Source organism: Euprymna scolopes, chromosome 26, assembly GCF_053919585.1.
Source record: "Euprymna scolopes isolate OS-2025 chromosome 26, ASM5391958v1, whole genome shotgun sequence".
In the NCBI taxonomy this organism is placed as follows: Eukaryota; Metazoa; Mollusca; class Cephalopoda; order Sepiida; family Sepiolidae; genus Euprymna; species Euprymna scolopes.
This window is the reverse complement of record NC_136507.1, coordinates 73,685,433-73,829,611: the sequence shown is the minus strand read 5'-3', so window position 1 is coordinate 73,829,611 and position 144,179 is coordinate 73,685,433. Positions and strand designations below refer to the sequence as shown.

At 36.5% G+C, this 144,179-nt stretch overlaps 2 protein-coding genes across 3 annotated transcripts in view; both read right to left on the bottom strand.

Moving 5' to 3' along the window:
- Nucleotides 1-51,226: 51,226 nt before the first annotated feature.
- Nucleotides 51,227-118,586, bottom strand: LOC145248178 (G2/mitotic-specific cyclin-B-like). Of its 2 annotated transcripts, none has more exons than XM_080110025.1 (9): nucleotides 118,352-118,586; nucleotides 86,600-86,776; nucleotides 85,253-85,400; nucleotides 83,281-83,408; nucleotides 79,008-79,112; nucleotides 74,671-74,826; nucleotides 70,950-71,108; nucleotides 57,463-57,708; nucleotides 51,227-51,371 (listed from the first exon to the last, which is right to left on the bottom strand). In XM_080110025.1, exons 2-9 carry the CDS (start codon nucleotides 86,771-86,773, stop codon nucleotides 51,231-51,233), a joined length of 1,257 nt encoding a protein of 418 aa, XP_079966151.1. In that variant the 5' UTR covers nucleotides 86,774-86,776; nucleotides 118,352-118,586; the 3' UTR covers nucleotides 51,227-51,230. The 2 variants fall into 2 exon arrangements, with proteins under 2 accessions (XP_079966151.1, XP_079966152.1); XM_080110026.1 differs by lacking the exon at nucleotides 118,352-118,586 and adding an exon at nucleotides 117,652-117,812.
- A 24,733-nt stretch (nucleotides 118,587-143,319) lies between these two features.
- LOC145248177 (uncharacterized) overlaps nucleotides 143,320-144,179 on the bottom strand; it is a 75,425-nt gene continuing 74,565 nt past the window's right edge. Inside the window, exon 4 of the mRNA XM_080110024.1 lies at nucleotides 143,320-144,179. This exon is cut by the window's right edge and continues 1,440 nt beyond it. The gene's annotated coding sequence lies outside the window, so the exon portion shown is untranslated.

Here is a 144,179-nt window from a genome sequence, read left to right as displayed (position 1 = left end):
AATGGAATTGAAGGAAACAAAAACTCAATTGATGGATAAGATAAACGTCGTTTATTTACTGTTGAAAGAATGAATGTTTTAGATATGACATGTTCATGTCCGCGCGGATGTAACCATCGTTTGTAGAGGACTGGTATTGTAGAAGGAAAAAGGAAATGTGTTTTCATCTAACGTTCGGGTCACTATCGTTTGTTCGCGCGTGGGAAAAGAAGTGAGTAATATAGTAGAAATGAGAATGATAGTCCAGCGTGTAGACAAAGACAAAGGATAGAGGGTTGACATCAGTTAAACTGTGCGCCATGTTAGCCGTCAGTTACGCGGTGGTGTTCTCTGGCACAAGTAGTAGCTAGAGAGATAAAGAGTGTACGTACTGTCTGTTGGCCTTTTGTCCCACATAGTTGTAAATGGCGTGAGGTACGCGCGTGCGCGCGCCTGCCGAAACGGCGGCGACCAACCACCTCGGAAAGGCAGGTCGGAAAAGGAAGAAGCCGCTTGTTGCTCTTTCTTTTATAGGTGTTTCCGGTGGTCTTTTGCGCATGTGTGGATTTCCATTGAAAGGGGAAGTGACGTTGTCCTTGTGTGCGTACGTGTGCGCGTGTGTGAGTACATGTGTGTCCGTTAGCGTGTGTGTGTGTGTATACACATGAATGTGAGTGTATGAACGCGAACGTGAATATATGTACATGTGTGGACGTAGGCGCTTATGTTTGTGTGCGCGTATTGTTTCTTGTTTGTTTTCGTAGGCGTGTTTTCCTTTTGCTCGTTTCCAACAAATTTGCTCAAATCTCTTTTGCTTGCTTTGTTTATTGTGTTGTTTAATCTTTCAACAATGACTATGAATTAAAATATGTATATCACACCAAAAACAAAACAAAAAAAAAACTGTAAAGAAATAGCCGAGTATCACTCGTGTGAGATCGATTAATCGATAAAGAGAAACACGAGAAAGCAGAGGCCAAAATCCTACGGTGAATCATTGTTACCGGAGTTTCTCAATCATCTTGGCAATGCAATAAGAAATTTTAACCATGCAAAATCTATCCAGTAGTAGTAGTAGTAGTAGTAGTAGTTGTTGAGGAGGAGGAGAGGGAGGAGCATTCGTTTAATTTCGTATGAATCAGAGGATTATTGTCTCCCCGATATCTTTCCAGTTAGAATTATTTCCAGAAAGATATTAGGCATTTTATTTAATGGAGGAACTACGTGAAGGTTGCCAAACATCCCTAAGTGAAAGTGTTTCTATGGAATGAGCTGGAATCGAACTTGCCACACCGAGATAGCTAGTCTGTGTCGTTAGTCACTTAGTCACCGTCAACTCCCAGCTGCGGCAGTATAGGGGACATCGAAGTCAATCTCCGATAATGGAGGCGCCATTACGCTTACAGTATTCTAGAGAGAGAGAGAGAGAGAGAGAGAGAGAGAGAGAGAGAGAGAAGGGGGGGGAGAGGATTCCTTTCTATAATAACGCAAAAGATATTCCATAGAACCAGTCACCTCATATAAAACTGATCTTGTGGCATACGTTTTTCTCACAGGAAGTATGTAGATGCTGAATCACTGTGCGCCTCATACGGATCAAGTGTTTTATTAAGGTTTTGTCATATTTGGTTGATGCGTGTTGTTTGATATATTTTTGCTGGGTGTTAAATTTACTTTAAACAAGCTCACTAGTAGTTTTTACTTCGACAATAGAGCACCAGAGTCTAGGCCAATACTGAAATAGCTTTTATCCTGTTTGGTAAGTATGGCTGGCTTCAGTCCTGTGCAATTCTAGGAGGTTCCTCCTCTCAGGTCATTGCCTCCTATTTTTCGGGGGGGGGGGAGAGAGTAAGTTTATTGCTTACTGCCTGAGGTACGGCATAATCATGCTGACACAGGTTTTCGTTAGAGCGACGAAGTTAAGCAACTTTAAGCCTAGTCAGTATCAGATGGATGCCCAATGTGGGAATTCCAGGTGCTGCATGTAGGAGGACGTCAACACCTCCCTGCAAAAGCGGGGATATACATGTGATCGCTTGTGAGTTTCATACTTCCATGAAACTTCCTCCTTTGGAAAAAACCGTTTAAATCTGTCTATGATTAGTGCTGCAATTTCCATTTTCCATTAATTACCTGAGACAACCCTACCAGAGAATACCGAGGGGACTGCCTAGACATTTTTTTTATAGACAGAGTGCTCCTCCTTTAAAGGTGCGAACTTAAGTCTTTCAACTTTGTGCCACATCTCCCTAAAATGGGAAGGAAATAAATAATGTAACGAAGCCGCTGACGTGTATGTAGCAGCAGAGGCATTTCATATATGCAGATGCCGTGGCGTGAAGTGACGTCACAGCGAAGGAAGTGAAGAAAAAAAAGCAAAAAAACGATTTGGAACAATCTGGTGGTAATAGCGTCTTGCAAGCACATGCGAAAGGAACTTTTAAAACATAGCCACAAATCAACTTCCGATCTGCCATATCTCCTGTCACTTTCTGCTTTTGCATAGGATAAAAACTTCGATTGGACAACCGTAAATGCTACTGGATATCGAGGCTGGGGTACCAGTCATAATACCTTATTAAAAGAAGTAAAACCCGGTTGATTGACACAGACACATAACCGACTGGAAAATAAATATCCGATGATTTCATACAAAGGCACACGTAAGGGAATCTTATAGGTAATGAGCTAACAAAAATAAAAGATGATTGTTGTAAAGAGAGGAAATGTGTATTGACCTTAGTCTTGAAAAGATCAAAGCTGAAGGTCAAAGGAAAACAGTGAGCAGGAAGAGAGTTCTATGACCTCGCAGTACTTGTTTGGAAAGAAGCTAATGGAACAGGAAAATGTATTACAATGAGGTATCAAAACAGCGAATTGATGGAGACTACTAGACCAAGGAATCAAACGAGCTGGAACAAAGGAAGCGAGGAACAGATCAGACAATTCTGAAGAACACATATCATAATATTTCTAGAAAAAAACTGAGACTAGCAACATCACACCCGAGAAAGAGAGAGAGAGAGAGAGAGAGAGAGAGAGAGAGAGAGAGAGAGAGAGGTTGCAGAGAAGAAGAAAGGGTGGTGGGGGTAATCAAATTACAGATATGTTTCTACACCTTATTAAGAACCCTGAAATTGGACAGAGATTCAATAGCCCAAATAACAGTATTCCATATATGCGGTTCTTGCAAAGAAGCTGCTAGAATAGTAATCTGTATTACAATGAGGTATCAAAACAGCGAATTGATGGAGACTGCGAGACCAACGAGTCAAACGAGCTGAATCAAAAGAAGCAGGGACTAAGTCAGACAATTCTGAAGAACACATGGTATAATAGTGTTTATTAAAACCCGATTTCTAAGAAATTGAAATAAAATGAGAAAAAGATGGAAAGGAAAACGGCGAACATTGCGTAGATGATGCATTAAATGGGCGGGGAAAACTATAACACAAAATACATAAAGGCTGATGACTCTTCCCCTTCAAAAGCAGCAAAACGGTAAACAATATGGATAGCATCTATACGAGAAATGAAGAGAAGAAAGTGCAATCTAAATAATAATAATAATAATAATAATAATAATAATGATAATAATAATAATAATGATAATAATAATAATAATAATGATGATAATAATAATAATAATAATAATAATAATGATAATAATAATGATAATAATAATAATAATGATAATAATAATAATAATAATAATAATAATAAGAAGAAGAAGAAGAAGAAGAAGAAGAAGAAGAAGAAGAAGAAGAAGAAGAAGAAGGTACTTCTGCATTTACCTACCCACGGTTTCCATGAAGTTTCTCGAGTGTGCTCAGTTGCTGACAGGAATTACCGGAAGCGTTAAACCACCGCAAGAAAATTATAATGATAAACAGGAAAAACATGAGAATGCAATAAATAAAATTACAAATTTGTATCTAACCATAATCCTAAACCCTAAACAATTTAAAACTATTTTTTTTTTATTTCTTCCAATTAATAGAAAAAATGTAGCCTTTAGAGATTCGTATTAGTTAAAAATAGACAGTGCGTTCATTAAAAATTAAAGAACGCTTGTTTACACATCACCGTACAAAATCAAAATGCGTTAATGCGTTTCTGCGCACATCGTTTGTGCATACACTATCCTGAATAAAAAACAAATAATTACAAGTTAGGAAAGTATTTCATCCAAGGCATGAAAATTGTTAAACAAAATGTGTTTACTATAGGCTTTAAAAATAAAGGTACAAGATTCAATTTGAAATTTATTTATCTTTAAAATGCACTTTTATAAATTTTACAAAGTAAGGTATAAAAATTTAATTTAAATTGAATCAAAAAATTACCTTGGATTTATTTTATGTAATGTACATTCTGTTGCACTTTAAAAAAATCATTGAAATTTTTATATCTATAACATTAATTGCTAGATGAAAGATAATGTTTTTAAATTGCAACAAAATGTACATTGCATAAAATAAATCCAAGGTAATTTTTGATTCAATTTAAATTAAATTTTTATACCTTACTTTGTAAAATGTATAAAAGTGCACTTTGAAGATAAATAAATTTAAAATTGAATATTGTACCTTTATTTTTAAAGCCTATAGTAAAACATTTTGTTTAACAATTTTCATGCCTTGGATGAAATGCTTTTCTAACTTGTATCTTATCTTTTTAAGATTATATTTTAAAAATCTCCTCTCTATTTCAGTTTGTATTCCTCCTCACACCACAACTCATTTTTGCAACCCCCTCTTTGTATTATTACAGGTCTGAATATTCTGTTTCACTTTGTATTTCTCCTCACACCACAACTCATTTTTTGCAACCCTCTCTTTGTAATACAGGTCTGAATAATGAGAAAAACATTTTTTAGATTAGATTTTTTAAACTTCTTTCAGAATAGAAAATCTTTAAAATTTAATCTGGAACATATTTCATATAGGTTTCATTAACAAATATTCAGTACATAACGAGAAAAATAGAGATGAAAATTTCAAAAGTACTCTATAACTGGTTACGGTCAATAGTAGTCCTCGCCAGCGAAAGTCTTTGTTATTGTTATTCTATTATTATTATTATTATTATTATTATTATTTAAAACATTTTGTGTTCTTCCCTTTCGCGCGAGGACTAATAATCTGGACCAATCCAAAAACTTTCTGAATGTATTTGAAATTTTTCTTCAATGAACCAGTGGAACCCAATCGACCCGAGTCTTCTGATCGGTGTCGCTGGGCACCCCTCTTTGGGTGCTAATATCTGCAACAGCTCTCTCCACACACACACACACGCACACACTAGTGAACACACAGACATGCACAATGACTGATTGAATCCCTTAATGTCATCTGCTCATTTAAAACAACTCATCGATTGGAATATTCCCAACTTTTATCACTGAATTATTTTTCTAATACGAAATCAAATGAACAATGACTGTTTGTAACAACTTTCACTGAATTATAATATATTTAATTGATTAGAGTAGTTTTGATAACGATTTTTCTGACCCCTTCTAATGCAAGGCTATTAATTAATCGATTCAGACTTCTTTAATGTCTCGACTAATGTATTCCCCTTGTTTTTACAAACCTTTCACGAACCTTCTGTTTTCCCTATTGCTTTAAACTTTTATTTTAAACATACATAAATGTCTCTTTTGAACTTATTTTTGTTTTGTTTATCGTATAGGTCTCATTTTTTTCACATTTTATTATAAAACCTGCAAATCTTTTTCACTGAAAATATTTATCTGAATCTGGCTCATCCCCAAAATACTAATAATAACACCACGTAACAATCCTATTACAAAACACCCTAAAGTAAAACCCTAAAACTGGTGTGAAACACATCCCTAAAAAAAAAAAAATGGTGACCGTCATCCCCTAAACGCTCAGCTAACCTTTTTCGGTTATTTTTGTCAGCTGCCGAGTGAGCTGGAGCCAACTTTATGGAAATTGCGGGTCGGTAAATGCAGAACCCCCCCCCCCAAAAAAAAATAAAGATCTGAATTTTTTTTTTTAGATAAGGAATGATTGTTTTATTATTTTAATTAAACGGACTAATGTTATCATCTTGAGTGTTATTTGCACAATGTTTTGATCGATATAACCAGTAGTCCGATCATCCAAATAAGCCCCCCCTCCCCCCCAAAAAAAAATCACAAAAAAGAAACAAAGATACAGAAAAATCTTTATGGTGTACGTACCCGTCACGAACGAAAATGTCATATTCCAAAAATTACGTAAATTGATCAAGTAGTGTTTGTTTTAAAGAAAATCATTTTTAAACGATTTTGAGCGATTAATGTGAAATTGTTAGCATCATAAGGCTGATTTCACAAGTTTTAATTATTGTGGAATTATCTGCCTTTGTTTTTACAAGATGGCGACGCGAGACATTCTCATAAAAATTGATTTTCTTAGTTTAAAGTAAAACTACTTGATCGATGAACCTGTTTTGTGGGTTATTTAATGCCGAATCCAATAATTTGGGAAAAAGGTTTTTATGCTCCAAACTTTTAATATCTTCAAATGTTTATACTTGGAATTTGGTTTGGTTGTTTTCTAGAGGAAAATCATTGTTTTTGACTTTGCAGAACAAGATTGAGTTTTGCAATAAAAAGGGAAGAAAAAACAATAACATTATTGTTTAATGCATTTTAGGTGAGGAAATAAGTATTTTTACACAGACTGATCTGGTACTAGGGTACTTGAATGAAAGAAGAAAAAAGAAAATGAAAGACGAAATAGAACAGAACTCAAGAGAGGACTTTGGCCAAAGATATCTTTTGTGCTTTGGAATCGAAAAACATAGAATGTTGCATCTGCTTTTTTTCTTTCTTTGACTATTATATATTTTTTAATTCTTCTTTGACTATATTATATTTTTTTATTCTTCTTTGGCTATATTATCTTTTTTTTCTTTGGATATATTATGTGTTTTTTTCTTTCTTTAACTATATGTTTTTTCCTCCTTAGAATATATTATGTTTTTTCCTTCTTCTTTAACTATATTATGTTTTTTTCGTTTCTTCTTCGACTATGTTAGGAGTTTTCTTTCTTTTTTGACTATATTTTGTTTTTTCCTTTTTCTTTAACCACATTGTTTTTTCTTTCTTTAACTATATGTTTTTTCCTTCTTTTCCTATATCATGTTTTTCCTTTCCTCATGTGTTTTTTTTTCTTTTTTGAATATATTATGTTTTTTCTTTCTTCTTTAACCATATTACATGTTTTTTCTTTCTCTTTGCTTTAGTGCGTCATGTCCGCTGGTGGTGACTCATTGCTTCAGGTTTTAGGGCTGCTGTTTCAGAAAATTTAGAAATACAAAGAAGTCAAAACTTCTACTAGATTACGTTTTTTTTTCTACTTGGGAATCACCACTTATCAAGAGTTAAAGGCCACTCGAGGATAAGGGTTAATGAATGTCAAGCGGTAGTATAGTAATCGTTAATGGTGTAAATTGGGTAGAATTTGATTATTTATGAGGACGGTTCAACAAGAACTTGATTTGAAGGCTACCATATATTATTCAACCGGGAAGCAGGTCAGCTGAACAGTGTTTGCACAGGCGGGTAGTTCTGAGAAAGAAGCTTCGTTCATGGAATCTGCTTTGAGATTTAGACACCAATTACTCATGACCTGTTGAGTCAGTATTTATTATCTCATGAATTTTAGCGAGTCTATAATAGTGTGGTTAATAGTGGCAAGTCTGCTTCCCCTCTATTTAATGGTCTACAGTTTAGTTCATCTTTTAAGAATAAAACTGATCTCTTTAATCGTCTTTTTACTGGCAATTCTTCTAACGATACTTCTGATGCTGTTCTTCCTGATTTTCCTTTGAACACTGATAAGTTTCTTGATTCTATAATTATCATTCCAAAGATTGTTGCTAGGATTATTTCTGATCTTGACCAGTCTAAGGCTTTTAGTCTTGATTCAATTCTGTCATTGTTCTCCTGAACTTTCTGTTATCCTCTCAAAATTATTCAATCTCTGTTTATGAAAATCATGTTTCCATTCCTGTTGAAAAGAGTCCTCTGATGTCCCTATCCTTAAAAATGCTAGTGATCGATATGACCCAATTAAGTATCGTCCTGTTAGTCTCCTCCTTGTTATTAGCAAATTTTTTGAAAGGTTGGTCAACGGCAAGCTTGATGATTTTCTGGAAAATCTGGTTTTCGTTCAACTGTTGTATCTTTTAACTGTTGCAACTGAGCGGATCTGTTGATTTATGGGTAATTCAGGAGAGGGTAGGGCTATTACACTCGACATTTTGAAGGCGTTCGATCGAGTGTGGCATTCTGGTCTTCCATAGGGTATCGAAAAAGTCACTGAAGGGGTGAAAATCTTTGTCATTTTACCATTAATGATCTTTTTTTTTTCTATTTCAGATATTTTACAGATAATATTTTGCAAATTTTTGGATAAGTAAAGCATTAAACAACGTACGCAAAAAATGTAAAATCGACAACAAATGGCCATCTCTCTATGGCAATGCCAAATGGCCATCTCGTTCCCCAGACTTGACTAGCCCCGACTTTTTCCTTGCAGGGATATCTTAAAGAGTCTATGTTAACAAACCCCAAAACCGGCAAGAATTGAAGGAAAACACCAGGAACGAAATAAGGAAGTTAAATCGCAACCCAGAGATCCTATAATCTGTCATGAATAATGTTTTGGAAGGAGCACAAATATGCGAAGCTGAAAATGGGCAACATTTAAAAGACATTATCTTTCAGAAATAAAATTTGTTTGAATTTTGCATTTGTATTCAAAATTTCCTAATGTTTTAGTCAGATTGTGTTAAAATTACAGAAAGATATAAAAAATAAAGAATCTATTTAGGTTCCAAACCCTTTAGTAACGTTTTGGACACCCAGTATATAAACTTTGAGTGTATGGTATTGGTTGTAAAGTTTTTAATATTATTAGGTCTTTTCTTTCTGATCGAAGCTTACGACTAACTCTGGATGGTTATTCATTATTCTTTTTTCCTGTCAATGCTGGTGTTGCTCAGGGCTCTATTCTAGGCCTAACTGTTTCTTCTCTATATCAATAATCATCTTGAGAATATTGTTAAGAAAATTAAGATCTATGCTGATGATGATACCACTCTCTATACTGGTGTTGCTTCTTGTCCATTTCCATCAGATAAGTTGAAATATGCAGCTAATCTAGAAATTGATTTGGGTTCAGTTGTAGATTGGAGTACGAAATTGCTTGTGTCGTTTAATCCTGTTAAGACTCAGACTGTGTCTTTCAATCGTAGGCGTGCCCCTTTTCTTTCTGAGATTTCATGGATGGCTCTGCTATTGAGGAGAAATCAACTCTGAAACTTCTTGGTGTTTTTCTCTCATCAAATCTTCCTTGCAGTTCATATATTAGATCCATTGCTCTTTTTGTTTCTCGTAAAGTAGGTCATCTTTATCGTTCTAAACACTTTTTCACACCTGAGACGTATTCTCTATCTCTACAAATCTACTATCAGATTATGTAAGGAGTAATGATGTCATATTTGGGATGGCGAATCTGTCCTGTTTGAGAGTTGCTGATAAGGTACAGAAACAAATCTGCAATTTAATTGGTCCACTACCATCTTCTCTGCAACCACTCTCTCACAGACGTGATGTTGCTAGTCTCAGTCTTTTGCATAAATACTATTATGACATGTGTTCTTCAGAATTTTCTGATTCATTCCCTGCTTCTTTGGTTTTGGTCCGTTTGACTCGTTAATCTAGTGGAAACCATCAATTCACTGTTTTAATACCTCATTGCAATACACCTCCCTATTCCAGTAGTTTCTTTCCGGAACCGCAAGCTTGTGGAACTCTCTGCCTGCTGACTGTCTTCTCTCTAATTTTAACTTTTGTTTTTTCACGACAAAAGTCAATAGACATCTGCAGTCTTTGATATAATCAACCTTCTTTTCTTGTTAGCTTCTTACGTTAAGTGGCTTCACGCCTTGTCTATCAATTTTCCCATAAATACTAGCTGTATAATAATACCTGTGAAAATTCCAGCAGCATCTTTCATATGTAATATATTACTGTTGGACATCCTATGGGCGTTCAGCGTGAATGGAGACCCCACGATATTATTGTACATATTTTGTTAAAACTGTAAAAGTATTTATCTAAGTAATCTGTTTAATGTAGTGTCAGAATATATCTGGTTATTACGGTTTATCTCCAATATCCTTATAGGAATCTGTGACATATTTTCATTGTATGAATGCTCAGCGCGAACGGAAACCTCACAACATCATTATACAATGTTTAGACAGAACAGATATTTCTAAACGCTTATTTTCGACTGTTCTCAAGTCCCTGCCTTCGTGGCGTCATGCTATGGCATCACACTATTAACCTCAAGGCTTCCGGTTCGAGCCTACCTCCCTCACAAAACTTTTTTTTTCTTTTCTATCATGTTCGGTGTTTTTGTTTGTTTTTCCGATTTTTTAAAGAAGTTTTTTTTTTTTGTGTGTGAATATCTATCAATCTCCAGAAAAAAATCGAAAGCCGTATGACTGATCGAGGTCAAGCGAATCTATAGGTTCATGAAAATGAGTAATTACGTCGCGAGGTATAGGAAAGACAGTAAGTTGAGACGAACTGGAAAAATAAGAACGTTGCTAAGTGAAGACAAACGACGGTTTGTGAAAAATGGACGCGTCGGCAATAACACGAGATAAAAGAGAACGTCAAGAGTGACGAGTCATGAAAAAAGATGACATGACAAATGTAATATCTTAAGAGATTTGAGTTGTTAGGATAGGTTTTTTTCATAAAAAAATATGTCGGGACATTTAAATTTGATAAATAAGACTTTCCTTGTAGAGTGTTCGGAATGATTAAGATACGTGGTTTATACGTTGGTTTTTATGTGAGATACACATGATAAAAATGATTTCATCCAATAGACAATCCAGATTTTGAAAGTAGGAAATAATTTTAAGAAAAAAAAAAAAAACGAAAGTCGTCTGACAGACCGAGGTTAGACGGATCTATAGGTTCAAGGAAAATAAGTAATTACATAGCCTGGTACGGAAAAGACAGTAATTTGACGGGAACTGTGAAAAAATAAAGATAATCTGTCGTTTAGTGCGAACAATCAATCGGGTCCCAAAATGTCTATATATATATATATATATATATATATATATATATATATATATATATATATATATATATATATATATATATATATAAGTGAACGTGTCTGTCTGTCTGTCTGTCTGTGTACATTTCCCTACGCAATAACTCTGTCAATTTTTAGTCTATAGACTCGAAATTTGAAATACCGGGTACTGAGATTTGGGAAAATCGATGTGACGGGTGTCAGCCAGAAATTTGGCTGTTAAGGGGTCAAATTTCAACGATTTGACCTTTAAGAACTCTACCAAACTCCTCCGACAATTTTGGGTCTAGACACTTGAAATTTTAGATATAGGTTCCTTGAACCTGGATCTAACTTAATAAAGTGATTTGAGCCCGAAACTATAAATTTTAAGGGGTCATAATAGGGGTCAAATTCAAAAAAATTACTGCTTTTTCTTTTTTGCTCAACATACACTTCCAAATACCCAGGCAACGCCGGGCACTCATGCTAGTATATATATATATATATATATATATATATATATATATATATATATATATAATCGGCTTTTATTTATATAGAGTTGTTTTTATTTATACATAGTTATTATTTTCATTTCTATAAAATTATATATAGTTATTGTTTTAATTTATATATAGTTATTGTTATATTAAGTTATATTTTTTCTCTTGGTTTTTCAATAAAAAACCGAGACTGAATGTGAATGGAGTTCTAAACGAACTCGTTCATCACCGTTTTAGCAAGCAATGTTAAGCAAATCCATGGATTCCAGGGAAAAGAAGAATTATATCGTTTTTCATGTATTCTCGAATCTTTTACAACATTCTTCATGATTTAATATATCAATTATATCTACTATTTTTTTTTTATTGTAAGATTAGTTTTAATATGTTCTTTTCTCGTGTTCTATTTAGCCAGTCACCTTGTTAGGTGTGGTACTCATTTCCTTAAAATAGTCACAGACTATAATCGTCTGCGATCAGATGCCCTAGAAAAAAAAACAAAAAAAAAAACAAAAAAACAACAACGATGCACACACACACACACACACACACACACACACACACACACATATATATAAAGATGTTTCTATTTACTATTTTTTTTCATTTTCTCCTTCCAGGAACCTGGGTTTCATTTTGCGTTAGTAAAATAACCTCCAATCATATAGGTCTCAGAGTGTCTATCAATCTCCAGAAAAAAAATTGAAAGCCATATTACTGACCAAGGTTTTGAGAAACATAACCGAAAACCGTATGACAGACCAAGGTAAAGCGAATATATAGTCTCAAGAAAAATGAGTAATTACACAGCCTAGTACAGGAAATACAGTATTTTGAGGGGAACTGTGAAAATCAGAACATTGCTAAGTGCAGATAAACGTCGGCTTGTGAAGGATGTATGTGTCGGCTAAAACATGAGATCAAGGAGAAATCAGGAATGCGGAATCATGAAAAGTCTAATATATTAAAAGATTTTAGTTGTTAAGGGAGGTTTTGTCGTGAAAAATTAAATTTGATATGTGTAATAAATTGCGAACAGACGGGCTTACCTGACAAACGCTCGAGGTGTGCACTCTGCAAAGCGGGCACGTCCAAAGAAAAATGGCAAGATGGCGGCGGCCGGTTAATATTGCCAAGTAATCACGCAAAATCTCGTGTTCTCTCGCACACACGAGAGTTCAGCTTAGCATAAAAACGGGTCACTGTGAGCAAGAAGGGAGAAGGAAAAACGTAGTCACGACAAAGACGACGCTTCTGACGACTGAGAAGAAAAAAGAAGAAAAAGAGCAAGAAGTAGAAGAGGAAGAAGAGAACGATACATGAAAAGACGAGGTGTGTGCGGTTTTGAGTAAATCGAAACAGACAGGAAAAAAAACTCTGATTACAAGCTATCTCGGCTTTGGTATGGAGAAATTTGACATCAGATTAATTCCGGAATTCGATGGCTCCCCCACTGGTCCCTCGGTGGTCGAATGGCTGGAAAAGGCTGAGCGCGTTTGCCGGTTGTGCAAGATTAAAGACCCAGCTATGGTTATCCCATTGAGACTCACTAAAGGGGCTTATGCCGTGTACCAGCAGCTAGGGGAGGATCCGACCATGGAGCAGATTACACAAGCGCTATACAGGGCATTTGGTACAGACCCTTTTGTCGCCTGGAGGCAGTTTTCCGAACGCCGACTTGGGCCGGGGGAGACAGTGGATGTCTACATGGCCGACTTGAAAAAGCTTGCCACTCCCTTCGGCGGTGCAAGTGATCGCATATTGGCATGCGCCTTTTTGTCGGGACTTCCGGATGAGGCAAGTCGACTGCTGCGAGCATCGTCAAGACTCACTGAGATTGGATTGGAGGAGTTATTGGCGAGAGCACGAAACATCTTGAAAGACGATCGAGAACTAGTCTCCGCAGCTGTTGACACTCTGGACTCGCCAACGAAGGGTCTACGATGCTATACCTGTGGTGGCCCCAACCACTTTTCCAGAGACTGCAAAAGCGGTACAAGGCGCACCCCTAATTATGGAGCACGACAAGTAATACGGTGTCACCAATGCAATAAGCCAGGCCACATAGCGCGGAATTGTCCGGGAAACGGGCAAGGGGAGGACGCCGCAGCGCTAGCACCCTCCCCAATGCGGCATTGAACAAAGCGCTGCCTACAGTAACAGTTCAAGTTGATGGATGTGAACGTTCAGCGCTGGTTGACACCAGCTGTACCCAAACCCTTCTTCGAAAGGAATATTGCGCCACATGGAAGAAACGAAGGATCCCTGTACTTACTGTCGGCCAAGGCTCATTGGTGTGTTGTGGGGTCAGCGTTGTTCATATCAGCATTGGCAATGGCTCTCCGGTTGCTGTGACGGTGTTAGTGGTCGATGGGGAGCTGCTCGGATATGACCTTCTCCTTGGAATGGACGCTATCACACAGCTAGGCGGAATTACTGTGAACGGCGCCGGTGATGTGAGCTTCTCTCGACCAAACAAACAAATGTGTGCAGCAATCACTCTCGATGAGCCCGACTTCCATGCAGAATACGATAAGGGCACAAACACTTGGACAGCGTCCTGGAAATGGGCAGGCGACCAGCCACCAGTCTCATTGCGGAATCGACTTACAGAGTATCCCCCTCCTGCGTGGCTTAGGGGGCAGTACGAGGCAGAACTTCAAGTGTGGCTGGATAATGGCTGGTTAGTTCCATACCCAGAGGATGAGCTCGGGCCCCCGCGGGGGCTAATTCCACTGATGGCTGTCAGACAAGAGGACAAGCAGAAAGTTTGACCTGTTCTTGATTACCGGGAACTTAATGAATACGTTGACCCACACACTGCGGGGGCTGATGTCTGTGCTCATAAACTACGGGAGTGGCGGCGGCAGGGTGCGGAAGCAGCCATACTGGACTTGCGAAGAGCGTACTTGCAAATACGTGTTGAGAAATCGCTGTGGCCGTTCCAGACGGTGGCGATCAAAGGAACTCGCTATTGCTTGCTATTGCTATAGCGACCAGGCTAGGATTCGGCCTGAATGTAGCCCCTAACATCATGACAGCAATCATGCAGACGATCCGGCGTCAAGATGAAGCGGTGCAACATGCGACATCGTCGTATATAGACGACATTTTTGTCAATGAGAGCCTCCTGTCTGCTCAGGCGGTCAAAGAACACTTCGAGCACTTCGGATTGTCGTGCAAGGAGCCGGAGCGGCTACAGGACGGGGCGAAAGTGCTCGGACTGCAGGTGAGCGGAAGTGCAGATGGCCTTCAATGGGGAAGGAGTGGTGAAATCCCGGAAATCCCATCTACCATCACACGTCGGAGCACGTTTTCCATTTGCGGAAAATTGGTGGGTCACTTCCCTGTGTGTGAGTGGCTCCGAGTGGCTGTAGCGGCCATAAAGCGACGGGCAACTTCTATGTCAACTGGATGGGACGATGAGGTGCATGATTCTGCCCTGCGAAGCATGCTGGTGGAAGTTGTGGCCAGAGTGACCAATGATGACCCTGTACAGGGGAGCTGGTGCGTCGATGGGAGTGAATTTACAATTTGGGTAGACGCCAGCTCACTTGCCCTTGGTGTTGCTCTGGCGGTCGACGGAAGGATAATAGAAGATGCCTGCTGGCTTCGGCCGGAGAATGACGCCAAGCATATAAACCTAGCTGAACTCGATGCTACACTGAAAGGAGTCAATCTAGCGCTTCAGTGGCAGGCTAGAATCCTTCACATCATCACGGATTCCACGTGTGTGCATCGGTGGATGACCAATGCCTTGAACGGAAAAGCACATCTGACAATGAAGGTGTCGGCCGAAATGTTGATCCGGAGGCGGCTTGCTACCCTAACCGAAACCACTAAGGAATACGACTTGGTCATCGATGTGACACTGGTGCAGTCCTGTTTGAATCAGGCGGATCGTCTGACCAGAGTGCCACGCCGTTGGCTAGACCTGCCAAAAGAAGTGAACGAGTCAGCACCTGTAAATTGCGCTGCAGTGGGACATAGACTCAGCCCGGAGCATATTAATGATGTCCATTGCCAAAGCGGGCACCCCGGTGTAAACCGAACGCTTTACTTCGCCAGATTGGTTGACCCCTCTGTGTCTCGGAGGGCTGTGAAATCTGTTGTGGGAAGCTGCAACACCTGCCGATCGATCGACCCAGCACCTGTCCGGTGGAAGAAGGGAATACTCAGTGTGAAGCGTAATTGGGATAGGATTGCGATGGACATAACGCACTACAACGGGAGGCATTTTTTGACGCTTATCGACTGTGGACCATCTAGGTTTTCATTGTGGCGGCCCCTTCGCCGGCAGGACGCAGCTGCCATTATCCATGAGTTGGAAGGTGTGTTCCTCGAGCATGGCCCTCCTTCTGAGATACTCACCGACAATTGCCCCGCTTTTGTTAGTGAGCCGTTTAAACAGTTTGCAGATGGCTGGGGTGTCCATCTGCGTTTTCGGTGTGCCCATGTTCCCAGTGGAAACGAGATTATTGAGCGCAATCACAGAACTGTTAAGACAATCGCAGCGCGGAAGGGGTGTACGGTACCTGAAGCAGTCTATTGGTACAACGTCACCCCTAAGGACGATGTTTCACCCTCCACCGCGCCAGCCAACGCGCTACATACATACCGTGTCAGGGTGAGAGGTTTGGAGAGCAGCTCACTACCCGAACCGGAGCCACCACAAAAGAACATAAAAGAGGGAGATGTCGTCTGGGTTAAAAAACCCCGAGGCCAGTGCACGACTCACTACGGAACCGGTCATGTCACTGAAGTGATCAGACCGCAGGCGGTGCGAGTTGATGGAGTACCTCGTCATATTAAAGACTTAAGATCAGTATTCCAAACGCAGCTGCCGCTTGACGAAGATAGTGAAATTGAATCCGTGACCAGCGACCCATCATTCTGGTTCATGACGGCTTCAACGCTCAGCGACACTGAGAGTGGTAGCCTTCAAAGTACTGACCCTCCTGCTGATGATGAAGACCCGGACAGTGATACTGCGATGCTTAGCTTTAGGTTCGCCGACCTTCGTGTCACGGAAGACAGCGCAGACGATGATGAAGCCCCGAATCCCCCTCTCCGAAGAAGCACTGGAAGAAAAAGGCCACCGCCTCCCTGCTCTTTCTGTGATAATGAGATCAGGGGGGAGTGTGTAATAAATTGCGAACAGACGGGCTTACCTGACAAACGCTCGAGGTGTGCACTCTGCAAAGCGGGCACGTCCAAAGAAAAATGGCAAGATGGCGGCGGCCGGTTAATATTGCCAAGTAATCACGCAAAATCTCGTGTTCTCTCGCACACACGAGAGTTCAGCTTAGCATAAAAACGGGTCACTGTGAGCAAGAAGGGAAAAGGAAAAACGTAGTCACGACAAAGACGACGCTTCTGACGACCGAGAAGAAAAAAGAAGAAAAAGAGCAAGAAGTAGAAGAGGAAGAAGAGAACGATACATGAGAAGACGAGGTGTGTGCGGTTTTGAGTAAATCGAAACAGACAGGAAAAAAAAACTCTGATTACATGATAAGTATAATTCTTCTTGTAGAATGTCCGGAATGATAAAAATGCATGTGTATATATGTTTGTTTTATGTGAGATAATTATAAAAGAAACTAACACGTTTAATGGACAATCGACATTTTGAAAGTTAAATAAATTCAAAAGAAAAAAAAAACGAAGGCCATATTACTGACAGAGGTTGGGCGAATCTACAGGTTCAAGAAAACGAGTAATTACATCACGGGGTACAGAAGAGACGGTACGTTGTGAGGAACTGGAAAAATCAGAACGTTACCAAGTACAAATAAACGTAGGGCTGTTGTTGCTGACCAGGATATAAATATCCTAACTCGCTACAAAAGAAAATAATGAAACGAATGGAATGAAGGAAACAAAACGCAATTGCTGGATAAAATAAACATGTCGTTTATTTTCTGTCGAAAATGAAATGGTTTAGGTGTAACACGCGTTCATTCAGTCGTTGACGACTACGCGCGTGGAAAAGAAAGGAATAAAGTAGAGGACGAGAAATGGCAGTCCCGCATGTAGAAAGAGAAAGGGAGTGTTGGCCTCAGCAAAACCGTGCATGATAGCAGTCGTCCACGTGGAAAAGTCTTCAAGCCCAGAGCTGTGGACGCCGTACTTGCCTGGTTGACGAACCCCGGCAAAAAGGGGAGAAAGAGGAAGTTGAATCGTTGTGTTGACTTTTCTATCGGGGTGAGTGTTCTGACTGCGCATGTCTAGAATTCCTTTCAGGAGAAGTGACGTTTCCCATGTGTGCGTACATGTGCGCGTATGTGTGCGTACGTTAGCGTGTGTGCGTATGCACATGAATGTGAGTGTATATACGTATATATATATATATATATATGGTAGTAGTCGTCCACATGGAAAAGTCTTCAAGCCAAGAGCTGTGGACGCGAACTTGTCTGGTTGATGAACCAAAGTAAAATGGAAGAAAGAGGATGTTGAATGATGTTGTTGACTTTTATACCGGGGTCAGTGTTCTGACTGCGCATGTCTGGATTTCCTTTCAGGGGAAGTGACGTTTCCCATGTGTGCGTACATGTGCGCACATGTGTATACATTAGCGCGCGCGCGTGTGTATGTATGAGGATGTGTATATGCGCGTGTGTGTGCGTTCGTGCGTACATGTGGGTGTGTATATGTGAGGAAAAACATGTTCGAACACTGCAGGATAGATGTATCGGCAAGAACATGAGAAAAAAACCAAAAAAAAAACCGGACCAATTGGAGTGTCGAGTCATGAAAAGCGACGACATGACAAAATCTAAGATACTCAGAGATTTGTTAAGTTTTGTCATGAAAAAGTATCGGGACAGTGGGACACTTAAATTTAATAAGACTTTTCTCGTAGAGTGTTCGGAATAATTAAGATATATATTTATATACGTTTTTTGTGTGTGAGATACACAAGGAAGAAACGAATCTGTCCAATAGACAGTCGCGATTTTAAAAGTAGGAAAACATTTGAAGAAAAAAAAAATTCAAAAGCCGTATGACAGACATAGGTTAAGCGAATCTATAGGTTTCAAGAAAAATGAGTAATTACGTCGCGTGGTAAAGAAAAGACAGTAATTTGAGGGAAACTGAAACTCCGAACGTTGCCAAGTGCAGAAAACGTAGACTTGTAAAATATGGAGGTGTCGGTAAATAACATAAGATAAAAGGCAACACTAACACTATTTTTTCATTTCTCTTTCCAGGAACCCGGGTTTCATTTTGCGTTAGAAAAATGACCTCCAATCATATAGGTCTTACACTGGCTGTAAATCTCCAGAAGAAAATCAAATGCCATATTACCGACCAAATCTATAGGTTAATGAAAAATGAGTAATTGCATATTACCAGGAGTGCCGAGTCATGGAAAGTGACGATATGAAAAAAATCTAAGATCTTCAGAGATTTGAGTTGTTAGAAACCGATACATTTAAGTTTGATAAGTAATATTCTCTTTGTAAAAGTTCGGATTAGTTAAGATACATGTGTATACACTTTTTTTTTGTGAGATAAGCATGAAAAAAAAAAAAAAAAAAAAACCCTCTAATAGACAATCGGGATTCTGAAAGTAGGAAAATTGCAAAGAAAAAAAAATGAAAGCCATATGACTGACTAAGGGTAAGCAAATCTATAAATAAAAAAAAAACAAAAAAACAAAACAAAATAAAAACAAAACAAACAAACAAACAAACATCATTGGGCACAAGAAAGACAGTAAGTTGAGAGGAACTAGTAAATCAGAACGTTGCCAAGCGCAGACGAACGTCAGCTGGTGCAGGAAGGATGCTGACAAGCACACGAGATAAAATAGAACATGATGAGAAACAACATGCACAGTGTAAGACATTCAGAGATCAGTGTTTTTAGAAAAATGTCGCAGGCTAAAGTAAAGGCAGTACGTTAAGAGAAACTAAAAAAAGCAGAATATTGTCGGGATTGGAGACACGTCAGTTAGTGCAGGAATGAGCTAAGCAGTTACAGGTTATATGATCATCTGTCGTTTAGTGCGAACAATCAAACGAGCTCCAAATCTTATATATATACATTATATATATATATATATATATATATATATATATATATATATATATACTAGCAGGGGTGCCCGGCGTTGCTCGGGTGTTTGGAGGTGTATGCTGTGCAAAAAAAAAGCAAAAAAACAAAAAAAAATGGTTAAGTTTTTAAAACTTTGACCCCTATTATGACCCCTTAAAATTTATAGTTTCGGGCTCAAATCACTTTATTAAGTTAGATCCAGGTTCAAGGAACCTATATCTAAAATTTTAAGTGTCTAGACCCAAAATTGTCGGAGGAGTTTGGTAGAGTTCTTAAAGGTCAAATCGTTGAAATTTGACCCCTTAACAGCCAAATTTCTGGCTGACACCCGTCACATCGATTTTCCCAAATCTCAGTACCCGGTATTTCAAATTTCGAGTCTATAGACTAAAAATTGACAGAGTTATTGCGTAGGGAAATGTACACAGACAGACAGACAGACACGTTCACTTATATATATATATATATATATATATATACGGACTGGACATAAACCCCTGACGAGGCAAATTTTATTAGCGAAATATCGAAATGAAACACCAACAAAGTAAATTAAAAATGATTTTATCATTTCATGACATTTAAAGTTTTCTAATTTATCTTTAAATTCTTTTTAAAATGAATGTCTTCTAAAAGCGTGTAACTATTTTTCACTTCATATCCATGCTCGAACTAGGGCGACGCACACGTTAAATTAATTGGACAGCAAACCAAAAGGGGCCAAACCAAAGGCCAGAAATACTGACCCAAAACCCACCCATTCGTTGAGCGCTTCGTGTTTATTTTCATTTGTTCAGTCAAGAACGGGTAGTGTAATGTTGTAAGTCGCCATGTTTCTTTTCGCGCTTCTTTTACGTTTTAGAAAATGAATATATATATATATATAGCTTTATTCACTGTGAATTTGTCTATTTTTTCCATCCGACTGTGTTTATTTTCAATATTTAATATTCGCCGACGCTGCCACCATGTGGTACCGAGGTGGGTTAATGAAGACACTTGAGACAGGATAAAATTACGATGTAGACATGTTTATTAATAGTATGTGAATGACATTTTTACAAGGGTGTTGAAGGGGGAAGCAAGTCGATTCATTGAAAAGTTCTTTATTCTGTTACAGGATGTGTCGGCAAAAACAGGAGATAAAAGACCACAACAGTAGTGCCGAGTCATGAAAAGTGTCAAAAAAAAAAAAATAAAAAAAAAAAAAAAAATAAATAAATAAATAAAAAATAAAAATGAAGGTTGTATGACAGGCTGAGGATAAGCAAATCTATAGGTTCAAGAAAATGAGTAATTACATAGCCTGGTAGAGTTATTGTCTTCATTTATCCATAATTGTTTTTATTCGTAGTTATTGTTGTATATAGTACTTGGTTTTTATTATTATATAGTTATTGTTATATACGGATATTGCTATATATGGTTATTGCTTTTTTTTATGTATAGTTATTTTTTATCTTATTTTTTCAAGAAAAATCCGAGACAATGTGAATGGAGTTATAAACGAACCCGTTCATCACCGTTTGAGCGAGCGACCGTAAGCAAATGCATGGATTCCAGGAAAAAGAAGAATTATATCGTTTTTCATATATTTTCGAATCTTCTTTTACAACCATTAAACAACAAACTTCATGATTTAAATATCAAATATATCTACTTTTTTTTTTTTTTTACTGTAAGATGAGTTTTTATGTGTTCTTTTCTCGGGTTATATTTAGTCAGCAACCTTTTAAGGTGTGACATTCATTTCCTTAAAATACTCACAAACTATAATTGTCTGCGTTTATGCTCTAGAAATGCTACCCCCCCCCCAAAAAAAAAAAACGATGCATATATATATATAGCTATATGTTTGTATTTGCTATTTTTTTTCATTTTTCTTTCCAGGGACCTCGGTTTCATTTTGTGTTAGAAAAAAAAAACCCCAATCATATAGGTCTTACACTGTCCATCAACGTTCAGAAGGAAATCGAAAGCCGTATTACTGACCGAAGTTAAGCGAATCGATAGGTTCAAGAAAAATAAGTAATTACATAGCCTGGTACAGGAAAGGCAGTAATTTGAGGGGAACTGTGAAAATCAGAAAGTTGCTAAGTGCAGGATGGTTGTGTCGGCAAAAAAAAAAAAAAAAAAAAAAATCAGGAGTACTGAGTCATGAAGTGACGACATGAGAAAGTCTAATTATATGTAGTTATTGTTTTTATATGTAGTCATTGTTTTTATATTTAGTTATTGTTTTGATTTTGCTATATAAACTGTGTCAATCGCTTTATTGCAGATTAGTAAAATATCAATTTTTCACTAAATATACGTCACAACAAAATGAAAATTGTACCATGAAAGGGCTGCTTTAAGGTTATTTATTTCCCAAAATTTTATCCAAATTCATGATATATTCACGAAGTTATGGCATTTTATTTATAATCAAGGAAATTATACTGTCGATCACTTTATTGCAGATCTCTTAAAATGCCCCAAAATCAGGCGATTAAAGGTTATCGAAAAGCAAAGGATGGTTGCTGGACTTGCAGAAGGATTCTCCATCAAAGATTTAACCACGGAGCTGGAAATGTGTTCCAAAAACCTTGGCTTAATTCTTGAACAACCCGAACACCAAATCAAGAAAAATAAGGGCACCAGGAGAAACCTTTCAGATCATTATATTCGGAAAATTCGCAGGGAAGTCAGGCGAAACACAAACAGCACCAGTGCTTTCGTTTTTGCAAAAGCTGGAATCGCTCCAAGATCCAGGCATGCCCGATACAATGTGTTGAATGAGATTTCAAGGAACATGAAACTTCTTCCAATGCCTCCATTGAGCAAACAGCATAGGGAAAAACGAATGGCTTGGACACAAAATTACATGAAAATGGGTTTCTAACAGATCCTATTTTGGGATAAGGCCCATGCTACTCTTGACAGTCCGGATAGATGGACCAAAGTTTGAAATCCGAACGGAACCCCGACTCGTTACAGAGTTCATCGCCAACAAAGGGGTGGAAGCATCATGTTTTGGGCGGAAATCATTAGGGATAAGTTGTTTGGGCCATTCCGAGTACCAGAGGGTGTTAAGCTTATCAGCAATGCATACACAGCCTTTTTGGATAATCATTTGTCAACATGACTAGATGACCTACCACTGTTACGTCGCTTTCAGATGATTTTTATACATGACAATGTACCATTCCATTCTGCTTAGGGTAACTGCAGCCGTCCTTGAATCTATGGGATTCGTTGGGGAAACTCATGACCTGACCACCGTGTTCTCCAGACCTTCACCCCATTGAATATCTCTGGTCAATATTAAAAAGGGGAGTTTATGAAGGAGGAGAGCAATTTACTTCAAAGGCTGCCTTGTGGAGGAGTTATAGTGCTGAAAAAACTCCAACCAGAACTTGCCCCTATACTTACAAAACTGTTTAAGCATTGCCTTAAGGAGAAGTGCTTTCCAACACCCTGGAAAACCTCATCAGTATGCCCTGTATTTAAGAATTCAGGTGAAAAGTTATCTCCCTCTCAGTACAGACCAATAAGTCTCCTGTGTGTCATGAGTAAGTTGCTGGAATCCATATTAAATAAAGTAGTAGTCAACCACCTCAACAGAAACAACCTTCTTAGTGACATGCAATATGGTTTCCGCTCTGCAAGATCTACAGCAGATGTGCCAACGGTTATATCACACAGGATTAGTGAATCTCTTGACAAAGGTTTCCTTTCCAGGGCAATTGCTCTTGACATATCGAAGGCCTTCGATGAGGTATGGCATAAGGGCCTATTTCACAAGATTTCCAGCTACGGTATTACTGGAAATGTTTTCTCAATCATTAAATCATTTCTCTCCGATAGGCTCATAAGAGTAGCAGTTGATGGGCAGAAATCAGAGGCCTACAGTATTAATACTGGAGTCCCTCAGGGGTCCATCCTGGATCCAACTCTCTTCCTGATCTACATCAATGATCTCCAAAAACACATACTTAAATCATTCGTTGACATCTATGCTGATGACACGACCATCTATAGCAACACATCAAAGGCCATAAATGACAAAGTTCTCTCTAATTCTCTCTCCTCTGATCTTGAGCATGTGGTACAATGGGGGAAGAGGTGGCTGGTCACTTTTAATGCATCCAAAACCAAGATCCCATCTTTACATCATCAACACTCTGGTCCCCATCTGGCATCAATTGAAATGGATGGCTCTCGTCTTGGAGAGGCTCCATGTTTTAACAAACTTCTGGGTTTGACCTTTACTCCTGATCTGAAATGGAACACGTACATCAAATCTGTTGCCAGGGACACTGGGAAAATGGTGGGATCCTTCTACCGCTCCAGAAGATATCTCATTACTGATGCAATTCTCTATCTGTATAAAAGCCAAGTACGTCCAAAGATGGAGTACTGCTGCCACATCTGGGCAGGAGCTGCTAAAAACAGCCTATCCTGCCTTGACAGAGTACAAAATAGACTTCGTGGTTTTGTGGGGGATGCCCTTTTCTCTACTCTGCAACCTCTCTCCCACAGAAGAGACGTTGTAAGCCTGTCTTTGTTTTATCGCTATTTCCATGGCAGGTGCTCGTCTGAACTCCAATCCCTCGTCCCCCCCCCCTCGCCAATCTTTCACGAGAAACACCCGTCTGGCTGAAACTACTGTCAATAATTTTCCTCACTCTTTATGTGTGCCTAAATCTAAAGATAGATTCCATGAGCAAAGCTTCTTTCTTAGAACTGCACACCAGTGGAACTCTCTGCCGCTTGCCTGTTTCCCACCTGACTACAACTTGGACGTCTTCAAGTCCAACATAAACTCCTGACAAACCGCCCCCTTAAGTAAGACACTCTATCAAAACCCCCAATACTAATGATTACTACAATACTATCTCATCAATTACTGTACACGCAATAAGCCTTATCCCTGAGTGGCCTTCGGGCCTTGATAAGTGGTGACCCCCATGTAAAAAAAAAAAAAAAAAAAAAAAAAGAAAAACATAGTTGATATTGCTAGAGCCATAACTCCTTTTAAGATCAAACAATTGACTTCCTCAGGGGACAAAAGGTTGTTTTAAGTTATTAAAAAAAAAAAAATGGTGAATATGTCGAGAAATAATTTATCTGAGGCTTATACCAAGGATATGCTTTTGTTTATTATTCTTTGACAGAAAAATATAATAAAAAGTAAAGTTCGCAAGATAAAACATTGTATTTTTGCCTTAAAACAACATTTTAAGAGACCTGCAATAAAGCGATCGACAGTGGAAATTCTCCGATAAAGAATAAAATGTCATAACTTCGTGAATATAGCATGGATTTGAATAAAAAGTTTTGGAAATAACTAACCTTAAAGCAGTCGTTTGGTGATATAATTTTCATTTTGTTGTGATGTATATTTAGTGAAATATTGATATTTTACTAATCTGCAATAAAGCGATTGACACAGTTTATAGTTATTTTTTTTTCTAATATCTACAGAGATTTTAGTTGTTAAATAGGTTTTGTCATGAAAAGGGTCGGGACATTTAAATTTGACCAGTCGAATTCTCCTTGTAGAATGTTTGAAATGATAAAAATGCATGTGTATATACATTTGTTTTGTGTGATATATATAAGAAACTAACAGGTACAACGGACAAGCGACATTCTGAAAGTAAAAGAAGTTCAATGGAAAGAAAACGAAAGCCATATTACCGACGGAGGTTAAGCGAATCTATAGGTTCATGAAAAATTAGTAATTACATGACTGGGTACAGGAAATCCAGGTTTTTTCATTAAAAAATTACCGGGACATTTAAATTTGATAAGATATTCACTGTAAAAAGTTCGGAATTATTAAGATACATGTGTATATACGTTTGTGTGTGTGTGTGTGTGTGTGTGAGTGAGTGAGTGAGTGAGTGAGAGAGAGAGAGATACGCATTAAAGAAACGAGTCTGTCTAATAGACAATCTATATTCTGAAAGTAGAAATAAATTTTAAGAAAAAAAAGCCGAAAGCCGTATTGACAGACAGAGTTTAAGAGTAACTATATGTTCAAGAAAAATTAGTAATCACATAACCGGGCACAGGAAAGACAGTAAGTTGAGAGGAACTGAAAAAAAACCTCAGAACATTGCCAAGTGCAGACAAATGTAGGACTGAAGGATGGAGCTGTCGACAAGAACATAAGAAAAAAACGGACCAATTGGAGTGCCGAGACATGAAAAGCGACGACATGACAAAATCTAAGATCTTCAGAGATTTGATGGAATGTTTTGTCATTAAAAAGTTTCAAGACATTTTCATTTGATAAGCAAGACTTTTCATCTAGAGTGTTCAGAATGATTGAAATACATGTGTATATACGTTTTTTTTTTTTTTTTAATTTTGTGAGATACACATGAAAGAAACGAGCCTGTCTAATAGACAATCGAGATTTTAAAAGTAGGATACATTTTAAGAAAAAACCTAAAGCCGTATGACAGACAGAGGTTAAGCGAATCTATAAGTTAAAGAAAAATCAGTAATTACATAACCGGGCACAAGAAAGACAATAAGTTGAGAGTAACTGCAAAAATCATAACGTTGCCAGGTGTAGATAAATGTAGCTTTGTGAAGAATGGATGGGTCGGCAAGAACATGAGTATAAGATCATATGCCATTTAGTGCGAACAATATAACGGGCTCCAACTGTCATATATACATCAATATAATAATCGGTTCAGCCAACCCCTCCCCTATTCAACAATCCAATGGAGAAAGAGCCCGAGGAAGCTCCAGTGATAAAAGAAACTAACAACCAAGCAAAGACACCTTTCTGGCCAGGTGTCCGGATCTGTGAGACAGATAATGAGCACGTGATCGGTGACCTGAATGGGAGACCGAGAAGATTCCTCAAAAGTCTGGAGAACCTCTCTAAGGTTGACGATAAAGAGGTCACAGCTCAGAGAAACTTCCCAGATGCTCCGGGGATCATAAAGTTCGACAGGGCGAATAGGGGAGAGTGATCGAAGGCACTACGGAGGATGCTGGAAGTGGGATAGACAGCTTTTCTGGGACTGAAGTTGGTTGATGAGGAGCACTCATCTCTAGGCAAAATAGCCACCAAATGCGAAGGGAGGGTCCGTTTACATTCTATAGGGCATTAAAGCTGCCGTTTCCTCTGGACATGAGAGCTCTATCTCTAGACGGACGGCTTACATCCGACCTGCTCACCGGCAGTCTCGGCTAGGTATTCGATGTCCTTACACCCGATGATTTCAGACCCATTGTTGATGAATATTACTAGTTAGGGGAGTATGGCCACAAACTTAAACCTAGCTAGTTTAAACACGAGGGGCATGAGATCCCGAAGCAAGGCTGCTCGCATGCTTAGGGATCTCGTGACCCTTGAGGTAGATGCAGCTGCTTTGCAGGAGACCCACTTTGTTGGGCCCAGGGATTGCGATGTGCTGGTGAATGACTAACATTTACTCAGCATATGGCAATCTTCGTAGTTGTGGGGTTTCTGTACTAGTAAGTCGCATTCTATCTATGACGGTTACCATTGTTCATGCGGACGCTCATGGAAGGCTGGTTGTGGTCGATGTTGCTGTTAAAAACGGTGAGTTTCGGATTGTGGCTGTGTATGTGGCTAATAGTGCTAGCAAGAGAGTTTCCTTTTTTTTTTGGTGGGTGGAGGTGTTTCTCTCGGTGGGTCCGGAGTGAGTAGTGTTAATGGGGAACTGGAATGCCATCCTGAATCTCAATATAAATAAGGTTGGGGAGGTTAGAGGGTCGGAGAGGTGGGAAAGCAGCCTGTCTAACCTGATAGCCTCATGCAATCTTGTTGGTAGGTTCCATCTGGATCACCCGGGGAGGGAGATGTGGATGTGGCATACTAGTTCGTCCTACTTGGACAGAATGTTAGTTAGAATAGGCGACACAGATTTCTTATCTTGTCCCACTGGCTAGGTCATTCAGACCACAAACTAGTTATGACCGGTTTAAAGTTAGGTAATAGGCCTAGGTCGGCTGGGCACTGGAAGTTAAACGTCTCCTTGTTGGAGACGGCTGACTTCCGGGAGCAGTTGACAGCACTAATTCAGCAGGAGTTAGTGGGAATGGTTACCAGAAGTAGCAGGTGGGTTAGACTTAAGGCTATCATTAGGCACTTTTGCGTCCAATATAGCCAAAGCCTCATGTTAACTAGGGCTTGGACGAAAAGGCACATAGAAGATAGGCTGACCCCGGCAATGGCGAGGGAGGGGATCCCCTAGAGATAGCGTTAGTTAAGGGGGACTTGAATCGCTTGGCTAGCAAGCGATACGAAGGTCAAGTAGTTGGAGCTAGGTTAAAAAGAGTCTAACGAAGCCGTAAACATTAGCAGTATCGATTGTATGGGCGCCTTAAGACGTGGCTCGGGTGGATACATTCGGAAAGTGAAAAACCTGGAAGGATGTACTCTTGCATTGACTCAAGAGATTTGCAATGGGTTTCGGCAAGTGCTTCACCCAACTACCCAGACTCCACAGCCAGGAGTTTGGTAGCTATTTAGCTGCCTCACCTCGCCTTACTGCAGCCCGAATGGCTAGCTGTGATGGGATGGTTACGGAGCATGAGGTCATTACTGCATTGAGGCAGGTCAGCTATAACAAATCTCCAGGGTTCGATAGTCTACCCTACAAACTGTATTTGAGGCTATCGCCCATGTTTGTTCCTCTTCTGACAAGTATGTTTAACCACTGGTTTGCTCAGGGATCCATCCCTGGGCAGATTACCAAGGGAGTGGTTACATTACTGAAGAAAAGTTATTGACATGGTGGGGAGGATTTAGATGATTAAAGGCCCATCACTCTGCTAAACAGAGTTGAAGATTTTGTCCCGCGTTCTTGCAAACCGACTACAGGTTGTTATCAGTGTCTTGGTCGAGCTGGATCAGAACTACGCTGTGAAGGGTTGATCAATTCAAAACAACTTGCACTTGGTGTGAACGATCATAGAGATCATAGAAGGTTAGAAAACGACACCGAAGCCATTTAGATCAGTCCAAGGCGTTAGATAGGGTCGACCATGGTTTCTTAGAATCTGTCATAGAGGCCGCCGGCTTTGGTCTGGATTTCCACAAGTGGGTCTCTGTTCTGTATCGCAATCCTGCAATAGCGGTGCAAGTAAATTGTAGGTTGTCGGAGTTCTTTGGGGTCTCTCAGTTGTGGCCAGGGTTGTCCACTGTTGCCTTTGTTATATGTCCTGGTGTTGGAGCCCTTCCTTCAAAAATTAAGGGACAAGGCGGCTAGACCAGTTCTGCACGGCATAGCTCTACCTGGCAGCAAATTTGTCAGGGTGTCCACATACGCTGATGATGTCACCATGTTTGTTGCATGACGTAGCGATATTAAAGTGGTGATGATCGTGATGAAGTCACAGAGGCTGTCGTCAATCGTAGCAAGTCTGTTGACCTGCGGTTGGGAGTTTGGTTGGAAACAAACACCATTCCAGGTGATTTCGGCTGGACTGATGGCCTGGTACAGATTCTCAGAATATGGTTTGGACCGGGCCTGGATAGAAATTGGTCAGAAGTAAAGGCAAAGGTCGAGTCGTCGGTCGAGACTTGGATTCTTGGAGATTGTCCTTGAAGGGTCGTGCAGAGGCATGTGCAACGTTGTCTTTCCACTGATCTTGTCTGTATTCCCCTGCCTGCAGACCACTGTAAGGCTTTAGAGCAACCCCTTTCCAAACTTCTTGGGAAAGGGGGAAAGTCGTTTGTTCATAGACAAGTCTGTATGCAGAAGCTTAGCGAGGGAAGCTTGGGGGGATGCCTGATCTGGAGTGTCATAAGCACGCTGAAAGGTTGGCATTCCTGAGTCGGACACTGATTGAAGATTTGCACTGGGTCCCTGTAGTTAAGCAAGCTTTTCCTCGGCTCATACCCGACCCTGCCGCTGGAAGTCGCAAAAGACAGGTTGGGGAGATGCTTTTCCTTGCTGAATGCTGAGCCGCCCTTAGAGCACTGCCGGGGTCCAGTGACCATGCATGGCCTAGGAAGAGGCGATATTGGGATTTAATGGTGGAGACTGCAAAAGAACCGCTGATGGAGCGGTTACACATGTCGAGGAGGGAAGGTTCTCTCGCTGTGGAATTGGGCGCCAGCCAGAAGCTACTTGAATAACTCTGAATTTTCTTTGATATGCACTGCCACTCTTTAACAGGCTCGCCAGGGATTGCAGTAGGGATGAATATTATCCCTTCTGTCCGTGCTGCAAAGAGGATGAGAGAGCATGCATTTTTTCTGGGAGTATGTCAGAGAGAGGTAACGGTTTGGATCGACCCTGAACAGTCAGTGCCACTTGATTTGGCATATGTAGTCGACAATGTGGACCCACTGTTTACTGGGGAGAAACAGTTGGTGTTTCTAGCGATCCTAGCAGTAACTAGGCTAGTGATGTGGGTTACACATCTTGACATTGTTTATGAGGTTAGATCTGTTTCAGATCGGGATCTGGGTGTTTACTTTAAGCATCAGCTTAAAGTAAAGATCAGATGCGATTGGAAAATATTAAATCGCATAGACTTTGATAGGAGGTGGGTGCACAACGCTTAACTTGTGCATTTGACAAGGCTCTAGGTTTGAGTTTGTCTTCCTGCCCCAGCAGTATTGGTCCGGTGGTGCTGGTTTCATTTCGAAACACAGCCCAAACAAAGTATGGGTCGACTAAGTTTAGTTAGGCATGTAACAACTTAGAGTGGAGGAAAAACTTTATTAGGTCGTAGACTAGGGCTGGAATGAGAGTTGTTCATGTCCCCCCTTTGTTTTCCATCGATGCTAGAAGAGCTTCCAAAGATGCCCACTCCACCCTTTGTTTTGTCCCTGGTCTGCTTGCCCTTGGAAGACGCCGTCCATTTCCTATGTCCCCAACCACGAAGAACTTGTTTTTTGAAACTTGGTCCTTAGGTCCCCCATTCCTCACTAGACAATTCTTTCAATTTCTCTCCTCCCTTAGTCATTTTTAAGGATTCCGATATCTGCAATTTAAGAAAATGTTGTGTTGGATGAGTCCCTATAAAAATGCACCCTTCCCTATATAGAATAGTCAAATTAGCATATCCATTGCATATCCACGGTATCTCTCATGGACTCATTGACACTCAGATTGGTACTTATTCCCTCATGTGAACCGTCGGCACACTTAGGATCGCGATGTTCATTTCTGGTTTCCAACCCTAAGGCTCAATCATGGATCTCAAACTTGCCAGTTTGAATGTCCGAGGGCTAAAGGCCAACTTGTGAAAATTGCGCTTGAGCCTGGACCTGCAACACCTCGGAGTGGATATTTGTTGCATGCAGGAAACCCATCGTATTCCTGGTAACCATTTGCGTGCGCTGTCTAAGACATTTTGTGCTTACTCAGCATACTTTAATTCTCACTCGAGAGCAGTTTCTTGGCTTCTTAAAAGGTACAACACCTGGGTATTACTCAGGAGGTCCACCCTACCAGACCTTGTCACTCAGCTTTCGGATGGGGCAAGTTTATTGCTTGAGGCGCCCCGACCGAGAAATGCTGATGTGGATACTCAGGCAATTTTCGTAATTGCAAGAGTCCCCCTCTTTAGAGGAGCTTGCTTAGATCCCCACTTTCTGACCTTGTGTCACATATTGGTGATATGGGCACCAATTAAATATCTACCCTCATTAGAAGCCTTTGCTTCGTCTCTGTATCTACTCCGTTACCTTATATTGTTATTACCATTGTTATTTTTACTGTTACATCCTTGTTAAATTTGTTATCTTAAAACGTCATTTCTACCTAGTGAGCCAGATTTTTATTTTTTTCTTCCACCGGCGATGGCGTCAGTCACTGGTATGCTGATGGAAAACCTACTGTTAAAAATCCTGACCAACAACATGATGGATGGTCCAGGATGGACTAAACCCCCAGCTGTGAAGATCAACGCCAAGGAAGTCATCGAGCAAACCAAACAGAGTTTGGAATTTGGTATTGAAAAAGGATGGATCTTTCAATGCTGGAAGAGATAACAAAAAAGACGATGCTATCATTGGTTGATAGGAAGATCAAAAACTCATACATTCAACCAAGGACAAAGTCTCCATTAAGACTGGAAAGAATAACAAAATGCAGAGGATATAACACATGGAAAGCTCTGTTTAAGACCGAAGATGATTGCGCTAACCTGTCAAAGAAGGTTGGTTGGTTGTTTTTTGTTTTATGGCACATTAACCCTTTTCAGGTTATTTAATGCTGAATCCAAAGATTTTGAAGAAAAGTTTTTTAATAGAATATATATATATATATTTTTTTCAAGTCTTTTCTATTTAACCCATAGTTGGGACCCTAACAGGTACTACCAGTCCGGGTCAGAGTGGACCTGGGAGCAATGGCAATTAAACGGTGGCTCCACACTCCCCAAAGCCCGCAAGCTGGGGGGGTCTCACCATCGGATATAGTTTAAGGTCATATCCAGGACTGTATGTCAAAGGAAATTATCACAAAAGACTTTGTATTACACATGAAACACATGGGGGAAAAAAAGGATAACCGTTTCGATATTTGAAGTACCAGCTACAGTCCCAGGGGAATACTTATGCGCATTCTTATTGAAATTTGGAAAGATTACAGGAGTTCACCTGGACGGGTTCTACGGAACTTGGACCTTCAAAATTCTTTTGAACAAGGAGGCTTTCACAAAGATGCCATATTATATTGAAGCAGGGGAGAAGCTACCAGTTGTGGTACCTGGAAGACGTCCAGCATTGCTGGATTTGTGGAGAGTTTGGGAACTTCACCTGCACTTGCCCTGAAAGGACCTCTCCACCATAACCAAACCTGAAGAACTGTAATCTGGTACACCTCGCCTCTGGTGCATGCTGGAGGAAGCCAATTCTGCTTATATTTCCTCCAGCGGCATTTTTTAATAACAAGGACCCAATTGAAATTAAAAAGTCATGCATTGGGCTGGTACCATAAAGGTTCACCCATCCTTATATAGGGTCCTAAAACTAACATTCTCATTAGACATCATTGGCCTGTCCCCTGACGGGTCCATTACCACTGAAATGATCACTGGATCTGTGGGGATTACTGTCGGTGTCTTGACACCGTCTTTGTTGAGGATTCCCAACCCTAAGTAAACCACGATGGCCTTAAGATTAGTAAGTTTGAATGTTCGAGGCTTGAGGGACGCCTCTCGTAGACTTCGAGTTGCACTCTACCTTCAACATTTCGGAGTGGATATCTGTTGTTTACAGGAAACCCACTTCATTCCTAGTGTGCTGCTTAGAGACTTTCAGCTCTATTCAGCACATTTTGATGCCCACTCGAGAGGGTTTACCTGGCTAGTTAAGTGCACCCTTGATGCGTCATGTGACCCTGTATATGCAGATCTGGAAGAAAGATTGCACATGCTGGATGTTACCGTAAAGGATGTGGCATTTTGATTTATTGAGGTTTATGAGTCCAATAACCGTACTGAGTTTGTCTTCTTTTTTCGGCAGAAAGACTGGACTGCGGTCCTGGATCCCTAGTTAGATTGTGCAATTAATACCGTAAGGGCTACTAACCAGAACCGGGACGTTAAAGCGTTTTGAGACTTTATCGACAAGATCAAACTTGTCGATAAATTTCGAAATGAAAAGCCCGGGGATGTAGTATGGACTTGGACAGGTAGACGTGGCTCCAATTCGATGCAACTTTCGAGTTACATCGATCGGTTCGGTTCTTAGTTAGGAGAGTCGACCTAGGCCTATTAGAATGTCCAAGTTTCCATAATAGTTTATTCGGATCATAGGCTTGTCTGGGTTCGAATAAACTTAGATAGCATTAAACCTAAGATAGCTAGTTACTGGAAGTTCAACACATCGTTATTCAACATGAAGGACTTCCGGGAACAGCTCTTACTAACAAAAAAGAGGTAACTGACGGTGGCTTTATTGCGAATAAGTGGTGGGGAAAACTAAAAAAGTCATTAGATCCTTCGCTGCTGATTTTAGTCGCCGACTCAACCTTAGTTCTAGGGCAGTGAAAGCGACACTACATAAGAAAGGGCAGTGGAGGAGGGGAATAGTGGTAGCTATACTATAGTTAAGGCAGAACTGGACTCCTTGGAACACAGAGAGGACAAGGCACTACTAGTTAGGATTAGGTTAAAAAGAGTGCTGAACGAGGCAACAAACATAACCGCATCACTGCATGCAGAGGAGTGCCGAAGCTCTACTGATCAACACATCGCCAGTGTCACATTGTTGTTAGATGTTAAGGTTCGTCTGTCTGGCAGAGTTTTCAGGGTAATTTTCAGGAGATTTTCACAATGGAGCCTGGTCTGACTATTAAACAGTGTAACACCTATTTAGCTAACTTTTCTAATCTAGAGACGACTGAAGCAGCTACGTGTGAAGGTGGTATAAAAGAGGAAGAAGTCCTTGAGGCTCTGAGACAGTTTAGTCTAGACAGGACCCTTGGGATTGATCGTTTGCCATACAAGGTGTATTTGAGGCTGTTCCCGATTTTTATTCCTTTGCTGGCCATACTATTCAACCCCTGGTTTAGTAACGGGTGCATACCTCAGTACTTTACCTGAGGGATCATTAAATTGCTACGCAAAAATAAAAATGGAGGGGTGGGATAGGTAATTTCCGGCCCTTAACGATGTTAAACACAGAGTTAAAGATTTTTGGCCAAGATCTTAGCAAATCGTCTGCAGATTGTCTTACACCGTCTAATAAGTCCCAAACAGATCTGTTAAGGGCCGGACGATTACAGATAATTTGCACATGATACGCTTGATCGTAGAAAATGTAAACATAAAAGCCGCACTGACCAATTTAGATCAGTCCAAAACATTCGATAGGGTCGACCACCATTACCTAGAAGCTGTTCTTTGCTCGGCTGGGGTTGGTCCCCAGTTTCGCTGTTGGATTCGCTTCCTCTATGCTAACCTCGGTGCCATGGTAGAAGTGAATGGGGGTGAGATCAAAGCCCTTCATGTTAACAAGATCTATTCGTCAAGGTTGTCGCTCATCACCCATGCTATACGTGCTAGAGCCATTTTTGTGCAAGCTTAGGGTGAATATGGTCCTTTGCAGGATTACTTTGCCAGGTGGCTCTACTCCAGTAAAGTATACCACCTATGTCCACGACATTACCGTGCTTGTAACGAGCAGTTCCAAGATTAGAGTCGTCAACATAGTAACAAGTCGGTATGCACAGGTAACAGAGGCCATAATCAACTGCGCCTGGAGGGGTATGCCCCTTCAGGGGTCCTTTGGTTAGACAGATGGACCCTGCAAGCTACTCTGCGTCTGGTTTGGCGCCAACCTCCAGCTGAAGAAAAATTGGTTGGAAGTATTGGAAGCAGTCAAGGTCACATCCCATTTGTGAGCTTTGAGAAACTTGACATTGAAGGGTCGGGCAGAGGTATGTAATTCTTATATCTACCTCCTTATCCTATACCATCTATCAGTGCTTCCACGCCCAGAGAACGCACGAGTCGATCTGGTAAGTGCTCTTTTCACGTTTTTATGGTGCAGAAAGCAAGCCATGGTTAGCTGGGAGGTCTGTTACCTACATCCGCCTGAAGGCGGTCTGGGTATGCCTAGTGTCTAAATCTGTAGACACACTCTTAGGCTGACATACCTGGACTGAATGTGTACACCTAGTGAGGGAAACTGTCTTCTGGATGGAAGACACCAAGAAAGCCTTCCTGGCTTTGAAAAGTGTACATTCAGCTGAGGGGGAGGCACACAAGTTGCCCCGAAACAAGTGCCCTTTTTACCGCGAGTCTTGACAGTCCTTGAAGTTCCTTCTACGAGTGAAAGAAGGCCTCTCTGACACCCAGCTGTTGTCCCACAAGGCACTATATTGGGCATTAGTGAGGGGATCTGTTCGAGCCGAAAAGATTGAGGGATTTGTTTTTATGAAGGAGGAGTATCACTTGATATCGCCTTGGGCACTCGGAATGAGCTACTTCCATAATTACGAGGCATCACTCACCTGGCTGGTAATTTGAAATGCCCTCGGAGTCGACAAAAGACTTTACGCAGCAGGTTATACTGAGACACCTAGCCGTGTCTGGTGGAAATTGGGAGGAAGACCTTGATCATGCTTTCTTCCACTGCGCTATCGTTTGACCATTGTGAGTTAGTTGAAGGCTTCATGGTTCATATGCTGAACGGGCGGTTTTTTGTACTGGATTTGGTTTCCCCATGGTGCAACTGGGCACTGACCATGAAGAAAGAAGAACGCTATTTTTTTTTCAGTGTTTTGTGACGTGCCTCTTTTGAGGTTATCTTTATATATATATATATATATATATATATATATTAACTCGAGAAAAAAAAAAAGGAATATTTTATCTCAGATCACGTGGAAGTTCGCTGTAGAGGGGTACGCACCAGCCCGTATTTCATCGACTTCCTCCACAAAAAAAACAAAAAACATCCAAATGGGGATAACAATTATACGCTCTCTTCTCTGGTTTAAATACGATCTATAGGCTTGTGTGTTGTATAAAATATATTTTAGATAGATGAATAGGTTTTTTCTTAGCCATCAGCTAATCATCGTTGCAATAGAATGTGGGTTAGAAAAGTCTCGGCATATATTTTGGGCATGAAGAGATAATTAATTCAATATGTATATATATTTCATTTTTTTTAATTTTTTCTTTGTTTTATTTTAATGAACAGAATCAAAGAACGAACAGGTAATATATACAAATTTAAAAAAAAAAATTTTTAAAAAGACAATATTTCAGTTCAATAAGGCTTACTTCTTTCTTTTTTTTCTTGAGCTCTCAACAACAAATCAAAACGGATTCACAACCAAAAAGGTTTATAGAGTTATTCCCCTTTTTCCATTGATTTTGCTTTTTATGTCTCTTAATGGTTAATTCGCCATTTGTTTATAGTGTTTTGTTTTTTCTTTCTTTCATACGATGAATTTTTCTTTTTTGTTAAGCACTAACGAAATCTGAATTTTCGTATTTTTAATAGTCCTCTTAAAGAGATCCGATATTTCCTTTATTAGTTACAAATAGAAAGAGTGAAAGATAAACCAACCTTTGTTTTACGCCGAAGAACAACGACGATATACAATCCCTGTATTTCTTGTGATGTTCATTTTATCAGCGGAGTTCAGACGTCTTCTTTGGACTCCTGTCTGCAACTAATTTGGCGTTTAAAATTCTTAACTGCTAGCCTTTTCCGAAAGAGATGCTGGATACATTTTTTCTGAATTTTAAATATATCAGCGTTTTTCTTTCCTTCTTTTCTTTTTTAATTTCACTCTTAGAAATCGCTGTTGTTGCTATGGTAACGGCTCACTTGTCTCACGTTTTTGGATTTTTAATCATTAAATTTATTTGTTTTTTTATTAATACGATATTAATATACTTCAATTATCGTCACAGCTTGCTAGCCGTTATGAGAGGCATGATTTGGTCGATATGACAGAAGGAGGTTTACAGAGATGAGATCTTCACTGCTCACCCAACTTCTCATTTTCAAACGCCGATTGAAAATGCGAATTAAGCTGGAGAAGGTGGAACTATCCGGAAAATTCCAATGAAATGGTGGGTGAAAGTTTTGCACTGAATATATGGACAATCACAAAACAACCATGTCCATCCCACACCACGCTGATGAGGAACACATTGGAGCTTTTCTTCTAAAAGGCGGCAAAATAATCTGTTCAATGCGACGATTTTCATGGCATATGGCCCCTTGACATTTTACTGGACAAGGAAAACTTCAATAAAAATAACAATAACACCCCATACTTCCTTGAAGTTGAAGAAAAGCTCCCCATTATTGTAGCAGGCCAACATGCTGGAACTGTGGAAAGATTGGACATCTTGCCTCAGATTGCCCACAAAAAAAAAAACCCACACTGAATTCAAAGTCCTGGGGATTGATCTCGCAGTTAAGGATCCCCGCCCCCTTATGAAGAGACAAAGAAAACCAGAAAAGAGAACCTTGGCAAATCGTAATAGGAAAAAAAAAAAAAAAACCCTGTCCGCCTCTCACTAGAACACTCAAGGGAGGAGGCCATGTTACAAAACTGGTAAAGCAAAATATATCGAAATTGTCAATCTTAAAAAAAAAAACTAGATGCACAAAAACTAACTATTCCCAAATCACCTACTAAATACTAAACCTTCTCTTCAAAACAAAGTCCAAATCATATTTCAAACCCCATCACTCAGTTCCCCACAAAATCTAAATCCCACTTGCTCCCAAAATGCCTTCTCCAGCCTCATCTCCTGTTCCCCAGAAACTCCCAAAACTCATTTCATTAAGCCCCGTGAAAAAGACTAGCAAACCTTCCTCTCCTGTTCCTTCCACCTCTGGAATACCTCTCCAGGAAACTCCTTTTCCTAGAAGTATAAGCCATTTTGAGTTTCAGAACAGTTTCAGATGGTTCGCTGTTACACACAAGTCCTGGTAGGTGACTTGTTTGTAGTAGACAGTTCCACAGAACGAAATATTCTTACCGTGTCGAAACCCGGGAAAAGAACATGTTAAATTGCTCCAGAAAAGGTTTAATATTTATGAAGCAATTCTGGTTTCTGATTGGTTGGTAGCAGAACGTGAATTAATTTGATTCGTCAGTTCTTAGCAGCATCGTTTATAAATAGAATCGTCCGACTGTGTGGGATCATACCCCATTAAAAGGTCCAAAATATTGCAACAACAGACTCCCATGGAAACTGAAAAAAGCCCCTCTCGAGGCAACAAGAAAAAAACAAACAAACAGAAAAAACCCTCTACCTCCCTGGCAAAGACATCTGTGTTATGATTTAATTTGTTGTTAAGAGTTATCCCCCTTGGGATTGACATTCATAATAAAAGCGCCCTCTGTTTCATTTTCCCGCTCGATCCTTTCAATAGCGTACGTGTATTTTACAGTTAATAAAACCTTTCTAAAAGGCAATTCTTTACTTACTGATACTATTCACTTCAATTTTATTAACTGTAAAAAAAAAAAAAAAAAAAATAATAATGGATCGAATCTTACGTCCCGACAGATTCGAGGTGGAACCTATATGCCCTAATTCCGAAAAATCCTATAGGCATTGGAAATTAACCCTCCAGAATTATATCCGCTCACATAATAACGGATTAATCGAAAACACTTCAGATAATTTCTTTGCCTTGATCAATTGTATTTCAGCCTCTGTTTTCGATTTAATAAGCGATAAAACCGACTACGATAGTGCATTAAGAACATTGGACGCCGCTTATTTAAAACCTGAAAATATTGTTTATAATAGATATCGATTGATGACGACGAAGCAACAAACAACACAAAATATAGATGCCTTCATACTACAATTGGAAATGCTTGCCAAAACATGTAACTTCGAAGCGGTTTCTGCTGAAGAAAACAAAAATCAATACATTCGGGAAGCTTTCATCGGCGGAATTTCGTCTTCGTCCATCCGACAACGACTGTTAGAAAAACCCATCCTGACTTTACAAGACACATATGCCACGGCCAGATCTCTTGAACAAGCAGAAAAGCATTTGATAAGCTACGCAAATAACTTTACTGTAGCAGCTACAAATAATCCTTCGGGCTACAATCGTATAGCTGTGATTAAAGAAAATATGCATCCAAAAGGGGTTTGTTTTTTCTGTGGAAAATCACGTCATCCTCGATATTTATGTCCTGCATGAAACGCCGAATGTAAAAAATGCAAAAAAAATGGTCATTGGGCTAAAGTGTGTAAATCTTCTATTTCTAACACTCATACTGCTGTTCTTTATGACGACTGACTACCCCTCACCTTCTCTATCCTGACTAGGAACTAACTCCAAAGATGTCACATTCACTCAATGCCAAATTAACGGGTACTTCGTGAACGCTATGGTGGACTCCGGCAGTGTAAAAACATTCATTAATGAAAATACTGCTAAAAAACTTAAACTCTTCACAATACCTAAAAACAAAACTATAGCTCTGGCTGCTTCCGATCAACATGCTAAAATAACTGGCGAAGCTGTCGTGGATTTAATACTGAAAGATAAAACCCATTCTGGAATAACAATTGAAATCATTGAAAACCTTTTCATTGATTTAATAATCGGAAAAGATATTTTAAAAAAATATAAAAAAGTAACACTTAAATTCGACGGTCCTAGAGACAAACTTATAATTGGAGCTATAAACACGAATAATTTTTTTCCTACCATAAACGTTCCGCCCCCTCCTCTCTTTTCTAATCTTTCTCCTCATACTATTCCTATTGCGACAAAATCCCGACGTTACACTTTTGCCGCCAACAAATTCATAAAAGAAGAGACTGCTAGAATGTTGAAAGAAGGCATAATTGAACCTTCGATATCTCCGTGGCGAGCGCAAGTTCTTGTAACTTCGAATGAGAATCATAAGAAAAGAATGGTAGTCGACTACAGCGATACCATCAATAGATTCACGGAACTAGACGCTTACCCAATGCCTAATATCAATAAGATGGTAGACGACATCGCTCAATATAACATCTTCTCTACTCTCGCTTCTCTACTCTCGCTGCTTATCACCAAATACCTATAAATCATGCTGATCGTAAATTCACTGCGTTTGAAGTAAGTGGCAAACTTTTTCAATTTACTCGTCTTCCTTTTGGCGTCACCAATGGAGTAAGTGCTTTCCAGAGGAGCATAGACTATATTATAGAAAAAGAAAATCTAACCGATACCTTTGTGTATGTTGATAGCGTAACTATATGTGGGAAAAATCAAGAAGAACACGATTACAATCTTCAAAAATTCTACAAAATTGCTAAACAATATAACATCACTTTAAATGAAAATAAAAGCATAATTTCTTCTAGTTCTATTACTCTACTCGGCTACACCATAGAAAATAACCAAATAGCTCCCGATTATCAAAGACTAAAACCATTACTCGAAATGCCACCTCCGCTGAATCTTAAATCTCAAAAACGAATAGTTGGAATGTTTTCCTATTACTGCAAATTCATTAAAAAATTTTCTGATAAAATTTTATTACTAAATCAAAACAAAGAATTTCCACTACCTCCATCTGTATTAAAATCTTTTCAAACATTGAAAAATGATCTAAAAGACGCCACTTTAATAACGGTAGATCCAAATAAAGAATTTGAAGTAGAAACGGACGCTAGTAACTATTGCATTGCTGCAACACTAAATCAAGAAGGTCGTCCTATTGCATTTTTTTCAAGAACTCTCAATACTAACGAAATTAAGCACCATGCAGTAGAAAAAGAGGCAGCCGCTATTGTAGAAGCTCTCCGTAAGTGGCGACATTTTCTACTCGGCAGGCACTTTAAAGTCATCACAGATCAGAAGAGCATCAGCTTCATATTCGACAATAAAAGAAAATCAAAAATTAAGAATGACAAAATATGTCGTTGGCGTATAGAATTATCCCAATACAATTTCACTATAGTTTATCGACCTGGACCTGAAAATATTGCTGCTGACACATTCTCTCGCATCTCTGCTCTTACTTACAATCTACAAGATCTTCGTGATTTACATAAACAATTATGTCATCCTGGTGTTTCAAGATTAAGCCATTTTATAAGAACGAGGAACCTCCCTTTTACTTTGGATCAAATTAAGAATATTACTGACTCTTGCTCATCCTGTCAATTACTGAAACCCAAATTCGCCAATACCAATGGAGGGACTCTCATTCAAGCCATATTACCTTTTCAACGATTAAATCTTGATTTTAAAGGCCCTCTACCTACTTCTATACATGGCAACAAATATCTACTTACTCTAATTGATGAGTATTCCCGTTTTCCTTTCGCTTTTCCTTGCAGAGATATGACAAGCAAAACCATTATCCACTGTCTAAACAAACTCTTTTCAATTTTTGGTTTGCCTGACATGATACATACTGACCGTGCTTCTGATTTCTTAGCAAGAGAAATTAAGGATTTTTTACACAAAAAGGGAATTGCTACTTCTAAAACAAGTAGATATCATCCTGAAGGTAATGGACAGATTGAAAAACTCAACGGTACCTTATGGAAGGCCATTCAAACAACATTACATTCTAATCAAATGAAACTACCTTATTGGGAAGACATACTACCGGACGCACTTCATTCAATTAGATCATTACTTTGTACTGCCACTAATATGACTCCCCATGATAGACTTTAAATATAGTCGTAAATCTGCTTCCAGAATTTCAATTCCTTCTTGGGTTAAACCAGGCCCAATATATATTAGAAACCACACTAAAACAAGTAAACATGACCCTCCTGTAACGCCTGCCACCCTAATAGATGTCAACCCCCACTACGCTTATGTTCAACTACCTTCTGGTACTGAAACCACTGTCAACGTTCGAGACTTAGCTCCAAACTCATCAAATGAAGAAAACTCTAATAATAATCCTACTACTTCAGAGACTTTATTTGAACCTTCTACTAATGAAAACATTGGTCATGAGGAAGACAAAAATCAATCGTCTGATCTTGAAGAAAATCAGATTTCACTAAAAAATAATACTGAAAATCAGCATTCCTGCCAATCTGTGCGGAGGTCGTCCCGAGTTCGACAATTCCCTAGTAAATATAAGGATTTTGTGACTAAATACTGAAAAAACTGCAGTTTGGGTTCATATGTTATTTGTAAATAAAGTGATTCTTATGTGATTGTAAAAAAAAAAAAAAAAAAAAAATTGTCTATAATTAATTACCCCTTACTTGAATACTTTAGGACGGGGAAAATGTTATGATTTAATTTGTTGTTAAGAGTTATCCCCCTTGTGATTGACATTCATAATAAAAGCGCCCTCTGTTTCATTTTCCCGCTCGATCCTTTCAAGAGCGTACGTGTATTTTACAGTTAATAAAACCTTTCTAAAAGGCAATTCTTTACTTACTGATACTATTCACTTCATCCTTCCACAGAACGAAATATTCTTACCGTGTCGAAACCCGGGAAAAGAACATGTGAAATTGCTCCAGAAAAGGTTTAATATTTATGAAGCAATTCTGGTTTCTGATTGGTTGGTAGCAGAACGTGAATTAATTTGATTCGTCAGTTCTTAGCAGCATCGTTTATAAATAGAATCGTCCGACTGTGTGGGATCATACCCCATTAAAAGGTCCAAAATATTGCAACAACAGACTCCCATGGAAACTGAAAAAAGCCCCTCTCGAGGCAACAAGAAAAAAAAAAACAAACAGAAAAAAACCCTCTACCTCCCTGGCAAAGACATCTGCATGATTAATGAGGCCGCCATGAATAACTCAAATAACCTTAAAGGAGTAGATCTCACTAAACTAATTGATTTTAGGGAGGTAATCAATATGCCCACTAATTTCACGAATGCAAAAAGAATCCTCACTATAATTCAAAAAAAAAAAGCTAAGGACCTTTGGTTAATGTTAGCTTTTAATCTTTCCTCTCCCCTAAAAATTTTAAGGATTTAGATATCCGAAATCTTCAAAAATGTTGTGTTGGGAGGGTTTCTGTAAAGATGCACTCTTTCCTGTATAGGATAGCTAAAGTAACCTACCCTTTGTATGTTGATCGACACTCAGATGGATACTTATTTCATCTCTAGAGCTATTGGCACGCTTACGACCATGATGTTCGTTTCTGGTTCTGAACCCTAAGGTTATGGATCTCGAGCTTGCCAGTGTGAATGTCTGAGAGCTAAAGACGGACTTCTGAAAATTGCGCTTGAGCCTGGACCTGTAGACTCAAGCAGCCAGTTTTTTTGTTTTTTTTTACCAGAAGCGATTTGCCAGGGTTCTCATTTGAATGTTGTTTTTAGTCGTTTTGTGGGGGAGAGAGTTGGGATCTCTTACCGATAGCTGGATTCTTAAATGCTGTTCTACTCTTGTTTTGAGGTTTGGTGGGGGTTTCTTCTGGGGGCACTCTGATGTAAGGTGACCAATTTCGCTACAATTCCAGCAAGTTGACCGCCTGCCTGCTACAATAATTGGTAGTTTTTCTTCCCCCACTTCGAAGATAGCCATGTTGAACCTGCTAGATTTTTTTTTTTGGCGAATCGAGCAGTTCATAGATACTTCTTGAACGATTATTTGGATCCCGAGTTAGATCGATTTAGGTTACCGTCTAGAGGTATTAACAGAGATCTGAATGCTGTTTTATTTCGTGAATTTGGGGATAAATTTCATCTTATCGACAAATTCTGGTCGGAAAAGCCCCTTTACTTAGTGTGGATTTGGACAGGTAGACACAGCTATGGTTCGATACAACTCTAGTTATATCGATTGGTTCTTAGGCGAGTCGATGTAGGAGTTTTGAATTGTCCAAGTTTCCACAACATAGTTTACCGGATCACAGACTTGTTCATGTTCGGGTAAACTTAGATAGACCTAAGCCTAGATTAGCCAGTTACTGGAAGCTCAACATGTTCAATGTGAAGAGCTACCATGAGGGGCTATTACTAACTCTACAATGGGAGTTGACGGAGGCTATTGTAGAAAATGTGTAAGGAAAGTCCTTTAAAATTACTGCGCCCTCTGTAGATGTGTAATGTTGCAGCAACGTAAAGCAATTCAATAACCAGTAAACACCGGTTCTGCACGGAATCCAACTAGCAAGGTACCTAGACGGACGCGAATGGTTACTCAGAACGGACCCAACAACGGTAAGATATGCTCACACCCACACTGCACGAGAAGCAACAGCAACACGATTCCCGACCAAGTCAATCATCGCTCTCCCAACGTCTTTCAATCACCCGCTTTTATGGCGGTTGCAGGCCGGCTAAATTTGCATATTGTGAGAATTCATGTGACTTTGCGAGATATCATCCTTTACAAAAGATGGCGGCCGCCATCTTGATCTTTCTTTCTTTATTTTCGGTCGGCGACGCCGAGCCGGACCCGAGGTAAGTCTTTCCTTTTTGTCCGTCTCTCTTACGCACCCACACAACACACAAACACGCGGGCGCTTGTCTCCTAGATGCACATTACATCGAGAATAAGTGGTGGGTAAAAATTAAGGAAGCCATTGGTCCTTTTCTGCCAGTTTCAGCAAATGATTTAATCTAGAATCTAGGGCAGTTAAAGTGACACTAGAATCTAGATGAAATTGGGCGGTGGAGGAGGATAATATAATTAAGGCTCAACTTGCCTCCATCACAGAAAAGGAGCACCAAGCTTTAGTGATTAGGGGTAGGTTAAAAAGAATGCCCCAGGAAACAACAAACATGGCCTCTGAACTATGTGCAGAGGAGCTTCGACAAGCTGCTGATCAGCACATCACACGTGTCATATTGCTGAATGGGCATACAATGACTACAAACCAGGGTGTACTGGAGGCATTTAGGTCCTAGGAGTTTTTTTTCATGAAACCCAGTCTGTCATTAGAACAGTTGGGTGACTTTTCTCATCTTTTGACGACCAAAGCAACTAGGTGCGAAGGTGGCATAACGGAGGATGAAGTCATTGGAGCCTTAAAGCAGGTCAGCCTTAATAAGTCTCCACGGATTGATGGTTTGCCCTACGAAGCGTATTTGAGGTTGTCAAACATCTTTGTTCTGTTGCTGGCGATTTTATTTAACTCATGATTAAGGAATGACTCAATCCCTAAGTACTTTACCATCGTAAAGCATTGTGAAGCTGGTATGCAAAAACAAGGATGGTGAGGATGGGTTAGATATTTTAGCCAAAATTCTTGCAAATCATTTGCAGCTTTTCCTGGTTAGTCTTATTAGCCCCGAGCAAACCTGTATCGTGAAGGACAATTCAGGATAACTTGCATATGATAGGCTTGATGATAAAAAAAAGTCGACACTCAGGCTGTGCTGATCAATTTAGATCAGTCCAAAGCCTTCGACAGGATTGACCATCATTACTTGAGGGCTGTTTTGTCAGTGGCCGGTTTTGGCCCACAATTTCGCTCATCTTCTCTATGCTAACCCCACGATGATGGTAGAATTTAACAGGAAGAGATCGAAGCCCTTCAACTTATCACATTCTATTTATCAGGGTTGCCCGCTATCACAGATGTTTTATGTGCTTGAATCCGGTCCTATGCGGAATCACTTTGCCAGGTGCAGATTTCCTTGAAGTACTCCGCCTATGCCGACTATGTAACAGTGTTTGTAACGAGCAATGCTGAGATTAGTGTCGGTGTAAAAATAAGATTGTATGCAACGGTAACGGGCCAAAATTAACTGCGACAAGTCTTTGGGTTTGTGCATCGGTGCCTGGAGGGGTGTCCCCCTGAAGGGGCCCTTTAGTTGGAGCCACGGGCCTTGCAAGAGACTCAACATCTGGTTCAGTCCAGACGTTCAGCTGGAGAAAAATTGGTCAGTGGTTCTGAAAGTGGCATGGTTCGCGGCTGCTCTGTGGATCAGTAAAAAACTTTCATTAAAAAAGGGAAAGTGGAAGTGTGCAATCTTTATCTATTAGTTCTTCCTATCTCATCAGATACTCTGCTATATTTGCACAGCGCTCTTTTCAATTTCTTATGGCTTGGAAAGGCCCCTATGGTCTGTTGCGATATCTGTTATCTCCATCCTTCTGAAGGCGGTCTGGGTATGCCAAATATGGAGATTTGTCTCCACATGCTTCGGCTCTACTACCTAGATCGGATGTGTACACAAAGTGAGGGAAATGGTGACCTCTGGAAAGAGGACATTAAGAAAGCCTTTCTGACTTTGAGGAATGTGCACTTGTCCGAGGGGGTGGCACACATCTTGCCCCAAAGTGAGTGCTCCTTCTATTGCGAGTGTCATCACACTTTGAAGTTCCTCTTAAGAGTGAAGGAAAGGCTCTCTAATGCTCTGCTGTTGTCCCCGAAAGGCATTATATTGGGTTTTAGTGAGGGGATCTGTAAGGGATTTTATTGGTGAGGGGGCTCCCTTTAGCGAAGGAGCAGCTTCGCTCAATCTGGCATTAGGCGCCTTGGTCGGGGTGTTTCACTAAGAATGATGCCTCCCTGGCCTGGCTGGTAATTCGAGATAGTCTCTGGGTAGGTAAGAGACTTCACTCAGCTGGCTTGGCTGTTTCGCCTATTTGTAAGTGGTGCGGCGATGGGGTTGAGCATTTATGTCACGCCTTCGGTTATTGTCGCATCGTTGTGCCGCTGATTGAGTTTGTTACAAGTCTCATGGTTCGCATACTGAACATGATGTTTCTTACTCTGGTTCCTATCAATGTCTGTAGCAATTGGACACTTACAAATGATAGGCTTAGAAAAGAAATGTTCCTGACCTTGCTAGCTGTTTTGAGAGGTGTGATTCAGAACACACATATGAGAATGGTCTACGGATCTGAGGACTTTGCTCCTCTCGACCTTATACAAATCTTCCGATATCATTTGAAGGTTCATATTAAGGCCAAGAGGGTTAAAGACTCTTCGTTTGACTTTGTTGAAAAGTGGGTATCTCTTGTGTGCGTCTGTTGTGTGAGAGGAGCAAGTCTTGACGTGCCTTAGGTAAAGAATTTTGGGGCTCAGAAACGAACGTAAACTCAGACACTTTTTTTTTTAGCCCAGAGTAGGTCACGTTTTAGTCTAGTGTAAGGATCAGTTTTGTAGGCGTTTGTGTTTATAACCTTGCTAATGCATGATAGCGATCATAAGCCCCATTTTAGTACGTCCCGATTTTTGTTTCTTGCTTTTTAGCCCCATTCCCCTACCAAATTAGGTGGCAAATCGAGCGATTTACCAGAGATGCGGGTTACCTTTCAAAATTTTCGTAAGAGGTGTTGTAAAGCGTTCGGGCCTGCATCAACCTTTTGACTGGCGAATTAGCGTATCTACCACAGTTTAGTAATGTGGGTGGGTTTTTGTTACTAACATTGTTAGTATGTCATTTTTATTTTGCATATAAAATTTCTATTCTCCTACCCCTTTGTATATTTTCATATATGGGTTTTAAGTAGTTTCTCATGGTATGGTGTTTTTATGGTGATTGATGAAGCGTGTGTATGCTGATGGATGTATAGTATGAATGCGGTATTGTGGTGAAAATAGAATTAAAGTAGGAACTACCTAGGTTAGATTAGTTAGCTTTAGCCAGTGAAGACCGTACCCACCCCTCCCCCATTTTCGGCCTTGTGCCAAACTTTTCTTTAAATTTTATGCATGTATTGTTTAACGAAAATAAATATTTACCCTCACCAGTAATCAAAAACATTTTAACAGCTTTTTTTTTTATATACAAATTGAGTGGGTATGCAAACATGTAATATATTATAATCATTGATTATTGATATGAATAAATTAATTATAATAAATTTAGTAATTAGTAACATTTCTAGTAGTATACATCAAAGCTAATGTAATTTGTTAATACGAATATTTGGGCTTTAGCGACTTTATTTTCAAGTTCAAAGTGGTGTAACGTAAGCAAATAATGAGGTAATTGCAGCTTCTCTTCCGATTTTTGGATTTTTTTTAAAATCATGCCCAAACGCATTTTATTTCCTTTTGGTAGATTGATAGTTGCTATTTCTTCTGATGAGTTAAGGGCAAAATAGATTCATTGATTGATATAATAATTAAGTGAATGATTCTGTGCTATGAAACAGATACTGTCAAGAAGTGTAAATGTCAACTGAAAGGAATAAATTGTAAGATGGTCAACATCATGAAATTTGGAATATAGGCTTTTTCATTTATTCATTTATTTATTCATTCATTACATGCTCTATAATTACATTGAGCTTTTTAAATAAGGATTGGTATATATAAGTGAAAGTGTCTGCGTGTGTATCTGTGTGTGTACATTTCCCTAAGCAATAACTGTCAATTTTAGGTCTACAGACTTGAAATTTGATATACAGGGTACTGAGATTTGGGAAAATCGATGTGATCGGTTTTCGGCCAGAAATTTGTCGATTAAGGGGTCAAAGTTCAACGATTTGACCTTTGATAACTCTACCAAACTCCAACAATTTTGGGTCTAAACACTTGAAATTTTAGATATAAGTTCAATGGACATGGATCTAACTTAACTTAATTTGTGCCCAAAACAATAAATGTTAAGGGGTCATAATAGAGGTCAAAGTTAAAAAATTGACTACTTTATTTATTTATTTTTTTTTTTGCTCAACATACATCTCCAAATACCCGGGCAACGCCGGGCACCCATGCTAGTATATATATAAAGGAAATATAACTGAATAAAGAATTGTTCCATGGTATTTTTGCATTTTTTTTTCAATCTAAGCAAAGAATTTCTAATTTTTTGCTAGAGTATATGCACAAAAAGAGATGGTATTGGCATGATAACCGTATATTTCTGCATAACGAAACAGATCTTAAAAAAAAAAAAAAAAAAAAAAAAAAAAAAAATGTACCAAAATTTTAGCACGTTGCAACTGTTTTGTATAAAAAACAAATATTTGGATCTTGAAATGTAACTCCGTTATTCTTTTATATATGCTTTATAATATTTAATATACATTGAGCTTCTAAACAAAAAGGATCGCTATACACAAAGAGTCAAATATAATTGAAAACAAACAAACAAAAAAAAAAAAAATGCTTTACTAAAGCAACATTTTTATGTAAGTGAAATTGAAATATTTTCAGATTGTATAATACTGTAAACTTGAAGTCCATATAAATATTAGTATCAATATTTATAAGACAATCCCAACCAGATAAACCAGGACTTTTCAAGGATTTGATCACACTGAATTTTATGGATTACGTCATTTTAAATGTGTATATGACTTCCAACGTCGGATGGTCACCACTTGTAGAGGGCAAAGTCACCCTCTATTGTTAGGTTGAAGGTAGGAGAGAAAATCGCATGGTCCTCTTAGCCAAGAAATGAGTACATGAAATTCCATGAAATTATATTTACATATTTAGAAGACATTAATTGCGTGGTAATTGTAAATGTCTTTTGCATGTGTGCAAAACAAGAGTGTGGTTTTGATGCATCTGCATAGTCCAGTGTTTTTAGTGAATAGTTGAGGAGAGAACAGTTCAGTCCACACATGTTTATAGTTAGTAGTCGCCGGGACAAAGGAAGCCAATTAAAGAAGGGCAAAGTCTTCCGTGTATTAATGTGTTGTCATGGGTGTGTGCCAGTGTATGTTCTTTAGCATGATAAAGAATGTTCATTTGGGTACAGCACGCAGAAATAAATGGTAGTGAGAAGAGAGCCATTGTTAGCTGGTTGTACTCACGTTCAGCCGGGGGGGGGGGCAGTCGAATCCCCCCGGCGATGTATGCTGCTGGGCAGAGCAGTGAAAAAGAAAGGTTTGTGATTTTACCTTTTATGTACTCCGTCACGTGATTGAGGGCTGGCTTGTGATTGGACAAACCAGGAGGAAATGAATTTCAAATCTCGAATTGTGAGAATTAGCTCCTGCCATGGACTGTAGCGAATGTTGGCTGCTACATGTTCATGGAAAAAAGAGAGTGAGAAATAGCAAGCAAAAGCAGATGCGAGATGTTAACGCTGCAAAGAATGGTATTGCCAAGATTAAAGAACGATAATTAAGTTTACCTCGATGTCAAAAGTTTGTGTTCGTGTGTCTGCTTGTATGTGGAACTGTCCCCACAAACTTCAAAGAACTCGCCTTTCAATCTGGAATGTACCTTAAAATCTCACAATTCAGTCTGGAATATACTAGTCTTCATTGCTTTGGATTTTGCAATCGTTACTGTATCTTTATTCATTCATTCAACCATAGAATATCCTTTTCATGCAATCTTTTTAGATTTAATTTTCAATTTATGAGCTAATAAGCAAAATTTATAATTACCTATATTTTGCTAAAAATATTTCCTCCGACGAAATGAGCAATTCATTGAAAATCCATGGATTAAGATAAAAAAAACAAACTATTTTTTTTGTATTCCTTGTCAAACAATAAATTTGTTGTAAATTTTTAATTTACATAATTTAATTCAAAATTTTCATTCATATATATATATATATATATATATATATATATATATATTTGATGAGAGGATCCCATTATTTTTTCCGATTCCAATACAATTACTGATTTTGTACTAAATTCCCGATTCTGATGCAATTACTGATTCAGATTCATTATAAATCTCTAAATAGTTAATTATAGAGTTTTTTTTTTGCCTGATTACTGTAAAACGCGTGTTATATGTGCAGGTATTTTCTCGAACGTGGGAACACATTGTGGAGGGGGGAGAGATGATCTATAGATGTTAGTTTTATTGGTAGTTTAAAATGAATAAATATTTATTATTTTATCATTAATACCATCAATGGAGGTTTTTCCTTTAAACAAAATCGAATATAAAAGGACAAAAGAATCGTTTTTGGCATCGGGAAATATGCACAAATTTTTCAGATTCTGATCAATAGTCCTAATGCACGCACACATACATATATATATATATATAGTATATTTAATCATGAAAAGTGAATCTGCATAGCTTATTCCACCATCAGACCTTTTGTGTATCGGTTGCACCTCTGCATTGTATTGCCTTCTATAAACTGAAACTTTCCTTTATATACACATTAAACAATGCTTTAAGCAAACTACATTAAACTCTAATAAATAACAAATGAGAAATAATGATAAATCTTAACTTAGAAAAATAAATATATTGGATTGTCTGGATACAAATAATAAAACAATAGACATGTTAACACAAACAATTTAATTCATCAGATGGGCACGTAAGAAATCCTTTAATGGCTTGCCGTATTAAACTCGTGCTACCAAATGCTGGATGATGGCTGATGCTGTTATACTTGCGTTGGAGAGCAAATTTACGCCGAGGAGCCTAAAATGATGGAAAAAAAAAAGAAAAAAGTTTTAAGTCTTTTTTGGTAAAATGTTTAATAAGACGCATAGAATATCTGGTATTAACTGATACAATGCCAGGATCGAAAAAACAAGGCCGACCAATATGCAAGTTGATGGACAAATTGATTGATTGGACGGGATTATTGTTAAGAAAAAATGAGCTGTTTCGGGCTACGGATAGCCGCCCGCATTGGAGAGCCGTTGTTGCCAATGCTGTTAAACAGCAGGGTCGATGATGATGTTTAACCAGCAGAAAATCTGTACACCTGTTACATATAAGGGATCCTACGACGATGACGATTAATTTAATGTGAACTTTGACAAGGGTTACACCGGGTGCATCTGTAAAATAGAATCATTCTTAGGGTTGAATGAAAGATGAATAATGTAAAGTTGAGGCAGAGGGCAACAAATCAAACAACAGACGAAAAAGAGTTGAACACTAACGTCATGTTTTTGAACTGAAAGAAAACAATGGTTTTCAAATTTTCAAAGTTTCTCGGTGGAAGCCGTGCGAATGAGACATCGCCAATGATGTAGAAGACTTGATATTCTAAGCAAAATAGTACTTCAATGTAACTGCCCATACACGCCACTCATTTTGTTAAATTCAGAAGTAAATAATTAGCTAAAATAACATTAGTCTCTCAAGTGCATTCTCTCCAAATAAAAGCTTGAAATCTCAGGGAAAGTCTCCGTGTCCTCTTTGTCCATGAAAAGCGTATTTTTATAGCAGCCACTGGACGAAACGGCAACGATGTAAAGAAGCGGAAAGCATGTGTGTATAAAGACTATTTGTTATTGAAAATGTTACAAGGTTTGCTATGAATAAATATATAAATTTATTTCAACAAATGTAACATGGGAGAAATGTACAACTTCATTATAGAAACGCACAAATGCTACATTATTAAACACGTTAATTATAAAATTTAATAAAGCGTTGTACACTCTCCATATAAATCAATCCATTTTGTTTATACTTCATGACAGAATGGTATATTTTGATGAACAGTTACAACGGCACCCGAGCACTGGCAACTTATATCTTGAATTGAAGAAACAAATCTAAAATGTAAGAGTTCCACTTTTGTATGATACAGAAATAGAAAAGATGTTCAAGTATTTTCAAAAGTCACAAACAATAGAAGATATAGTTACTTGTACAATTAGTAATTACCCAAAACAAAAGATGTAGTTAATTTACCCACATAATTTTCCTAATATTACATCTTACACGTGTTTTGTTAAATAGCGCAAGGTTACTAATCTCTTCAGAGCCGAATGGATGTTTCTTAAAAAAAAAAAAAATAAATAAAATAAAAAAAAAAAAAGGAAATTTATATGGAATAAAAAATGAGAAAGAAAAAAAAGGTAAAAAAGGGGAAGATGTGCAATATCTGCAAATTCATAAATAACAAGCCGTGCGTGCATGGTCCCCTTCTGGTGCTGCATGTGAAATGACGCCACAAAAAAAATAGTGAAGAAATGATAAATGTGAGAAATGTAAAAAGCCAACATTGTTTTCACATTTTTTGCCAATTTCAGAAAATTTTAATGGATGGGGCAAAAGTTATGGGGTAAAAAGACTCATTTTTTGCAATTGGGAGATATTTGTGACCCCTTTTGAGCTCCTGGGAACGCCGAATCCCAGTGAAAATTGACAAACGGTGCAGTTTGACTCCTTAAGACATTTATATTTGAATTCAGCACCACGGAAATCCACTATATAGACATACATATTAAGTTTTTGAGTAATATGGAAAAAGAGCTCTAAAACGGCATGAATTTTTAGCCCTAAAAGTCCCAGAGGCATGCGAACCAGAATTTTACCATGGTCATTCATACTGAATTTATATTAAGAACAACGGCCTCCATATTTTGGCCAAGTTTCAGGAAAATCTAATGTATGGATCAAATGCTATGGGGCAAAAAGTGTCATTTTTGGCCATTTTTAACCTCTTGAGCCCCTGGGGGACGTCAAATTCCAGTTTAAATGGATAATGGTGCAATTTCAAGCCTTAATATTTAAGTTGGCCACCGTGAAAAATTACTATATAGTCAGGCATAAAGAAATATGAAAAAAAAAAGAGCCACAAAACGGGGCGTTTTTAGAACTAAAAGTCCTCAAGGACACGAACCAGAATTTTGCCAGGGTTACCTATACTGGATTTATATAAAAAATAATGGACTCCACATTTTCACTAAGTTTCAGAAAAATCTAATGGATGAATCAAAAGTTATGGGGCAAAACGTGTCATTTTTGGCCATTTTGGGGCATTTTTGACCTCTTGAGCCCTGGGGATGCAACAGGAATTTTCGCAAAAAAGTTTTTTTTTTTACTGTACACATCTATTTAATAGAATACAATTTGTGGCAAAGTTTCGGGAAAAACCAATGGACAGTTATCTGGCAATCGTCCAGACGCACAGATGCCACTGAAAACATAGGTCTCTTCCTCGATAAGTCGGGCGACCAATACTTATTATAGTGTTCATAGGTAACCACTCTTAAAACTTATGAGTGGAAATTGGATTCTATCTTTTGGTTTTTGAAATGATAACTAATGATATACCTGCTCTGAATATGAACTTTCGTCGACTGGTGTCAATCGTGACACCCTGCACTGAAGATTCCCGAAAGAATGATACACTAGTGTCTGTAGGTATTTAATTTGTGATAATTCAAAATCTATTTTATAACATTCACTATGTCTGTCCAGTTTTTTAAAGTGCATTTCCTCCAAGACAAAAGGTCACAATATGGCGCTAGGCAAGTAAGATGATTGCATTTTTTGTGGACCATTGCTTTATATATATATATATATATATATATATATATGTGTGTGTGTGTGTTGGTAAAAATAGCGGGTAATGGGGCCAGAATTGAATTAAAATTGGAATTTGGCAGGCATGAATCGACTTAAAGTGCTCTTATATACATGCGCAAATATATATGTATAGCTTAAAGTCAATTCATTTTTAACAACTTACCCGTCCGATGATAGCTCAATCGGTAATGACAAAGGCTGGAACGCTAAAGGTTATGGTTCTAGCTGACGGTATCCAAGTCATATCTTTTTAACTTTTGAAATCGCAATACAATAATAAATTAATAAATAATAGTCAATATATTTAAGCCTACTTTACAACGAGGTAACACACACACACAATATATATATATATATATATATATATATATATATATATATATATATATAGGTATTTAATTATTATAGTAAAAAAATAATTATCATAGCCCCTTTTAGAAACTTGTTTATTATCGTTGAGCACATTCAGTTGAATTAAGTCGGTCAATTTAGCTCTTATGCATAGATCATCGTATAACTATTAGATCACTGACTGACGTAAAGAACATTTAAAATTAAAATGTTTAAATTCAACATTATTTCACGCGGTTAATGGTAGCTAAATGGATACGGTCTTTGCTAAGAGATGGCTCGTGTTGCCGAGTGTGAATCTGTCGACTGGTGTTAATCATGACACCTTGCACTGAAGATTCCCGAAAGGATGAAACACTATTGTCTTTAGGTATTTAATTATTATAGTTTATATATATATATATATATATATATATATATATATATACTAGCAGTTCAGCCCGACTTTGTTTGGGCCCAATGTACTGTTCATAATTTTCCCTATGTGTGAATACCCTTTATGTATAATTTTAAATGTTTAGACCAAAAATTGTTTGAGTAATTTTGTATAAACCGCAGAGGTAATTTTTTTTTTTAAAACTTTGACCACTTGACATTTGTTTTGGTCTCCAATAAAAATAAAAAGTTTGACCCATGCCCAAGTTACCTACATCTTAAATTTCAACTGTTTAGACCGAAAATTGGCGGAGGAGTTTGGAAGAATCTGCAAAGGTCAATTCTTTCAACTTTGACCTTTTGGCAGCCAAATTTTCGTCCCAAAACTGATTAAAATGCTTGCTGTATATCCGAATACCCACTATGTTAAATTTCAAATGTTTAGACCAAAAATTGGCTGAATAGTTTGCTAGAGACCGCAATGGTAAAATCTTTTGAACTTTGACCCCTTGGCAGCTCAAATTTTCGACACAAAAAAAAAAAAAAAAAAAAAAACTTGCCCTATGTCTGAATACACTTTTTGTAACATTTCAAATGTTTAGGCGTGAGAGATCAAATTTTTTTTAACTTTGACTTAAATTTTGACCTCTTAACATTTGTTTTCGGCTCAAATCAAAAGGTTTGATCCATGTCCAAGTAACCTACATCTAAAATTTCCAGTGTTTAGACAAAAAATTGGCAGAGGAGTTTGGTAGAGTTTTCAATGGTCAAATCGTAAACTTTCATCCCTTGACAGCCAAATTTCTGGCTGAAGACAGATGAAAAAGATTTTCCCAAATCTCAATAGCCCTTATGTCAAATCTCGAGTGTGTAGACTGAAAATTGACAGTAATTTGATAGAGAAATGTACAGACACACAGAGGCAATTTCACTTATATATGTGTGTGTGTGTGTGTGTGTGTCCAAAAAAGTCACTGAAGGGTTTTGAACTTAAATAGATTCTTTATTTTTTATATCTTTCTGTAATTTAATCTGACTAAGATATTAGGAAATTAAAAAAAAAAAAATGCAAAATTCAAACCATCTTTATAACAAATAATGTCTTTAAATATTGCCAATTTTCAGCTTTGCATATTTGTGTTCTTTCCAAAACATTATTCATGACAGATTACAGGATCTCTGGGTTGCGATTTAACTCCCTTATTTCGTTCCTGATATTTTCCTTCAATTCTTGCAGGATTTGGGGTTTGTTAACAGACTCTTTAAGATATCTCCACAATAAAAACTCGGGCCTGGTCAAGTCTGGGGAACATGGTGGCTATTTGACATTGCCATAGCGAGAGATAATGTTGTCGCCAAAACAATTTTACAACTTGCATACGTTGTTTAATGCTATACTTATCCATAATTAACTTCCAAAATATTATCAGTAAGATATGTAAAATAGAAAAATAATAATCATTAATGGTACAATGAGAAAGATGTTCAACCCTTCAGTGACTTTTTGGACATATATATATATATAGGCGTTGAGAGACAAAGGTAGCCAACTTGAAAAAAAAATATCAATCACTAGAAGTTACGAGTCTAACATTTTTTTTTAGTAAACTGTTTTATGCCTGCAAGAACCCGTGGCGTAATGGATAAAGTAGTTGGTAGAGTCCAATTGCAAAGTTACTTTTCTGAAGATTCAAGATTTAATCCTCGGTGCAAGCGACACTCAAAATACAATTGCGAATTACTTAAGACTTCTATCCAGTTATGGCTGACGGAACGAGAGCATACCAGCCTTGTGGATTAAATAAACTGTTCTGATCGAAATTCCATGCAGATTCCAGAGTTCAAGATACATCCGAATAAGAGCAAGGGGATTACATCGATCGAAACGTGAAAGAGGAGAACAGGTGTTCGAAGAATCCAAATACCAATTTTGTTTCTTTTAAATCTTTTTTCCGATCCGTTGATGTCAATACAGTTGATATTAAAACAAAACATCGCCTCTTTTGCATATTGTTCTACATAAAAAAGGGTAAAGAAGAAGCTTGCAATAAATAGTTAAAATTACATATATTACTTGTATTGATCGGAATATTGTTCTCATTTTGAGTGTTTTTGTTCAACGTTTCGGTCGAATTCTCCTTCGCCCGTCTTCAGGCATACTGGTTGTTTGGAAAAGCGAAAAGAAAAGTTACTGGCTCCATAGATATTTTTGTATTCTGTGAGTTAGTATCTGTTTTTTGGCTTTAGTTTCAAATTTGTGAAAAAAATTGGTTGGCAAAGAGAAGGCAATTATAATAATAATCGATAGGGCATTATCTCCTTATATTGCCAAAATTTTTAGGGTGTACAATGTTTTTTTTTTCTATAATAAAAAGGCTCCCAAAATGCTATTAAAATCTACGCTTGGTCTACTTAGTATTGTTTTTAGCATATGTGCGGCCTCCTCGAGTTGCCCGACTTTCCACCTTACATCCCTGTCAATTATTTTGACCCCGTTCCACAAATTACTTACCTGATATTGTGTGATGTCAGCTTCTAACAGCTTGGTTGCTAGTCTTCTGACGCATTTGTCAAGCTGGCTTCTTTTATAACCAGTGTAATAGATCAACGCAGGTGTCCAGGCTTCATTGACGTTTTCTCTTTGTAGAACGTATCGAGATAACAAGATGCAAGCGGATGTAATTTCTGATGATCGATGTTCCACAAATTCATGGTCAAGTAGTGCCAAATTCTGCAGATACTTACACATATCACTAACCTAGAAAAAAAAACAAAACGAAACATTTATATATTAACTAGCATTTCAGCCCGGCGTTGCCCGGGTGTTTGGATGTGTCTTGAACAAAAAAAAAAAAAAAGTGGTAGTAGGAAGGCAGGCTCGAACCCGTACCGCGAAGGAGGAAAAGAACGGGGTAAAAATCAGATTCTATGCTGTTACGACCACCATCAAACCGGAAGCGGCATTTTTTTAAAAATTAAGGCTAGACAATCTAAAGGAGAGGATACTTTTCATAAATATCGGCGAAAAAAGTGACCCCCTTCCCCCTGTAGAAAAGTGCCTAGTTGAAGGTGAAGATATTAATGTTTTTAGCCATTTTAGTTTTCTCTTTGTAGAACGTATCGAGATAACAAGATGCAAGCGGATGTAATTTCTGATGATCGATGTTCCACAAATTCATGGTCAAGTAGTGCTAAATTCTGCAGATACTTACACATATCACTAACCTAGAAAAAAAAACAAAACGAAACATTTATATATTAACTAGCATTTCAGCCCGGCGTTGCCCGGGTGTTTGGATGTGTCTTGAACAAAAAAAAAAAAAAAAGTGGTAGTAGGAAGGCAGGCTCGAACCCGTACCGCGAAGGAGGAAAAGAACGGGGTAAAAATCAGATTCTATGCTGTTACGACCACCATCAAACCGGAAGCGGCATTTTTTTAAAAATTAAGGCTAGACAATCTAAAGGAGAGGATACTTTTCATAAATATCGGCGAAAAAAGTGACCCCCTTCCCCCTGTAGAAAAGTGCCTAGTTGAAGGTGAAGATATTAATGTTTTTAGCCATTTTTTCAATATTTGTCGTCTGAAAGATCAAACGTTAAAACTATATTGATCTTGGTAAAATCTGTCCCCTCTGTCGAAAGTTTTAGGCAAACATGCAAACATACATACATTGGTAACTAAAAATTTTCGACCCAAACCGATGAAAAAGCTTGCCCTATCTCTGAATACCCTTTATGTAAATTTTCAAATGTTTAGACCAGAAATTATCTGAGTAATTTGGAAGAGACCGCAAAGGTCAATTTTTTTTTAACTTTGACCCCTTTTTAACCCCTTAACATTTGTTTTGGGCTCAAATTAAGTTATTAAGTTAGATCCATGTCCAAGGAACCTATATCTAAAATTTCAAGTGTTTAGACCCAAAATTGTCGGAGGAGTTTGGTAGAGTTATCAAAGGTCAAATCGTTGAACTTTGACCCCTTAACAGACAAATTTCTGGCCGAAAACCGATCACACAGATTTCCCCGAATCTCAGTACCCTGTATATCAAATTTCGAGTTTGTAGATTAAAAATTCAGAGTTATTGCACAGGGAAATGTACACAGACAGACACGTTTATTTTTATAGATATACTAGCATGGGTGTTCGGCGTTGCCCAGGTGTTTGGAGGTGTATGTTGAGCAAAAAAGAAAACAAACAAAAAAACGGTCAATTTTTTTTTTTAACTTTGACCCCTATTATGACCCCTTAACATTTATTATTTTGGGCTCAAATCAAGTTATTAAGTTAGATCCATGTCCAAAGAACCGATTTTACATGAAAAGACGTGTCCCCTTTTTCATGTAAGTAAAAATAAAGAGAATTAGTAAATGAAAATAAAATTAGAAAAAACGGGAATCGAACCCTGGAGATAAGTTTTAAAGAACAATAAGTTATAAATGGAATGTTCAGTAAATTGTTGATTATGTTAAAATATTTAATCAATACAAATTGGGCTGGAAACTATTCATTATTAGAAAGAATGTGGATAATAAAATATGGGTTATATGTATTAGATAAGTAGGTTGAATTCCTTTGTGAAAACAACAAAGGAAAAATGGGAAATCAGAATGTTTCGACACGTGCAGGTCGCGCATGTTGATGGCACGTCAATTGTGGCCACGTTGACCGGACATGCATGGATTTCTCAATATAGGAAGGAGAGTTAGTTAGTTTGTTTGTTAGAAGAGAAGTCAGAAGAGAGTCCGACCATTGCCACCGTCTGGAAGCGAGAGGGTTAGAAAAAGAAAATGTAAAAGAAACTTTGAATTCCTGGATGCAAGCCATTGACCGGTCAAGTGGAAGGAATAAATGCTCATGGTTTTTATAACTGCCGTCTCCTGTGTCCATCATTACATGAAAAAGGTATTGTCTATTTATGTGTAAAAATCATTTGAAATTCATCATCTAAAAAATATATGTGTTAGAAAGTAAATGTGTCTATGTTATATAAACACTCCCGTTCAAACAGAACTGTCAAAAGCATAAATGTCAACCTCTCAATCTATCGGTATAAATGCCAATCTATCAGTCTATCTAGATATCGAAACACCTCTCAAAGCGTATTTATATGTACACACACTCGTATATATATATATATATATATATATATATATATATATATATATATATATACACGTGTTAATGTCCACATCTCTTCTCTAACAATGTTAATATCTCTCATCTCTTCTTACAACATGAACATCTCTTACTCAACACTAATCTCTCGTAAGACTCTCACAAAGAACAATACAAATACATACGTCATCTTTTAATAATAAGACAGTACATAACATCTATATATAAAATTTCAAGTGTTTGGACCCAAAATTGTCAGAGGAGTTTGGTATAGTTCTCAAAGGTCAAATCGATGCGCTTTGACCCCTTAACAGCCAAATTTCTGACCGAAAACCGATCACAGATTTTTCCAAATCTCAGTGCCCTGTATATCAAAGTTATTGCGTAGGGAAATGTACACACACACAGACATGTTCACTTTTATAGATATATAGATAGATACGATAGTGTGCATCTTATTTTGTGTGTCACGCTTAGATCTATTTTTTTTTTCTTCCGAGTTACTCTGGTTTAATTGTTCTGACCTATTTCGTGTAATAAATAATTTTACCAAGAATTCTTCATAAGTTTTGATTTCAATTCAAGCTGATGTAACCAAGTCATATGGATGTTTTTTATTTTTGAAATCACAACTTATAAGATTCAATAAAAAATTGACTTTATAATAATATATACAAAATCTTCATAAATTAAAACATCATATTTAAGCGTATTTTATGACCGGGCTACGCCGGGTGTCCTTGCTAGCATAGATAAATACTCTAGCAGTTTTAACAAAAGAGCTACCACAATATCAAGGCGTTCCCATTTACGCTGGGCACCCACATAATGCCAAGATCAATATAATACATATGGAAGAGTCTGTTCTGGAATTTTCACATGTCCGCTAATACAAGCATTAATAGACTTGCTTGCCGATCGGGAATGTAGAGTTTTCTAAGCAATATATTGGTAAAATAATAAAATAGATTAATTATTAGAATTTTTGGGAGCAGTTGGATTCAGATTTTATGATTTAGACACCAGAATTCTTGGAATCCGAGGAGTCAGAGTTGGACCTTATGTCATGGTGGGTCACTGGCTTTGGTAGAGTCATGTTGGACGACGATAGCAGCTTTGAGCATCGCCAAAGAACCACACCAAAATCTATAATATAAATCTCACCTGTCTGTCTTCTTGTCTGTATGTATCTATGTCTGCCTGCCTAAAACTTTCGACAGAGGCGACGGATTTTCACGAGATCGGTATCGTTTTGAAGCTCGACCCTTCGGGCGACAAATATCGAAAAATTGGCTAAAAACATTAATTCTTTCACCCTCAACTGAGCACTTTTTTTCAGAGAAGGGTTGCTTTTTTTCGCAGATATTTTCGAAAGTTATTCCCTCGTTTCGATTGACTAGCCTTAATTTAAACCTTCGCCACTTCCGGTTTCGCGATAGACGCAACGGCAAAGATGTCACTTTTTTTTCACGTTCTTTTCCTCCTTCGCGGTACGTGTTCGAGCCTGCCTGCCCACTACCACTTTTTTCTTTTTGCTCAATACACACCTCCAAACACTCGGGCAACGCTCGGAAACCAGGCTAATTTAATATACAGTGAACCTAGACGAAAGACTGCTTACGAAACGTGATGTGAACATTTTTTTTTTGTCTCTGCATATGAAAATATTTTCTAGATACGAGTGACAGTAAGACTATTTTTCAAACACCTAATTCTTTGAAAATCTTTTTAAAATTGGGATTTTATTCGATTTAAAATTTTTTTTTAGTAATTTTCTCGAAATATTTGTGTTGATTTTTATCTGGAAAAAATGTTTTTCTTGGACTTGAATTTATTTTTTTCAACTTATCCCTCCTCCCCTAATTTAATATTTTAAAAATTAAAATAGAAAGTTAATGTATGCATTACAGTTTTTAGTATATTTGAAGAATACAGATTGAAGGAAGATTTTGTTTTTATTTTCATCGCACACTCTAAAATATTTGTAAAGAGTAGAAGGGATTATCACTTTTCTTAGAAATCGCAAATAAGCCGTAAGAAAGTAAATAATCCATTTCACTTTGAATCGTTTTTCTTCCACACACATGCGTGCCCATAGATTCGATTCAAACTGAATTTTTATTAGTTTTTTTGTTTTTGCTTGGTTGTCTCCTCTTGTGGAATTGCCAGGCCGCTATATATATATATATATATATATATATATATATATATATATATATATATATATATATATAAACAAACACACACACTAGCGGGACCGCTGGAAATTCCACACGGGACTCATATGTAATATATTGATGTTAGCATTCTGTAGATGTTCAGTGTAAATGGAGACACTGATATTAGTGTAGCTCTTATTAAAACTGCAAAAATATTTATCTAAACTAGCAGGAACTTGTTGGAACATGATGAGAATTAGCAGCGAACCGGATGCTAACGTATCCAGCATAAGAGACAAAATGAAAAATCGTCTTTTGCACATGGCTCCACGCATCGTTTCCGTTTGGAAAAAGAAAAAGATAACCACAAAAGAATTATCAACCAATGGCAGAGCTCCGCGCCTAAAATAAAGGCCTAAAATATCACAGTCAGTGGGAGCCGATGTGCCCCTATAAGACGAGGCATTTTAGGGAACCAAGAAAAAAAGGAGAAAAACATAGGAGGCGAAGACGCCGTGCTGCTAGCTGTTGATGAAAGAAGTCGCCGCTTCCAAGTTAAAAGCCAGGACACATACCACCGACAGTAGCACGACCGGCCACCCACTTACCACCCCCTTCGTCCGAAAAGATAAGTACGCTTACGAACATTCATTCTTTGTTAAATTATACAAGCCTAGAAAAGTTCATTCCTTATCAATGCATACACACCTACAAACATCCTACGAACACTTTACCTCTTCTAATTAAAACTGTCATTAATAATTAAAACGGTTCTCAACCTTCAATATTCGTCTGTCCTTAATTGCATGGAGTCAGATTCTACATACTTCCAACATTATCAATTAAATGTATTCTTTGTTGTGACCTCTATGGCCTCATTTCCTTCACCCCTTCTCCATCTATAAACCAACCAAAAAACCTCGGGGCCATAAATGGTGACCCCGACGTGATCCCATTTATGGCCCGGAGGTATTTTTGGTTGGTTTATAGATGGAGAAGGGGTGAAGGAAGTGAAAAATAAAACAAGTGAAAGGATTAACGGTTAGGTTAGGTACTATTTGGCTCTTATTTCATTCTGGGTTTACCTTTGTAAAATTTAATAAGTGTTTTCATAGGGTTTGGAACGGATTAGGATTTACATGTAAATAAAATGTGAAAAAGAAAAAACAAACAACAAAAAAAGAAATTTATTTCTTTTGTTTTCATTCAATTTTACTCTATATAAAAAAAATCTCGCATTGTTCTTGGCTTTTAATTTTACCTTATATATATATATATATATATATAAAATGTGCGATTTTGTTGATTGATAGGTCCAGTTTCCGAGTCTTTGGGTTGGGTTCAATTCCCATATCTTCAGAGTTTTTTTGGTTCTTAATTTGATTTTATGTTTGATTTATCTAGACATTGAATGGGACAGTGATTTGGATTTTGCGGTACTGATATCTTTTTGAGAGGTGGGGGTAATTTTTCAATTTGTTCGATTTTTTATTTGGAGTATTTTTTTCACTTTTTTATTTGCTAGATTATTTTTGTAGTTTTTGTTTGATTTTGTGTTTAGATTTTTGTGGGGGATTGAAAAACTCGCTATATTGTGGAATCGTTGCTCCCCAAAGTTTTTAAATTTCTTATATAACAATATTTTTTCTGAAGGGAGATTCGTGGGTTTATTTGTATATTTTGATTGGTTTGATCAGGTTCTATTTTGCTCTTCAGGACTTGCTTTGGATTTTGGTCATAAACGAATTTTAGTGGATGTTGGTATTTGTTTTTTTAGTACTTTTTTTAAATTTGTTTTTAAAGGTTTCAATTAAATTTTTTTATGTTTAGAGACTAGTTTGTTGAGAATGTTAGATTAATTAGCTTTGATTTTTGTGTGATTTCTGTGTATGTACTTATTTTTTTTGTAGGAGTTTACTATTTTCCTTGCTTTGGGAAGGATACATTTTTCACTTTCACGATTTTTTTCCTTTTTAAAGATTGTGTATATTATTAAGTAAGGTGGTTTTCAAAGCAATTTAGGCGCTTAGATTCATCACAACATCCGTTTTCTTTTAGCTCACATTTTCTGTACCCTCTGCAACTTTCATTCCAGTAATGTATGGTGCATTCGAGTTAGGAAATCAATATCTCAGACAGTCTGATCTGGTAGCATCAGTACTGTTATATATATATATATATATATATATATATATATATATATATATATAAATAAAATGTAAATTTGGTTCGTTAAAAGTGAATAAAACCATATTTCTACGTTACCAATTTATTTGAAATTTTCAGACAACCCATCTTTAGAGTCGAGGCATGTTTTTTATGTTATTAAAATAAATTTACCTCGCGAATTATTAAAATATTAAATAAAATAAATATATTTTCGTAACCGTTAGTGCGAATCTGTTCTGTTGATAAAACTGAACTTCCGGTTCAATTCATTCCACAGCCACGAATTGACGAAAGATTTCATTTTTTGTTTACTCGATAAGTTAAAAAAAAAAAAAAAAACAAAAAAAAAAAAACATAATTCATTTGTTTATCTTCCAAATTTTTTAATTTAAACATTTTTTTCTGAATTATATAAGGCAAAAAAAAGTTTGTAGCTTGCTTTTTGAGTTTTTTTTTTTCGATATAAGATTGGTTGGTAAAAGTACAGTTTAAATAATATTTGGTGCTAATGCAAAGAGTGGTCCGCGCTATTTTTTTAAATCGTATTTCCAGGTTTAATTAAAGTTTTATGTTTTTTTTATTTAATTGTAAGGTTAAAATACAGATTAGGTACAAAACACCCTCCCGTCCCCATGTTAAGAATGGCTTTTTAAATAATAACGTTATTATTTCAACACGGATCACTCTCTGCATGAGTACTGTACTTTCACCTAACAATTTAATAAACAAAACATGGTACTTATGCAGAGAAAGTAACATAATAATAGAATAACGTTATTTAGAAAGCCATTCTTAACATGGGAGGACGTTTTGTTACTATTCTATACTTTCACCTAAAAATTTAATAAACAAAAGATGGTACTTATGCAGAGAAGGTACCGTGCTGAAATAACGCTATTAAGAAAGCCATTCTTAACATGGGAAAGGGAGAGTGTTCCGTAACTATTTTATATTTTCACCTAACAATTTAATAAACAAAAGATAGTACTTATGCAGAGAAGGTACCATGCTGAAATAATACCGTTATTTAGAAAGCTATTCTTAACATGGGGAGGGAGTTTTGCATCTATTCTAAAATATGAATGCTTTTTCTTTATTAAAGAAATTGGGTACTCGTGCACTTATTGATCCGTGCTGAAATAATAACGGTATATTTTAAAAGTTATTCTTAACATGGGGAGAAGAGGGTGTTTTGTAACAATTCTGGACTTTCACCTAACAATTTAATAAACAAAAATTAAACTTAAGCAGACAAGGAACAGTACTGAAGCATTAACATTATTTAGAATACAATTGAATAAAAAAAAAAAAAAAAAACTTTAATTAAACTTGGAAATACGATTTAAAAATAGTACGGATCGGTAAGTGCATTAGCACCATAAATTTGTCCAAGGAATATGAGGAATTACTCCACCCTCGAAAATTCCTTTAAAATTACCACTCTTGTGGGTTTTCGGGGTCGCTGAAAACGAAAATAACCTTTATAATTAAGGCAAACGAGTAGTTTCCAAGATATGAAGAAATGTTTGTTTAAAAAAGTGAAGGATCACTTTTCCATAATAATTTAACGTAAAATGATTACCCACTTTGTGGCCACGATTTTTGGGGTGGGGGCTTTCTTTCTACCCTTGGAAAATCCTTTAAAATTACCTGCTTAAATTGGTTGGAGGGGAGGGGGGAGCGGCCCCCCCCCCCCACACAGAGAAAAATGCCCCTCTCTCAGGTGGCTAGAATGCTAAGTTAAATTTACATTGAAAAGTGATCACCCACTTTTCGAAAAAGTAATTTCTTCATATCATGAAAACTTTCTTTTTGCGACGGAAACGGTTTGCAGATTCGTTTTTAGTACGCTGAAATCTACAATAAAATATTTCGTTATATATGAACATGAGACGGGCCTTAAAGTAAAAGAATACCGGATTTTTGGGGCAGATTTGCCATTTAGTTCTATAATATCCTCAAACCAGGTAATCACTAAAAGGGACTCTTAAAAGTCGTTACCTGTATCGATCAAACTTTAAAACCACTGATTATATGTCAGCCTACATTACAGTAGCATATATTGAGTGAGTTCCTAACAGTATTTTGTATAGTTTTTTAGTTTAAACTCATTTTCCCAAAATTTCCCCAAACTTAACGTGTTCGATACAGTCTGCCGCCATTTGTATTTTTCGAATATACTGATAAAAGCTGCATGTTTTTGAACTGATTAAACATTATACATTACATAAAAACACTACAATCTTATCCAGTTAAATAGAACATTTACTTTTCTTGCCTTTGATAACATTTATTTGTTATATATTCATTTTTTGACAACTTCTTTGTATCTGTTAATACAAACCCTTTTCATTTAATGTAACGTTTAGTCAGCTCGAAGAACAGTGTTTATCATTGTATTTGAAAGATACAAATGGTGGCGGACACTGTTGATTGTTAAGTTTGAGAAAGTGAGTTAAAACTAAAAAAGCTATAAAAAATACTGTCACAAACCCACTGATTATGTCAGCCTATGTCATGGTAACATATTCGGTGGGTTTTTGACACTATTGTATAGTTTTTAGTTTTCAACTTAATTTCCCAAACTTAACGTATTCAACAGTCTGCAACTATTTCTGTTTTTCCAGCCAATTAAACATTTTACCTTACATAAAAACACTAAACAATTATCCAGTTAGGTAGAAATGTAACTTACCTTACCTTTGCTTTCATTTGTTTTTGGACAACTTTTTCGAATCTGTGTATAGTAACCCCCCCCCCATCACTCAAATATTAATTACTAACTCACATTTTTGTATACAGAAAAGAAAAGAAAGAAAGAAAAAAAAAATTAGCGTTTCAACGTTAGCTTTATCCACTGATTGTTGGTTGAGCCCAAGCCATGATTGACGGTAATCCTGAGGATCAGGATCCAATTCTGCAAGAGTACCATTTTTTCCATTTTTTTTTTTTTTTAGAGTGGATTGCTGTACTAAGAATATAAGAAACATGCATTTTCTCTTTTCCATTATACCAAATTGAGCCACAGCAACGCGTGGCAGGGTACAGCTAGTGTGTGTGTATATATATATATATATATATATATATATATATATATATATACACACACACATACACAGGTGTATATGTAAAACAGCACTAACCCTATTTGGGTTTAACAAGCTTCCTCCAAAATAGGAAGTTCCATGGAAGTATGAAAATCACAAGCGATCCCTAGGCGCATGTATATCCTCATTAGGGGAGATGACGTTAGGTTTTTGCAACTTGTGCAGGGAGGTGTCGACGATCTTAATAGAGCGCCTGGAATTCCTAAATTGGTCACCCATATTAGTAATGACCAGACTCAATGTTGCTTAAGTTTGGTGATCTAATGGGAACCAGTGTGTCAACGTGATTGTGCCATATATATATATATATATATATATATACACACACACTAGTAGGGGGGGGGTGCTCGGCGTTGCTCAGTCATAAAATACACTTAAATATATTTTAATTTACGCAGATTCCATATTTATTATTATATAGTCAATTTTCTATCGATTATTTCATATTATATTGTACCCTGGCTATCCGACAACTCTTTCTTCCGACATTGAGCACCGAAGAAAAAAAAAACTGGCTTTTTAGTTTTAAACCAAACTTCTTTTCATCAACACTCGGATCCTTCCCATGTTATAAAAATGGGTGTTCTCTAACTGCATTTCTAACTGATTATTCAACGGACTAGTGTCCTCCGATCCTTTAACGTCTATTTTAAAGGCCCAGGACTCATCTAGTGGTGTTGGTGTGTACGTGTTAACATATTACATACATGCATGACAACATATGTGTTGCTGCGTGGCCTTCTGTCTTTTGGGCCGCTGCCTGGGGGATTTGCCAATGTCTTAGGGAGCTGGATTCTACTATAAGAAGTTGCATGCAAGACAGACATAAGACAATATATGTTTTTATATATTGGTTTATTTCACTCCCAGGCATCTTGTCTTTCGCAGCATGGAGTGAAATCGACGATTTTGCACTTGTATTTCTCTGCATCCATTTGGAGACCGTTGCCCTCTTGTGGCGAGACCTTTTTAATCTATCTTGCTTCCTCAGTGTCTCCAAACAAAGTCACTAAACTTAACTCAGCTTATTCAAACCAGAACCCTTAACACGTCACGTCTTGTCCCCATTCGGATAGTTCTGGTTGAAACTGATCGATCACAGAGTTTGATACATGTTACAACATAATCCTTTCTGCACGCTTGCACAACTTAGTTCCCCACGATTCAATCTCTTATTTACTCCACTAAACAGATAGACAATTAGATAGATAGACCGATAGATAAACATAACTGAATAAATGCTTTCTACCCGGCATTGCCTGACATTTATTTACCACCCAGTCAAAATGAATGATTCTCGTCTTGAGGAAAACACCCTTCTTTGATAAACTTCTAGGACCAATCTTCACACCAGATTGGAAGTGGACAACTTATACCAAATCTATTGCTATGGTTACTGGAGGAATGGTCAGATCATTCTACCATTCTAGAAAGTGTCTCATCCTCGATGCAATCCTTTACCTGCATAAGAACCATATACGCTCTAAGAACAGCATTTCCATATCTAAGGAGGTGCTGCTCTGAACAATTTTTCTCTGTCTTGACAGAGTACAAAATCAACTTCACAATCTAGTAGATATTCTCGTCTCGTCCCTTCAGCATCTTTTGCATAGAAGAGATGTTGCTAGTCTCTTGTACAGCTATGTTCATGGTAGGTTCTCGGCCGAACTCTAATGCCTGATACCATCTGTAAAATAGTTTCAGCAAGAACTAGTCTAGCTACATCCATATCAAGGAACTTTCCTTCGCTCCTTCCCAAAAACTAAACAAAACTTCTATGAAATGTTATTTTCCTAGAACATCCCGATGGGGAAGTTGATACGACATGCCTGCTTCCCAACTAACTACAGCATGGTTGTCTTCAAGTGTAATGTAAACAAATACTTGAGCCGTCTTCATAGATGATCAATTCCTCTTAAGTAATGTTCTATCCATTCCACTTAGTTTCCAATCCTTTTGCAGCGATCATATCTAACGACCTCTTTAATCCTTATCCCGTAGTGACCCTTTAGTATATCTATTATAATAAAGCCGTATTCCTGTTTGTTCACAATGTCATATGTTTTTTGTGAACAAACAATGTCATCATATGACGTCATCGCTGATGTTACATATGACGGAGTTTCGACCTGACAATACTGGGTATATACATCTAGTGATGTGATGCCTTTGTTCAGTCCCAAGAGACAATGTATATCCTCTGTAAGGGTAGCTGCATGTGTAATTGTGTGGCAAGAGTTCCACAATCCTAAACACCTATCTTGAATTGGGACTGTACAGGTCTAGTGGCAAGGAAAAGTACTGCATGACTGGAAGCAATGCCGAGATAAGTGGAGAGCACACGCAGCACCTGAAATTCTCAAATGGTCACCCATTTTAGTACTGATCAGGCTCAAGGTTGCTTAACTTCGGTGATATAGCAGGAACCAGTGTGTTGACGTGAATTATGCAGTACACACACACACACACACACACATATATATATTATTCAGATTGTGAGAGAACATAATTATTTTCACAGTCAGACAACGTCACAGCTCACAAGTGTCATGACAGCCAACAAACCGGAAGTACACTCACACACAAATCTGTCATTTAGAATGCCAGTATAACGCAGGATTCTTAAAAATAAACATTTATTTATAATCCAAATTTTCGGTGTTATCACGCTCCTATCAGATTTTTTTTCTTTTTCATCCCAGCTGACAAGCAATCAAACAAAAGAGTGAAGCGTGCGCGTTATTTTAGGTAGTCAAGTCTCAAAATCACAGTGTCCTGAATTGGTTAAAGGAGTTCCCTTTTTGAAAGCATTGTTTAAATTTGAATAAATCTATAATAGCTCATATTGAACACTATTATATAAAAACAGTATTCATTATCCGGATTATTTCACTCCGGACATAAACCTTATAAATATAATTACAAGAGTCGTTTTAAAAGTAAAGTCTCATTTTTTAAGTAAAAAAGTTGAAGAGCTACAAAGACAGGAGTGGTAGCATTAAAACGAGCGACATTTTGTGATCCACAATTTATTTTTCTACATAGTCACCATCATTCTCAATGCACTTTTGCCAGGAATTCAATTACGAATTTGCTTCTGACGCACGTTCATGATAGAGATTACTTTTTAGTCCCATACCGTCAATATCTGCAACAGAGATGAAAATTTTAGGTGATGAATACTCAAATTCAGTCCCTATAATGCAATTTGCAATCGTCTCTTATCCATTCTGGCAGAATAAAATAGGAGGCTTTACTTTTGGAACGACTGTTGTATATATCGTACATATACTAGATGAACTGGGGAGCCTTATGTCAATTAAAAGTTTGTTTTTCTCGATAAGAAAAATGTCTAAATGTTCAACATCAAAAATATTCCTGCGAAATCTTTCTACAACATTTATACAAAGACTACATTTTTTTTAATGAAAGCAAAAAAGCTACTCACTTCTCTTTTATGGGATTCTGCCGAAAGAAATCTTCCTAAAAAGACGACGGGAGTTGGAATGCCAAGTTCAAAGTTGACGAGTTGCAGGACCAGCTGCTCCATCACAAGTAACTGACGTTTGCTGTACGAATAATCGGTCAAGTAAATCAACTGTGAAACCTGCAGAATATGAAAAGACAGGTAGAGACAGAGTTAGAGGTGGAATTATTCCTAATACGCCTAACAAGTTTCTGCAAATTGTAACAATAAAAAACAGTAATGTTATGAGCTGCATGTGGAGGTCATGTGATACTTAGTTGTGCTTAGTACTGAGAAATAGAATAGGAAATATCAGGTCAGTGCAAAATTTTTAAAATTACATTTTCACCCCAAACAAGACTGATGTATGGGGCTACTATCAGGGCCATAAGTTGCAGGGATAATGCAATTAAAAATAACAAACAAAAAAAAAACTATGCAAGTAGTTGAGCAGCAAAATGCCTGTTCACATTACACTTGAATTCTGCATGTCAGTACAGTTGCGAAGCAGGAACCCGGAAGGGAATTCCAAAGTCTAGCAGGGGAAGAAACTATCAGAGTAGACGGCTTTCTTACATCTAGGGATCTCTACTGTATATGGGTGGGACTTTGCTGTTTGTCAGGTTTATCAGGGGTATTTACATTCCAGGGATACAAAGGCTTGTAGTTCGTTAGAGCATCTACCATTAAAATACTTGTAAAACCGGCAAAGGGATGCAACATTTCGTGGATGGGACAGAGGTTGAAGCTTAGATGACAGTTCAGGATCTATCAGGTTGGTGACTCTTTTGAAGCCTGTCCAGTAGTGAGAGACTAGTAGCAGATGCACCGGCCCAAATGTGACAACATTACTACATACATGGACTACAATTTCTACTGGTTTGTAGAAAGGAGCATTTTAAATTATTTTAATTTATTTTATGCAAAAATTGAATGTGCGTGCAAAAGCAATCATGGTGATCAGTGAAAACAATAAGGAATACTTTGAATAATAAAGGCCATAATATCAAACATTACTTGTTGCCGACATTTTTAAATGTGGTATTCGTTCAAGACAAAGCCGAATATTCCAAAAATCAACTTTTAAAAAGGTAAGTGTTTAGGTAGTACTCTATTTTATATTAACCCAAAACTTTTTAATGACCAGCGTTTTATTTTTTTAAATAAAGGAAAAACATGCTATTCCAATCCACAGCGTTCCATTTTGGGAGGAATAAACTCCTTAAAATGAGGCACTCTGAATTGATATTAAAAAAACAAAAAAAAAAAAATCAAAAGCAAAGTATCCATTTATTTAAATGTACTTCGTTTAAATATGGTTTGTTCCTTACATTAAACATTCAATACCTTTTTTTATAAGAAAGAACCTAGCAATTGATACACATGTGCCTTGTTGTCCTTCAAGCTTACAACTAACATGGTGTCAGAAGAGAGATAATAATTAAAAAAGAAGGGGAGGCAATACATGCCAAAACATTAAAAAATCATAAGTACTACCACATCAATTGAGCTTAAAAAAAAAAAAAAAAAAAAAATCAGTACAGAACGACAAAATGGGTAGCAATGAAACAGTTTAACTTCGACCAACCTGAACAATGGGCGAAATGGATAAAAAAATTTATTTTTTTTAAAGATTGAACAGCGTTTGGATTAGAGAAACAACCGGAAAGCAAACAGATTCGTTAATCTGCTGCATAGCAATGAAATGGAGAATATACTCAAAACTTTAAACCTCTCACGAGAGGAATTAGAAATATTCAACACTGTCAAAAAAAGGCTCAACAGACATTTTACAGCTACCACGCAGTGTATGAGAGCTAGATTTAACAGCCGATTCCAAAAAAGAAAAGATTGATTCATCTATAATGTAAATCTCACCTGTCTGTTTAAATGTATTTATGTATGTCTGTTTAAATGTATTTATGTATGTATGTCTGTCGGCCTAAAACTTTCGACAGAAGCGACGGATTTTCACAAGATTGGTATCGTTTTAAAGTTCAACCCTCCGGACGACAAATATCGAAAAATTGGCTAACATTAATTCGTTCACCCTCAATTGGGCACTTTTCTACAAAGAGGGGCCGCTTTTTTCGCAGATATTTTCGAAAGTCATCCCCTCTTTTCGATTTACTAGCCTTAATTTAAAGGCTTTGCCACTTCCAGTTTGGCGAGGGATGCAACGATATCACTTTTTTTTAATATTCTTTTCCTCCTTTGTGGTACAGGTTCGAGCCTGTCTGCCACTTTTTTTTTTTTTTTTTTTTTTTTTTTGCTTAACACACCCGGGTAACGCCAGACACCCAAGCTACCTACACGATAGCCTTATTAGAGATCGTATAATTATCGGATGTTGGGACATTCTGTTATCCGAAAACTTACTAATGATCTCAGACTTTACCCTAGAAGGTCTGATAATGCGTGCACAGCAAAATGTATGTATACCACTATCTCTAATGAAAGAAACGCAGGCGGAATTACACAGGATGGAGGATATAGGAGGGTCATCAGTAAAGTAGAGAAGCCCACTGAATTGTTCTCACCCATGGTTGTGGACCCTAAACCAAATGGGAAAGTCAGAATATGTGCCGGCATCACCAAACTGAACAAAAGTGTAAAACACGATTTACACAGGTCATCCATGGTTGACCGCCTATTGGCTCAACTGGATGAAGCAAAAATAATGAGCAGATTACCTTCATCAGCACTGATTTAATTGCCTCCCCTTCGGGATCTTATCAGCCAGTGAGGGTTACCAAAAATGCATGCAACAGATGCTAATCAACATAGACGGTGCCATATGCATGCAGGATGACGTACTTGTATACAAAAGGAATCAGTGCGAGTATGATACCCAACTGAGAGTAACACTCAAGAGAATCCAAACAGTTAGCATCACACCTAAAGAATGCGAGATACCAAAATCATCACAAATTCCTAGAACACATCTTCAGCGTTGAGAGCCTACGACCAAATCTAGAAAGAGTTGCTGGTGTTGCAAACTTCTCAAAACCAATGGATACATCTGAAACCCAATAATTTCTGGGAATGGTCAACCAAATGGGCAAATTCATCCCAAATTTGACAGAGATGGCAAAACCCCTACATGATCTAGTGAGCAGAAAAGGAAAAAAAAAAAAAAAAAGCCTCTATTTGCGAAGTGACATTAATTAGGTTATTATTGTTGGAGATATGTAAAGTTCCATGTCTACATTGATAAACGAGACACAATAGACCTGTTGGAAGACAACATTCGATGAGTTATCTAAATACAGCCTAATTTAATGTGTAGAGTTTGAAAATTGGAGCTCTAGATTACACCATATACTCATGAGCCCAAGTTTGTATTTAAATTATAAATGTCAAAAATTAATCTTTGGAAAAAAAAAACAAAAAAAAACATCTGCATAAAGATTTTTCTATGATTAATTTTAATTAAAAGTTCACTGCCTATGAGAAAAACACTTTATAAAAAAGGACCTATATATATATATATATATATATATATATATATGATCTTAATAAAGAGGTGAATCAGCTTAGTTTATTCCATCCTTATATGCTTCAGTTTGCGTTTGTATTACCTTTATATATATATATATATATATATATTATACACACACACACTAAATGCTTGAAGCAAACTACATAAACCTTTTAAATACATATTTTAAACAAAAAAAAAACAAAAAAAAAAATTACAAACCTTTGGAATATTTTGCTCGAAAAACTTGGATGCAACAAAGAAACAAGCCACTCCAAGCAATTGCAAATTATCAAGTTGTATATCTTGCTGGAGAAGAAAGACATCCAAGAGCTTGATTGTCAGCATTATCGTTTCTTCACAAAATTCCAAGTGAACCTGGAAGAATAAAACTGAAAAGTAAAATTTATGTTGGAAAAAAAAAATTAAAGGATTTGTGTTTCTGTTTCTTGGGGAAATCAAGTCTTGTGGCTACAATGAATTTACAATCAATATGCGCTCCTCGAGTGTTGTTGGCACCGTACCTGGCTATGTTAGTTTCTATCTTTACCACTTTATAGTTTTTCTTCATACAAATATTTCAGAGAAAGAGATGAGTAAATATACGAGAGAGAGAGAGAGAGAAAAGAGTTGTGAAGTATACCGGGGTAAGAGGAGAGTGAGTATATCAGAAAGAGAGAGGGGGGGCAAGGGGGGGTGAGTATATCAGAGAGAGAGAGAGAGAGAGAGAGAGAGAAAGGGAGCAAGAGTGGGTGAGTATACTAGAGATAGAGAGGGGGGGCAAGGTGGGTTTTCTTTTATTTAATATATATATATATATATATATAGATATAAGTGTGTGTGTGTGTGTACATTTCCCTACGCAATAACTCAATTTTAAGCCTACAGATTCGAAATTTGATATACAGGGCACTGAGATTTGGGAAAATCGATATGATTGGTTTTCGGACAGAAATTTGGCGATTAAGGGGTCAAAGTTCAGCGATTTGACCTTTGAGAATTCTACCAAACTCCTACAATTTTGGGTCTAAATACTTGAAATTTTAGATATCGATTCCTTATTTAATTTTAAGAGGTCATAATAGGAGTCAAAGTTAAAAATTATCCGTTTTTTTTTGTTTTTTTTTGCTCAGCATACACCTCAAAACACCCGGGCAACGCCGGGCACCCATGCTAGTAGTATATGAAAGTAAAACTTGGCCATTGAAAACTGACTGCATACATTATGAAACGATACAGTGGAAGTGCAATGTTAATCTTAAACACGGGTTTGGTTCTGAGCCTCAGAGGAAAGTGAACCTGGACAGTATTGAGATGCATGCAGAAGCGTAAACTGATGGTATGGTCACATTGAAAAAAATGGACGAGAGTTCTTGGGTTGGTAAATGTTGAACAGGATCAGTTCACAGGAAAAGAAAGAAAAATGGGAAAAAGTGATAAAAATGGACTTCAGAAAAAGGCATAAAGACCTGGCCAGAGATAGGTTAGCTTAGAAGTCAATTTCTAAAAACCATCCACCGCATGCCAGCATGTAAAACAACGTTTGATGATGATGGCGACTCTTTATCTCAGTGCCTCTGTATGATTTGCATCATTTCAGCATCTTACCGACTTTGACAAGCATAGATTGAAACCATTTCTTGGCAGAATCACTTCACGATGCTCATACACGTTAAAGTGTTTGAAAAGGATACAAACTGTCAAGTATTTTTTCACATGATTTTATTACACCCTCTCTTCACCATGACAATGCACCTTCGCACAACACCTTGAGCGTCCAGCATTTCTGGATTGAGATGAACATGCCCAGTACTAGAATTACCATATGACCCCCCCCCACAAACTCAAAGGATACCAATTTGAAAAAAAAAAAGATTTAATCCTCTACTGAAACTGATTGCTTTAATTAAATAGACTGAAATTATTTTATACTGTCAGCTGATAAGCCGACTGAGATAACTAAGATTGACTTCTGCAGTAGTGGTGACTGAAGATCTAGGTGCAAGCCTCTTCTTTTGGTGCATTGGTTGGATAAAAATGTTGTATAGATGACTGGTAACGCCAGGAAAATATTGGATGTATTGCATACGCAATTACGGATCTGGGCAAAACCAGATGTTGAATCCAGTTGGAGCAATGACGTCAACCCTATATTCCAATCGAAGAGTCGGGATCATGGAACAATGAGAGCCACATATTTTAACCTGAAATGGAATATCAACGAAAAAAAGACATTCCAAAGGAACAATCAGGATTCCGATTGATGTCAATATAAGACATAAACAGAGAGCGAGTGTATGTGTGAGAGAGAGAGAGAGAAAGGACAGTGAATGACCAGTCACACCAATCACCAATCCATATACTGACCCAAACTATCTTGTCATTCTATCACTGCAATTGATGTTGACTTAAGTGTTCGTTTTCAAAAATCACGGCTATCAGCATATATATATATATACACACATATATATATATATATATATATATATATATAAATAAAATAATTACAATTAAATTATCCATTCACATGAAATCACTTTTTTCTTCACCCTATTCCCTCTGCTTCATTTTTTGTTGTCAAGTAAGATCTTTGACTTACTTGTAGTTTCATCAAATACTGTTGAAAGCAAAATCCGATCCCGCATTTTGCTAAATCCTACCCTCCAATGAGAAGGAAAGTATTTCTTCGAAACTCCGCAGATTAAGGACTTATTTAGTGTGTTTCCTTTTCAAATTAAATATGTTTTTAAGTCTTTTTCAAAGTGTGTTTTTTACATGTTTTATTAACTATTTGCTTATATATATATATATATATATATATATATATATATATATATATATATATATATATATATATATATATATATATATATAAGTATGCATTTGTTAAAGTGTAACTAGTAAATTATTTAAACCGATTATGCTACAAAAAGCTACACTGATAAGTATTCATAAGAAAGTAGACCTCACTTCCATTATTTTGTCCTTTAGTCCTCACATTCTGTGAGCGATGTTTCTGACAAGGGGAGAAGAATTGCTGTTTGCTAGGTTGAAATATATTTTTATAACATTTGTTGGGTAATTTTTATCCAAATACGTCCTAAAATGGAGAACCGTTCTCATATCTGGGGCAGAGCTCAGAACCCTTTCCTGCCTTGACAGGGGTTAAAAAAAAAAAAAAAAAAAAATCCTTGCAGGTGACGTCCATTTATCTTCTTTGCAACCCTTCCTCACAGAAGAGATGTTGCATGTCTACCTCTAGTAGATAGTTATTTTCATAAGTGCTCGACTGAGCTTCAATCTATGCCCCCCCTGCAAAACATTCACAGCAAACACTTGTCTAGCTACAACCACCATCAACAATTGTGTACCTAAATCTAAACAAGTTCTATGAACAGAATTTATTTCCTAGAATTGCCCACTGTAGGTCTGCTTTCCAGCTGAATATGATATGGTAGTTTTCAAGTCCAATGTAAACAAGTTCTTGTTGAGCTTTCCTCTTAAATAAAGTTCAAATTTCTGCTACTACTGACTACTATGCTGTTGTCTCACTAACCACCATACAGGGTGGAACGATAAAGTTGTCACCCAAATGAAAACACTACAGTTTATTTTAAAACTTATTGGAAAAAAAAAAAAAAATCAATTCAGGTAACTTGATTATGTAGTAGAGCTGACATCTATTCAATTTAGCCGCCTTTAGCCTCAATCACCGCCTCAATACAGGTCCAGAACTGGGAGCATGCCTTTTCTACAAGTGCCGATGGGAGCTCGGCGAATACTCAGTGGATGGCGATGATCAGGCTAACTTTGGTGTTGTGGGAGGTCATGTTGGTGATATTTCGACGCATGACCAAATGAAGTAGTCCAGCGGGTTCAGGTCGGGGAAAGGGGTAGTGAGAGAAGGGTACAAAGTCATAGAACTCCTGAAGCCAAGCCTGGGTCTCTTTGGACTTGTGAGCCGGTGCAGAGTCCTGCTGCCACACTCAGTTTCTGCCAGCAGCCACCTGATTACACCAGGAGATCACCACACTCTTCAGCATATCCTGGTACACTGGTGTTGACTTTAAAACTGATTTCGAAGATGTGAGGTGTTATGATGTAGCCCTCACTTGAAACCACACCAAAGACCATTATGGTGTCCGGAAACTTTTTTGGCAATTCAGCGATGCATTTTGAGGCTGCTGGCAATGGTCCTGTTGTCTTGGATTGATAGAGAGCATGAGTTATACGTAGCACATCTCCGATCTCACTCGTTGAACATTGCGTCACTTTCAGACATGATAGAAGGCTCCTATCGTGCTTGGTATTTGTACACAACTGGACAACTAGTAGATGGTCTTCATAAAAAAACCTGTTTTCATCAAAAGGAAATGAAATCATGTAGTCTTTTCTAGGGCGACAATTTTATCGTTCCATCGTGTACAATCTTTATTCTTGAGTGGTCTTCAGGCCTTGATAACAAGTGACTCCCTTGTATAAAAAAAAGTAACTTTATGTCGTGAATGGAGCGATTTATATTAAAAACGATCATGAAAATGTATTTTTAATGTAATTACCTGTACATTGATCAGCCAATCAATAAGAATCGAGCGACTTGTTGCAGATACTTCAGTTTGATCATCCAAATAGTCGGTGGGCAACGTCCACTTTTGTTCCATTTCCTAAAGAGAAATTCCAGAGGAGAGAAAAACCTTTTGCAATATAATAAAGAAACGCATTCAATAAACGAATGGCAAATGGCAACAGGTTCAATCTAGAATCAAACTAGCTTCTGTTCTAGCTTTTGCCTGCAGCCCCTTTCAAATTTCATCTTTGAAAGACACCATCCGATCATAAAACCCATCTGCATTTTTTTTGGTCACACTTACATCCCACTCCTATTTAGAGATTTAATTGCTAATTTTCTGTTTTGAACAAATCCAAAATAACTGAGCTAGGCGATCTATTATACTGTTTTTTTGTTTTTGTTGTTTCACTTTTCAATGTCAATTTGTAAAAAATTTATATTTATGAAAAAAAAAAAAAAAAGTAACATTTTCTAAAACATTTGGGGGATATTTTAAACTAGAATGGCCCCTGGAGTAAATCTATCTCCAAAACCCAAGTAAAAGTTTATTGTAACATAAGCGTTTGGGGGCGTAGCGAAAGTATTACGTCATGCATGTATAAAAAATTAATATCAGAAGTTAGGGGAGAGCGAGAAGAAAGAGAAAATGAAAACGCCACTGGCAGTTGGTCAGCGACGGTCGAGGAACACGCGAGTCTGCTTTCTCCTACTCCAGTTTCCAAAAGTCGAACTTTGTAGAACTGGATGCCGTGTAAGTATGATTTACAGCATGAGTTTTCTGGTACCGTGTATTGACAATGAGCTACTGTTTTGGTTCCGTGAAATGACAAATCACCAAGAAAAGCTGTGTCAAAGCTATCATTTTCCTTTGCGGTTATCTCTACATGCATGTTGGGTCTGTTAGAGAGAAACAGACGCCTGCAGTACATTATGACATACTTCCATCCTATGGACGTCCAGCACGAATACAGATTCCACAATATTCTATGATTTTTATGACAGATATTGCTCTTTGATGACAATCCGAAGACTAAGAAAGTATTGCACGTTAAGCTCAACCGCGTCATCAGATGAAATTTAAAAAAGATCCTTTGTTTACATTTATTATAGAGGGTGTAGGGTGCAAACATACGAACTGAATTACCTGCCCTTGGTTTTGAAATTCTTTAATTCAGTTTGCAAAATGTAGTGTAACTTCAGAATATATCTGGTTATGGAGGGGGGGGGGTCTATCTAAAAAAAAACTTATAGGATTTTGTAACATATTTCCATTGTATGAACGTCTGGAACAAATGCAGACTTAACGATATTATACCATCTTTGGAGAGAACGGTCTTAGCCCGAAAGCCAAGAAAGTATTTGAGCTAAAGTTTCACTGTAACACAACAGCCTTATTAGAGTAAATTAACCCCATTAAAAAAAAAAAAAAAAAAAAAAAAAAAAAATTATTCATTTCTGGCGATCGGACGACTCCATCTTTTAAAAAGGGTGTGAAGGGTGATACTGTTAGTATCAACATTAAACTGTCCCAGCGTATTATTTTAAGGTTCTCACTAACTGACCTAAACGTTGTATGCAGAGACAGTCAAAAAGGAAATGAGAACTTCGACACAAATTTTCCAGGCACAAGAAAAACTTATTTATTTTCTTCGTTTACCACACCAGTAGGTGTGTCAGAAATTTCGTGAAAAATGTTGAATAATTCCACTCCTGTCTTTCGAAGCTTATAACTCCTCGAAAAATGTAATTCAAGCCCTAATGTTTTTTTTTTCAATTAAAAAGGAGCAAGGACCAAGGTTTCATTACAAAAAAAAAAAGTGTTTAAAAAAAAAAAAAAGAAAAAAAAGGTTTTAAACTTCGGACTTTACAGGTAAATTTCTAAAAAACACTACTTTTTTGTTTTAATTTGAATATATTATTTATTGATCTTTTATCTTCAATTTGTGATATATAAAACTATGAGTAAATTAATTATTTACTTTTTAATAGACACTTGAAAATGGGGGGGGGGCGTGAATAAAAAAAAAAGCGTTTGTCTATAATATTATATTTAGTTTATTGGAAAGAGCATAAAATTTCACATTGACCCTGAAAATATCGTAAAAATAGAATCAATAGAAAAATTGATTGATTTTTAAAGTTTAAAAATTGAAAAATACTGAGCTCGTAAAATTCAATTAATTTCATTACCGTTTTTTAAAAAATAAAAAAAATATTTCTATTACTTTTAAAACAACTTTAAAAGTTTATTTTGGAAGTATAATCCATGAAGAAAATAAACAACCCACTTTTAAAAGAGAAATTACGAGTTTTTTATATTTTATTCGCAGTTTCGTGTTATGGGTGTCAAAAATTCCTACAAAAAATTCTGATACACCTATCACACCAGTCGCCAACACGTATTTAACACAAGTAGGTCCTCTCTCTCCGACTGCCACGTCGGCTGGCTCTCATTCAAAGGGGTCAGCGGAAGAGGTGTCGCGCGTTTGCCGAGTATAACTTCCTACTCGCCACGCATTTTTCTTTCATCTTTTTCCTCCTCTTTCTCACTCTCTTCCTTCTGATCTCTATGATTATATATGCATCCCCCCCCCCTGGCGTCACGGCCACGTCACGGCTTAAATCAGTAACTCGGCATGCGAGTAATGACTTAATGGCGGAACCAGACAACATTACATTATATTGACGCTTTGAGAACAAAGTTACCCTCCTGAGAAAAAAAAAAAAAAAAAAAAAAAAACGTAATGCGTTCAGATTTTTCTTTAGTCTTTTTACAATCTAAATATATCAAATGGAGCGGAGGAGTAATAAATAAGAATAAATTATACAATGAAAGACTCCCAACTTTTATACCTCCTTATTGTAATCAAAGGTTTTAGGATCTCCAATCCAAACCTGCTGGGAATACTTTCTTAAAGGGTATTTTTAGCAAACCATTTATACTTGCAAATATGTCTTTGTAGCAAGTTAAAATCATGCTTGTTTATATAAAGACTAAGTTTGTTTTATTTTTTTTTTTTAATTAATTGCTTTTCTTTTCTTTCTAATGTGGGGACAATGTTGATCAGAATGAAATAAATTCTCGAGTTATGTGGATTATTCAAACTACTATTGCCCCCATTCTGAATAATACGAATTATAAAAATCACTCCCGAGAGACAATTAAAATATTCTGAAATAATATTTTATAAGTGGATTATTTCATTTTACGACATATCACCCTATTTGGTAGTTTAAATGCTGAATCAAGTTGTTTGGGTATAGTTACCTCCATCAAGACGGAGGCTACGTTTTTGTTTGTTTGGGTAAAGCCTAGTGTCCACATCGCTTGACCAAGGTTTAAATTAGACCAGACTTACTTATGGGTTATCTAAGTTAAAACGTCACAGAAAAAGGTAAAACCTTTTTTTGGGGGGCAATAACTTTGGTTCTTTTCATTGTAGAGACTCATTACTTGGCCCATGTTGTAGCTAATGAAGTTCCGCATCTTAACTTTGAAAAGTTTGGCTATGACCGAAATCGGAACAGAATTTCATTCTTTGACCCCCCCCCCCCCCCAATTTAATGATTTTTGATAACAGCAAGCAAAATTTCCTTGATAACTTAATAACTATCTGATCAAATAGTTATTAAGTTATCGAGGTTTCAAGGGCATAACTTCCGGAATATTCATACAATATGGAGAAGTAAGAGCCAGATAAGACTTTGACACATCCTTACATTGTCTAAAGGCTGGGTATTTGGTTATCTCCCACCACAAGAACTGTAACAGTAAAGTCGGAAAGTGGGATTGAAAAAGTGCTCAAGAGAAACCCTCTGAATCTGCAAAAGATGCTCGTGCAGCTCCGTCGACATCCCCAGCAGGGCGCCTCAGTCGATTAGCCTAAAACTATTTGTCAAAGAAAGAAAGCAAAGCCTGGGAGGATAAGGGGTTCCTAGAACTGCAAAAACCAGCATTGCACCGCAATCAACAGGGATCAGTTCATTACAGGAATGGCCTAATCACCTACACAAGAATATATATACCCGAGAATATATACACATTATCCCCCCCCACCACCACAACAGAGTATAAGTACCCAACGTCTTTCTAGATATACATTTTAATTAGAAAAACATCAGGGAAACCAATGCTAATGATAATCATCTGATTCATACAAAATAAATATACAATCAACAATTTCAGACAATTTGGGCCGATGAAAGAGTTATAAAAAAAAAAAAAAAAAAATTTAAACCAAGATGTCGGCAAACAATCCTACTTGCAAATATCGCATGATTTCTTGCGCATATTCTGTGCACATCTCCGTATCAATGAGGCCCTCATCAATAGCGATTATCTGGTCAGTAATGGTTTCGACTTCAGACTTAGCAGCACTCAGCGACAGATCTGAAAGAGAAAATCAAGCAAATCGAATAATATTTCTGAGTTTTTGAGATGAAGATTAAGAATTCATGTTCTTCAGACCGTTTTCATCTTGTTACTTTCATAACGTTTCGGTAGATGTAACCTCCGGCATTCTGCAAGTATATTTTGTCAAAATCGGGATCTGCATAGAATTTCAAACAGATTTTTTTTCAAATTGTTTCACATTGTGCGATAAAATTATTTTTCTCATAAATCGATGAGAAACTGAAAAAGGAGTTTTAATTCAGTCAGGTCACCTCTTGCATGCAAAATTCGATAGGACCGTTAAACTGGATTAACATGAAAATAATCTACCTGCTGCCACAATCAAATCTATTACTGCTCATAATTACCGGTCATTTGTCGGCTGCTCCCATTTTGTAAACATGCGTTGCAGGTTTTGATGATTCATATCGATGGAAGACGTTGCGCAGGTGATAGATGATTACCAAAGGAAGAATGAGGGGCACAGTGAATTGAAAATATATGATTGTAGTGTAACCCCCCAAATAAAATGAGTATTTTATTGCGCTGGAGATCATGTTGGGGCCGACCTATTTGAGAAAAGTAATGTCCAAGATTATCTGCAGAGAAGTCCTCTTTAAATGGAGTCTTTATCTCGAGTGGATATCTTGAGTACTGAACTTCTGGATGGCAGAATGGTGACCGCAAACAAATGCCAAAATCAGTCAACTATCCTACCTTGTTACTTGTTCTTGTACACGCTCATACATGACTTGTCAAGACTGACTACTTTATACTCTCCAAAGGATTAAGTAAACCTAAGATTGGTGGAAAACAAACGATGCATATTCAACTTTATCTTAGTTTCAAATAACTGACCATTGTGTGGAGGTATAGGAAGAAAGAGAAGGGGTATCGATAATCATTAGTCAACATATCTCAATTTCTCATGTTCAAACATTGCATGCTTCGAAGAAAGCAACTTTACTATCCCCCACTCTCTTTGAGCCATGTGACACCGTATGTTTCTATCCATTCCCAGGCATCTTAACATTTAGTTCAGAAAGTTGACCTCTAACTCGACTTTCATTTTCTATTATTTACAACTAACTAATTTATATACTAGCGAGTTTATTCGCCCACTAGCAGATTATATATATATATATATATATATATATATGCAAAATTAAATTACTGATCTATTTGTATGGTTTTATATGAACACTAGCGGGGCGCCAGGCGTTCCCCGGTCGTAAAATATGCATAAATATATTTTAATTCATACAGAAACGGAGACATTTGCATGCGAGTATTATGTTTTCTTCTAAACAGTTCACTTTTTGTAAGTAAAAAAAAAAAAAAAGAAAAAGGAAAAAGGAAAATACTAGAGCTGAGACCGAAACCTAAACACAGTGAGTCAAGTACGATATCCATCAGACCAGCATGACAATCTTTAAAATGTTTTCAAACCTGCTTATTCTTAACAAAGAATGTAATCGTGAACCAGTCACGCATACGCATTCGTGAAACAGTTAGCAAACATAAAAATTCGATGACTCACGTGCCAATTTTTCAATTTTGACCGCTTAACAGCACTTTTTTTCCAGATGAAAAGTGATTAAGGAGTTTTCCACATGTCTGAATATCATATATACCAAATTTCAAATCTGCAGATAAAATTAGTTGAGTATATAGGTTGAGAAGTGTCCTCACGCACACACACTTATAGATATAGAAAAAAAGTGCTATTTTTGACAATGGATAAAGTTTTTGTCATCTTGATAAAAAGGCATGCATTAGTTGATTATAATCTCATCAGATTCATATAATACGCAAATAAAATGCACAAGAAAATATATTACCTGCAAATGGTAACGAACAACGCTTATGTAAAATAGATTTGCACTCTGGAATTAGATCCAAGCATCCTTTCTCTTCGGGATGGCGACAGTTTACAGTTTTTGACTTTGGTGTAGTTGGGTCTCGAATGTTCTCGAGATCACGAAATACCTGTCAAATAGGAAAATAGATATATGCAAACGAGTCATTTGTCAAATAGGAAATTAAATATACGCAAGTGAGTCATTTGTCAAATAGGAAATTAAATATACGCAAGTGAGTCATTTGTCAAATAGGAAATTAAATATACGCAAGTGAGTCATTTGTCAAATAGGAAATTAAATATACGCAAGTGAGTCATTTGTCAAATAGAAATGGTTATATTTAGATGCAAGAGTGTAAACGGTATGGTTATAGTATTGTAAATTTCAGCACAAGGTTCAAAATTAATCGAAATTTCACCAAGTAGAAGACGTTATGTGTCCTGGCGATGCCGTCACAAAGATAGAAAACCATTAGTCTTACGTGGCGAATGAACAGGAAATGTTCTTTCCTTTTCACTGGGCCACCAGAAAGAGCTGTGGGGCTTATGAATAGCTTCTCCCTCTCCCATGAGGGAGGAGGCGAGAGTTTTATGCGTATACATGTATACATAAAAAAAATTATATAATTTCAAATATTTCCACGACTTTTTCATTCTGAAATAGAACAAAGCCATACTTTTCGCAGCAAATATATTTTTAAATATTGTACTGGTATTTTATTTTCTTCAATTTATTCATCCAGAAGAAGTCTTTCAATAAAGCGGAAACGTTGATGGACATAACTTGGTTTGTACCTTTTTTTTTTAATCTCTATCACATCAGAATACTATTTCCAGTATATATATATATATATATATATATATATATATATATATATAAGATCTCCGAACATGTTTAAAGCTCAGGTACATTTGTAAGGTTTCTTTATGAAAACTTATTGAGAGAGAGCAAAAAAAAAAAAAAAAAAAAAAAAGCCGGAGAGAAGATAGAAAGTTCGGCTGTTACATCATTGTCAGGGATTGAAGAACGCCCCAAACTAAATTACAGAAAAGTTCATATTTTCATTTAGAAAATATTTAAAAAAAAATAAACATCAGTCTCTTATCTTCAATATTTAACAGTTCAATCACAGGAAATGGAAATTATGGTCAGCAAGATAAATTAAAAATATGACAAATTTGTTCTAAGAGTATTCTATGGTCATTGCAGACCAAGTTTGCTTAACAGATTTAGAGCAAAAAAGCAAGACAGAGCCAGCCAGCTGGTCACAAAACGAAAAGAGATAGAAATATTTAAAATATATTCAATATAGTTACACCAACTTACCGATTTTCTTTTTTCCAAATAAATTTTTCTGACACAGTCAGTCTCAAAGGATTCGCAAGCGTTTATTGAATGGCGCCGCCTCGCACCTTTTTTAATGCTGCAAATATCAATGGTCCTCTCCATTTCCTCAGACAAACGCCGCATCGATACTAGTTTATGTTTATTACCAATCATTTTCTAAAATTAAAAAAAAGTATCGACATTTTTTTTCTGTAAACATATACACGAAATTATTCGATTATTTCTTTAATTCTGAAATTAGAAAATATATTAATGACAACTAGCAGAACATGGTTAATTTTTTTTTAAACAAATAAAATGAATAAAAAATAAAAAAATAAATTAATTTAAAACAATTTCTAGCAAATATTAAAACTTTTTAAAGTTAAAAAAATTGATTTTTAAAAATGAAAATTCAACACATTGTTTTGTTGAATAATTTTTTATATAAATTATAAACAAATGTCAATTCACTTGCACATTTTTTTTTAAATTTTAAAAAGAAACCATAAAAAACAATCTTCTCTCAACGTGACTTTTTTTGTTTGATTATAAAAAATAGCCAATTTGAAACCGTAAATAGACAGTTATGTTTTTTGCAAATTTTTGGAGAGAAAATTGTTTTAATGATTTAACTGATAAAGAGCGACTATAAAGAGAGGTAATTCGTTTCTCACTAATTAATGTTTGAGATGATATTTTTGTGACACTGGACATACGGACACGTAAATTAATATTTAGATTTATTTAAGAATTCTTAAAGTGTAAAATATTGATAGAAAAAAAAGTCTAGTGTAGACTTACACTGTATGCAAACTAAACGCCACTATTCAGTCTTTAGAGACTGCCATTTCCTGTAAGGTCCCTTCATTGGAAATCTACAGTTGCACAAACTGCAGCTGCACATTTAAACTAAATTACTGGATTCCAGAGGTAGAGGGGGGGGGGGGGTTGAAAATAAAAACAAAAAAACTGGAAGCAATACCGAAATAGAACGAGACTGGTGTTATTTCAGAATTTTACTTTGGACGAGTTTTTTTTTTTTTTTTTTTTTTTTAATATCGCCACATCAAGACCAGGAGGTAACTCAAGGATAAGGGTTAAGTTTTAGTTAGTGAGACAACACAATGCTGAACATTAATAGTGGAATGGTGTATACCAGTCTTCAATAGCTAAGCCCTACCTAAGGTATTGAAGACGGGTAAACTTGTTTACATTGGGTTTGAAAATAACCAAGTTATAGTCAGCCAGGAAGTAGCTCCTCGATGTTCTACAGACGGACATTTCTAGGAAAAAAACGATAAGACTTCAGTAGCTAAGTCCTACCCAAGGTAGGGCTTGAAGACGGGAATACACAAACTTATTTACAATGTACAAATCCGAGGATCAATAGGAGTCTTCGATCATGTCTGAAAGTGACACAATGTTCGACGAGCAAGATTGGAGATGCGCCGCTGTACAACTCATGCTCTCTACTGATCCAAGTTATGACAACAGGACCATTGCCAGCACCATCAAAATGCAAATCTGGACGGTTCAACGCTTGAGGGCACAGCTCAACAAAGTTTCCGGCTACGGTAATGGTCTTTAGTGTGGTTTCAAGTGAGGGCCACATTATGCAACCTCACATCTTCGAAGTCAGCTTGAAATTCAACACCAAAGTATATTTTGGTGTGCTGAAGAGTGTGGTGATCTTCTGGTGCAATCAGGTGGGCGCTGGCAGACCCTTGGTGTGCTAGCAGGACTCGGTCCCGGCCCACAAGTCCAAAGAGACCCAGGCTTGGATTCAGAAAGAGTGCTACGACTTTGTACCCTTCTCTCACTGGCCCCTCTGCTCCTTCGATCTGAACCCACTGGACTACTTCGTTTGGTCATACTTCGAGTACATCAATATGACCTTCCACAACACCACAGCCAGTCTGATTGCCGCAATCCGCCAAGCTCCCGCCAGCGCGTGTGGAAAAGGTATGCTCCCAGTTCCGGACCTGTATTGAGGTGATTGGGGTTGAAGGCAGCTCCATTGAATAGATTTCAGTTATACTACATAATCAAGTTACTTGAATTGATGCTTTCAATAAAAGTTTTAAAATAAAGCTGTAGTGTTGTTTTCTTGGGGGGGGGGTATCGTTTCGCCGGTATAATAGGATAGAATAATCATTAAAATAAAATTAGTATAAAAAAATTTATACCGGAAGTGACTTAGGAGATTGATGGATGACGATCTGTTAGATTTGTACTCCTTAAGATAAAAAATGAATAGGAGTTATTTGGATTCTTTGGACTACTGTTCTCTTATACAGTGTCATTTTCACAACGTTTCGGTCGATGCAACCTCCGACCTTCTTCAGGTGTATCTTATCGAACTTGGGAGCCCGGAAGAATTTCAAACGGAACCCTTTATTTCACGGGGATAACATGTTCTCGTTCCACCAGCAATGCCTGGATATAGATCTAAATAAGTCGGAATTATATTTTTCGGTTGAGCACACTGAGAATTGAACCTTCAAGAGAAGGTCACTTTTACAAAACATGGTGGATATAATGAACTCTTAATTGCAAAAATAAGCGTGTTTCCCTTTAATTGGAATAAGGGAAAATAAAAGGAATTAGATATGTATTAATCAACTTGATATCGGATGCGTCTTGAAATCTGACTGCGGTGTGCACTAATGAAGCCTCTTTAGGAGCATTTGTTAAATTTTGCATACCATAACTGTAGTAACAATTTTTTTCACACACACACACACACACACACACACACACACACACACACACACACACACACACACACACACACACACACACACAGTGTTCAAAAAGTAATGCCTCCTATTTTTTCCGTACGATTGGATCAGAAGAGATTGCAAATTGCAATTGTTATGATGTCGCAGATATTGACGGTGTGCGACTAAGAAAGCAACTCCCGACATGTGCATGCGTCCGAAGCAAAAACGCGCCATTGAATTCCTATCAAAAGTGCATTAAGAATGCTGATGATTATGTAGAAAAATTCTGGAGCACAAACAGTCATTTGTTTTAAATGGTTCGACTCCAATACTCGTAGCTCTTCAACATTCCGAGTAAAAAAAAAATATAGGATGCTTTACTTTTGGAACGACCCTCGTATATACACACATATGCACACACACAACTCCAGTTCTGTGCGTATGTAATGTTTAGGTGATCCTATAGAAAGAAAGCCTATGGAATCTACATAAAATGCAAAAATGTTTTATGTAAAGTTTACCAGAAAAAACAATGGAAGTTTCCATAATTTTTTTAAAGTGCACCCCTAAGGGTATAACTCCTTTAAAATCGCAAATCTTATTTTTATAAAATTTAATATAAAACGAACTAGCAGAGGGGGGGCGCTTTGCCCGGGCATGAAATACATTTAAATATGGTATTTTAATGTGTCCATATTTCGTATATATTATCATTAGAGTCATGATTTCAGAAGGTATAAAAAAAAAAAAAAGCATTTGGATGCCATCAGCTAGAATCGAACCCGAAAGCCAAACTGTAGCATTCAAATCTGGTGACGTTACCACTGTACTAATGTGATACGCATACCAACTGATTAAAAATTAAAAATAAACCAAGATGAATGTACAAAATGTATAACGATTTTTTCAATTTTGAAACATTTTTGACCCCTTAAAAACTATTAACCGGCTAAAAGCCTATATATATATATATATATATATATATATATATATATATATATATATATATATATATATATATATATATATATATATATATATAATCCAATTATTTAAGGCTCCTAGCGCCGCTCTGCGACTTCTAGTTTCGGGGTAGATAGAGTTTGAATATATAGAGACAAACAAGCTTTTATATATTAGATGTTTTGGAGAAGACAATGAAAGTGGTTCATAATCTCTACGTGCCTCCACCTCTTAACTGACTCACGAAAATAGAACACCCTTAGAATATTGAATATGTATAAGGCATTCAACCAGAGAGTTTTCCAATATTTCAGCTTCTTCCGCTAATGTTAGTAGCGAAACAGGAGTAAGAGATACAGTAAAAACCAAATAATCTGATTTTACGAGCATAACGAAAATGTACATAATAACGAACTCTATTCAATCCCACGTAACGTTGAGTCTTCCTGCCACACACAAAAACATATCCATCCCATAACGGGAAAATTCTAAACAAAACCATTTTGCACTAATTGTATTATTCAAACTACTGTTCTTATCTTGGATGTTATTCTCACAGCGTTTTAGCCGATGCAACTTCCGCCCTTCTTTGGATCAGTCTTGTCAAATGGTTTCCGTTCGAAATTCCGTAGATTCCAGAGTTTATTAAATCACTTCAGACATGATAGGGTAGGTCTTAAGTAATTTGTACTGACGATTTAACCTTCAACAATTAAAAACTGTTAAATAGAACCGAATCTAACTTAGTACTTTTATCTGTTATGTTATGGGTCATTGCCGCTGAAACGTGAGAATTAACGTCCACGATGAAAACAATAGTCCGAAGGATCCAAATATAGAAAACACAAGGCAATAATTTTTTTTTTTTTTTTTTAACTTTTTGAATGTTCCTATTTACTTTCCTTCCCACGAGGGCAGAGTTAGACAGATGTCGATTTTTAATGTGGGGAATATCGAACTCCCCCAAATGGGGCACTTTGGATAGGAACAAAAAAAAAACTGCCTCAATATAGGATTTCTCCACTGATCGAAGACAGAAAAGGTGAAGTGTAGTATCAGAACAGATACTACACTTCGTTCTTTAAATGTTGTCTAGATTTCTACAACTGATTTAGAGTATTTTTGCACTGCTGAATCAGAAAATGACATCCGGTCCTCTCCAACAAGTCAAAGTCTTGTACTAAGTTGATTTTTTTGTGGGGGGAGGGGGAATCAGATCTTGTGAGAAAATCGATTACATTTTTTGTGGCATTATCCGCTTATTTTGTCAAAACACATACTAAATATGTTTTTAAAAGAAAAAAAATGCTTTGCCAACAACATATATTGATTACTTGATAAAAAAACATCGATTACTGTAAACTGAATGGTGATCATTGATAAAGGTAAGTACGCATAAACTGCATGTTGCTTCACAATTGTTCAAATTTCAGCGCTTGACCTTTCGTTTCTTCAAAGGCCTGGAGTGCTCAGCGGCAGGGAGATCTCTGCAGATTCCAGCCATCATGACTGCGTCTCAGCGAGCCTTATACCTGGTCTCTATCTTTCAGATCCTGATAGAATCTTCCCCCCTGCGGTCCTGGATATGACCTTACACGATATACAAACCAGCTTGCGGGCTTTGGGGAGTGTAGAGCCACCCTTAAATTGCCATTGCTCCAGGTACACTGACCCGGACTTGTAGTACCTGTTAGGGTCCCAACTATGGGTTAAACAGAAACCTACTTGAAAAAAAAAAAACCCAAAAAAAACACATACTCTATTAAAAAATAGTTCTTCAAAATCACTGGATTCGGTATTAATCTGAAAAGGGTTGATATGCCGTAAAACAAAAACGCCCAACTTTCTCCCTGCTCGTAACTCATTGAACACAGGTTCTCAGGAAACCGGTCCATATGTGAAAATAGGTAATGCATCTTGACGCTCATGTTGCGGCCCAAGTTTCTGAAATCAGTCAGCATTTTTTTTTTTTTTTTTTTTTTTTTTTTTTTTTTACACAGTGATCACCACTTATCAAGGCCAGGAAGCCACTCAGGGATAAGGGTTATTGCAAGTACATTACGTTAGTGTGGAGATTTGATGAAGTGTTTAATTAAGGGGGCGGTTCATTAGGAATTTTTTAACATTGGACTTGAAGACATCCAAGTTGTAGTCCGGAGGGAAGCAGGCAGAGGGAACAGAGTTCCACAGGCGTGCAGTTCTAAGAAAGAAGCTTTGTTTATGGAATCCGCGTTTTGATTTAGGCACAGATATAGAGTGGGGGAAATTTTTCACAGTGGATTCAGCTAGACGGGTGTTTTTCGTGAAAGATTGGCGAGGGGGGACCAGAGATTGGAGTCCAGACGAGCACCTGCCATGGAAATAACGATAAAACAAGGATAGGCTCGCAACGTCTCTTCTGTGGGAGAGAGGTTGCAGGGTAGAGAAAAGGGCATCCCCCACTAAGCCACGAAGTCTATTTTGTACTCTGTCAAGGCATGATAGGCTGTTTTTGGCCGCTCCTGCCCAGATATGGCAGCAGTATTCCATCCTTGGACGTACTTGGCTTTTATATAGATAGAGAATTGCATCAGTAGTGAGATATCCTCTGGAGCGGTAGAAGGATCCCACCATCTTTCCAGCGACCTTGGCAACAGACTTGATGTACGTGTTCCATTTCAGAGTAAAGGTCAAACCCAGAAGCTTGTCAAAACACGGGGCCTCACCTAGACGAGATCCATCCATCCCAATTGATGCCAGATGGGGATCAGAGCGTTGATGATGTAAGGATAGGAGTTTGGTTTTGGATGCATTAAAGGTAACCAGCCACGTCTTCCCCCACTGAACCACGCGCTCGAGATCAGAGGAGAGAGAATCAGAGAGAACTGTGTCATTTACAGCCTTTGATGTGTTGCCGTAGATGGTCGTGTCATCAGCATAGATGTCAACGAATGATTTAAGTATGTGTTTAGGGAGGTCATTGATGTAGATCAGGAAGAGAGTTTGGCCCAGGATTGACCCCTGAGGGACTCCAGCATTTATATTGCAGGCCTCCGATTTTTGTCCATCTACCACTACTCTTATGAGCCTATCGGAGAGAAATGATTTAATGATTGAGAAAACATTTCCAGTTATACCGTAGCTGGAAATCTTGTGAAGTAGACCCTTATGCCATACCTTGTCGAAGGCCTTTGATATGTCAAGAGCAATTGCCCTAGAAAGGAAGCCTTTGTCAAGAGATTCACTAATCCTGTGGGATATACCCGTCAGCACATCTGCGGTAGATCTTGCAGAGCGGAAACCATATTGTGTGTCACTAAGAAGGTTATTCCTGCTGAGGTGGTTGACTATTTCTCTATTTAATATGGATTCCAGCAACTTGCTCATAACACACAGGAGACTTATAGGTCTGTACTGAGAGAGAGAGGACTTATCACCTGAATTATTAAATACAGGGCAAACTGATTAGGTCTTCCAGGGAGTCGGAAAGCACTTCTCCTTAAGGCAGCGCTTAAATAGTTTCGTAAGTATGGGAGCAAGTTCTGGTTGAAGCTTTTTTAACACTATAATTGGGATGCCATCAGGGCCAGTTGCTTTACTGGAATCTAGGTTCTTGATTAGCTTGGCGACCTCATGCACGGTTATTTGTATGTTACCTAGCTTGTTTTGTGTTATAGGAGGAAATATGGGGAGTTGATGGCCTTCGTCGCATAGGGTAGAATTAGCTGCAAAGTTCTTTGCAAATAGTTTGGCCTTGTCTGACGCTGACGAGATGACCTCTGGTCCATTAATAATGGTTGGGATAGAACGCACACTTCTGTTCAGGATCCTATTTGTTATTTGCCAAAACTGGTGGGAACCAAGCCGCTGATCAGCTACCTTGGATTTAACAGACTGGGCATATAGCTCTCTTGCATTTTTTATTACTCTTTTACAGTGGTTGCTGGCAGACCTGAAAGCAGCTTTAGTCTCAGTGCATCTATTACGTTGGTAGCTATGGAAAAAGTGATTTCTGTGCGCGATAGCAGCAGCACATTCTGTTAAATTCTGCGTAGTTTCTACTACTAATGTTTGTTGCCAAGAAATTATCCATCCTCGTCTAGAAGATTTCCAACGAATTTCGCATCGTTTTTATGCCTCCTTACAAAGATTAAAATCAAGACATCAATAAATCTTATGTCCAGAATCCTTATTCCGATTTTCGTCAAAATCTATTCCATAATTCTGATTATAGAAAATTATAGGCTCAGGCTTTAAGAGGTTTTAAGAAATTGAAATTCAAGGTATTTACCTTCATTTGTGTCTAATAACTGTAGATCAAATGGAGAACAAATCTAATATTTGAATTTTCAAAATGAAAGAGACAGAGAGACAGACAGACAGAAGGACAGTCAGAGAGAAAGACAAACAGAGAGACAGACAGACAGACAGAGAGACAGACAGACAGAGAGACAGACAGACAGAGAGAAAAGGCCAAGTATCCGAAAACAATTGCAAATGTTTCTGTGAGTACGTTTTCTGTCATTTTTTTTTCTTTTTAACCGTGAAATGTTTATTCAGAAAGGATATGCTGTTTCCATATCTGGAAAATATTAAAATCCCCGGCTTCCGCGGCCGGCCTTTTCTATCCATTTTTTTTTCTTTTGATGCATCTGTCTTTATTAGATATTTTTTGTTTGTCTGTTTGACCAAAGTAAGCGACAAGCTCACAAACTGAATTTTTGATCATCGCATGGTTGAACTTGCCGCCCCCTTATTATGTTCCAGGCGACTGATCACTGCTTCACCGATCACCTATTTTTAGATTGATCAAGCAACGCTACATATTTGATTAGAGTTTCCGGTTTGCCGGTTCCTTCGCCCACATTTCTCGCCACTTACATGTTGTTTATCTCCCCCTTCTCGCATGATTTTTATTTAGTCACTCTCTTAACTTGATATCGCTCTTCCTCACATACACGGAAGTCACAGTGTAATATATATATATATATATATATATACTAGCAGAGATTGCTCTAGATTGAGGATCAAGGAATATTTCACACTCGCATTTTTATTGTCATAGAAATCGCCCATTTTTTTTTTTAAATCAAATCGATTGATTGCCTGCTCTAGTTGGGGGCCCATCGCTGTACATTGGGAGGAAGCTTCATATGCTTTTCCGCGGTGTCCGTCTGCAATACATTGTAGTCTACATTGCATTGTATAGAACCTACTGTTGATTTGATGGACTTTCTTTTTTTTTTTATAATGCTTGTATCAAAGTTTAAAATGAAAAAGTCAAGTATCATGCTTCAATTGTGCTCTAAACAGAAACATTCATTGCGAACGCGACCTTGTCGATTTTATATGTCGGGCCTTTCGGCTTATGTGGTAATAAAATTTCTCCAACTCATTTATAATGTTAGGCTGTGTAAGGTATTAACTTTGGTCAAAATCGCCTGCTCATTCTTTCATCGGATTATTTTGATTATCGATGACATTCCGATACAAAACCTATCTAAGAACACCGCCAAGCACAGAGTACCTTCGTGTGAAATTTCATAAAAATCGGCCCAGCCGTTTTCGAGTCCAAAGAGAATGAACTCTCGCACACACAAAGTTCCATATTATATATCTATAATATAAAGCTGTGTGTGTGTGTGGTCACGAATAGGCTCCTATATGGTTGACTATTAGAAAAAAAACAACAACAAAAAAGCTGATTACATATAATGATAGATGTACCGAGACACAGGAATGGGTATGTTTGATCTGACAGAACGGTGGTTCATCAAAATTGTGGGGTCTACGTTCGCGCCTGGTCCACAAAGTATGGAAATAATAATAATAAAAAAAAACGTTTACAAGTGTTTTTTGATATAGATGTACATGAGAATACTTTGATAAGTATGTTTTAACTTAAATAGAGATGGTATAATAAAATTGTGGGGTCTCCGTTCGCGCCTGACCTCTATGGAATGGAAATATGCACAAACTTTAATAAAGACTTTTCATATCTATCTGCGTAAGTATACGGTTATAATTATGTTTCAGTTTGAAGAAATATAGTAAAATAAAATTATGGGGTGTTCGTTCGCGCCTGACCTCCATAGAATGGAAATATGTCACAAAGTTTAACAAGTTTTTTTTGTTTTTTTAAATATAGATCTACAGAATATTGTGATAATTGTTTTAGTGGGAACAGGTATGGTATAATAAATTATGGGGTTTATCTATTTTATTTTTACTTTCATCATATTTTGCTTTGGTTTTGATACCCCCAAATTCGAAGCTATCTCTTTACAACCCTACCTTTTCATAAATCAGAGTCCATTTTCTGTAGGCTGTTTTTGAACCCAGTCAACGACGGGTACTTTTGCTAATATATATATATATATACATACATACATACATACACACACACACTAGCAGTTCTGCCTGGCTTTGCTCGGGCCCTATGTACTGTTCATAAGGTTATGTGCATATGTATATATTAAAAAGTGTGAATGTATTTCTGTATAAGTACCATAGAGAAAAGACAGAAAGACATTTTCACTTTTATAGATAGATTGGATGCAATATATAGTAATGATTTAAAAAGTATAGAAAAAGACTCATCGGCCACCATCGAGAATCGAATCCAAAACGTTCAGTTCACGATTTATTTTGCCTCTGCCGTAAATGACTGGGCTATGAAAACATGTTTACTGCAAGGCTAAAAATTAAAACATGAACCAATAGCTACTACATTATGCATTCGTAATGGCGGCGTTCGACCTTCACCTGGCAAATTTCATTTTTTTTTTTTTTTTAATTTTCACTTTTGCACCGATTTTTCCGGGCTAAAACCCCAAATATAAAGTTTTGCATAGATTCAAATACCTTATATATGAAGTTTCATGTCTGTAGACCAAAAACTCTAGGAGGGGTTTGGTAGGCAAAATTTGTGCAACAAAAATATATATGTATACATCAATATATATGGAAACAATTTTGTGTTTCCTGTAAACATTTTATACAAATATTATGCAAGTATAAATCATGTAGAATATCTGCATAAATATAATTACACTTAATAGTTAACTAAAGATGATCATCCCATAAGAAAACCGAAAAAACTAATAGGGAATTAATTAAAATGAAAGTTTAAAAGAATATGCAAATTAGCTAGATCTTTTGCACAACCCATATATAAAAAAAATGCATTTTCTTTTTAAATAAGTAGAAAAGGTGGTTTTTAATATGAATATCAATACACCCAAAAGAAAAACGAATTTATAGGAGTACAGATATATATATCTTTATTCGATTGGCAAAATTTTAAAATAATTGTAAAGAAGTGAACCATAGCGGAAATTCAGTCGACTAAAATAAGATGGAAAACGGGGTGAGGAAAAAGAAAAATGGGGGAAGTTACATGTAACAAATGTACAATTCAGTAAAATAAATAAGTCGATTAAAAACGAGATTGCTAAAATACACCCGAGGCGCTTTTCGTTCAGACTAACTTTTCAAGGGTATATGTCTGGAAAATGATTTTTTTAAATAGAATATTAGGTAGTGGTATGGTGGAGTAAGAGCGGAGAGGAGTTAAAAAAAAAACAAACAAAAAACTATGACTACCTAAATAATTCTAATTGAAGCCGGCGGTTTCTCTGCTTGCACAAAGTAGGGGGTCTGGAAATGATGGCAAGTGCCTTGAGGATAGACAGGTGGAACTTTGTACGTCCTCGGTGCAAATCAGAAAAGCACTCCGGAGAGAATGCAAGACCACAATCCTTTTTATCGACCAAGTGTTGGCCGATGGACGATTCTACCGATTGAGACCTTCTTGTAGTAGGTTGATAGTCTCGGATGGATCGGGGAACATGTTGGCCGATTCTAACATGAAGACGCTGAGTAGTCTTGCCTATATAGACGGCAGACGGCACAACACCGACATTGAAATTTATAAACAATATTGCTTGATTGAAAGATAGGCAAGACATCCTTACGAAAAGAGGGAAAGGCGGTTTTTGTGGAAAAAGCAATTCGGAGGGATAAAGCACCAAAATTAGAAGAAACCAGAGAGGAAATCTTATCACCAATAAGTTGGCCTTCAGATCCAATCCAGGGTAACTTAAGGTATACCGGGAGTCTAGATGGACCATATTTTGGTAGCTCAGAAAAGGATTAGATTTTCTTATAACTTTGTTAACTAATGGAGGCGGATATCGATTCATAATGAAAATCCTTTTAATGTTGTCAATTTCCGAATCAATAAATAAATTGACAACACACACACACACGTTTCACTTTTATAGATATATGGATTAAAATTTCGGACAATTATATTTTGTTCAGATTTAAAATGATATACGATGACGATTATGTACAAAAATATTTCCCCTCAAATTTTACGAAAACTGTATTTTATATATAAATTAATCCAAAAGTGACTAAGTATGGAAACTTTCATTAAAATTTGACCATTAGTTGATTTTTGCTAGATTTATTAAACATGTCTGCACCTTCAAAATCGCGACAAACATAGTAAGGTGGTCTTGAGACATCGATAATGTATACACTATTTTAATATCGCATTTCAATGATTTTCGTACGCTGAGTTTTTTTTTTTTTTAATTATTACTAGTTTATTTTAGTTTTTGGTACTTGTACAGTTTAGTCAAGACATTTAAAAAAAATGAAAATATCGAAAACAGTTTAAATTGTATGTATCCGTTATGGAACGAAGTTCTAAAAAAATTTTTCACTTAATTTCATCAAGTAGTTTTTTTTTTGTTTTTTTTTACAGCGAAAAAAAAAAATATGATACCGAGCAACATGTTCGATTTTTAGGAAGAAAAGCTAGTATTAAAGATGGGAAGGGGTGTCAGCGCTTTAACTGGAGTTATCTCCCTTTGGCATTTCTAAAATTCAAAAACATTTTTTTAAATCAAGATGGCCGCCTTCAACGCGCTCTCATAAAAACGTGTTTTTCCGCTGTAAAAAACAAACAAAAAACAAAACAAACTACTTGATGAAATTAAGTGAACTTCGTTCTATAACGGATACATACAATTTAAACTCTTTTTGGTATTTTCATTTTTTTAATGTTTTGACTAAACTGTACAAGTACCTAGTTTTCTTTTAAAATGGTACAACAGTTATAGAGTTACATTGAAGTTACATAGTGTTACATTGAAGTTACATATAGAGGAGGAGGGGTATTATGTTGCGCTTTCCGGAGGTACATAATTTTAAAGCAAATCTTATTCTGAAATTAAATTATTTGAAAATGTTTTCTTGGAAAAATATTTAATTTGTCATTTACAAAAAGTTTTCCGGGCGAATTAAAATTTTGAAATAATTTAAAACAATGATTAACGGAAAAATGATTATTTTAAAACCGTTTCGTAATAAATTTCGACAGAAATTAAAACGAACAGTTTGCAGATAAATATTTATAAGTAATTTAAAATAGTGGGAAAATTGGATTTTTTTTTTGTAATAAATTGAAATAAATTAAAACATCGAACAGTTTATTTACAAAAGATTGCGTCAGGAAATTTCGCGATTGCCTCTACTTGGAATTATTCACAAAATGAAAGCAAAAAAAAAAAAAAAGCGAAAATGCAGAAGTACAAAATTTTGCAACAAAATTTACGGTATATTAAATAAATAAATAATAATAATAATAAAACAAGTTAGCGTTTTCCAAACATTTTTTTTTTCATATTTCAATTTAGGTCAATTACTAAAAAAAAAAAAAAAAAAAAAAAAATGACACTTGTGCAGAATAACACTACGAATATACTAGGAATTCCGGAGTTATGACGACAAATTCCGGACTTTGTCAAAATATGATAAATTACCCAATACGAATAATAAAAAAGACGCCTTCTCAGTGTATACACCCTGGAATGCTTTCCCCCCCATGTTAGAGTATCACCAGAAATGATATCCAAATGCATTGTGAGTGCACTATTTTAACCATGTAACAGATACTAAAAAATAAACCAGCGCGGCTTGTTCCCGCGCCACCTTAGTCGTGCTGGCCTCTACGAGCCTTAGGATCTGCCAAACGATTATGAAGAACGGAGCGCATGATCCCGTGACGTCACACGTGTGTTAACATGAGTAAAGTTTCTTTCGTAGAACCACACGCCTGTGGAACTCTTCCGATTGCCTGCTTTCCAGCTGACTATAATCTGATTTCAAGTCCAACGTAAACAAGTTCTTGTTGAACCGTCCCCATAAGTAATCCAATTTACAAAATTCACATTGACTAATGTATACCCATTAACCCCTATCCTCGAGTGGCCTCCGAGCCTTGATAAGTGGTGATTCCTGTGTAAAAAAAAAAACATACAAAGTATGGAAAAGCAGCAGCGACTTAAGGATTTTTTGAAAACCTTTGTTTAGCTTCAAACTGCAATCAATCTTTGTTATAGTTTTGTTAGGTTTTAAGATTTACAGTTTAATGATTAATAATATTATAAACATTTGTATATTAAATATGAAATACGGTTTTGCTAAACTGTTCATTTGGTTAATTACAGGTTTCAATAGTTTTATTTGGTAAACACAGAAACTATATATGAGAGTGGTATATAAAATGTTTATTATTTGTGCAATATTTTTAAATCGGTTTTAATCTGGCGATAAAATAGCTGGCAAGAGTCATGCTTATATTAAAACTTAATATTAAAAAAAAAAATGAAAAATTTATGTTGTAACCGAACATCTTTAAATAATGGAATTTTAATCATTTTTATCTTTTAAAAATTAATTTTTAGGAAGTTTCTTTTTCTTGGACATTCAACTGATAATAGTATATATTGATTAGAAAAAATGCTAACAATATTAAATTTATATCAATTTTTTTTAATTGCAACTTCAAGTTTTTGTTCAAAACGTGTATTTAAACTTTAAAAAAAATTTTTTTTTTTTTACTTATTTGAACTCTTATGTTTCATAATAAATAGAAATTTCGAGCGATTCCAATATATTTTGCTCAAATTTTCCTTGCCACTGGACTCCAACAGTGCCGATTCACGAGGTGTGGTTGGTGACTGCGCAACCCTTGCCTCACAATTACAAGCGCAGCTGCCCCTAGAAGGGGTATCCTTTGTCTTTCGAGACTGAACGGAGGTATCGGATAGATGTATTCCATAATCGGATAACGATTCAAACAAAGATGGCCGGACGGTTCACAGTTTCATATTTATATAGATTCTTGTTTCAGCTGACACCGCATTTGTTCGTATTGTTACTATATAGTCACTTCTTATCAAGGCCTGGGCTACTCAAGGATAAGGGTAGATGGGTATCAGGCGAGACAACACTAATGATCGCTGATGGTGGAAATTAGAGTAATTTATTTTTAGAGGACGGCTCACCAAAAACTTGTTTACATTGGGCTTGAAAACGGCCATGTTATAGCCAGCTGGGAAGCAACTCCGCGGTATTGTGTTCCGTAAACAAGCAACTTGGCGGGGAAGGGATTCTACTCATGGAGTTTTCGTTTTGCTCCATGCACAGGTAGAGAGTGAAGGAAATTGTTGATAGTGGTTATAGATAGTCGGGCGTTAGTCGAAAATGCTTTACAGGAGGGGGGAGACCATAGAGTGAAGCTCAGTTAAGCATCTGCCATGAAAATAACGATAAAGCAGAGATGGGCTTGCAACGTCTCTATGAAAAATGGTAGTAAAGGTAGTAGGGAGAAAAGAGCATGTGTGTGTAATATATATATATATATATATATATATAAGCTTGAATTTTGTTAATAGCGTGCATATGCATTTGTAAGTACTAGAGTTCAGTAAGCTGCGTGTATACATTTGTTTCAACTGCTGCGGGTTTCGCAGGATTTCTCACATATACGCATGTATCAAGACGGAAAACTTAACCCTAACCTTCAGGGATTCGTTTAGAATCAGATAATGCCTTTCCCTTCTAGAGGGAGGTCATATTAAAGACTGACAGTTATATATATATATATATATATATATAATTATTTACGGCAAAATATAGAGTTCGTAGAGAAATGACAGTCAAAAGAACGTTCTCGTGAAATAAAAAGCATTTGTAAGAAATTGAGCAGACATGTTAATTTCGGCTGGTCTGGGCGTTTACGTGTGTAAATAAGAAAAGCAAAGAATGTGTGTACGTGTTAGCGTACTGGTTTTGGTAGTATATGCACTAATTTTTGTGCGATAATTCAGTTAACAGTATTTATATTGCTGGCATTAAAAAAAAAAAGTCCTGTTGCGTCTAAAGAAATAATTCAGCCAGGTTTTATCTTGTACGGTAGTACCCACGTGCATCAGGAATGGAAAAAAAATTGCCAATTGTATGTTTGGGTTTTTATAGTACACGTGGATTTTCCGGACCTAATATTGGTGTTTTTATTGACCAAAAGAAGCTGATTTTAACATTTTTTTTTTCCAATCGAGTCGATACGTAATAACATTCACTACCGCTGGTACTTCAAACAATCTAATAACTTTAAACGTTGTCAAGTGGATGATTCTAGCATGAATTTTGGGAGACTTGAGTCTAATCTGGTTTCAAGTGTGTACTACTATTTATTAGAAAATACCAATCCTTATCTCAAATTTCGAAATAGGTTAAATACCTCTGCTTAAACAGAAAGACTTTTCCAAAATGGCCCCCATGAACCATATAGGTCCTTTCTGCTGTTTTGATTTTCCTATTGGCAAAATTCATATTTGGACAATAAAGACAGTGTCCGTAGCAGTAAAAAAAACAAAAACAAAAAAAAAAAACTTATTTGCTTTCACGGAATGTCCCTGATTTGGCCACACACTGACCAATCAGCTTGCAAGGTGCATTAATTCCATCTGCCCTCTCCGAAGTACTTATTTGGTCCTTTCGTGAACCACAGTCAGCAGAGAACCCTGGACGCAACAAGGAAAGATATCTTCTCTTTATCTCTCCTCTGGGCGCTCCAATACTGACAATCTTCGCTTGATAACCGCTAACCGACTTTCGACAGCCCAAAGAATTTTCAACTTTTTTTTTTTTCCACTCTTGGAAACTTTCCAATTTTCTTCAATTGAAATAAACCCCTTTTCTTGTTCTGTTAAAATAGTTTTTTTTTTTTTTCATTTCTTTTTGTGCTTTGTTGTAGTTTACTATGAATTAGTGTTGGGAATTGGAAATTTTGGGAGGTATCGCAAAAAATTTGTGCCTATTTTTCGATTAAAAAAAAAAAAAAAAGAAAGAAAAAAAAGAAAAAGAAAAAGAAGAAAAAGAAAAAGAAAAAGAAAAAAGAAAAAGAAAAAGAAAAGAAAAAAAAGAAAAGAAAAAAAAGAAAAGGAAAAAAGAAAAAAGGAAAAAAGAAAAAAGGAAAAAAGAAAAAAGGAAAAAAGAAAAAAGGAAAAAAGAAAAAAAAGAAAAAAAGGAAAAAAAAAAGGAAAAAAGAAAAGAAAAAAAAGAAAAAAAAAGAAAAAAAAGAAAAAAAAAAGAAAAAGAAAAAAAAAGAAAAAAAAAAGAAAAAAAAAGAAAAAAAAAGAAAAAAAAAAGAAAAAAAAAAGATTCCTGTCATCATCTTAATTTTTTAATCCAATTTTGTTTAAGACAACATTTGTCCACTGCTGGTAGTAATAATAAAATAAATATTTACTGATATTAACCTAAAGCAAAAAATATATAGATCACCCCCCCCCCACACACACACAAATATGCACATTTAACATGTGCTTTTACGGTAATCAGGAAAAATAACTTTATAGTTAAATATTTAGTGATTTATAAATCCGAATCTGTAATTGTATCGGAATCGGGAAAAATATTGGAATCGTCACATCACTACTATGAATACATAAAAGTGCATGCCGCATATTTACAAACACTCAAAACGAATTATTTTATGAGATCGTGTTCGAGATATATATTGTCCAATATATACAAATCAGTCTTGTTAAGACTTACACGTATAACAAGAACAAGGTAAATCAACGCACACACATACACGATATCACGCTGCCAAATAACCACATACATATATCACTTACACATGCATAATCATTTTATGACCATTAATTTTCCTTCCGTGCTACATTTTCGCTTAATATTCATTCATATAGAAATGTACCACGCATTTCTGTGTTAACCGCTAAATTTCTTTCCAGTCTCTTCGTAAATGGATCTGTGTTTTCTGAGGTGTCTCAATTCTGAAACACATGAACAGATATGGCGATTCCTTTAAGCATGAAAATCAATTATTGCTTATTTCCAGTTCAAGAGTCTAAGATGCTATAAATGCAAGAGAGTTATCTCAGAATTTCACGGGGATTCGCGTTCCGCTGATAAATTACGGAATTTGTCAAGACATGCAATAAATTGTGGAGACAAATATCTGGAAAACTCGACCAGTTTTCCAATTTACTTTCGTAGATGTGATTCGCACCAGTTTCTAATCCTGAATTTCTTAAGAGTGCTTGTGTAGAACAGGCATCTAGGAATTTCAGTACTTGTGGAGATTCAAGAAAATTGAGTAATATTTTCTACCACCATTTTTTTAATTTTACGAGGAGAAACGAGAGATATAAACCAAGAGGAGAGAGAGAGAAAGAAAGAAAAATGACGTAGAGAGAGAGGGGGGGAGAGAGAGGGGGGAGAGAGAGAGAAAGAAAGAAAAAGAACGTGGAGAGAGAGAGAGAGAGACAGAGAGAAATAAAGAAAAAGGACGTGGACGGGGAGACACACAGAGAAGACGGGGAGACAGACACACACACACACAGAGAAGACGGGGAGACAGACACACACACACACAGAGAAGACGGGGAGACAGACACACACACACACAGAGAAGACGGGGAGACAGACACACACACACACAGAGAAGACGGGGAGACAGACACACACACACACAGAGAAGACGGGGAGACAGACACACACACACACACAGAGAAGACGGGGAGACAGACACACACACACACACAGAGAAGACGGGGAGACAGACACACACACACACACAGAGAAGACGGGGAGACAGACACACACACACACACAGAGAAGACGGGGAGACAGACACACACACACACACAGAGAAGACGGGGAGACAGACACACACACACACAGAGAAGACGGGGAGACAGACACACACACACACAGAGAAGACGGGGAGACAGACACACACACACAGAGAAGACGGGGAGACAGACACACACAGAGAAGACGGGGAGACAGACACACACACACACAGAGAAGACGGGGAGACAGACACACACACACACAGAGAAGACGGGGAGACAGACACACACACACACAGAGAAGACGGGGAGACAGACACACACACACACAGAGAAGACGGGGAGACAGACACACACACACACAGAGAAGACGGGGAGACAGACACACACACACACAGAGAAGACGGGGAGACAGACACACACACACACAGAGAAGACGGGGAGACAGACACACACACACACAGAGAAGACGGGGAGACAGACACACACACACACAGAGAAGACGGGGAGACAGACACACACACACACAGAGAAGACGGGGAGACAGACACACACACACACAGAAGACGGGGAGACAGACACACACACACAGAGAAGACGGGGAGACAGACACACACACACAGAGAAGACGGGGAGACAGACACACACACACAGAGAAGACGGGGAGACAGACACACACACACACAGAGAAGACGGGGAGACAGACACACACACACACAGAGAAGACGGGGAGACAGACACACACACACACAGAGAAGACGGGGAGACAGACACACACACACACAGAGAAGACGGGGAGACAGACACACACACACACAGAGAAGACGGGGAGACAGACACACACACACACAGAGAAGACGGGGAGACAGACACACACACACACAGAGAAGACGGGGAGACAGACACACACACACAGAGAAGACGGGGAGACAGACACACACACACACAGAGAAGACGGGGAGACAGACACACACACACACAGAGAAGACGGGGAGACAGACACACACACACAGAGAAGACGGGGAGACAGACACACACACACAGAGAAGACGGGGAGACAGACACACACACACAGAGAAGACGGGGAGACAGACACACACACACAGAGAAGACGGGGAGACAGACACACACACAGAGAAGACGGGGAGACAGACACACACACAGAGAAGACGGGGAGACAGACACACACACAGAGAAGACGGGGAGACAGACACACACACAGAGAAGACGGGGAGACAGACACACACAGAGAAGACGGGGAGACAGACACACACAGAGAAGACGGGGAGACAGAGAGGAGGTACTTAAAATCGATGTAATTTTTAAAAATCAATATTTATAAGATTCTAGAAAAATGTATAAATGAAATGTCAAATTACTCTCAAACTTTTAATTTAAAATTGATTTTTTAACATTGATTTATTTTATGCTGGTGGCGTTTTGTCAGTGTGAATAATTCTTGTACTTTTGTTTAGCCACAGCTAACGGATTCTCTAATGATTCCACTTTTAACGGCTACAAGTTATATTGAAATAAATTTGTATACAACTTTACATAAAGTTGACACATGGGGTGACTTTTTTTATTTCTTTTTTAAGATCTATTTTCACGGACCAAGCATAACTATTCGGTAAGGGACCGCCGTTCCTGATAACTAACGTAAAGTTGTATACAAGTTTATTTCAGTTTAATGCTTATAACCCCTCTGAAATAGAACCATTAAAACAACAAAAAATGTTAGCATTATTGCAGAACATAAGATTGATTCGAACCGTGCAAAAATTGTCAGTTTAACAAGCCGAGCATGCAAGGTTCTTCACGAGTAAAAAAATTACTTTCACCATGACTAATGTTTGTGCAAAATTTAAAATCCAAGGCGTGGTTATTGAGAAAAGATCGAATAAACGAACGGGAGTAAATTACTTGGGTGTTAATCACACAACATTTTAACCGATATAACCTCCGACCTTCTTCAGGTGTATCTGGTCAACCTCGAGAATCTGTACGGAATTTTTAGCGAAACCTTTTATTCAATCCCGGATGATCCCGTTCCGTCAGCCATGACTGGGTAGAAGTCATAAACAACTCACAATTGTAGTTTTAGTGTCGCTCGCACTGAGGATTGAACTCTTCTGGAAGTTGACGGTCCAATCCTTAGTGCGGGCAACACTAAAAAATACAATTGAGAATTATTTATACTTTTACCCAATACAAAGCTGATGGTTCGGGAGCATGTTACTCCTTCCTAATGGGTTCCGTTCGAAATTCCGGAAACACCCGAGTTCGACAGAAAACACCTGAAGACCAGATGTTACATCGACCGAAACGTGAAAATAACATTCAAGATGAGAAGAATAGTTTGAAAAAAAATACAAATACGAATTCACTTTTTATGATGGGATTTTTATCAGAATTTGAATGATTGTGGTGGGCTTTTGTCACTTGGTTTCTATCTTGTTTTTTTATAAGATGGCTTGATTAGATTTAGTGGTGCTTGTTCTGACCCCCCCCCCTTACGAAAAATAAATAAAAACCTATATGATGTACGTAACTGACGAAACGAAATATCGTATGCCGAAAATCACGAAAATTGATCAAGTAATTTTATTTTTATAAAAAAAACTTAAATAATCTGAGTTTTACCAATGCCTACATCCCTCCTTAATAGTTTTCTAAAATCGACAGTTTGAATTATTTGGAGTTATCTCCCTTGTTTATTCGGCCTGATTTCAAGATGGAGTCGTGAGATCGTCGCTTGTAGTTTAGCCATAAAATCTGATTTCCTTATTTAAAAATTAAACTATTTTATCAATTTGCGCGATTTTTGGTGTTCGATATTTTTTCCATAACATACGTACAAGCACCGATTTAGCCTCATCTTAAACGTTAAAAATGTCTTTTCTAAAAGAGATTGAAGACCAAAATTCGTGCTCGTGCAGAATAATCAGAAATTTTGGTGCTTGTTAAGATAGAGTCGATAGATCAATTTTTCAAAATATATCCTTTTAAGCAACAACAATCATGTACTTAATTGTTACGTCGAAAATAGTAATATATCTAAAAATTACGAAAATGCATAGAGTAGAACATCGACTAGTTAAAAAAGTCTATCGTAATAAAGCTAAAATATTGCTCGCCATTAATAAGTAATCTAAAATTTGTGTTCAGACGTACGTCTCCTGTGAGTGAACTCTTCATCGTCTACTTTATAACGTCTAAGAAAAAAGACAATTTTACCCAATTTTCCGTAACTATAATGTGAGATATTATCTCACCTCAGTTTTGCCCTTGGCAGAATGAAAGAAAGCAACCAGAAATCACAAGAGATCCAAATTGCAAAAGATGTGCCATCTTTAGCTTTCTGTCGAAACAGAGCTGGTAACACCCGTAAGGGTAGTAGTTAATGGTTTATCTTCGCGTTCGAAAAAAAGTTGCAACGTGTTGAGTTAAATGATACGTTCCAAGGAAGGATGCTGCGAGTCCGGTAGTCATCATGAAGTTCACTGTGAATAACCGCCCGAATGGTGGACAAAGGGCAGGCCAAAATGTAGACCTTAATTTCGCCTCGGAGAGACATTATATAAGTAATGAAGAAAGTCAATCAATCGTAGAACACAACAATGTGCGATGAATATAATATTTCGTCCAACACAAAAGCATTGGTGTTTGCGAATGATAACATTTCGACCCACATTAGGACATTAATGCGTTCCAATGAGACAAAGGGGGGTTGAGGCTACATGCCTCGAGCGAGTTATACGTCTATTGGACCTGTTGTCTTTATGAAAACTGGCGCCACCTGAAATCTAAAATAGCGCCAAGAATATGCCTCGGCAGTTAATAACAATCAAACTGATTGGCCCAAACAAATCGTGGGCGGTCAAACCGACCAATGAAGAGCCTGCTTATTTTTGCAGAATTTCTCACAAATAACTTTTTACTCTATGAATTTTCGTAATATTTGGATATATATTACTATTTTCAACACGACAAATAAGTACGTAGTATTGTACTTGCTTAAAACGGCATTAAAAAAATCGATCTGTCAGTTATCTTAACAAGCACCGAAATTTTCTCTGCTTAAAAAAATTCCAATCTTCCACCAAACGTAGCTAACAGCGAGCAGACCTTTTTTTGTTTTTTTTATTTTCCGCAAAAAATAGTTTTATTTTAGAAGGGAGATAGAAAGACTGCAAATAGAGAACAGAGACTAATAAATTGAATTTAGGCATATTTACGGAATATGACGTTCGGGCATATTTACCGTTCCAAATGACTTCCACTTTTGAAATTCGTCAGAAGAAAACGGTTGCTTAATTTGAAGACTCCGCTGCCGAATTTTTTTTTTCAGCAATGTTATCTGATGGGCTCGTATTTATTTTGCAGTTTAATTATATTTGTATAAACACATTTTATTTTTAAGTTTATTTCATTTATTATATGTGAAAAATTCATTTTTGAACCATGTTAAGCAAACATTCATCTTTTCTATTCGTTTAATTAAAAATTTTTCTTTCTCATCTACTTTAATGTATATTAAAAATATTTTACTTTCCGTATTATTTCCATAAATATCTGTTGTAAACAGACATTTCTAGGAAAGCAATCAGTTTCCAGATATTTTTATGTGCTGACCTACATTTTCGTTGAGGTTAAATAACATTGTTTACTTCCAACCAGTTTCCAAACCGGAAGTCGCCTGGATCTGTAAATATGCAAGATCGCCCAGAATATTACAAGACAAAAAAAAAAAAAAAAATGTAATTCGTATTATTTAGAGCCATCGGACTACTGTTCTCATATCAAGCGTGATTTTTACAACGTTTCGGTCGATGTAACCTCCGACCTTCAGGTGTATCTTGAACTCTGGAATGTTTCTGTCGAACTTCGGAATTTGGACGGAATTTCAAGCGGAACTCTTTATTTACTTCACGGGAGTAGCATGCTCTTGTTCCGTCAGCCCACGCTGAGGATGGAACCTTCAACCTCAGTGTGAGTGACCGAAAAATACAATTGCGAATTACTTAGGACCTCTATCCAGTCATGGCTGACGAAACAAGAGCATACTAGCCCCCCATGATGTAAATAAAGGGTTCCGCTCGAAATTCCGTAGTTCGAAAGAAACATTACCGAGTTCGACAAGATACACCTGAATAAGGTCGGAGGTTACATCAACTGAAACGTGAAAAATCACACTCAAGATGAGAACAGTTGTCGATGAATCCAAATAATATGAGTAACCAATCCTCATCTCAAAAATTCAGAAACGTAGGAAGTGATGTTGGCCAAATACAACGCGGGTTATGTTTCAAATTGTTTGCATATCTCAAGTTGAAAATTTAAATTCCACTTATATTAAAATTAATAAAAACCGTATAGTGTACAAACAGTTGAGGAAACGAAAATATTCACAAAAATCACGTAAATTGATTCAGTAGTTTTATTAAAAACAAAAATCGAATTTTATGAGTACTCGAGAAGCGACAGTCTTGCCCATCATTCCGAAAAAAAAAAAAAAAAAAAAAAAAAAAGTCAATTTAAACTTGCGAAATATATGTTAATGCCTTATTAATCCCATTATTCATTTGAAAAAGATTTTCGGTACTACTATCGTCGGTTTATCGCCGAAAATGGAGACGCCATTTTGGGGGGGGGCACCTCTCGTCAGAATCAGAGGGAGAAATCAGTATTTTAAACTATGACCTAAGCATAGAAAAAAAAAAAAAAAAAGAAAAGATAATGATTACTTCTGGAAAGAACTAATTACTACGTAGTATAAACACCCTACCCCAACCTCCCCATGTTAAGAACGGTTTTCGAGGTTGAGGGGTGTTTATTCCGAAAGCTGTTAACATGGGGATGTTGGGGGTGTTTATACTACTCTCCTTTCCAGAAGTAATCATTATATTGTTTAATTTTTTTGTTATTTCATGCTTCGTCATAGTTTAAAATACTGATTTCTCCCCGATTTTGACGATAGGTGCCCGAAAAAAAAAAAAAAAAAAAGCGTCTCCATTTTCAGCGATAAACTGTAGTAGTACCGAAAATCCTTTATTATATTAATAAAAATAAAATTTATCAATTTACGTAATTTTCGGAATATGATATCTTCGTTTCGTCATGGGTACATGCATTATGTATATTTTTTTCCATATATATATACATATATATATATATATATATATATATATATATATATATCTCGAGGAATTTTAGACAAGAACCAAATTCGGAAATCTTAAATTCTTGGATACCTCATCTATACAAAGGATTTTATTTATTTATTTATTTATTACAAAAAAAAAAAAAAAAAAAAAAAAGAAAAAAAAATTTAACCAAGTCCAAATCCAGGTTGGTAATATGAAGAAAACACGCCTTTTATTAACCTAAACATGAAATAAAAATTAGTCCAGATAAATCTTAAAAAAACAAAAAAACAGATTTATTAATAAAAATTAGCAGAATGATCTTCCTTTTTAAACGTGGAAAGGAGTTTTTTTTTTTTTTTTTTTTAATTTTATTTCGATATTAGTGGATCTTATAGACAAACGAAAAAGACGTCGGCCGAAAAAGAACTTCGACGATTAGGTGTGGGGTTTTTTTTGGGGGGGACTGGAGAGAGGAAGGGATGCCACCCGGACTTATGTTTACATATTTTTTTTTTTTTTTTTTTTACTATAATTTTAGCTTATGCTTTATTTCGGTCGCCATTTCGGTTTTCATGTTTTAATAAGCCACATAAACATTGGAATACATTTTAGTTTCCACATGTCAAAAATATACAGGTTGGCAAAAAATTTGGTTCAACTTATACGGATCGCGTTATCGTGGGCATATTCTGGGCAGGTATATAAACTACCGAAAGGTGCTGGAACGCTTGACCAATAAAATCACAATTAGGTATTTCCTTAATTTTTTTCTGTTTTTTTTTTTCTGTTTTTTTTTTTTTTTTTTTTTTTTTTACAGCATCTTTTGTTTATTACATTGTTAGGTGAAAAAATAGTTCAAAAGCCCCCTTTCTTATGTTAAGAACGGCTTTCTATAAAATTTTAGCCCGGTGCGTAAGTACCTTTTTTCGTTGAAATTACCGTAGCGTCTTAAACATAGACCATCGTTTTCAGTAAAAGAAAAAGTAACCTGGCCGGAATATGCCGACGATAATGCAGTTCGTAATTTGCATAAGTACTAATTTACTAAAATACTACCTGGTACTAGTGGATATTATGGACTGGATTTCTGTAAATGTTCGCTCGAGTTTGCCCGGCACCTGAAGTAAACTGCCGGGATATATGGAGCGCTACCAATCAAATCTTAAACTGCTAGGAAACAGAAAACATTCATCAGATACGAATTACACTTTAGACAAATGGAAAAGCAATAAAATATAACAATCTACCATAAGTTTAATGAATATTATTTTACTTTGTGTAAATAGAAACTTAGGATTTGTATTACTGTACACACAGATTCGAAAAAGTTGTCAAAAAACGAATATATAACAAATAAATGTTATCAAAGGCAAGATAAGTTACTTTTCTACCAAACTGGATATATTTTTCGTGTTTTTATTCAATGTAACATGTTTATTCAGCTCGAAAACCATACAGTGTTTACCGATGTATTGGAACATTCAAGATGGCGTCTTATTCTCTCTTTAACACGGTAAGTGTGGGAAAAGATGTTATAAATCAAAAACCGGATAAAATACTGTTAAAAACTCGCTCAATATATGTTACCGTGACATCGGCAGGTTTTTAATAGTATTTTGTCTAGTTTTTTATTTATAACACCTTTTTCCATACTTACGGTGTTAAAGAGGGTGTGAGACGCCATCTTGAATTTTCCAATACATCGGTAAACACTGTATGTTTTTCGAGCTGAATAAATGTTACATTATTATTATTTTTCGCGTGATTAAACATTACTTTTGGGGGGAAAGGGTTAGGGTTAGTTCCTCCAACCAGTAACGGTTGGTTACGAGCCCATCCCACAATCTTTTCAAATCTGTTTTTGTGGCCAGGTTTTGCACTTGCACCTTATCTCAGATGCTGTTAATAAATCTCTACGACTTACTTCGGCGTCTGTATGAATTTGTCCAGCATAGTTAGATTAATTGCCGCGTGCTGTTCCATGATTTAAAATTAATAACTAAGGGGTTTTTGGTGCAAGTCTAAATGGGCCACAAGTAATATTTGTTACTATAAGAATCTGAAAAAAATCTTTATAATGTACGTACTTGTCACTGCATGAAAATATCATATTCCAAAAATTACGTAAATCGATCAAGTAGTTTTTTTTATTTAAGAAAATCAAATATTATCGGACGTATTATGGAAGTTTCGCCATTCCGCCATCTTGTTTGAGAGATAACGCCACTAACGGCACCTAGCGGATATATAGCTCAACAAGGGCAGAACATGCAGACCATCGAATATTTTATCAATCAAAAAGGGTTTTCAACATTTACGAAAAAAAAACAAAAAAAAAAAAACTAGAAATATTCGATGGTCTGCCCTCCACATTCTCTTTATTAAAAGAAGTCAATTTATTTATTTGTTTGTTATCCCTAAAAATCGTAAAATTTGTTTTTCCTTAAAAAAAAAAACAAAAAAAAAAAACTACTTGATTGATAAAATATTCGATGGTCTGCATGTTCTGCCCTTGTTGAGCTATATATCCGCTAGGTGTCGTTAGTGGCGTTATCTCTCAAACAAGATGGCGGAATGGCGAAACTTCCATAATACGTCCGATAATATTTGATTTTCTTAAATAAAAAAAAAACTACTTGATCGATTTTTGGAATATGACATTTTCATGCAGTGACAAGTATGTACATTATAAAGATTTTTTTTCAGATTCTTATAGTAACAAATATTACTTGTGGCCCATTTATAGACTTGCACCGGGTTTTGTTTGTTTTCCTTTTCTTCGAGTTTATCAAAAACCGCCTGCTCGGCTTATAAGCTAATTGCGTTTATTGTCGCATTCTGATTGGCCGATCAACTTGAACAGCGCTCGGCATATTTCTTTGCGTAAGTTTCCGGTCCACAATATGCACTAATACCAAATATTTTAATTTTGATACCTAGAACAAGAATTATGCTAAGAAACGTTTGCCAGTTTTTAATTTTGATACAACTCATTAAAAAAATAGTTTTCAAGGAACCTAGTTTCTATTCCATTTTTTTTTTTTTTTAAATATGTCGCTGAACTAGAAATAAGCCGAAATAACTAGAAATATTCAATTTAAGTGTTAAAATGTTTGGTACTAGTGCAGTCATTGATCCGTGCTGAAATAACATTTAGAAAACCATTCTTAACATTGGATTGGTTGGCTGGTTTTTGTTTTACGGCATATCAACCTTTTTCAGGTTATTTAATGCCGAATCTAGTTATTTTGAGGAACGATTTTTAATGGAGTATATTTTTTTTAAAGTCAGATTCTATTTAACCAATAGTTGGGACCCTAACAGGTACTACCACTCCGGGTCAGAGTGGACCTGGGAGCAATGCAATTAAAGGGTGGCTCCACACTCCCTAAGGCCCGCAAAGTGGAGCCTCACCATCGGATATAGTTTTAGGTCATATCCAGGACCCTTAACATTGGAAGGGGAAGGTATTTTGTACCTATTCGGTAATTACAATTTAATAAAAAACAAATATCAAAATTTGAAATCAACTTGAAAATATTATTTAAAAATAGCATGGATCAGTAAATGCACTAGTACCAAATGTTTTTCTAATGAATACGTAATACTAAATCGAGTTTAACGCCAAAACGTTCATCGTTAAAACAATATTAGTTAATACATGTCGTCTTTCTAATAAAACTATCAGATCTGAAAACTTAACATCGACAAAGATTTTTTTTTTGGAATTGCATCCGCAATATTTTTTTTACTTTCTTCCATGTTTTATAGCAATCATTTCCGTTTAATGTCCGCCACTAATGGACATTTTGGCAGTACATTGCCATCTCCCCATAAAAATTACAATAAAAATTAAAAAAATGATATCATGATCAACAAACGAACAGGTGCATTAAATGTTCTAAATCTGAACAAAATTTCTCTAGAAAGTCAAGTCGATGATTAAAGGTTATATTGGTATCCGCGAAACCAAGCGTGGAATATGTGCAATTGATTATAGACTTGAACAAATTTGAACAGACGAGTTGCAGCTTTTAACTGGCAATTACTTGTTCATTCCAGCCCTCCATCCACCAGGGGTGAAGATGCAGATACGTCATCCTGGCTCTCGTGGTCAGTTCTTTAGTAGAGTTACTGTGTATCAGAATTTGTAGGGATTTGACACCCCTAACACGATACTGCGAATAAAATATAAAAAAAAACTCGTAATTTCTCTTTTAAAAGTGGGTTTATTTTCTTCATGGATTATACTTCCAAAATAAACTATTAAAGTTTTTTTTAAAAGTAATAGAAATATTTTTTCATTTTTTAAAAAGCAGTAATGAAATTAATTTAAGTTTACGAGTTCAGTATTTTTCAATTTTTAAAATTTAAAAATCTATCAAAATTTTTCTATTGATTCTATTTTTACGATATTTTCAAGGTCAATGTGAAATTTTATGCTCTTTTCAATAAACCGAATATAATATTTTAGACAAACGTTTTTTTTTAATTCACCCCCCCCCCATTTTCAAATGTCTATTAAAAAGTAAATAATTTACTCAAAGTTTTATATATCACAAATTGAAGATAAAAGATCAATAAATAATATATTCAAATTTAAAACAAAAAAAGTAGTGTTTTAGAAATTTACCTGTAAAGTCCGAAGTTTAAAACCTTTTTTTAAAAGAAAAAGAAAGAAAAAAGAAAAACACTTTTTTTTTTAATGAAACCTCGGCCCTTTAATTGAAAAAAAAATAGGGCTTGAATTACATTTTTCGAGGAGTTATAAGCTTGGAAAGACAATATTTTTCACGAAATTTCTGACACACCTAGAGTTACTCCTGTTTGGAATGAACTAAGTTTCCACACCGTTAATGCCTCTTCAGTTATTGCCTTTAAGTCTTGCCTCGCAAGAGAATGGAAGAATCACCAAGACCTATACTACTACCAATTTTTCTACTGAGCCAGTGATTATACTCCCACCCCCATTTTTTTTTGTCGTGAACATACAACTAATACCATTTGATACTCTTCGATGGAGGATGGTTAAACCTTGTCGAGTAACCAATGACTTTTAAAATAATACTTAAGACAATGTCAGTTTTGGAATTTTAACATTACACGAAAATCATTTGCCTTTCAAAACAATTAAACCAAACTTGCAAATTAGACAATTATTTTCGTTTTAAATACACAGAATTTACAGACCAAATTTAAAAAGAAAAAAAAATCGATACTTATGGAGAATACGGACCGTGCTGAAATAACGTTATTTGAAACCCGTTTAACACAAGAGGGCGTTTTGTAATATTCCATAATTTCACATTTTAATAAGCCAAATATACTGTACAAAATAAATTAACTTGGAAATCCTATCCTATCGTATTTCTGCAGGAGTACGAAAATACTGGAACAGAACGTAGAATATCCTGGATATTGAAAAGTTGTGAAATAAACATTTAAAGACTTACGAAAAAAAAAAAACATCGTGAAAACGGATTATGGTTAATAAGATTGAGAAACCAATTTGTACTTGTGCACTTTTGCCACCGTACTGAAATAACGTTATTTTGAAAGCCATTATTAACATGGGGAGGGTCTTTTGTAACTATTCTATGCTGCCACTTAATTTAATAAGAATAAAAGATATCGTGAAGCTTGAATTTAACGTTAAAAAAAACTATTGAAAAATAGCACGGTGGCAAAAGGGCACAAGCACCACCCATTTTTACATAGAGAAAGGGGGGGGATAGCTTTCTGAATTTTCACCTGATGAAAAATGAACAAAGTATCATCAAAACTGATTTTTCTTTTCTTAAAAAAAATATCTAAAAATATCACCGTTCGTTTTCTGCATAAGTAACGAAAATCATTTAGATTTAAAATACATGCAATCTATAAACCAAAATTCATTTTAAAATGAATAAACGGCCAATGTGGTCTGATGGTCCCACTGAAAACTTGCCCGCAAAGGGTGTTTATTCCGAAAGCCGTTCTTAACATGGGGAGGTTGGGGATAATACCCTAAAAAGCAACACTTTGCAGATAAGTCTTCGGTGGGACAACCAGACTGCATTGACCGAATATATATATTCATTCGTCTATTTTTTTTTTTTCATACGAATAATGAGGTACGTAATAAAAACTTATTTGATACCGTTCTAAATGCAAAAATATATAAATACAAAATAAAAATAAAATATCTAACTGAAAACATCAATGATTCTATAAAATTTACGAGAGAGGAAAAAAAAAAACAAAAAAAAACGATGTGTATGTAGAATACGGACCGCACTGAAACAACTTTTTAGAAGTCCATTCTTAACGAGGAGAGTGCGTCTTATAAATATTCCATACGTTCACCTCAGAGTTTAAACAAAATGGGTGCTTATTCAGGTTGGTACTTATGGCGGAAATTAAAAGTTAATAAAATACAGAAAAATCTGTATGATGTACAGTCATGGAACGAAAACGAAATGTAAAAAAACACTTAAATAGTATTTCTTTTATTATTCAAGAAAAGATTTTACGACTAAGCGAATCGTGTTTTCGTCGTCCGATGCAATAATTAAGGGGGAGACAACTCAAATCGAAGTGTCGTGGTAAAAAAATAGTCAGCCTTACGTTCAATACAGTTTAGTAGCAAAATCGCTAAAAAATCGTAAATTTTGATTTTATCAAGCAAAAACAAAACAAAAAAAAACTTGATTTACATAGTTTAATGGAATATATTTTCATATTTCTGTAACGAGTACGTATATCATACAAAATTTTATGTATTTTCTTTTGCTTTAATTGCCGTCATAAATGCCAATTTGAATAAGCGCCAAAAAAAAAAAAAAAAAAAAAAAAAAAAAAAAAAAAAACCGTAAAAAATGAATTTGACTTGAAAATCCCATAAAAAATAAACAAACATAAAACAGCACTCTCCGTATTCTGCAGAAGTAAAAATAATTTAAAAAAAAAACTAAAAAATCATTCCTACATTACCTTTCATAATTTAATTTCACACTTCTTAATTCAATATCAGTCAATATGACTCAACAACTGTCCAAAATTCAAGTAATTCAATTTTTGACAAAACAGCCATATTGACAATTTAGTTGATTATGAAATAAATCTTGTAAATGATGAAAATTAAGAGGGGGGGGCTTCAGAAACTCAAATTTCTTTATGCATACTATCGATCGACGTGATATAATTAAACCGCAGTTAAGTTTCAGGACTAAACCAATAAATAATAGGGTACAACAGTAAACCGTTCAATATGATTTTAGTTAAAGTAGACTCTTCCGACATGTTTTATTTCATTTATTTACTGTCGAAATAATTATTACAAACTTAAAAAAAAATTTTTTTTAATAATAATAGACAAATCATGAAGCGCTACATGGAACCAAGAACATAGAAGCTGCATGACTATAAGTTCTCTAATCCCACCATTACCACATCACTGCCTCACTCCTCCCCGAAAAAGAAAGAGCGAGACTGATTAGCCAAGTAGTCAAGGAGGAAGGAAAGCCAGAGGAGTGAGCACTGACAAGAACTCCACTGTATAAGTGCGAGGAGGACTGGGTCCTTGGGGAGGCTTATTGCCACTAAAATTTCAGTAAAGGCCAATGGCGGTTGCCAACGAGAAATCAATGAGAAACAGCTGTTGCGATAATGCAAATTTATTTGCAAATGTTATCGAAAGAGGTGGAGAGTACTGAAAAATCTGGGGAGACTTGTTATCACTCAGCTTCCAGGGAACACCACAGGCTATATCTAATGAGATCTTTGATGACCTGTGTGAAAGCTCCTTGTGAGCCGACAATAATAATAATAATAATAATAATAATAATAAGCAGCTATGGCAAAGGTTAAGATTAGCGTTGGATACAGAAAGAATTGTGTATAGAAGATAAAAAATGGCTTTGTTTATAAAGATTATGACATGATGCACATTTTGGAGTTAAAATCTAGTCAGTATTAGGCATGCAATCTGAAAACAAAAAACAAAAAAAAAACACTTTTTAAATGAATAAATATGCTAGATTTTCCAATATGGTGGCATATGATGCTTCCATCTTGGAAATACTTCGATTATACCAGCGTATTTAGTCATTTGAAAAGTGTTTTATTTCATGTTCCATGCGTAATGTTAAAATAAATTTCAATTCCAAAAGGTTTATCACGTGATAATCTTAAAAAGCAAAGTAAAAGACAACCCCCCCCAAAAAAAACAATTTTATTGTAATCTGACATCGAAGCTAATCCCAACATTTGCGCAAGCCTGAAATTACTTCGTTAAAACTCCTCAGCTTAATGTTCACAGGGAAGATGAGTTGGAACAGATACATTGAGGGTATTGCCGCGACTGCTGCGAAGAAAATGGTCTCTCTCTCTCTCTCTCTCTCTCTCTCTCTCTCTCTCTCTACCGTGATAGAAAGTTACTTACGCTTGAAAGTATCCTGTACCCCTACAAGGCCACCATTCGCCCATGTATGGAGTATTGCTGTCACATTTGGGCTAGTGCATCTGCTATTAGTCTCTCACCCCTGAATAGGGTTCAAAAGAGAGTCGCAAACCTAATAGGTCAGCTAGGCTTCAACCTCTTTCCCATCGACGAAATGTTGCTGTTGCATCCCTCTGCCTGTTTTACACATATTTTAATGGTAGATGCTTCGACGAACTACAAGCCCTTGTACTCTCTCAACATAAATTATCCCGACAAACCTGACAAGCAGCAAAATCCCACCCCTAAACAGTATATATCCCCAGATGCCGGAGAACCTTCTACTCCAATAGTTTCTTCATTAGAACTGCTAGACTTTGGAATTCCCTTCCGGGTTCCTGCTCCCCGACTGTATTGACATACAGAAGTTCAAGTGTAATTTAAATAGACATCTTGCTGCTCAACTCCCTACATAGTATCCCTGCAATTTATGTTCTAGATAGTAGCCCTCTTCATCAAAGTGGCACTGTGCCTTGTTTGGGGCGAAAATACAATAAAAAATTTTCTTAAAAATGAAACACTTTTTTGCAATGTTCAGAGACAATATGAAAAAAATGAATGAAAAGGTTTATCGAGACAAAATAATGAAATTTTATTGATTTGTTAAAACAATGAAAAATCGAAACATCTGGTGCTTTTGCAATCGTTGGCATTGATTCATGGGAGATAACTCTATGTTACTAAGCGATTCCTTCAGATTTTCATAGTGAATTTGGGACGCTAATTGCGAGTTACTGTTTTTATCATTAAGAAAACGCAACTTGTGTACGTCAGCTGATATTTAAGCTTGACGAACTTGGCTGGTTTTCAGAATAACAAACTATTTTAAAACGGTAAACATTAATCAAAAGTTACTTTTTCAGTGCATTTATCGTCAAGCCAAAAATATCAGCTGACGTGATATTGTTGGTTGGTTGTTTTTTTTTACATAGGCATCACCACTTATCAAGACCAAGAGGCCACTCAAGGATAAGGGTTAAAGAGTGTACAGTAGACATTGGACAATATAGTAATCATTAGTAATGAAAATTTGGTAAATTTGATAAGTTATATAAAACGGCTCATCAAGAACTTATTTACGTTAGACTTGAACACAACCATATTGTAGTCAGCCGGAAAGCAGGAAAACGGAAGACAATTCCACAGGCGTGCAGTTCTTAGAAAGAAGCTTTGTTCATGGAATCTACGTTTAGGTTTAGGCACAGATAAAGAGTGGGGGGAATTATTGATAGTGTTTACAGCTAGACGAGTGTTTCTTGTGAAAGTTTGGTGAGGGGGGACCATATATTGAAGCTCAGTCGAACACTTTCCATAAAAATAACGATACATCAGAGACAAACTCGCAACATCTCTTCTGTGAGATAGAGGTTGCAAAGAAGAGAAAAGGACATCTCCTACGAGGCTACGAAGTCTATTTTGAACTCTATCAAGGCAGGCCAAGTCCTTTCTAGCAGCTCCTGCCCAGATGTGGCAACAGTATTCCATCCTTGGACGTACTTGGCTCTTATATAGATAGAGAATAGCATCAGCAGTGAGATATCTATCGGCTCGATAGAAAGATCCTACCATTTTTCCAGCGGCCTTGGCAACAGATTTGATGTACGTGTTCCATTTAAGATCAGGAGTAATGTTCTCAACGTATGACCAAACAAAGTAGTCCAGCGGGTCCAGGTCGGGAGAGGAGGGGCCAGCGAGAGAAGGGTGCAAGCCAAAACTGGGTCTCTTAGAACTTGTGGGCCGGCACCGAATTCTCATGCCACACCCAGGGTCTACCATCAGCCACCTGCTTGCCCTAGGGAATCATCACACTCTTCAGAACATCCAGGTACACTTTGGTGTTGATTTTCAAGCCGACTTCGGTGGCATGATGCGACCCTCACTTGAAACTACACCAAAGACCATAACTGTGGCTGGAAACTTAATTGGGCTGTGCCCTCAAGCGTTGAACCGTTCAGATTTGTATTTCGAGGGTGCTGGCAATGGTCCTGTTGTCATAACTTTGATCAGTAAATACCATGAGTAGTACAGGAGCGCATCTCCAATCTCACTCGTTAAACAGTGTGCCACTTTCAGACATGATAGAAGTATCCTATTGCCCTTGGGATTTGTACACAACTGGCCAACTAGTAGATTGTCTGCAAAAATAAAAAGAAAAGAAAAAAAAAAAGATTTCCATCAAACGGAAATGGAATGTCGTCTTTTCTTGGGCGACAATTTTATCGTTCCACCCTACCCTGTATGTTTAGATTTTTGTATATACAGAATCTACCTCTACACTAATTAACTGATGATAATCAATTTTTGAACATAACTGGTTGGCATATGGGATTGCAATGCAGACTATATTTAGTCTAATTCAGTTTATAAAAAGATGATGAAAAGAATATTAATTTAAAAGTAAGTAAAAGTAAAAATTGCAATCAAAACAAAATGACAACTGAAATAATGTCTGTGAGTGGTAAGACAAGGAAAGGAAGAATGAATTGGATGAAAACGCTTCTTTATAGATCAACAAATATAATTATACATTATATATTTACAACGGAAAAATAATTAATTACTTCATAATTAGGACTAATTAGCATTAATCGCTATGCGACACGTCCATTGAATGTTATCTGCAAACACCGGCTGGTGGAATGCAAAGGACGTCTGATGCCAACCTTCGGTTTAATAAAACAATGCCATTTTGCATTTAGTTGAGCACTGCAGCAACTGCTGTGGCTGTACAGTTCGAAGTTGAAATTGGCTCTTCGAATGCAGGGGTGGGCAGTTGATAAAGAGACCTAGATTTATCCAGTTACCAGGGTCCTTCTCTTGGCGTTGCAGACAAAGTCTGACGGAAAAGCAAGCCAATACGGTCGGAGCCAGCGTAGCTGCAGGAGTTGCCGGAAAAGTGTTGCAGTGCTTCACCAACCACCTATCGGGACTCCACACAGATTTTTTTTTTGACAGTTTATGCAAGGGGCATAACTCTGTTCAAATGTTCAGAATCTCTTTGCGGCAAGAGAGACAGCCCTTGGGTAAAAATTATTTCTTAATCAAAATTATTCCACTTTTATTTTTGCAAATATAATAATGATGGACGATTTTAAAATTTTCCTCCTTCCGAAACAATTACCGATTCTGTTGTAAATTACCGATTCTGTTGTAAATTACCGATTCTGTTGTAAATTACCGATTCCGATACACTTAACGATTCCGATTCCTTTGAAAGCACTAAACATATTAGGCATAGATCGTTATTAAAAAAAATATTACCGTAAAAAAAACGTGTAATATTTGCATATCTAGGCAAACGTAAATTACACATGTGTGTGAGGGGCGTGATGTATATATTTTAATTTTACTGGTAATTTAAAATCAATAACTGTTTATCCTTTAACATTAGTACCAGCAATGTAAAATTAAATTTTAAACAAAAACAAACTATAAAACGATTAAAATACTCGTTTTTTGTTTTTATTTTTGCATCCGAAAATATAAACAATTTTTCCTATTCCGATACCGATTCCGATATTCCCTCTAATTCCGATTTTCTGATTAATCGTTCTAACACTGATATTTAATTATTATTTTCTCTCTGCCACCTGTCTTTGCACGCGTTTCTCTTTTTTTCCGACCGCATGCTAGGCACAGCCGGCCCATTCTCGTCTTCGACTTTAAACGCCTATTTCTTCAACGCGCTCTTTGCTTCTGTCCCGCGAACGTGGTGCATTTTTCTCTCCTTTTTTCCTTATTCTCGGGCACACTTCCTAATTTGCATATTCGCTTTTTTTTCGGCTACAACTGCTTCTGCTGCTAATATCTTCGCAAACCGCCATACTTCGCTGCTGCTGCTATTTTCTGACGCGCTTGTATACACTATGTTAAAATGTAAGTGCCATTTTTTTTTCTTTTATTTAGAATTGTAGGTACTTATGCTAAACCTAACAAATAGTTCACTCAACCTACTAAAAAATCTTCCACATCATTCATCACTTCGTATCACCAACGGCAACAGATTCAAAATATCAAGTTTACTGCCTCTTTCGCCTTCTGCATGCGTCGAGTACTCACGAGCTGCTCCCAACATCAAGTCGTTTTTATTGTTTTTCTTTTGGTATTGTTTTCTCTCTACACATTTGTCGTTATTGATTGTTATTTTTTAAAATTTGATGTCAGTCTATTATATAAAAGAAAATACCTTTTTTTAAAAAAAATTCAGTTAGTTTTAAGAGATCAAGGGAGCTAACTCTTGATTCTATTACGATTTGAATTTATATCGGAAATCTCTTTTTAAGAATAGACGTTGTTCCATTTATGGCTGATATCTGTATTTCGCTACAGCTTGGTCTTCCAAGGATTAAGTCCAAGTATTTCGTTTTTTTTTTTTTTTTTTTTTAATTCATTCGGCCAGTTGCTCCTATAGCAATAATGTTTATTTCTTTCAGAAACCATGCCGTTTTTTTTAAAAATCATTCTTGATGTCCTAATATTTTGTTATTTCCTGTTCAACTTTAAGGCTATAATCATTGGGAACGTTTACATCGATAATGTGCACAGTTCGCCCGGATTTGTTCCATATTATAATGTCTGGCTTGAGTGTCTTTTATGTATCTGTCCGCCTTTATGTCTTTGTTATAGAATACTGTTTACCTTTCCATTTGATGTTATCGGTGATGTTCCCAGATTTCTGTCAAGTTGCACCTCTCTGCAGACCTTCCAATGGAGGTATTTAATATTTTGTTGTTGCGGACAGTGTAAATACCATATGCCAATGAGATTTGATTGTGTGTATCTGTGTGTTCAGATAAAATATTTCAAAAGACGATGCTTGTTAAGATAGAGTCGACGGATCGATTTTTTTTAAAATGTACTTTTAAGCGAAAATAATATTACTTACTTAACTGTCATGTCGAAAATAGTAATATATCAGAAAATAATGAAAATTCACCGAGTAGAAAATGATTTATAGTTAAAAGTAATTTCTACGGAAAATTGGGGGAAGTTGCACTTTCCCTGGATGTGAACACCTTGAAGATTGCGAATACAAGGGACATACTTAACCCCCTTTTCGCCACTTGAATTGTTGGCGTATGTTTTGGACTATTTAATAAAAATACAATAGCAGTTCTACTCGCTTAATTTTCGTAAGTTTGAGATGTATTACTATTTTCAACGCGACAATTAAGCAAGAACAGTTTTTGCGTAAAACCACATATTCAAACAACTAGATTTGTCGACTCCATCTTAACAAGCATCAAAAATAATACACAAGAAGACTCTCACAAATCGGACATTCTTTTCTGGCATTACTTCGCACGAAATATAGGTGCATTATTATTATTATTATTATTTTTTTTTTTTTTTTTTTTTTTTTTTTTTTAATATTTAATCTTTTGTGAATCACCAGAAACAGAATTAGGGGATCGACGTTTAGAGCGATTTTTTTAAATGTTATGTAGTAATTCGTCCATGATATTTTTCCACTTGCTAGAAAAAAGTGAGATGGTAGATGATACGTAGGGCGATGTAGAAGGAGAATATAGAGCGAGGAGATGGAAGTAATAGATAGATAGATAGATAGAGAGAGAGAGAGAGAGAGAGAAGGAGAAAGAGAGGAGAATTTAAAAAGAAAAATGTTACACACACTTTTTTTTACTCTTCTATTGTGTTGTCCATGCCGCCGAACAACGCCAGAAACATACAGATGGAAAGTAACATCAAAAAGAAAGAATAACGAAGTCTATCCATACAAAAATATAAACAATTTTTATTGACAGCTTTGTGAGGATAACTAAAAAGATAAAAACGTGATAGAAAACGAGTGTCTGGGAACAAGTTATTTAGTCTGCAAGAAGAAGTTGAATGGATATGTTTATTTCGGTTGTCGCCGTGCGAGTGTGTAATTTCAGTAGACTAGTAAGCAGTAAGTAAGCCTTTGTTTTAATAAGTGTGAAAGTATGTGCATGAATATTATTCCTTAACTGGAATTCATTTTTGAGATGAGCATTGTATATAGTAATTTATTTTTATTTCGAACTATTATTCTCATCTTTTATTAGTGATTCGAGGTTCCTACCCGTCGCGGTTACCACCTGATGAAGGCCAGAGGAATAGTTGGCCGAAACATCGTGAAAAAACAACAACCAATAAAAGATGAAAAACAACTAATAAAAGATGAGAATAATAGTCCGAAAAAAAATTACTATATGTGCATGAACTTGTATGTGAGTGAATAATTTATATAAGCAGTGTGTATGTGCTGTTGCTCTGTTTAGTAATTCATGAATATTTCTTGTTGCGTATGCCATGAGTATTCGCTGGATTTATGGACGGACTCACGTGTGTCGAGTTTGAAAGTAAAACGAAAAAGGAGAAAGAGAATACGAGTGTTTAGGTTTTTATATTAAGCGCTAAATACTATCGATTTTATTTGTTACGTAATGAAATACGTTATTAGAATGGAGAAGTGATTGGCGTATGGGAGGTCAGAAGTGAAACGTTTACCTAGATAAGGAAATAAGGAGAGCTTCCTTTTTTCGGCTGACAACTGAAGCAGTCGGAAGCTAAACATGTCGTTCACAGAAAAGCATGAGAAAGGGTGAGAGTGGTTGAGTACAAGTGTACCTATTTACTATGCCTCCCCACGGGACAGAGTTAGACACCAGGGTCGTTTTTTAACGTGGAGAAAAGGTACAAAAATAAAAATTGTCTCAGTCGTGAAGGATTTCTCCTCCACCGAAAGAGAACAAGAAAATGAAGTGCAGCACCTGAAGAACAGATGGTATTTATTTGCTCCCCCACTGAGCAAATTAGGCACAAGGCCGTTTTTAATGTGAGGTTAACACCAGCTCCCCTAAAAGTAGGCAAAAAGGGGGCACTCTGGTTACCAAAAATAATAATTGTCCCAGTATATAGGGTTTCCCCTCCATTGACTGGTACAAATTATCTTAAGTGCAGCATCTGCCGGAACAGATACTACACTTTGATCTTCACCAAAAGGCCAAGAAGTGTAACTAGACAAGCTGCTAGCTATCTTCCATTCTTTCTTCCCCCCTCTCTCTTTCTCTTTTCTTTTCCTTTTCTCTTTTTCTCTCTTTCTATCTCTCTTTTTGGTAATTCCTTAATGTTTTCGTTACGTCTGCCGAGAGCCGTCGGGCCACGATTAGACTGCACCAGACGTGTTCAGTCTAAAAAATAAAACACAGAAAAAAAGAAGGAAAGAAACCCCAAACACCAATGTTTTCTTTCTGCATTTTGCGCCTGTCATTGGCTGAAAGAAACTTCTGACTCAAGTATTGTCCAATTGAAAGTCGATACTTTCAAACAATATTCAGCACTAAATCAATATTACGACAAACATTTTTTTTGTCCATTTAGATTATTTAGATGATTCGAACTTGGATGTAATTTTCACACCGTTTCGACTTTCTTTAGATGTTCTTTTTTCGAACTTGGGAACCTTTCTATCCAACTCGGGAATCTGTGAGGAATTTTGAACACTTTATCGATCTGCAAGATTAGCTTGGTCTCGTTCCGTCAGCCATAATCGGATAGACGTCTTATGTAATTCGTAATTTTATGACTAATATCACTTGCACTGAAAATTGAACTTTCAACATCCAAAAGACTGTCAATTAGAACTTATTTACATAGCATAGCAAAGTAAATTAATCACATTCTCACGCATGACTGGAGAAGAGGGTCGCGATACCACTTCCGGTCTCCCCTCTTCCTCTCTGCTTTACAATCCGGTCTAAAAATAGACTTGACGAAATTTCCATCCGGTAAAGTCTCTGCAAGTTTTAAAGGGGAGTACATTAATAGACCTTCGCTCAGTTCAAAACAACTACTATATTAGCCTATCTTGTGGGAATCATGTTTTATTTTACCTTGACGACAAAATATAAAAAAAACGATATATCTCGTCAGCCTAAAATTAAATATTTAAATTTTTATTTACATACATAATCCAATTTAAAGATCATGTCACAATATATATATATATATATATATATATATATATATATATATATATATATATATATATATATATACGACCAAACAGTTAATGAAGCATGTTAAAAACGCTTTGAAATGAGTTAAAACATATTTAATCTGAAAAGGAAACACTAGATAAGTGGATAGTCCTTAATCCGCGGAGTTTCGAAGAAATACTTTCCTTCTCATCAGAGGGTAGGAATTAGCAAAATGTGGGATCGGATTTTGCATGCAAAATTATTTGATGAAACAACAAGTCTAGTATTTCTACAGTTACAGAAACCTTCCTTAATTGCCTTTTCTATTTTTGCGTTTTTATTTTATTGCATATATATATATATATATATATATATATATATATATATATATATATATATATATATATATATATATATATATAATTGTATTGCGTATAAATCAGTATTGTTTCTTAGGGCACATTAGAATTAATTTCAAATAATAAGAGATAAATGTTTAACCGAAATAACTTGTTAATCTGCTCAGTCTAAGAGAAATAATTCAATGAGATATTTTGCCTAGTTATTACACGTGTATTTTAGAGATAATATCATTTACTAGTTCAAATAGATTTAATTTATAAAATCTTTTCATTTATTAATTATATTTTCAGATTTCCTAATATTATGTTTTAGGATACCTTATGACTAAATCCATATTTTTTGTTGATTCCATGTATTGAGCTATTTAATTATTTATAATATACTTTCTTTACTCACTTGTTATTATAGTTGCATGACTCTATGAGATTCTTTTACCTTTCAATTGGACTCTTCTCCATTTTATCATTATTTTTATTTATTTTAAAAATAAAACTATTATCTACGAGTTATTTACTTTAAGCTACCTAATATTAGGTAGTTTTAGGCGAGGTAGTAATACTAATTTCTATGCAAGCAACATTGTACTAGTTCTTGTCTTATATTTAATAAATTTTTATTAGATACTATTATATGATATGATTCGACGGTTTCAACGCCTGCATTTATTTTGTGTGTATATTCTTGCCCTTTCTTTATATTGCCCGTTTTAATTTTTACCCTATATTATTCTTACGTAGCTCCGTTACCCATTTAGCTAAAGATGTTGATTTTTTATTCACGTTTTCATTGTTTATTTTAATATTTCATTGAACCGGTCTCTCGTCAACCCTATATACGTTCTAGTTTTATTATTTTGAATAAATTCGCATTTATATACGATATCTAAAATAATTCATTAGTATTTCTACAGTTACAGAAACCTTCCTTAATTTTCTTTTCTATTTTTGCGTTATTAGAACTTATTATAGTTTTCACTGGGTTAACAGATGTTGAGAATGATAATTTTACTGCATTTTTGTTTATGAATTTACCTAAGCTGCTACCTTTAGGGAAGTTCCTGTAAAAATCTGGTAAAATCCCTTTGGTAAGTTATTTCGGATGTGCCGTACTGTAAGGTGGATTAAACCATATACAATTTCTATACGTTTTTTTTTTATTTTTTTTTTTTTAAATGTTTGTTTAGAGTTCCTATTTTGATCGGATCGGAGCTAATAGTGCCTGTTGTATTGTCTTCAGAATGTTTATGCCTAGAACTGCTCATAGCCTATCCTTATTATCTTTGATTTATTAAGTTCATGCTTAATATAATTAATTTCATTATTAATCCTGATCTAGCTAATGCTTCGTTATAGTGTTGTTTTCTTACTATTGAATATTTGTTCGTTATAAGATAATATAGATGTTCTTTTAAAGATCGTAGGAATAATAACCTCCTTCACTGAGCTTGGGTAATTAGAGTTAAAGTCGATACAATATAACGTTTAATTAGGTTTATAGCATGGTGCATATGTATTATTAATTAAGTTGTGGGTAATATCTAAAAGGTACACTACTTTATGGTTAATATTAATACTTATTTTTAGGTCAATATCTTTAAAGAAGTTATGTAAGAATTTAGTTCTTTCTAAGTTTTTATCAGCAGAGTTAATAAAAAAAATGGCGCGTCATCTTTAAAGAGACTTCCCCCCCCCCTCTTTACACCGGTACTTTTCTATCGATTTCCATAAGAATGTAAAAATCCACAAGGTCTGTTACCTGAGCCGAGTCGGACCCCCCCCCATTCCATCGTAATATGTAAGTTTTTCCCCTATTTTTTCTCGTCAAAAATTTATTGTTGCATTTAATTATCTAATTTTATTACGTCAATTTCTAATTTGGTTATATTTATCTTCACTTTTCATAGTTCTAAAGTGCTGTCTAAAAATTTCGGAAACACACACACACACACACACACACACACACACACACACACACACATATATATATATATATATATATATATATATATATATATATATATATATATATACCCCTGCACTGAAGATTCCCGAAAGGATGAAACATTAGGGTCTGTAGGTATTTAATTATTATAGTAAAAAATAATTATGACAGCTCCTTTAAGAAATTCGTTTCATATCGTTGAGCACTTTCAGTTGAATTAAAAGTCGGCCAATTTAGCTCTTATGCATAGATCATCGTATAACGATTAGATCACTGTCTGACTGACGTAAATGAACATTTAAAATTAAGATGTTTAAATTCAACGTTATTTCACGCGGTTAATGGTAGTCGAATGGATTAGGTATTCGCTAATCGAGCCAGAGATGTCTCGTGTTGCGGGATTCAAATCGTTCGACTGGTATTAATCGTGACACCCTGCACTGAAGATTCCCGAAAGGATGAAACACTAGTGTTTCTAGGTATTTAATTATTATAGTAAAAAATAATTATGTATATTTATATATATGCCATGAATTTGGCACATAACTTTGTGGAGAAAGGGATGGAGGACACAGGTAAGACATATTTTGTAAATGACATGTATTTATAAGTCTAAATTTATTTGGAAGAAAAAACTATATCCAGTATTAAAAAATAATTTTGTTCATGTATTTAAGGGAGAGTCATGATTTAATGTACGGTTTTGTTTTTAAATCCGCGAAATAGTGTTTGATAGTAAACAACTGATGATTCCTTTAAGAACATTGATACTATTGTTTGTTCATGTCAGTAAAACTATTCAGGTATACGGAAGATTAATTGACGTACTGACAAAATAATGTTCTAAGGACAATATTTTTTACATAGTTTTAAAGGTTTTAAAGAAACTTCCAATACTATATATATATATATATATATATATATATATATATATATATATATATATATATATATATATAAATTCGAAAATCGAAACATTGAATTTCAAGTAAAACTAATGGCATTTACTTAATAGCCATGTCGAATTTAGTAACATATCTGAAAATTATGAAAAGCAATAAGATAGAAAATTAATTATTAATGAAAATAGTTTTAAAGTTTATGCATAATTAAACAGAACCAACTCAAGGAAAGTAACTCAGTCCGCCCTGTTATAATTAATGGCGGATATCAGGCAATTATTTGTTTATCAAAGTACACGTTTTATGTAATAACGCAGTAATATCTATATATTAATACGATAGCGTGTGTGTTATTTTGTGTGTCACGCATACATCTTTTTTCTTCCGCTTGACTGTCGTTTAATTGTTATGAGCTTTCATTTCTTATAATAAATAATTTTACCAAGAATTCTTCATAAGTTTTGGTTTCGTTTTCGATTATAGCTGAAGGAACTCAAATCATATATATATATATATATATATATATATATATATATATATATATATATATATATATTCGTCATAAGTTTTAGTTTCGGTTTCGATTGAAGCTGATGCACCCACGTCATATGGATATATTTCTTTATTTTTGAAATTACAACTTTATAATATATAAGAATCGATAGAAAATTGACCCCATAATGATATATACGAAATCTGCATAAATTAAAATATCACATTTAAGCCTTTTTTTACGACCGGGTTACGCCAGGCGTCCTTGCTAGCTTAGATAGATACTTTGGCAGTTTTACCAACGAGTTACAATAATACCAACACCAATATATTACATATGAGAGAGTCTGTTGTGGAATTTCCACAGATCCCATTAGTTTAACTAATTGCGATATGACAATTAGGTAGATAAAATTGCCTTAAGTTGAAAGCGACGTAAAAATAAGATAAATAAATAAGTAGATAACTTTTCTTTTTTTTTATAATGAAAACTCAATTTTTTTTTTTATCCGTCGGATTTCTCTTTTATAAAGAAGAACCGGATTGCCTTTCACCATCTTGTCTAAATCTTTCGTTTCGGTCATCGTGGCGTAAAACTCGCTTACTGAGAGCTGCGAAAACTGTAGCACGTCATCTGCTTGAGGGCGTTTGTTTTCAACACATCTAAAGTGTAGTTATACATTTTAGTTTGCCAGAAGATTTTGAAGAAGAATTAATTTGTGTGTTTAATAGAAATTCTGCGTTTATGAAATCTTCCTGTGTTATTGGATTGAGATTAGAACTGTATTCGTCTCTATAAATGAAATATCTGGAAATATAAAATGGTGCCTAGTTTGTCAGGCTAGCGCTGCTGTACCCCTTAATGTCCTCCTCTTAATGGCGTAGCTGATTGTGTCCGTTTCTGGGTTCCTGGTAGTCACTTGATAATTGCTCGTAAAAAGTTGCCGCCCCGATGAAGACTGTAGATGGACTGTTTTCCAATGTGTTTCCCGATTCCGATACAATTCTATTTAAATTCTTTAGAAATCAGTAAACGTGTTATTTTTCCCCGAATATCGTAATATAAACACATGTTAAATGCACATATATTTTCTCAAAATTAAAACGCACTTGTTGGCGGATGTAATACACACACACACACACACACACACACACACACACACACACACACACACACACACACACACACACACACACACACACACACACACACACTTTTCTATGTAAATAGAGATAGAGATAAGCTCTTTTTTTAAAACAAGTTTTTTAGTTGTCAATTCTACACCCCCTTCTATTTTCCTTATTAAAAAATTTTTTTTGCAAGTTATACGTTTGCTGTTTTTCATCTAGAAAATAATAAAATTCCGACAATATAGATATATCATTTACTATTTTCGTCTGTTGTATATCGCTGCCGTGCTTGAAAATATGCCTATTGTATGGACGTCCGGCGCGAATGTAGTCCCCATAATATTTTGTTCAAACTGAAACATACTTATGTAAAATACTCTGGTCAAGTTTCCAAATATATCTGCTTATGAGGGGTCTATTGTAGATGTTTGTAACATATATCGATTTTAATGACATTCGGCACGAACAGAGACCCCGTGATTTTATTGCACCATATTTGACTAGATCAGATACTACACTTTGATTTGAACCCGAATTTCAAGAAAATGTATTTTAGTTCAAGTCCCATGTCAAGTGGCTAACGACACAGACTGGCAACTTGAGTGTAATGTGCCAATGTACCCCCTCTCTCTCTCTCTCTCTCTCTCTCTCTCTCTCTCTCTCTTTCTTTCTCTCTCTCTCCTATGTCCAGCGAGTGATGTCACCGAATTCGTTTGTTCTAGGTCTGTTCCTGGTTGATTCCTTGGCGCTCGCCGGCCACTCTGGCGAAGGCTTTGGGTGTTGAACGGTTCTGTCCAGCGAACTATCATCCCCCCCCCTCCAAGTTGTAAATAATCGAAAGGGCAAATCATCCGGTATCACTGAGAGGCAAAGGTCATTTAAGCAAATAAATAAATAAATAAAAAGAAAAGAAAAGAAAGAATAACACTTCGATGACTGATCTTTTATTTGTAGAAAAAATATACACTGATTCTTCACACGTCTCAAATTAGGCTCTTAATATTGGTGTTTGGACGGCATCGTTTGGTAAAGTCTGGCGATTTTCAAATATAGTCATTAATCCTAAGTCTTAGAGCCAGCCTCTCAACAACGTGCAATCTAGTGGGGAGAAAGCAGGGTAGTCTGGGCGATTTTCAAGTTAGTCATCAACCCTAAGTTCGAGGATCAGACTTTCAGCAACGTGGAATCCAGTGGAGAGCAAAGCGGAGTCTCTCAGCTCAGTCCAGTAGAGTCTTTATCCCTGTCTCTGACTTTCCATCTGACTGTTTAGAGTTCCCGATGCACAGACCTATTTTGAAAATACGCCCGGGGGAGGGGGACGGGAGTGACTCCGCCCTTCCCTTCCGATAGAATTCAGTTCATAATTCTTAAACGTAGTTTATCGGTTTAACGTTCTTGCCACGTTTACTGGTTCTAACATGCTAGGATCCGCCCTTTTGACACTGGAATGATCAACGAATTTTACAACACCCCGTTCGTTTCTTCTTCATCTATTTTTACACCACCATCATCATCATCATCGTTGTCGTCGTCGTCGTCGTCGTCATCGTCATCATAATCATCAGACTGGGCTACTTGCCCGGACCAATGTGACTCTTCCATCAGCTGCCTCAGATCTTCAGGTTCACAGTTAGCGTCGTGTGCTATTTGCTGGATGTACGTGGATCTAGGTCGTCCTCTGCTTGCGCGTCCGTGTCGTGGAGTCCATAGTAATACATCACTCACCAATTCATGCTTGCTCCTCAGACAGTGACCGGCAAATCGTAGGCGTCTTTCTCTGATGGTATTAGATAAGGCAGGTAGGTTGCCATAAAGTTGCTGCTTCGTAGGATGATTTTGCCAAGATATATATAATACTGTTCGTAGCACACGGGTGTATGTGCCGTTTAGTCTTCTTTCCAATCTTTTGGTGAGTGTCCAGGTTGTAGCACCGTAAACAAGGACAGACTCTACCACTGCCCTGAAGAACTGCCTTTTCAGTTTGTTAGTTAGCCCCGAAGTCCATACTGAACGCAGCCCATCCAATGCGGTCCATGCTTTTGAGATGCGAATTCCGATATCTCTCTCAGTGAAAGCTATGTTGCTGCCCAGATGCGTAAACTCAGCGACTTCTTTCAGCGTTGATCCAGCTAGAGCCATGGTCTCTCCTTTCGCATTGAAAGTCATAAACTTTGTCTTATCCGCATTCATGTGGAAGCCAATGCCATTTGCAGACTTTTCTAGCTTGCGTAACAGTGTTTGCACATCAGTAGTGTTGTTCGCGAACAAAGCAACGTCGTCTGCGTAATCTGCATCAGTTATGTGCGCTGATTGATGACGTCTGTTTCTGGATTCAATACACCACAAACGAGGCCTCCTCCCATGACTGTGCCTATTCCCTAAAATCATAATTATTCTTCATTAAATTTGTTATCAGTTTCAATCACAGAAAAAGGGGTTATCGACAGATATTTTCATTAATACACATCGCAGTGCGTGTGGCCCTCTCAGCTTCTTTGATAAGCCATGCAATACTTGACAGAGGGGAGAATTAGATCAAGGATCATAATTCTGTTTATGACAACAAGAAAACAGAAAAGAGAAGGAGACAGCCAAATCTTCTGGGATGTCAAAGACCACACTACCTGATGAAGGCCTGATATGGCCTGAACAAAGGACCATTATTCGGTTATCACAAATCCTGGAAAAGTGGTTCTACTATCGAAACAATTTTCGTTTCTCAAATCTTTGGGAAAGTTACTTTATTGTTAAATCCCATTTAGGTTTATGGCCCAGAAATAACTCGAAGTTTTCTTGGAGAAAAATTAACATATTTATTACCAATAATTTTTCTTTTATGACTCCTATGAACACTTAACGCAGTTTCTGCCCTATTCTTTCTTTCTTTGTCTTTTTTTTTGCCCTTTTTCTTTTCTTGTTTTTCCACCGTCTGAATCTCGACGTTTGTCTCGGTATCATATCAACCCTTTTTAATCCCCAATATTGTCACACTAAGTTCGAATCTAGTTCATTCTACAAAAGCACTTTCACTTGTGGATGCTGGTAATCTTCATGCGGCCCCTTTCATAAGTACCCAGAGTCTTTCTATAAAGAATTCTAGCTAGAAAGACATCGCGGAAAGGAACGCCAACAAAAATCATCTAATCTAAACGAAATGCGCAGTGACATCGAATGAAATTTTTAAATTTACATTTTTTTGCATTAACTTTTTAGTAATCTGCTGACCCCATCTTTAAAAAGGGGTTGATAGGTGATAACGTAGTTTTTATTAAATTCTCTTAGCATATTATTATATAGACGACAATATGAAAGCAATGCGTATTCTATAGAAGTATATTATTTACATTTTCTTCTTCTTCTTCTTCTTCTTCTTCTTATTCTTCTTCTTATTCTTCTTATTATTATCATTATTTCAATTACGATTTTGAGTATCATTTTTTCCCCCAAAAAAACTTCCTTAATTTTATTTATTTCCAATTTTCAGATTGATGTACCTTTCTAAAATACCGCTCCAGAAAGTATCTCACCCCCGACGCAATCCTCAACCTGTACAAGAGCTAAATACTTCCTAAGAAGGAGTACTGCTGCCACATCTGAGATGGAGCTCCTAAGAGTACCCTTTCTTGCTTGGACAGTGAAAACCCGTCTACGCAATCTAGTGGGCGAGACCTTTTCGCCTCCCGGCCTCTTCTTTCTCACAGAAGAGACATTGCGAATCTCTCTCTCTTTCTCTCTCTCTCTCTCTCTCTCTCTCTCTGTCTCTCTCTCTGTCTTCTCTATCGTTATTTTTATGGTAGGTGCTCGGCTGAGCTCCAATCTATGGCCCCTTCCTGTAAAACGTTCGCAACAAATACTCGTCTGGGTGCAACACCCGTCAACAACTTCCCTCACACTTTATCGGTGCCTAGAACTAAACTAGAATTCCATGGACAGTTTATTTCCCAGAACTATCCGTCTGTGGAACGCAATATTTTGTGTCTGCTTCTCAACTGATTATAACATAGTCGTCTTTAAATCTAATGTGAATAAATACCTATCGATAATGTATGCCCTACTCTAGTTCCGCCATAACTGATCATATTATCTCACCATCTATCCAACACTTAACCCTTATCCTAGAATGGCTTACAGGCCTAAATAAGAGGTTACCTCTCAAGTAAAAAGAATAGAGTCACCGAGTTTAATGGGAGATGATAGTGAGTAAGTTGTTAACGACATGGACTGACAACCTGGCTGTTCCAAGTTCGAATCCAGTTTCTTCCACAAAAATCATTTCCATGACGATGGCGACCTTCTCGTGGTCCCTCCTGCAAATACCCGATGTCTTTCTAGAAATAATATCGGGGAAACCAATGCCAACAGTAAAATCTTCGGATTCATACGATATGATGATGACTGAGTTTAATAATCGGTATAAAACCAATATTTCGTCATCGGAATGAGTGAGTGCGAGGGGTGGGTTATGTGACTCTAAAATCTAAAATTTAATCTATTCTATATAATAATTTGATTGCAGAAATTGCCTTCTGGACCAAATGACGATAGGTTTGCAATAACATACGATGCCACATACGAATTTATTTCGTCTAAACTTTTATCCACCATCTTATGTAACTTATGAACGCCGTTACAGAATATTTATTAGATATAATAAATTCTTATCTTATTTCCTAGGAGCGACATCATCACGATTGCCAAGACCTAAAGACAAAGTAGCTCATATTTCCCTCTCTAACTGAAAAGTGCTCCCACTCTCCTAAACAGGACCGGGTACTTCTATAACCATTATACCTATTTTGACCGGACACCGATATTAACTGGATTGCACACTCATACACTTACAACTACCAGTACACTTCGCTATTCGAAAATACTGATTTATCCCTCATAACAGTCCGCCGATTGTTATTGGCTGCAACGATGACATTCTATTATTCTGGATTATACACAAACGTACAAAATAACGAACACCGCAGCGTTAATTCATTACGGTAGTTCTATCGCCGCACATTGTTATACATCATTTATTCCACTAAATCATTTAATCACTTTAAAGTTACACATGCCATTTCCTATTACCTGCATTGTCGTTATTTACGTATTGTTAGATTTAACACATTTTACGTCGCAGCATCATATCCGGTTTTAGCGTCCTATATTTACCTCAATTACATTTTAACCAACTAGAAAACAATTTTAAAAAATTAGCATCACATACAATATACTCCACATTTCTTCTATTTTTCGTTTCCTTATATACTTTTTCTTTCATTTGGGAAGGAATTTTATAATGATTGAACGTATACATTAATGACCTGAATGTTTAATCTCTCTGTTGCAGATATATAAATAAATACATTGTTTAAGCGTAATCTTCTATAATATAAATATCACCTGTCTGTTTAAATGCATGTATGTATGTATGTATGTATGTATGTATGTATGTAGGTATGTTTAAAACTTTCGACAGAGGCGACCGTTTTCACAAGATCGGTATCGTGTTGAAGCTCGACTGTTCGGACGACAAATATCGAAAAATTGGCCAAAAACACTAATTCCTTCACCCTCAATTGGGCACTTTTCTACAAGGAGGGGTCGCTTTTTTCGCCGATATTTTCGAAAGTCATCTCCTCTTTTCGACTGAATTAATTTGAACTTTAGCCACTTCTGGTTTGGCGATGGACGCAACGCCCAAGATGTCACGTTTTTTTTTCACGTTCTTTTTTTCCTTCGCAGTACGTGTTCGAGGCTCTCTGCCTGCTACCACTTTTTTTTTTACGCAACACACACCTCCAAACACCCGGGAAACGCCGGGCACCCAGGCTAGTACATATATAATACGCAATTTTCGAAATATCAGATATATTAACTACTTTTAGAAATGGAAACATTCGCATTAATAGTAATAAATAATAAATTCTCAACAAACAAAGTCGGTTCCACGACCGGAAATGGAAACCGAAACCTTTAGATCTTCTCTCCGAAGTTCTACCATCTGAACTATTTAAAACTTGTTTTCATAAATACAGCTTAAAGCAATACCTTTACAAAATAACTATAGCTTTGGCGTAACGCCATAGGTTTATGTGTTTCAAAACACGACTTCAAACATCAGCGATAATAAAAACATAAATGGGTAAACATTAACAATAGCGGTGTTGTAAATTATTTTAATTGTTCAGAACAATTTCTTCTGCTTTAACTACGTATTGTACTTTTACAATCATATCATCCTCACAGACTAGTAAAAATGTGAAACTGCTATATTAAAAAAGGGTTTACCTCTCTTTCTCCCATAAAATAATTCTCTTCTTGTCCACCTCTACCTATTCTTGAAAATAAGCACTGTTCGATTAGTCAAGGCGGTCCTCTTTGACCAATCAGTGGGCAGCCGATTTTGTCGGTGTTAATGCAAATAAAATAAAATAAAATAACTTATTCTTGCTCTTTTTCGAATGGGATGTTGTCCGGTCAACAAGTGAGGAAACCTCTTTCTTAATTTGAATGCGACTACCTAACATTGAACATTCTAAGGGTCGTTTGTTTTTTGGGGCGTAAAAGAACGTTTTTATTAGTTAGACTCCTAAAACCGCAAACACATTTTTCTTTATTATTGCTTAATTTAATAATTTAATACATACATTATCTTTATGTCGTGTGTGTCTTCTGTACCTCTTTTCTTTAATCATTATCCAACTTTGGCAAGTGTAAACTGAACCGCGCCCTTGCCAAATCATTTTACCAGAGGAAGCATAGATTTGTAAATACAGTAGAACCCCAGGATACGGCATTAAACATTGGTGAAAAAATACAGTGCAGTTTATAATACACATGTATATAATCAAATAACATTATAAATAACACCGTAAGGCAGGACAAATAGCGTAACCAGGGGCCGGAAAAATATCGTATTCCACATTATAGCCTGAAAAAAACGTATCCTAGGGCCACCGTATCCCGAGGTTTTATTGTAGTCTAAAATGACATTGTGAAGTTAACTGCTAGTTGATGTAAAATTCTTGGAGAGAAGAAAAGGGCGAGAAGAGAACTCGTTTAAGTCATACGGACTTACCGTTTAATATTGTCCTTTCCGTTCCGTAGGAACGCGTTGATAATTTCCACCAATATAGAGATAATTTGATAATCTACAATGAATGCAAAGCGTTGAAACAGGCTCTAGGTAACAATAGTGCAGCTGAAAATGGCACAATATATATATAAATGGCACAATATAGATGAAAATCTCACAGAATACAATAAAGGGAAAAATTAAAAGATTTATCCTTGCTTACTTGGCTAAGGCAGAGTTAGACACAAGGTCAGGTTTTAATGTGAGGAAAATACAGCCCGCCCAGGACATTCTGGATTAGAATAAAATAAAAATTATCCGAGTCTAGAAGGATTTTCCTTTACTGAGGACAGAAAAAAATAAGTGTAATATCAAAACAGGCTCGTTAGTTGAATTAAAATTAAAATTATATATCTATACTCCTATAAATTTAAGAGTGGATTTGAACTAAAGATGAAATTGTAACTTTTATGCTCACACGCACTCATATTTTCATTTGTTTTTTTTTTTTAATCTCTAATACAAAAACTGACAGATAAACATAAAATAGTTTTTTTATTCTTTCAAATTTTTTTTAAAACCTGGATTGGTGCTGTTTTTTATCCGATGAGATATGGTGAACGTTTCATTCTGTCCTTTAAAAGTCAAATTGAAGTTACAATAAAAAAAAAAAATGGGGAACTTATACACGGGTGCGAAGGTACAACTATTTTGGTTTTCAGTTGGGCATGGGAGAGTGCATGGCAGGGGCAGACAAATGCAATTTCAGGACCGGATCGAAAATCTCACAACAATAAATTTTGTTTTTAAAACAGATTTAAGAAAATTATGATAACAAAAAAATACAGTTTTTTAGAAACACAAATTAGAGATTCTTTTTTTGTAACAAGCAAAAATTCTGAAATTTTCGAATGCCCACTGTTTTTGCTGAAAAAATCTTTGATACACATTTATTGAATTAAAAGAAATATAAGAAGCTTGTCTGCCCCTGCTATGCACTTTCCAAATGTTCCAACTGAAAACCAAAAAAGTTGTACTTTCACATTAGTGCACAACTGCTTCCCTTACTCAATCAGGTAACTACTAGTGCTATATAATGACACATATATAATGAACAATACTGGAGTCAGGGTCATGCCTTGAGATACATAATGGGGGTCATTTAAGAAAAAGAAGTTAAGAACCACAGCTTTCGTATTATTTGTAATCTTCGAACTACTGTTCTCATCTGAAGTATCATTTTTCACAATGTTTCGGTTGATGTAACCTCCGACCTTCTTCAGGTGTATCTTGTCAAACTCGGAAATGTTTCTATCGAATTCGGGAATTTGGATGAAATTTCAGAGGAAACTCTTTATTTAATTCGCAGGGTTAGCATGCTCTCGTTCCGTCAGCCATGACTGGGTAAAGTTTCTAAGTAATTCAAAATTATGTCTTTCAGTCGCTCACACTGAGAATTGAACCTTCAACCTTCAGGAGAATATCACTTTTTACAATTGATTTTTCCAAGTACTTTAACCACTGCACCACAGGTCCTTGCGAAAGTTACATCGACCGAAACGTTGTGAAAATGACACCCAAGATGAAAACAGTAGTCTGAAGATTCCAGATAATACGAATAACCAATCCTTATCTAAAAAAATCAGAAACGTAAAAACAGATTTATTTCTTTTCTTTGTGCCATTTATTCCTATTTATTAATCTGTGCTATTTTAATCTGTTGCAGGCAAAAATTGCAATAGACACAAGCAGAAGCGAATTCTCGCGGCTGGAGATTTTGAAATACACTTCCTTTCTGGCATGTTCAATCAGAAATCAGCTCTCAGTCACGTGACCGAGTCTATAAAAGGGTAAGCCGGCAACACACTCTCTCTCTCTCTTTCTCTCTTTGTTCCCAGCACACTCTTCTGTTGGAGCGTGACTTTGCCCGGGCCCTTTGACCCCGGCTAACATGAATACAAACAAACCAACATGGCTATCTCCACATGCGGTACAGACGCATACTCTCTTTTTAACACAGGACTCTCTAATCTTTTGCCCCCCCCCGTCCATACATGTACACACGCTCCGACCATCAACATCAACATGTATCCACTGGACACTTTTCTCTTTCAACATAATCTTTATAATCATCAACGTCTTTACACAGAAACTCTTTCCACGACTATAAAACCAGTTTCCTTATTCTTACTAACAAAGATGACCAATAAAGCTGTTTATTAAATGTTAGAATGAGACTTCACGTCTCCTTTATTCTACATTTTAGCGACTCCCGACATGATGGATAACACGCAACGTTCGCTGACATCTTTATACTACATAATTGGTGACCTCGACGTGATGGCGAACATGAAACATTCGTCGACATCTTTATACTACATAATTGGTGATCCCGACGTGATGATGAACATGCAATGTTCATTGACATCTTTATACTACATAACTGGTGATCCCGACGTGATGGTGAACATGCAACATTCGTTGACATCTTTATACTGCATAACTGGTGACCCCGACGTGATGGTGAACATGCAACGTTCATCGACATCTTTATACTAGATAATTGGTGACCCCGGCGTGATGGTGAACATGCAACGTTCATCGATATCTTTATACTAGATAATTGGTGATCCCGGCGTGATGATGAACATGCAACGTTCGTCGACATCTTTATACTAGATAATTTGTGACCCCAACGTGATGGTGAACATGCAACGTCCGTCGACATCTTTATACTAGATAATTTGTGACCCCAACGTGATGATGAACATGCAACATTCATCGACATCTTTATACTAGATAATTTGTGACCCCGGCGTGATGGTGAACATGCAACGTTCGTCGACATCTTTATACTAGATAATTTGTGACCCCAACGTGATGGTGAACATGCAACGTTCATCGACATCTTTATACTAGATAATTGGTGACCCCGACGTGATGGTGAACATGCAATGTTCATCGACATCTTTATACTAGATAATTGGTGACCCCGGCGTGATGGTGAACATGCAACGTTCATCGACATCTTTATACTAGATAATTTGTGACCCCAACGTGATGATGGACATGCAACATTCATCGACATCTTTATACTAGATAATTTGTGACCCCGGCGTGATGGTGAACATGCAACGTTCATCGATATCTTTATACTAGATAATTGGTGATCCCGGCGTGATGATGAACATGCAACGTTCGTCGACATCTTTATACTAGATAATTTGTGACCCCAACGTGATGGTGAACATGCAACGTTCATCGACATCTTTATACTAGATAATTGGTGACCCCGACGTGATGGTGAACATGCAACGTTCATCGACATCTTTATACTAGATAATTGGTGACCCCGGCGTGATGGTGAACATGCAACGTTCATCGACATCTTTATACTAGATAATTGGTGATCCCGGCGTGATGATGAACATGCAACGTTCGTCGACATCTTTATACTAGATAATTTGTGACCCCAACGTGATGGTGAAAATGCAACGTCCGTCGACATCTTTATACTATCTGTGTCATTATTTACCGTGGAGTATCATCTAAACGGTGTCAGAAAACAAAACAAAACAAAACAAAAATAACTACAGAAATGCAGAGGCTAACAATATTTATTTCCAGAATAAACAAGATCAAATCAGTTAATTGAAACGAGTTGTTGTTGAACACGCGAGTTGAACTCACATCCATTTCAATGAGATTGTGTGAAAGTTCAGACCATAAGGCAGGCATTGCTAGAAAAAGAACAGGGAAGAAGGAAAAAAAAGAGAAATGTTTCAGTGACCTCGTCGCTTAGTTTGTCTTTTACACAGCCAACTTTATATTCCATATATTTCGAAAATGTTGAACGTAATTTTGAACTTAATAACAATTGCATTTGTTTGTGTGTTGAATAGTTAGATTATCTAGCCGTCTGTAGAGTGTCATGTAGTATTGTTTATAATATATATATATATATATATATATATATATGCACACAGAGAGAGAGAGAGAGAGAGAGAGAGAGAGAGAGAGAGAGAGAGAAAGAGAGAGAACTTAGTAGAAGGCTTTAACAATGCAGAAATATAACTAGGTTGCAAATTTCTAAACAAGGCGATTATTATTATTATTATTATTATTATTATTATCATTATTATTATTATTATTATTATTATTATTACTATTATTATTGTTGTTATCATTATTATTATCATTATTGTTAGTAGTAGTAGTATTTTTGTTTGTTCAAAATAAATTGTACTTGCTCACACAGCAATAAAAATAAGCACGTGGTAATGACATAGAGAAATAGAGACACTTGACAAAGAGGTGATATCACCGGAATATCGCGAAATTTCGGCTTCACACAAGATCCTGTGATAAGGGAGAAGAATCGGAAGCAAGTAAATATTTTTTCAACTAAATAACACAAAGTTTTTTTGGGTTTTCTTTTTAGTTTTCTTTATATTTTTTA

What these genes read in the sequence shown, in the direction of transcription:
- LOC145248178 (XM_080110025.1), bottom strand. Translation starts at nt 86,773, where the DNA reads ATGATTGGTAATAAACATAAACTAGTATCGATGCGGCGTTTGTCTGAG. An exon ending in CAGAATCCCATAAAAGAGAA is followed by an intron (nt 57,709 to 70,949) that starts GTGAGTAGCTTT and finishes TTTTTTTTCTAG; the next exon opens with GTTAGTGATATGTGTAAGTA. An exon ending in CTGACATCACACAATATCAG is followed by an intron (nt 51,372 to 57,462) that starts GTAAGTAATTTG and finishes CCATCATTTTAG; the next exon opens with GCTCCTCGGCGTAAATTTGC.